Consider the following 144179-nt stretch of genomic DNA (forward strand, 5'->3'; position numbering starts at 1 on the left):
CTAGGACCTCCACCCTTGTTTTGATGAAATTTGCAGTTGTCATTGGCTGTGGCCCCTTGGGTTTGAAATGGCTGAATATCATTTTTTCTTCCTTGAAGTCATAGACCGACATCAATCTTTCCTGCTGGGCTGGTGTAGCATCTATGAACTGTTTGTAAACCTCAGCCCTTAATAACTCATTTGCTGCCTTGATCTGTTTAAAAGAAGCCTTAGTGCCTTTAGGCTTCTGGCTTTGCTGAGATGAGGATGACACCTCCAAACCAAGCTGTAAAGTCTGCTCCTGCTGAAAGGAGCTTGTCCCTGTATGTTGGCTTCCCTCCCTGTCCTTTCCTGTGTTGTTTAAGACATCTTCAGTAATGTCTTCCACCTCAGGGGAATCTTCCCTTTGTCTTTTGGCCTCTGGCTGATGGGAAGGTCCACTAATAGGAGTGGACTCTTATCTTTCTCTTTTAGAACCCCTCTCCTCATGGGCTGGGGTTTGCAAAATAGGTGCTGTAGGAGTCTCAGTTTGTGGAGGAGGAGTTTGATCTTTCAGCTGCTCTATTTGTTCCTCCCTCTGCAGCTCATTTTGCTGCTTAGTTTGCTGTTCAGTTGAAGGGGCTGCCTTCTCTTTCAGTGTTTCATGTTCTGCATCCATTATGCCTTTGCCTTTATCCACTGCTGCTACCGTTGTAGAGGGTGCCTGTGGTGTTGTCCTTGTCACTGAGGTCCCTTCTCCCACTGAGTGAGGCGGCCTGAAAGGTACCTGCTGCACATAGTCCAGGTCAATAGTCTTCTCAACCTCTTTCATGTTTTTAAGCATTCTTTCTTCTTCAGTTAAACTCTCCACTAGAGTTTCCAGCTACCATTCTTGCAAGTTGGCATACTTTTCTATGTGTGGGTAGTGGCAGTGCTTAATACCTAGGAGTCTGTACTTATTTCTCCTAGCAGTGATGAAGCCTTGAGGGTCATAAGGGACCCATCGAAAACTATAGGACAACTTATATTTGTCTTTGAGGATCAAGTCTGCAGATTCCCATCCTTCCTTCTTGTTCATAATGAAGGGGCCCAACTCATTTTTGAAACTAAGGCGGGCCTTTTTCTTGGAGCTGTGGAAATGGGTGAGGTCTGACTGAATTAATTGCCTGTAATACTCCAAGGCAAACAACCTCATAGGTACATACTTGGGGAGCCTGTATGGACAGAGCTCACAACCATAAACTCTGAATACAGTATGGTGTTCATATAGGTACCAGTCACCTATTTTATATTTTTTAGAGAGCTGCAGAGCTTTCTTGATTTCATTAGATATTCTAGGTGGAGGAGACCTCATCAGCATGCAAGAGACTGGGTACACAAACTGGTCAACAAATTCACAGTAGGTATAGGGTGAATTTGTGACTTTATGATAAACTGAGGTCCAGAAGATGACAGATCTTCTCTCCCCTTTATTATCCAGCCTTCTGATGTAGCATGGGAAGGCTTCAGACTGATGAAACATGAACAGATGGTAGATGTAAGCTGAGTATCTGAAGACCCCCTGTCTGTCCACTTTGCTTAATTGATCATGAATCTTATTGGCTATAAACTTAGCAAAGTTATACTTTCGGGCAGGGGGTTGACGCGGGTTGTAAACAGACAGCAACAGTAGCATGGATCTATCCACATGCTCACTGTTTTGGTATCCCAATACATAGGCTATCATGTCTAGTAATAGCCTGCCTATATCATCGAAATGCTCCCTCAGATAGGGAGGTGGCCCTGTAGGCTGGCATTCAGGTCTCATGAAGTTCCGGGTGACCTTTTGCAGCTCCTCACTGGTCATCTTATCACCAGTTTCCAGTAAATAAGTTGTGGAGAACGGGATCAGCAACTCTGTCTGATCAAACTGTAACATCTTGTTGATGGAGTCAGTATTTACATAGAAGAGGACCCTCCCTGATGGAGTATTGACAGCTCTATGCTAGACATCATAGTGTTCAGCACATAGGTGAATGATTTCAGGGAAAACATTCACAGCTGGGAGACAGTAATAGGGCAGGTTTGACTCCCATATCCCATGTGTACCATGCCCATCCTTATAATCTTCCCTTAGTTGAGTGAAGGTCTTCAAGAAGTCCCTGTCTCCCTCAAAGTCCTCAATGAGACAATCCTTGTCAATGAATGGCAAGGCCTCCAGCTCCTTGTTGTTTTGATTTAATGGAGCTACACTGAGGGAAGAGGATGCAGAGGCTGCCATGCTATAATCTGAATTTGTGCAGGTGGAGGTACTGGCTTGACAAGTCTATAAAGACTTAAGTAGCAGGTGAACTGTAAACACCGTCTGGTGTCCTCTTTTAGTGAATAAAGGGAAACAGGCTTGTAAGTTGTTGCAAATTCACAGGGATGCGAATTGCTAATAGATAAGTTGCAGAGATATTGATGTTTCTTTTTATAAAGAATGCAGGTGGCCTGTACTCGGCAAAAGGGAACAATGCCCAGCACCTCGGGGAGCAATTTTACAGTTTTAGCCCGCGGACTGATCGCTCCAATGTGGAATTGTGGTTTAGGGATGGTGCAGATTGCTTGGGTTTAGTTTAGGTAATCAGGTAGAACTGAATTAAGTAGTTTTACCAGTCCTTTAATGGTGATTTTTACAGATAATTGGAATGCAGGGGAAAAGTGGGAAAACTGGCAAAATACCTGGAAAAACCGACTCGGAAGCTCGCGGGCCGGGCTGTGGAGACTTAGTGTCGTCGAATTCCAAACTTTCAGCAGTTGAATCGTCGAATTTGATGGCTGGCTGAGAAAATTCGCGGTAGCTGTTGGCAACGGATAGTTCTCTTTTGCATGAAAATGATCGAAAACGGCTTATTTAGTCGTTTAAAACGTTATTTTTGGTAAAAGTGTGCACTTGGCACTTTTCCGCCGATGACGTCAGCATGACGTCATGGCGGGACCCGGGTACGGAGGTGACGTGGCAGCGGAGGTGTCTGCCAGGGTGGCAGGACACGGTGGCGGGCAGATGCGGTGGCAGGTCCGCATGGAGGGCCACGGGACGCTGGGGCGGGCACTGGTGAGGTGACGTCAGGGTGACATGCCAATGACGTAGGAGGGAGGGCGGTAACAGGGGTGGCGGTAAGCGGGTTCCCCGCACCACCTTTGGGCAAAGGCGGTAACGGGGAGGGGGGCTCCGAACAACCCCACCGCCTGCCACGCGTCCCCTGTACAGGACGGCCAAAACCACTTTCCCCGGACGCTAAAGGTCGGCAGGTCGGGGAGCGAAAATGACCGCCCACCGTTAGATCTGGGCGGCGGAGATCTGACGGCTGGCGGGTCCTCCGACGGATCGAGCAGGTTGGGGGGGGGGGCCGCCGGCACAATATAATATTCACTTTAATATTTGGGGCAGAGGGCTATAGAAAAATGGGTTTTTCGTAGTGTTTTGGGTTTTCCGGGTTTTTTACAAGGGTTTATACAAGAAAAAGGGGTTTTGTGTGTTTTTTTAGCAGAGGGACGGTGAGGGTTGAGGGGAAAGATTTCTGCTCATAACCGGAGGTTAGAGCACATCCAAGACAAGGTTGACCACAGTCCAAGATGGACTAAAATCCCCTTAGACCTTTATTTGGCTATAATGCCAAAAGGCGAATATGTAAATAATGTTGGGATTTATACACCATGGTGTTTAATACTAGTAGGGGAAAGGTAAGATAGGGGAGTTATATAGTAGAATTAGATGTTAATATGGATGAGGAGGGCAAATGAAGGGGATATCACTAAGTTTGTTTGAATCTCACTTAGTTTAGAGGGTAGAGCAAAATGAAAAGAAGTTTACATAGGAAATGTGGCTTTCACAACCATAAGAACCACCATGAAACCATGAATTCTTCCAAGAATCCCAACTGGTGAGGGATGTTAGTAAATGACATGAAAAGGGAGAAGGGAAGTTAGACATGCTCCTTTGCTTGCTGCAACCTGATGCAGAAGAACACCTTGTCAACTGATTGACTTTGCTTTGGTAAACACAGTTTATACATCTGCAATGGTAAAGATAACCTTTCTGCAACCCCAACTACCTACCCAGCTACTTGCCTAGCATTTTTATTTCTTCTTGGAGGGTGCACTTGGACTTGCAGACCCTTACTTGCCTTTTCTTTTCTTTGGCTTTTTCTTTTGCTTTTCTACCTGCTTCTACCCTTATTGCTTCCAAGGTCCCAGATTAAGCAGTTGGGAGCCTTTTCTTCTCTACCTGAACTTACTTGTCTACCAAGATTAAACAATTTGGACAGACTTCTTTCTCTAATCTATAACTGCAATTTAAAGCATGGCATGATCCAGATTAAACTGTTGGATCATCCATCAAAATTGAAACAAGGCCATCAAAATTGAAACAAGGAGAAGCTCTTTACACACCTTGTCTTCTCTAGGAAATATGGGATCTTTGGATAATCAAAACTGAGCATATTTGGATTTTCCCATGTCAATCATGAAATATGAAACCTATTGGTATAGGTAGCTAACAGATTATAATGTATATACGTTAGTTAATTTTAGCTTAAATTTAATTTTTTTTTGAAGTTTACTTTTAAAAATATCAAAAAACAATCATAAAAATTAAAAATCATAAAGGGCACAAAAAAAAGGATTCTTTTAGGTTTTAGTATAAATTAGATTTAATTTTGGTCTTAGTTTAATTTTTATTTCTAATTTAGTTTTGGTTTTATTTTAAAATAATATAAAAAATCAAAAAAAATAAAAAATAAAATAAAATCAAAAATATAAAAATCATAAATGGTGTTACAAAATTTTAAAGAATAAAAAATAAAAAAGTTTAAGCTTAGATTTTGTTTTATTAGTTTAGCCCATAGTTTAGTTTAGGTCTGTGTTTTTAAAATTTAGAATTAGTTTTCATTTTTGCTATAGTTTAGTTTAGTTTTACTTTACTTTTAGAATAAATCAAAAAATCAAATAAAAAAAAAAAAAATCATAAAAGCTTAAAAAGCTCCTTTTTATTTTTATTAGATTTTAGTTTAGATTAGATTTTGAATTTAGGATTTTATTTTTTTTTTGGTTCTATTTTGATTTTCTAACTTAGAATCATAAAAAATATTTAAAAAATTAAAATTTTTTGAAAAGGCTTAAAAAAAAATTGAAAATTCATTTTTGGTGACTTTTGCAGTATTTATGTTCCATTTCTCTATAGCTAAATGCACTTAAATGTTTATTTAAAGTTACCTATGTGAAAGTGGTAACTGGTCAGCATTTAAATTTTATGATCATTTAAAGCATTCAATTTTTCTTGAAGTTTAATTGTTGGATCATTGTTAAAGCATTGTGAATTTACTGGATATCTTGCATTGCTTGGATTTGATGATAAATGATTATTTTACAAAATTCATATCTTCTACAACATCTAATAAATAATCATTTAATCATTAACTCCATAAGGCACTGGTCCATTAACTTCTAAAATCTAATTTGCCTTGTCGTGTCTCCCAACCCAACTGGTCCACAGTTGGTCATCCTTTACCCCATAGGGTCTACCCCCTTAGCCTCGGGAGACGGCTTAAACAGAGGGATCAGGGATCAGAGTGACAGCCCCCAGTCTGAGCGTTGTCGTGACAATCTGTGCGACAACATTTTTTGGCGTCGTTGCCAGGTATAGAGTTTTTCTTTCCCTGGCGTTTCAACAACATTCATCTTCTCATTTCTCATCATTCTTTCATCTTTCTCATCTCTCATTTGAGCTGGCAGATTCAACATTTTTGGCATCATTTGGATCGTTTCATCCCCTTATATTTCGTCATATCAGCAACTACTCTTCAGTTCGTTTCTTGTTTGGGTGAAGACTCCATTTCTTTTATTTTTCCCAAGCAAGAAGCCTCCCTCATATCTGCTTGTTTGTTGCTTTTTGGATCCTAGAATTAGATTCATTGTTCAAGTGGCGACTCCACTTCTTTCATCTATTGATTTTCTTGAGTAGAGATCTCGTTCTATCATCCATTTGGTCCCTCGTTATTCATCGTGGATTATTCATTTAAACCATGTTATTTTACTGATAATCTCCATGATTTTCTGGAAGAGGCCATTTCTAAATTATTTTTGTTCTCAGGTGGTGATTCAGTCGTTGTTAGAAAGCATTTAAACAAGTTTACTTATGTAATGATCATATATTGTAGACTTCCTCAATATAATCATGAAGATGTCAAAATGCGTCTATTTGTCCGTTCTTTAAAGGGTGATGCTTTGAACTGGTTTAATAATTTTCCTGAAGATTCTTTCACTTCTTTACAAGACATTGTCGATGCTTTTAAAGATAGATATGGTGATCCAGATAGCTCACCTTGTGCCCCTAAAATTGTGCAATAAAATGAAAGTAATCTTGTAAAAGGTCTAGCTGTCGATGAAAGATTTCAAGATAATTCTTCATATCAAAATGTGCCATCCACCTGTACTATTGCAAATCAAATCCATGATAGTGGAAAAGCAGGGACAAATTGTAAAAACAGTGTTGACAATAAAAAGGAAGATTAGAAGCAAAGTATACAAGAACTAATGTGGCTGGTAAAAGTATGGAGATTAATCAAACTAATTACGCCAATGATGTCAGAAATTTATGCACCCACCTGGAAAAAAGTAATAAGGAGATGGAGATCATGAAAATTAAACACTCTGATTACATAACCGACATGCAAAATCAACATGCTAAGGAAATTGAGGCCATGAAAACTAATCATGACACAAAAATTAGTTTTATGCAAAGCAAGTTATCAAGCTTAAAGGAAAATATGATGACCATGCAAGCAAATCATAAGAAAGAGATAAACTCTATGCAGCATTGCTTGATGACCATAAAGGAAAAGGACGATAAAGTAATAAAAGATATGGAAGCTAATCAGATATGTCTTCAGAATAAGTTATTGACCATGGAAGAAGACCATGTCAGGGAAATCAGTGCTATAAAGGTTGAACATCCTAGTCAAATAGATGCCATTAAAATACAGGTTCAGAAATTTCAACAATGGTCAGAGGATGAAAGAAACCAAGGAACGTCAATAGATCAAGAGCCTCCTTATCTGTTACAGCAAGCTCCATCTTATTATGAGGTCCTTTGTTCCAGTGAAAAGTGGATAATTGAAAGTGACCTGGATAAAAGGGAAATTAATAATCAGATTGATGCTCACACGGTTAATCCACCAGTCATTGAAGATCAAGTTATAACTCAGGGCACCTGTGAGATTGATCCATCATCCTTGATAGGGCAGATGCAGAATGAAGAAAGACATGTCCCACACATCTTACATACTTCATTTGAGAGCTTTGAAGCAGAAAGTTCCATGTCATCGGTAATACAGCCTGCCAGGAAGAAAAAGCGCAAGAGGAAGAAAATGAGAAGAATATTCGATGCATCAGATGGCCGCGAGCAGCTTGATTTTCGGATAGGAAAAAGTCCTACCATATGCAGAATTGGACATGGCACATCCGACAAGCAGCCGACAGATTTGCCTAAAAGCAGGCAAATGCTCAGTATACACTATATTGAACACATTTGATGCCATGAGGCATCCTCTAACCTTACTCCTTGTTTTTCAGCATTTTCATTTCCGTTTTAGGATTAGATTTACTTTTCTAGATAGTTAATAAATGAAGAGCTTATATTTTTCATGTGCTTAATGTTATATGATGATTTTTTGGATGGACGCTATTTATATTTTGTTGTGTGTTGCATGGATGCAGATTCTGAATTCTCACACTCCTACAGTGCAGCAATGTGTCCCCAAGTAGAGCCAGATGTTGACCACTACATGTCAACTACCCATAGCAGTACCCCCCCCTTTTCTTCGCAAAAGGGATAGTGCTTGATCGTTACGTCCGTGCCATTCGACAATCATCGTCGACCTGAACATGTTATGTTGTAAACCTAGTTTGCATGTGTAATTTGTAAATAATCTTAGCAGATCTGGGTCATGTATGTAAATTGCCTAGGTGGACATAATTTTCTAGTGATAATCTACGTTCCGAAAGGTTTTTTGTCTCACCGATCCATGATTGGCAGAGTTTTCCTTCAGCCTAACCCCAAAGCCGGAATGAATTTTGTCATTAGAATCTTAGGGGAATCCTAGTGTGTTGATCTACTAGATTATATCTAGTCGCAGAACTGGGTGGTCTATGAGGGTCTATGTCAAATGGGTTTTCCCCCTTGAGATGTAAAATTGTAAAAGTCATGTCTTGAGGGTTAGAAAATGTTTTAATCCCGTCATAAGTCCTAAGTCCTAAGTCCTAGGTCCTAGGTGATTTTTTCCAAAGGCTAAGTTCAAGGATCCAAAAATAAAAATTAAAAAATTAAAAAAATTAAAAAAAATAGATAAAAATAATAATAAATTAATAATAAATTAAAAAATAAAATAAAATAAAATTTTAAAAATAATAAAATAATAATAAGTCAAATTTTTGAGTAAATAAATGCAGAATTTTAATTTTTTAATATATTAAAATGCATTTAAAGATTCGACGGATGAGATTAAAAGAAATCTTGATCCTCATCGACGGCCGAGATTAGTTTGACATGGATCACTCAAACTAGCCGTTGAGAATTTTTCCTTTAAATAGGGTGCTAGGGGTCATTTGAGATGAGATTAGATCTGAGAGTCTGGTGCTAAAGAAATCTCTCTTGTAGTCATTTTTTGTGCAATAAAGAAAAGACTTTGGGGTTAAAAATCTTGCTGGTGTTACTCTTCTGGAAGTGTTGTAAGATGATTTATTTTTCTGCATAATTTTATTTTCAGCCATTGATGATAGCTTGATGAAGATTGATTTAGGCACAGGTATCTTGTCTGATCTCTAGGGTTTGAATGATAGTTTAAATTCTGAAATATAATGGCAGGTGTCTCCATTTGATCTGGATTTCACTATTGCTTTCTCCTTCTATGTTAATGGTTGATTTTAAGCTGTGCAGGAAATCTTAGTTTTGAGTTTACCGGGCGTTAGGGGAATTTCTCGGCTAAACCAGCCAACTCCCGGATTGCGTTTTCTAAAAGAGCCCAGCCAGTTCTTAATCCCAATCTTATCATCTGAATTTTTTTATGAATGCGTGCAGGGTTTTCTGAAGTATCTCACAGTAAATTTAGATTCTGAAAATATTACTGTGGATTATTGACAAATCTGGCTGCTAAAGAGTCGAAAATCTGTAAATACTGTAAATTTTTAGCTGGTTTTAGGGTTTTCAGTTTTGTTTCTGGCACATTTTACTTCTCGGTGATCTGTTTTTGCCATTGTAGGTTGCAGGTATAGATTTTAAAAGTTTTTCAGGGTCTCCACCAGGCAATCTGAAGTGGATTGATTTAAATTTTTTTACAATTTCTGAAGAAATTCAAGGGTTTTCTGCTGCTGCCTGGAGGGTTTCTTTTTTGCAGAAGGATTTTGAAATTTTGTTTCAGGTGTGCACTGTTCAAGCTGCAGCACTAGCCATTCACCCTTCAGTTCTCCTACGTTGGCCATCCTTCCACGCCGTTGTGTTTTTGCTGCAAAACTCTCCAGAAATCACACATCTTCTCATCATTAACTCTCATCTTGGCAGCTCCCTCTATCCTCAGACCTCTGAGCTCCTGTGTTCTCACTTCATTGTTGCCTTTCCATTACAACGCTCCATCTTCTACGTTGCCCATTCATGCGCAATCAACCTGCGTCCTTTCAAGATATCGCACAACCACTTCTCTTCACTGCTAAACAGTTCCATCAACCACCCGCTGGCCATTCTTTGCATTGTTGCCAGTCCCTCTATGCAGCAAGCTCCCCTAAGATTCCTCACGCAGTCATTTTTTTTTTTTAACGTGGCTCTTTCCTTGCCTCTCCACGCTGCCCTTTGCTCATACAACTCCAACGCTGCTCCATTGCTCATTTGTGTATTGATCTCTCTCTTTGTTGTGTCATACTCTGTCAAACTTCCAGCAAATATGCATAAGCACAACATAAACCCTCAATCTTCAGCGCTTCACGCTGCTCTCCCTCGTCCATCTTGCGTACCATCACCTGCAAAAAATAAAATGTGCCCACTGCACTCAAATCCGCTCCATCTCCCTCGCTCTCCCTTGTTCGTCCTGCACGTCAAACCTGCAGCAATAATCCGTCCAGCAAACGCCCAAATCCACAGCGTGTTGCTCACCTTCGAATGCTTGAGCTCTTCTGCCCGCTGTCCACTTACTTGCACACACTCAGACACAACACAAAAACGTTGAAACGATGCAACGTAGGTAAGATTTGGGGTTAGATATTATACTGTTCGATTTTTTATGATGGGTTAGGGTTAATCGTAAGTTATTTGATTTTATATGGTTAGTTTGTAAAATAATTTGATTTTAGTTTAGTTCTTTCATTTTATTTTCATTTGTATTTAGTTAGTGTTAGATTATAATATATATATACGTTAGTTCATTTTAGCTTAGATTTAATTTTTTTTAAGTTTGATTTTTAAAATATCAAAAAACAATCATAAAAATTAAAAATCATAAAGGGCATAAAAAAAGGGATTCCTTTTAGGTTTTAGTATAAATTAGATTTAATTTTGGTCTTAGTTTAATTTTTATTTCTAATTTAGTTCTGGTTTTATTTTAAAATAATATAAAAAAAAAAAAACATGAAAAATAAAATATAAAATACAAAAATCATAAATGGTGTTAAAAATTTTAAAAATAAAAAAGTTTAAGCTTAGATTTTGTTTTATTAGTTTAGCCAATAGTTTAGTTTAGGTCTGAGTTTTTAGAATTTAGATTTAGTTTTCATTTTTGTTATAGTTTAGTTTAGTTTTACTTTACTTTTAGAATAAATCAAAAAAACAAATAAAAAATAAAAAAATTCATAAAATCTTAAAAAGCTCTTTTCAGATTTTAGTTTAGATTAGATTTTAATTTAGGATTTTAATTTTTTTTGTCCTATTTTGATTTTTTAACTTAGAATCATAAAAAATATTTTAAAAATTAATTTTTTTTGAAAAGGCTTAACAAAAAATTGAAAATTCATTTTTGGTGACTTTTGCAGTATTTATGTTCCATTTATCTATAGCTAAATGCACTTAAATGTTTATTTAAAGTTAGCTATGTGAAAGTGGTAACTGGTCAGCATTTAAATTTTATGATCATTTAAAGCATTTAATTTTTCTTCAAGTTTAATTGTTGGATCATCGTTAAAGCATTGTGAATTTACTGGATATCTTGCATTGCTTGGGTTTGACGATAAATGATTGTTTTACAAAGTTCATATCTTCTGCAACATCTAATAAATAATCATTTAACCATTAACTCCATAAGGCACTGATCCATTAACTTCTAAAATCTAATTTCCCTTGTTGTGTCTCCCAACCCAACTGGTCCACAATTGTTCATCCTTTACGCAATAGGGTCTACCCCCCTTAGCCTCGGGAGACGGCTTAAACGGAGAGATTGGGGATTAGAGTGACAGCGCTCGGTATGAAAGTTGTCGTGACAATCTGTGCGACAACATTTTTTGGCGTCCTTGCGAGGGATAGAGTTTTTCTGTCCCTGACGTTTCAACAACATTCATCTTCTCATTTCTCATCATTCTTTCATCTTTCTCATCTCTCATTTGAGCTGGCAGATTCAACATTTTCTTGGCATCATTTGGATCTTTTCATCGCCTTATCTTTCATCATATCAGCAACTACTCTTCAATTCGTTTCTTGTTTGGGTGGTGACTCCATTTCTTTTATTTTTCCCAGGCAAGAAGCCTCCCTCGTATCTACTTGTTTGTTGCCTTTTGGATCCTAGAATTAGATTCATTGTTCAAGTGGCGACTCCACTTCTTTCATCTATTGATTTTCTTAAGTAGAGATTCCGTTCTATCGTCCATTTGGTCCCTTGTTATTCATCATGGATTATTCGTTTAAACCATGTCATTTTATTGATAATCTCCATGATTTTCCGGAAGAGGCCATTTCTAAATTATTTTTGTTCTCAGGTGGTGATTCAGTCGCTATTAGAAAGCATTTAAACAATTTTACTTGTGTAATGGTCGTATATTGTAGACTTCCTCAATATAATCATTAAGATATCAAAATGCGTCTATTTGTCCGTTCTTTAAAGGGTGATGCTTTGCACTAGTTTAATAATTGTCCTGAAGATTCTTTCACTTCTTTACAAGACATTGGGATGCTTTTAAAGATAGATATGGTGATCCAAATAGCTCACCTTGTGCCCCTAACATTGTGCAACAGAATTAAAGTAATCTTGTAAAAGGTCCAGCTGTCGATGAAAGATTTCAAGACAATTCTTCATATCAGAATGTGCCATCCACCTGTACCATTGCAGATCAAATCCATGATAGTGGAAAAGCAAGGACAAATTGTAAAAACGGTGTTGACAATGAAAAGGAAGATCAGAAGCAAATTATACAAGAACTAATGCGGCTGGTAAAAAATATGGAGATCAATCAAACTAATTACGCCAATGATGTCAGAACCTTATGCACCCACCTGGAAAAACGTAATAAGGAGATGGAGATCATGAAAATTAAACACTCTGATTACATAACCGACATGAAAAATCAACATGCTAAGGAAATTGAGGCCATGAAAACTAATCATGACACAGAAATTAGTTTTATGCAAAGCAAGTTATCAGGCTTAGAGGAAAATATGACGACCATGCAAGCAAATCATAAGAGAGAGATAAACTCTATGCAGCATTGCTTGATGACCATAAAGGAAAAGGACGATAAAGTAATAAAAGATATGGAAGCTAATTAGGTATGTCTTCAGAATAAGTTATTGACCATGGAAGAAGACCATGCCAAGGAAATAAGTGCTATAAAGGTTGAACACTCTAGTCAGATAGATGACATTCAAATACAGGTTCACAAATTTCAACAATGGTCAGAGGATGAAAGAAACCAAGGAACTTCAATAGATCAAGAGCCTCCTTATCTGTTACGGCAAGCTCCATCTTATTATGAGGTCCTTTATTCCAGTGAAAAGTGGATAGTTGAAAGTGACCTAGATAAAAGGGAAATTGATAATCAGATTGATGCTCACACGGTTAATCCATCAGTCATTGAAGATCAAGTTATAACTCATGGCACTTGTGAGATTGATCCATCATCCTTGACAGGGCAGATGCAGAATGAAGAAAGACATGTCCCGCACATCTTACATACTTCATCTGAGAGCTTTGATGCAGAAAGTTCCACGTCATCAGTAATACAGCCGACCAGGAAGAAAAAGCGCAAGAGGAAGAAAATGAGAAGAAGTTTTGATGCATCAAATGGTAGCGAGAAGCTTGTTTTTCGAATAGGAAATAATCCTACCATATGCAGAATTGGACATGGCACATCCGACAAGCAGCCAACAGATTTTCCTGAAAGCAAGCAAATGCTCAGTATACACTATATTGAACACATCTGATGCCATGGGGCATCCTCTAACCTTACTCCTTGTTTTTTCAGCATTTTCATTTCTGTTTTAGGATTAGATTTACTTTTCTAGATAGTTAATAAATGAAGAGCTTATATCTTTCATGTGCTTAATGTTATATGATGATTTTTTGGACTAACGCTACTTATATTTTGTTGTGTGTTGCATGGATGCAGATTCTGGATTCTCACATTCCTATAGTGCAGCAACGTGTCCCCAAGTAGAGCTAGATGTTGACCACTACGTGTCAACTACCCATAGCAGTAGCCCCCCTTTTCTTCGCAAAAGGGATAGCACTTGATCGTTATGTCCATGCCATTCGACATTCATCGTCGACCTGATCATGTTATGTTGTAAACCCAGTCTGCATGTGTAAATTGTAAATAATCTTAGCCGATCTGGGTCATGTATGTAAATTGCCTAGGTGGACCTAATTTTCTAGTGATAATCTACGTTCCGGAAGGTTTTTTGTCTCACCGATCCATGATCGGCAGAGTTTTCCTTCAACCTAACCCCAAAGCTGGAATGAATTTTGTCATTAGAATCTTAGGGGAATCCTAGTGTGTTGATCTGCTAGATTATATCTAGTCGCAGGACTGGGTGGTCTATGAGGGTCTATGTCAAATGGGTTTTCCCCCTTGAGATGTAAAATTGTAAAAGTCATGTCTTGAGGGTTAGAAAATGTTTTAATCCCCTCATAATTCCCAAGTCCTAAGTCCTAAGTCCTAGGTCCTAGGTGATTTTTTCCAAAGGCTATGTTCAAGGATCCAAAAATAAAAATTAAAAAAATTAAAAAATAGATAAAAATAATAATAAAATTTTAAAAATTAAAAAAATAAAAAATAAAAAAATAAAAAAAAAATAATAAAATAATAATAAGTCAAATTTTTCCCTGGATGCGGGTGTATAGCATAGCGTTTAGAACGATGGCGGCGAAAAGGCAGAGAAAGTGGCTCAACACAAGTGCCAGCCGGCATCGCACAAACAATGATTTGATATCTCAGTCAGTAAACATTAATGCTGCAATAACACAGCTCACCTACTCCTGCAGATATGTTAGTATTGTGGATACTCTGCTCTGTATGTTACTCCGTCCCGCTCCTCTCTCCGGCACTTGCAGGTTTGGCAAGGTGGAAGATAGTCCAGGCTATTGGCGGTCTCAGAAACCAGACGACGACAAGTGTAGGGGATGGTATGCTTCCAACTCCCTTGGTCGCCCCCTCTCAATCCTATCCACGGCTGACTGTTTAATTCCTCTAGATTTCTTCAAGATGTCGAGACTGCGCACCAGAATGATTAGCAGAAGGGGCAGCTCACGAGGTCGTGTCTCCCGTCAGCCCTCCTCTTCTACCTCAGAAACTTCGTCAGAGGCTTTGAATTTTCGGTTTGACAGGTATCCTGAAACTAGAAGCGGACGCGGCAGAGGTCGAGGACGTTTCCTCTCAGAAAAGCATTCTCTCCATCCCAATTCCCAGATAGTTCGCTTCCGCTTCCCGTGCACCTTTGGAAGCTCCTGCTTCACAGCATCAGTTACTGTCGAGCTGTGCGAGGTTTCTGGGGATTAGGAGGCTGAGGACACCCTTCGGTTCCAGGAATGGAAGACTAGATGGCTACAATGCAGACTTTGAATGCTCAAAGGAACACCCAAGGCGGCTCAACAACTCAGGAAGCGCCCTTCCAAGCCGGTCCTAGTGCCCCTTCATGTGGAAGTCCTTCAGGAAAAGAGGGCTGACCCTCTGAAAGTGAAGACCCTGATCCATATGGCTGTCGCATAGTTGAAGAACCACCTTCAACACAGCATGAAGAATGATCAGGTCGGTGCCTTATGGTTTTTGTCCAATTGCTGTTTGAAGTTGCTCACTCCCATCCAAATTCACAGCCTTTTCATGGTTCCAGCTCTCAGAACTTCGGTTTTCAATTTCGGCTTTACCGGTTACCCATGTGTGGGCGGTTCACTCCTGTTCTGGTTCAGTATGTTAATGGGTCACTGTCTTGGCAGCGGTTGTGCTGTTCCTTTCTCTTGTCCTGGTATTCCGTCACTGTTTTCAGTTGTCTCAAGTCTCAAAGTAAGTCAGTATGCTGGTCTTTTGGTCAATGTCCTAAGCAATTTTTGTAAGCATGCCGACACATCGGCTAGAAATCTCGAGGCCTTTGCCTCTCTGTAACAAAATTTTTTGAGTAAATAAATGCAGAATTTTAATTTTTTAATATATTAAAATGCATTTAAAGATTCGACGGATGAGATTAAAATAAATCTTGATCCTTATCGACGGTCGAGATTAGTTTGACATGGATCACTCGAACTAGCCGTTGGGAATTTTTCCTTTAAATAGGGTGCTAGGGGTCATTTGAGATGAGATTAGATCTAAGAGTCTCGTGCTAAAGAAAGCTCTCTTGTAGTCATTTTTTGTGCAATAAAGAAAAGACTTTGGGGTTAAAAATCTTGTTGGTGTTACTCTTCCGGAAGTGTTGTAAGATGATTTATTTTTCTGCATAATTTTATAATTTTTCAGCCATTGATGATAGCTTGATGAAGATTGATTTAGGCACAGGTATCTTGTCTGATCTCTAGGGTTTGAATGATAGTTTAAATTCTTAAATATAATGGCAAGTATCTCCATTTGATATGGATTTCACTATTGTTTTCTCCTTCTATGTTAATGGTTGATTTTAAGCTGTGCAGGAAATCTTAGTTTTGAGTTTACCGGGCATTAGGGGAAGTTCTTGGCTGAACCAGCCAACTCCCGGATTACGTTTTCTGAAAGAGCCCAGCCAGTTCTTAATCCCGGGCTTATCATCTGAAATTTTTTATGAATGCATGCAGGGTTTTCTGAAGTATCTCACAATAAATTTACATTCTAAAAATATTACCGTGGATTATTGACAAATCTGGCTGCGAAAGAGTCGAAAATTTATAAATACTGTATATTTTTAGCTGATTTTAGGGTTTTCAGTTTTGTTTCTGGCACATTTTACTTCTCAGTGATCTGTTTTTGCCATTGCAGGTTGCAAGTATAGATTTTAAAAGTTTTTCAGGGTCTCCACCAGGCAATCTGAAGCGGATTGATTTAAAGTTTTTTACAATTTCTGAAGAAATTCAAGGGTTTTCTGCTGCTGCCTAGAGGGTTTCTATTTTGCAGAAGGATTTTGAAATTTTGTTTCAGGTGTGCATTGCTCAAGCTACAACACTGGCCATTCACCCTTCAGTTCTCCTACGTTGGCCATCCTTCCACGCTGCTGTGTTTTCGCTGCAAAACTCTCCAGAAGTCGCACATCTTCTCATCATTAACTCTCATCGTAGCAGCTCCCTCTGTCCTCAAACCTCTGAGCTCCTGCGTTCTCACTTCATTGTTGCCTTTCCATTACAATGCTCCATCTTCTACGCTGCCCATTCATGTGCAGTCAACCTGCGTCCTTTCAAAATATCGCACAGCCACTTCTCTTCACTGCTAAACAATTCCATCAACCACCCATTGGCCATTCTTTGCGTTGATACCAGTCCTTATATGCAGCAAGCTCCCCTAAGCTTCCTCACGCAGTCATTTTTTTTTTTAAACGTGGCTCTTTCCTTGCCTCTCCACGCTGCCCTTTGCTCATATAGCTCCAACACTACTCCATTGCTCATCTGCGTATTGATCTCTCTCTTTGTTGTGTCATACTATGTCGAACTTCCAACAAATTTGCACAAGCACAGCATAAACCCTCAATCTTCAGCACTTCACGTTGTTCTCCCTCATCCGTCCTGCATACCATCACTTGCAAAAAATAAAAAGTGCCCACTGCACTCAAATCCACTCTAGCTCCCTCGCTCTCCCTCGTCCGTCCTGCACGTCAAACCTGCAGCAATAATCCGGCCAGCAAATGCCCAAATCCACAGTGTGATGCTCACCTTCAAATGCTCGAACTCTTCTGCCCGTCGTCCACTAACCTACACACACCCAGACACAACACAAAAACGCTGAAACGATGCAACATAGGTAAGATTTGGGGTTAGATATTATACAGTTCGATTTTTTATGATGGGTTAGGGTTAATCGTAAGTTATTTGATTTTATATGCTTAGTTTGTAAAATAATTAGATTTTAGATTAGTTCTTTCATTTTTTTTCCATTTGTATTTAATTAGTGTTAGATTATAATGTATATATGTTAGTTCATTTTAGCTTAGATTTAATTTTTTTTTTTAAGTTTGATTTTAAAAATATCAAAAAACAATCATAAAATTAAAAATCATAAAGGGCTAAAAAAAAGGGATTCTTTTTAGGTATTAGTATAAATTAGATTTAATTTTGGTCTTAGTTTAATTTTTATTTCTAATTTAATTTTGGTTTTATTTTAAAATAATATAAAAAATCATAAAAAATATAAAAATAAAATAAAATAAAAAATATAAAAATCATAAATGGTGTTACAAAATTTAAAAATAAAAATAAAAACGTTTAAGCTTAGATTTTGTTTTATTAGTTTAGCCCATAGTTTAGTTTAGGTCTGAGTTTTTAGAATTTAGATTTAGTTTTCATTTTTGTTATAGTTTAGTTTAGTTTTACTTTACTTTTAGAATAAATCAAAAAATCAAATAAAAAATTCATAAAAGCTTAAAAAGCTCCTTTTTATTTTTATTCGATTTTAGTTTAGATTAGATTTTAATTTAGGATTTATTTTCTTTTTTGTTCTATTTTGATTTTTTAACATAGAATCATAAAAAAATATTTAAAAAATTAAAAAAAATTGAAAAGGCTTAACAAAAAATTGAAAATTCATTTTTGGTGACTTTTGCAGTATTTATGTTCCATTTCTCTATAGCTAAATGCACTTAAATGTTTATTTAAAGTTAGCTATGTGAAAGTGGTAACTGGTCAGCATTTAAATTTTATGATTATTTAAAGCATTTAATTTTTCTTCAAGTTTAATTGTTGGATCATCATTAAAGCATTGTGAATTTACTGGATATCTTGCATTGCTTGGGTTTGATAATAAATGATTGTTCTACAAAGTTCATATCTTCTGCAACATTTAATAAATAGTCATTTAATCATTAACTCCATAAGGCACTGGTCCATTAACTTCTAAAATCTAATTTGTCTTACTGTGTCTCCCAACCCAACTGGTCCACAGTTGGTCATCCTTTACGCCATAGGGTCTACCCCCCTTAGCCTTGGGAGACGGCTTAAATGGAGGGATCAAGGATCAGAGTGATAGCCCTCGGTCTGAGCGTTGTCATGATAATCTGTGCGACAACATTTTTTGGCGCCATTGCCGTGGATAAATTTTTTCTGTCCCTAGCGTTTCAACAACATTCATCTTCTCATTTCTCATCATTCTTTAGTCTTTCTCATCTCTCATTTGAACTGGCAGATTCAACATTTTTTGGCATCATTTGGATCTTTTCATCGCCTTATCCTTCGTCATATCAGGAACTACTCTTCAGTTCGTTTCTTGTTTGGGCGGCCACTCCATTTCTTTTATTTTTCCCAGGCAAGAAGCCTCCCTAATATCTGCTTGTTTGTTGCTTTTTGGATCCTAGAATTAGATTTATTATTCAAGTGGCGACTCCACTTCTTTCATCTATTGATTTTCTTGAGCAGAGATCTCGTTCTATCTTCCATTTGGTCCCTCGTTATTCATCATGGATTATTCGTTTAAACCATGTCATTTTACTGATAATCTCCATGATTTTCTGGAAGAGGCCATTTCTAAATTATTTTTGTTCTCAGGTGGTGATTCAGTCGTTGTTAGAAAGCATTTAAACAAGTTTACTTGTGTAATGATCATATATTGTAGACTTCCTCAATATAATCATGAAGATGTTAAAATGCATCTATTTGTCCATTATTTAAAGGGTGATGCTTTGAACTGGTTTAATAATTGTCCTGAAGATTCTTTCACTTTTTTACAAGACATTGTCGATGCTTTTAAAGACAGATATGGTGATCCAGATAGCTCGTCTTGTGCCCCTAAAATTGTGCAACAGAATGAAAGTAATCTTGTAAAAGGTCCAACTGTCAATGAAAGATTTCAAGACAATTCTTCATATCAGAATGTGCCATCCACCTGTACCATTGCAGATCATATCAATGATAGTGGAAAAGCAGGGACAAAATGTAAAAACTGTGTTGACAATGAAAAGGAAGATCAGAAGCAAATTATACAAGAACTAATGCGGCTCGTAAAAAATATGGAGATGAATCAAACTAATTATGCCAATTATGTGAGAACTTTATGCACCCACCTGGAAAAAAGTAATAAGGAGATGGAGATCATGAAAATTAAACACTCTGATTACATAACCGACATGCAAAATCAACATGCTAAGAAAATTGAGGCCATGAAAACTAATCATGACACAGAAATTAGTTTTATGCAAAGCAAGTTATTAGGATTGGAGGAAAATATGACGACCAAGCAAGCAAATCATAAGAAAGAGATAAACTCTATGCAGCATTGCTTGATGACCATAAAGGAAAAGGACGATAAAGTAATAAAAGATATGGAAGCTAATCAGATATGTCTTTAGAATAAGTTATTGACCATGGAAGAAGACCATGCCGGGGAAATCAGTGCTATAAAGGTTGAACACTCTAGTCAGATAGATGCCATTAAAATACAGGTTCAGAAATTTCACCAATGGTCAGAAGATGAAAGAAACCAGGGAATGTCAATAGAACAGGAGCCTCCTTATCTGTTACAGCAAGCTCCATCTTAGTATGAGGTCCTTTGTTCCAGTGAAAAGTGGATAATTGAAAGTGGCCTGGATAAAAGGGAAATTAATAATCGGATTGATGCTCACACGGTTAATCCACCAGTCATTGAAGATCAAGTTATAACTCATGGCACCTATGAGATTGATCCATCATCCTTGACAGGGCAGATGCAGAATGAATAAAGACATGTCCCGCACATCTTACATACTTCATCTGAGAGCTTTGAAGCAGAAAGTTCCACGTCATCAGATATACAGCCTACCAGGAAGAAAAAGCACAAGAGGAAGAAAATGAGAAGAAGATTTGATGCATCAGACAGCCACGAGCAGCGTGATTTTCGGATAGGAAAAAGTCCTACTATATGCAGAATTGGACATGGCACATCCGACAAGCAGCCGACAGATTTGCCTGAAAGCAGGCAAATGCTCAGTATACACTATATTGAACACATCTGATGCCATGGGGCATCCTCCAACCTTACTCCTTTTTTTTAGCATTTTCATTTCTGTTTTAGGATTAGATTTACTTTTCTAGATAGTTAATAAATGAAGAGCTTATATCTTTCATGTGCTTAATGTTATATGATGATTTTTTGGACGGAAGCTACTTATATTTTGTTGTGTGTTGCATGGATGCAGATTCTGGATTCTCACATTCCTACAATGCAGCAACGTGTCCCCAAGTAGAGCCAGATGTTGACCACTACGTGTCAACTACCCATAGCAATGCCCCCACTTTTCTTCACAAAGGAGATAGCGCTTGATCGTTATGTCCGTGCCATTCGACAGTTGTCGTCGACTTGATCATGCTATGTTGTAAACCTAGTCTGCATGTGTAAATTGTAAATAATCTTAGCAGATCTGGGTCATGTATGTAAATTGCCTAGGTGGACCTAATTTTCTAGTGATAATCTACGTTCCAGAAGGTTTTTTGTCTCACCGATCCATGATCAGCGGAGTTTTCCTTTAGCCTAACCCCAAAGCCAGAATGAATTTTGTCATTAGAATCTTAGGGGAATCCTAGTGTGTTGATCTGCTAGATTATATCTGGTCGCAGAACTGGGTGGTCTATGAGAGTCTATGTCAAATGGGTTTTCCCCCTTGAGATGTAAAATTGTAAAAGTCATGTCTTAAGGGTTAGAAAATGTTTTAATACCCTCATAAGTCCTAAGTCCTAAGTCCTAGGTCCTAGGTGATTTTTTCCAAAGCCTAAGTTTGAGGATTCAAAATAAAAATTAAAAAATTAAAAAATAGATAAAAATAATAATAAAATAATAATAGAATTTAAAAAATAATAATAATAATAATAATAAGTCAAATTTTTTAGTAAATAAATGCAGAATTTTAATTTTTCAATATATTAAAATGCATTTAAAGATTCGACGAATGAGATTAAAAGAAATCTTGATCCTCATCGACGGTCTAGATTAGTTTCATATGGATCACTCGAATTAGCCGTTGGGAATTTTTCCTTTAAATAGGGTGCTAGGGGTCATTTGAGATGAGATTAGATCTAAGAGTCTGGTGCTAAAGAAATCTCTCTTGTAGTCATTTTTTGTGCAATAAAGAAAATACTTTGGAGTTAAAAATCTTGCTGGTGTTACTCTTCTGGAAGTGCTGTAAGATGATTTATTTTTCTGCATAATTTTATTTTCAGCCATTGATGATAGCTTGATGAATATTGATTTAGGCACAGGTATCTTGTCTAATCTCTAGGGTTTGAATGATAGTTTAAATTCTAAAATATAATGGCAGGTATCTCCATTTGATCTGAATTTCACTATTGTTTTTTCCTTCTATGTTAGTGGTTGATTTTAAGTTGTGCAGGAAATCTTAGTTTTGAATTTACCGGGTGTTAGGGGAAGTTCTCGGCTGAACCAGCCAACTCCCGGATTGCATTTTCTGAAACAGCCCAGCCAGTTCTTAATCCCAAGCTTATCATTTGAATTTTTTATGAATGCATGCAGGGTTTTCTGAAGTATCTCATAATAAATTTAGATTTTGAAAATATTACTGTAGATTATTGACAAATATGGCTGCGAAAGAGTCGAAAATCTGTAAATACTGTAGATTTTTAGCTAGTTTTAGGGTTTTCAGTTTTTTTTCTGGCACATTTTACTTCTCGGTGATCTGTTTTTTCCATTGCAGGTTGAAAGTATAGATTTTAAAAGTTTTTCAGGGTCTCCACCAGGCAATTTGAAGCGGATTGATCTAAATTTTTTTACAATTTCTGTAGAAATTCAAGGGTTTTCTACTGCTGCCTGGAGGGTTTCTTTTTTGGAGAAGGATTTTGAAATTTTGTTTCAGGTGTGCACTGTTCAAGCTGCAACACTAACCATTCACCCTTTAGTTCTCCTATGTTGGCCATCCTTCCACGCCGTTGTGTTTTCGCTGCAAAACTCTCCAGAAATCGCACATCTTCTCATCATTAACTCTCATCTTGGCAGCTCCCTCTGTCCTCAGACCTCTGAGCTCCTGTGTTCTCACTTCATTGTTGCCTTTCCATTACAATGCTCCATCTTCTATGTTGCCCATTCATGCGCAATCAACCTACGTCCTTTCAAGATCTCGCACAACCACTTCTCTTCATTGCTAAACAGTCTCATCAACCACCCGCGAGCCATTCTTTGCGTTGCTGCCAGTCCCTCTATGCAGCAAGCTCCCCTAAGCTTCCTCACGCAGTCATTTTTTTTTTTTAAACATGGCTCTTTCCTTGCCTCTCCACGCTGCCCTTTGCTCATGCAGCTCCAACGCTACTCCATTGCTCATCTGCGTATTGATCTCTCTCTTTGTTGCGTCATACTCTGTCGAACTTCCAGCAAATCTGCACAAGCATAGCATAAACCCTCAATCTTCAACGCTTCACGCTGCTCTCCCTCGTCCGTCCTGCGTACCATCACCTGCAAAAAACTAAAACGTGCCCACTGCACTCAAATCCGCTCCGGCTCCCTCGCTCTCCCTCGTCCGTCCTGCACGTCAAACCTGCAGCAGTAATCTGTCCAGCAAATGCCCAAATCCACAACATGTTGCTCACCTTTGAATGCTCGAGCTCTTCTGCCCGCTGTCTGCTGACCTGCACACAGCCAGACACAATACAAAAACGCTGAAATGATGCACCGTAGGTAAGATTTGGGGTTAGATATTATACAGTTCGATTTTTTATGATGGGTTAGGGTTAATCGTAAGTTATTTGATTTTATATGGTTAGTTTGTAAAATAATTCGATTTTAGTTTAATTCTTTCATTTTTTTTCATGTGTATTTAGTTAGTGTTAGATTATAATGTATATATGTTAGTTCATTTTAGCTTAGATTTAAAAAAAAATTAAGTTTAATTTTAAAAATATCAAAAAAGCAATCATAAAAATTAAAAATCATAAAGGGCATAAAAAAAGAAAAAGGATTCCTTTTAGGTTTTAGTATAAATTAGATTTAATTTTGGTCTTAGTTTAATTTTTATTTCTAATTTAGTTTTGGTTTTATTTTAATAATAATATAAAAAATAAAATAAAATATAAAAATCATAAATGGTGTTACAAAATTTAAAAAAATAAAATAAAAAAGTTTAAGCTTAGATTTTGTTTTACTAGTTTAGCACATAGTTTAGTTTAGGTCTGAGTTTTTAGAATTTAGATTTAGTTTTCAGTGTTGTTATAGTTTAGTTTAGTTTTACTTTACTTTTAGAATAAATCAAATAAAAAATTCATAAAAGCTTAAAAAGCTCCTTTTTATTTTTATTAGATTTTAGATTAGATTAGATTTTAATTTAGGATTTTTTATTTTTTTTGGTTCTATTTTGATTTTTTGATTTAGAATCATAAAAAATATTTAAAATTTTTAAATTTTTTGAAAAGGCTTAACAAAAAATTGAAAATTCATTTTTGGTGACTTTTGCATTATTTATGTTCCATTTCTCTATAGCTAAATGCACTTAAATGTTTATTTAAAGTTAGCTATGTGAAAGTGGTAACTGGTCAGCATTTAAATTTTAAGATGATTTAAGGCATTTAATTTTTCTTGAAGTTTAATTGCTGGATCATCATTAAAGCATTGTGAATTTACTGGATATCTTGCATTGCTTGGGTTTGATGTTAAATGATTGTTTTACAAAGTTCATATCTTCTGCAACATCTAATAAATAATCATTTAATCATTAACTCCATAAGGCACTCGTCCATTAACTTCTAAAATCTAATTTGTCTTGCTGTGTCTCCCAACCCAACTAGTCCACAATTGGTCATCCTTTACGATATAGGGTCTACCCCCCTAAGCCTCGGGAGACAGCTTAAACAGAGGGATCGGAGATCAGAGTGACAACCCCCAGTCTGAGCGTCGTCGTGACAATCTGTGCGACAACATTTTTTGGTGCCGTTTCCAGGGATAGAGTTTTTCTATCCCTGCCGTTTCATCAACATTCATCTTCTCATTTCTCATTTGAGTTGGCATATTCAACATTTTTTGGCATCATTTGGATCTTTTCATTGCCTTATCTTTTTTCATATCAGCAACTACTCTTTAGTTCGTTTCTTGTTTGGGTGGCAACTCCATTTCTTTTATTTTTCCCAAGCAAGAAACCTCCCTCATATCTGCTTGTTTGTTGCTTTTTGGATCCTAGAATTAGATTCATTATTCAAGTGGCGACTCCACTTCTTTCATCTATTGATTTTCTTGCGCAGAGATCTCGTTCTATCCTCCATTTGGTCCCTCGTTATTCATCATGGATTATTCGTTTAAACCATGTCATTTTACTAATAATCTCCATGATTTTCTGGAAGAGGCCATTTCTAAATTATTTTGTCCTCAGGTGGTGATTCAGTCACTGTTAGAAAGCATTTAAAGAAGTTTACTTATGTAATGATCATATATTGTAGGCTTCCTCAATATAATCATGAAGATGTCAAAATGTGTCTATTTGTCCATTCTTTAAAGGGTGATGCTTTGAACTCGTTTAATAATTGTCCTGAAGATTCTTTCACTTCTTTACAAGACATTGTCAATGCTTTTAAAGATAGATATGGTGATCTAGATAGCTCGCCTTGTGCACCTAAAATTGTGCAACAGAATGAAAGTAATCTTGTAAAAGGTCCAGTTGTCGATGAAAGATTTCAAGACAATTCTTCATATCAGAAGGTGCCATCCACCTGTACCATTGCAGATCAAATCCATGATAGTGGAAAACCAGGGACAAATTGTAAAAACAGTGTTGACAATGAAAAGGAAGATCAGAAGCAAATTATACAAGAACTAATGTGGCTGGTAAAAAATATAGAGATCAATCAAACTAATTACGCCAATTATGTGAGAATTTTATGCACCCACCTAGAAAAACGTAATAAGGAGATGGAGATCATGAAAATTAAACACTCTGATTACATAACAGACATGCAAAATCAACATGCTAAGGGTATTGAGGCCATTAAAACTAATTATGACACAGAAATTAGTTTTATGCAAAGCAAGTTATCAGGCTTAGAGGAAAATATGATGACCATGCAAGCAAATCATAATAAAGAGATAAACTCTATGCAGCATTGCTTGATGACCATAAAGGAAAAGGACGATAAAGTAATAAAAGATGTGGAAGCTAATCAGATATGTCTTTAGAATAAGTTATTGACCATGGAAGAAGACCATGGCAGGGAAATCAGTGCTATAAAGGTTGAACACTCTAGTCAGATAGATGCCATTAAAATACAGGTTCAGAAATTTCAACAATGGTCAGAGGATGAAAGAAACCAAGGAACGTCAATAGATCAAGAGCCTCCTTATCTGTTACAACAAGCTCCATCTTATTATGAGGTCCTTTGTTCCAGTGAAAAGTGGATAATTGAAAGTGACCTAGATAAAAGGGAAATTGATAATCAGATTGATGCTCACACGATTAATCCACCAGTTATTGAAGATCAAGTTATAACTCATGGCACCTGTGAGATTGATCCATCATCCTTGACAGGGCAGATGCAGAATGAAGAAAGACATGTCCCGCACATCTTACATACTTCATTTGAGAGCTTTGAAGCAGAAAGTTCCATGTCATCAGTAATACAGCTTGCCAAGAAGAAAATGTGCAAGAGGAAAAAAATGAGAAGAAGATTTGATGCATCAGACGGCCGCGAGCAGCTTGATTTTCGGATAGGAAAAAGTCCTACCATATGCAGAATTGGACATGGTACATCCGACAAGCAGCCAACAGATTTGCCTGAAAGCATGCAAATGCTCAATATACACTATATTAAACACATCTGATGCCATGGGGCATCCTCTAACCTTACTCCTTGTTTTTTCAGCATTTTCATTTCTGTTTTAGGATTAGATTTACTTTTCTAGATAGTTAATAAATGAAGAGCTTATATCTTTCATGTGGTTAATGTTATATAATGATTTTTTGGATGGACGCTACTTATATTTTGTTGTGTGTTGCATGGATGCAGATTCTGGATTCTCACATTCCTACAGTGCAGCAACGTGTCCCTAAGAAGAGCCAGATGTTGACCACTACGTGTCAACTACCCATAGCAGTACCCCCCCTTTTCTTCGCAAAAGGGATAGCGCTTGATCGTTATGTCCGTGCCATTCGACAGTCATTGTCGACCTGATCATGTTATGTTGTAAACCCAGTCTGCATGTGTAAATTGTAAATAATCTTAGCAGATCTGGGTCATGTATGTAAATTGCCTAGGTGGACGTAATTTTCTAGTGATAATCTACGTTTCGGAAGGTTTTTTGTCTCACCGATCCATGATCGGCAGAGTTTTCCTTCAACCTAACCCCAAAGCCGGAATGAATTTTGTCATTAGAATCTTAGGGGAATCCTAGTGTGTTGATCTGCTAGATTATATCTGGTTGCAGAACTGGGTGGTCTATGAGGGTCTATGTCAAATGGGTTTTCCCCCTTGAGATGTAAAATTGTAAAAGTGATGTCTTGAGGGTTAGAAAATGTTTTAATCCCCTCATAAGTCCTAAGTCTTAAGTCCAAGGTCCTAGGTGATTTTTCCCAAAGGCTACGTTCAAGGATCCAAAAACAAAAATTAAAAAATAGATAAAAATAATAATAAAATTTAAAAAGTAATTTAAAAATAAAATAAAAATTTTAAAAATAATAAGTCAAATTTTTGAGTAAATAAATGCAGAATTTTAATTTTTTAATAGATTAAAATGCATTTAAAGATTTGATGGATAAGATTAAAAGAAATCTTGATCCTCATCGACGTTCGAGATTAGTTTGACATGGATCACTCGAACTAGCCGTTGGGAATTTTTCTTTTAAATAGAGTGCTAGGGGTCATTTGAGATGAGATTAGATGTGAGAGTCTGGTGCTAAAGAAAGCTCTCTTGTAGTCATTTTTTGTGCAATAAAGAAAAGACTTTGGGATTAAAAATCTTGCTGGTGTTACTCTTCTGGAAGTGCTGTAAGATGATTAATTTTTCTGTATAATTTTATTTTCAGCCATTGATGATAGCTTGATGAAGATTGATTTAGGCACAGGTATCTTGTCTGATCTCTGGGGTTTGAATGATAGTTTAAATTCTGAAATATAATGGCAGGTATCTCCATTTGATCTGGATTTCACTATTGTTTTATCCTTCTATGTTAATGGTTGATTTTAAGCTGTGCATGAAATCTTAGTTTTGAGTTTACCGGGCATTAGGGGAAGTTCTCGGCTGAACCAGCCAACTCCCGGATTGCGTTTTCTGAAAGAGCCCAGCCAGTTCTTAATCCCGGGCTTATCATCTGAATTTTTTTATGAATGCATGCAGGGTTTTTTGAAGCATCTCACAGTAAATTTAGATTCTAAAAATATTATTGTGGATTATTGACAAATATGGCTGCGAAAGAGTCGAAAATCTGTAAATACTGTAGACTTTTAGCTGGTTTTAGGGTTTTCAGTTTTGTTTCTGGCACATTTTACTTCTCGGTGATCTGTTTTTGCCATTGTAGGTTGCAGGTATAGATTTTAAAAAAATTTCAGGGTCTCCACCAGGCAATCTGAAGCGTATTGATTTAATTTTTTTTACAATTTCTGAAGAAATTCATGGGTTTTCTGCTGCTACCTGGAAGGTTTCTTTTTTGTAGAAGGATTTTGAAATTTTATTTCAGGTGTGCACTGTTCAAGCTGCAGCACTGGCCATTCACCCTTTAGTTCTCCTACGCTGGCCATCCTTCCACGCTGCTGTGTTTTCGCTGCAAAACTCTCCAGAAATCGCACATCTTCTCATCATTAACTCTCATCGTGGCAGCTCCCTCTGTCCTCAGACCTCTGAGCTCCTGCGTTATCACTTCATTGTTGCCTTTCCATTACAACGCTCCATCTTCTACGCTGCCCATTCATGCGCAGTCAACCTGCATCCTTTCAAAATCTCGCACAGCCACTTCTCTTCATTACTAAACAGTTCCATCAACCACCCGCTGGCCATTCTTGGCGTTGCTGGTAGTCCCTCTATGCAGCAAGCTCCCCTAAGTTTCCTCACGCAGTCATTTTTTTTTTTAAACGTGGCTCTTTCCTTGCCTCTCCACGCTGCCCTTTGCTCATACAGCTCCAACGTTGCTCCATTGCTCATCTGCGTATTGATCTCTCTCTTTGTTGCGTCATACTCTGTCGAACTTCCAGCAAATCTGCACAAGCACAACATAAACCCTCAATCTTCAACGCTTCACGCTGCTCTCCCTTGTCTATCCTGCGTACCATCACCTACAAAAAATAAAACGTGCCCACTGCACTCAAATCCGCTCCAGCTCCCTCGCTCTCCATCGTCCGTCCTGCACGTCAAACCTGCAGCAATAATCCATCCAGCAAACGCCCAAATCCACAGCGTGTTGCTCACCTTCGAATGCTCGAGCTCTTCTGCCCACCGTCCACTGACCTTCACACACCCAGACAACACAAAAACGCTGAAACGATGCAACGTAGGTAAGATTTTGGGTTAGATATTATACAGTTTGATTTCTTATGATGGGTTAGGCTTAATCGTAAGTTATTTGATTTTATATGGTTAGTTTGTAAAATAATTCGATTTTAGTTTAGTTCTTTCATTTTTTCTCATTTGTATTTTGTTAGTGTTAGATTATAACGTATATACGTTAGTTCATTTTAGCTTAGATTTAAATTATTTTTTTAAGTTTGATTTTAAAAATATCAAAAAACAATCATAAAAATTTAAAATCATAAAGGGTATAAAAAAAAAGGATTCCTATTAGGTTTTAGTATAAATTAGATTTAATTTTTTTCTTAGTTTAAGTTTTATTTCTAATTTAGTTTTGGTTTTATTTTAAAATAATATAAAAAAATTAAAAATTAAAATAAAACATAAAATATAAAAATCATAAATGGTGTTACAAAATTTTAAAAATAAGAATAAAAAAGTTTAAGCTTAGATTTTGTTTTATTAGTTTAGCCCATAGTTTAGTTTAGCTCTGAGTTTTTAGAATTTAGATTTAGTTTTCATTTTTGTTATAGTTTAGTTTAGTTTTACTTTTCTTTTAGAATAAATCAAAAAATCAAATAAAAAATAAAAAAAAATCATAAACGCTTAAAAAGCTCCTTTTTATTTTTATTAGATTTTAGTTTAGATTATATTTTAATTTAGGATTTTAATTTTTTGTTCTATTTTGATTTTTTAACTTAAAATCATAAAAAATATTTAAAAAATTAAAAAATTTTGAAAAGGCTTAACAATAAATTGAAAATTCATTTTTGGTGACTTTTGCAGTATTTATGTTTCATTTCTCTATAGTTAAATGCACTTAAATGTTTATTTAAAGTTAGCTATGTGAAAGTGGTAACTAGTCAGCATTTAAATTTTATTATCATTTAAAGCATTTAATTTTTCCTGAAGTTTAATTGTTGGATCATCATTAAAGCATTGTGAATTTACTGGATATCTTGCATTGCTTGGGTTTGATGATAAATGATTGTTTTACAAAGTTCATATCTTCTGCAAAATCTAATAAATAATCATTTAATCATTAACTCCATAAGGCACTGGTCCATTAACTTCTAAAATCTAATTTCCCTTGCTGTGTCTCCCAACCCAACTGGTCCATAGTTGGTCATCCTTTACGCCATAGGGTCTACCCCCGGTCTGAGCGTTGTCATGACAATCTGTGTGATAACATTTTTTGGCGTCGTTGCCGGGGATAGAGTTTTTCTGTCCCTGGCGTTTCATCAACATTCATCTTCTCATTTCTCATCATTCTTTCATCTTTCTCATCTCTCATTTGAGCTGGCAGATTCAACATTTTTTGGCATCATTTGGATCTTTTCATCGCCTTATCTTTTGTCATATCAGCAACTACTCTTCAGTTCGTTTCTTGTTTGGGTGGCGACTCCATTTCTTTTATTTTTCCCAGGCAAGAAGCCTCCCTCATATCTGCTTGTTTGTTGCTTTTTGGATCCTAGAATTAGATTCATTGTTCAAGTGGCGACTCCACTTCTTTCATCTATTGATTTTCTTGAGCAGAGATCTCGTTCTATCATCCATTTGGTCCCTCGTTATTCATCATGGATTATTCGTTTAAACCATGTCATTTTACTGATAATCTCCATGATTTTCCGGAAGAGGCCATTTCTAAATTATTTTTGTTCTCAGGTGGTGATTCAGTCGTTGTTAGAAAGCATTTAAACAAGTTTACTTGTGTAATGATCATATATTGTAGACTTCCTCAATATAATCATGAAGATGTCAAAATGCGTCTATTTGTCCATTCTTTAAAGGGTGATGCTTTGAACTGGTTTAATAATTGTCCTGAAGATTCTTTCACTTCTTTACAAGACATTACCGATGCTTTTAAAGACAGATATGGTGATCCAGATAGCTCGCCTTGTGCCTCTAAAATTGTGCAATAGAATCAAAGTAATCTTGTAAAAGGTCTAGCTATCGATGAAAGATTTCAAGACAATTCTTCATATCAAAATGTGCCATCCACCTGTACCATTGCAGATCAAATCCATGATAGTGGAAAAGCAAGGACAAATTGTAAAAACAGTGTTGACAATGAAAAGGAAGATCAGAAGCAAATTATACAAGAACTAATGCAGCTGGTAAAAAATATGGAGATCAATCAAACTAATTACGCCAATGATGTGAGAAATTTATGCACCCACCTAGAAAAACGTAATAAGGAGATGGAGATCATGAAAATTAAACACTCTGATTACATAACTGACATGCAAAATCAACATGCTAAGGAAATTGAGGCCATGAAAACTAATCATGACACAGAAATTAGTTTTATGCAAAGCAAGTTATCAAGCTTAGAGGAAAATATGACGACCATGCAAGCAAATCATAAGAAAGAGATAAACTCTATGCAGCATTGCTTGATGACCATAAAGGAAAAGGACGATAAAGTAATAAAAGATATGGAAGCTAATCAGATATGTCTTCAGAATAAGTTATTGACCATGGAAGAAGACCATGCTAGGGAAATCAGTGCTATAAAGGTTGAACACTCTAGTCAGATAGATGCCATTAAAATACAGGTTCAGAAATTTCAACAATGGTCAGAGGATGAAAGAATCGAGGGAACATCAATAGATCATGAGCCTCCTTATCTGTTACAGCAAGCTCCATCTTATTATGAGGTCCTTTGTTCCAGTGAAAAGTGGATAATTGAAAGTGACCTGGATAAAAGGGAAATTAATAATCAGATCAATTCTCACGCGGTTAATCCACCAGTCATTGAAGATCAAGTTATAACTCATGGCACCTGTGAGATTGATCCATCATCCTTGACAGGGCAGATGCAAAATGAAGAAAGACATGTCCCGCACATCTTACATACTTCATCTGAGAGCTTTAAAGCAGAAAGTTCCACATCATCAGTAATACAGCCTGCCAGGAAGAAAAAACACAAGAGGAAGAAAATGAGAAGAAGATTTAATGCATCAGACGGCCGCAAGCAGCTTGATTTTCGGATAGTAAAAAGTCCTACCATATGCAGAATTGGACATGGCACATCCGACAAGCAACCGGCAGATTTGCCTGAAAGCAGGCAAATGCTCAGTATACACTATATTGAACACATCTGATGCCATGGGGCATCCTCTAACCTTACTCCTTGTTTTTCAGCATTTTCATTTCTGTTTTAGGATTAGATTTACTTTTATAGATAGTTAATAAATGAAGAGCTTATATCTTTCATGTGCTTAATGTTATATGATGATTTTTTGGACAGACGCTACCTATATTTTGTTCTGTGTTGCATGGATGCAGATTCTGTATTCTCACATTCCTACAGTGCAGCAACGTGTCCCCAAGCAGAGCCAGATGTTGACCACTACGTGTTAACTACCCATAGCAGTACCCCCCCTTTTCTTCGCCAAAAGGGATAGCGCTTGATCGTTATGTCCGTGCCTTTCGACAGTCATCGTCGACCTGATCATGTTATGTTGTAAACCCAGCCTGCATGTGTAAATTGTAAATAATCTTAGCAGATCTGAGTCATGTATGTAAATTTGCCTAGGTGGACCTAATTTTCTAGTGATAATCTACGTTCCGGAAGGTTTTTTATCTCACCAATCCATGGTCGGCAGAGTTTTCCTTTAGGCTAACTCCAAAGCCGGAATGAATTTTCTCATTAGAATCTCAGGGGAATCCTAGTGTGTTGATCTGCTAGATTATATCTGGTCACAGAACTGGGTGGTCTATGAGGGTCTATGTCAAATGGATTTTCCCCCTTGAGATGTAAAATTGTAAAAGTCATGTCTTGAGGGTTAGAAAATGTTTTAATCCCCTCATAAGTCCTAAGTCTTAGGTCCTAAGTGATTTTTTCCAAAGGCTAAGTTTGAGGATCCAAAATTAAAAAATTTAAAGAATTAAAAAAATTAAAAAATAGATAAAAATAATAATAAAATAATTTAAAAATAATAAAATAAAAATTTTAAAAATAATAAAATAAAAGTCAAATTTTTGAATAAATAAATGCAGAATTTTAATTTTTTAATATATTAAAATGCATTTAAAGATTCGACGAATGAGATTAAAAGAAATCTTGATCCTCATCGATGGTCGAGATTAGTTTGACATGGATCACTCGAACTAGCCGTTGGGAATTTTTCCTTTAAATAGGGTGCTAGGGATCATTTGAGATGAGATTAAATCTGAGAATCTGGTGCTAAAGAAAGCTCTCTTGTAGTCATTTTTTGTGCAATAAAGAAAAGACTTTGGGGTTAAAAATCTTGCTGGTGTTACTCTTCTGGAAGTGTTGTAAGACGATTTATTTTTCTGCATAATTTTATTTTCAACCATTGATGATAGCTTGATGAAGATTGATTTAGGCACAGGTATCTTATCTGATCTCTGGGGTTTGAACAATAGTTTAAATTCTAAAATATAATGGCAAGTATCTCCATTTGATCTGGATTTCACTATTGTTTTCTCCTTCTATGTTAATGGTTGATTTTAAGCTGTGCAGGAAATCTTAGTTTTGAGTTTACCGGGCGTTAGGGGAAGTTCTCGGCTGAACCAGCCAACTCCCGGATTGCGTTTTCTGAAAGAGCCCAGCTAGTTCTTAATCTCGGGCTTATCATCTAAAATTTTTTATGAATGCATGCAGGGTTTTCTGAAGTATCTCACATTAAATTTAGATTCTGAAAATATTACTGTGGATTATTGACAAATCTGGCTGCTAAAGAGTCGAAAATCTGTAAATATTGTAGATTTTTAGCTGGTTTTAGGGTTTTCAGTTTTGTTTCTGGCACATTTTACTTCTCGGTGATCTGTTTTTGCCATTGCAGGTTGCAGGTATAGATTTTAAAAGTTTTTCAAGGTCTCCACCAAGCAATCTGAAGCGGATTGATTTAAATTTTTTTACAATTTCTGAAGAAATTCAAGGGTTTTCTGCTGCTACCTAGAGGGTTTCTTTTTTGCAGAATGATTTTGAAAATTTTGTTTCAGGTATGCATTGTCCAAGCTGCAGCACTGGCCATTCACCCTTCAGTTCTCCTATGCTGGCCATCCTTCCACGCTGTTGTGTTTTCGCTGCAAAACTCTCCAGAAATCGCACATCTTCTCATCATTAACTCTCATCGTGGCAGCTCCCTCTGTCCTCAGACCTCTGAGCTCCTGCATTCTCACTTCATTGTTGCCTTTCCATTACAATGCTCCATCTTCTACGCTGCCCATTCACGCGCAGTCAACCTACATCCTTTCAAAATCTCACACAGCCTCTTCTCTTCACTGCTAAATAGTTCCATCAACCACCCGCTGGCCATTCTTTGCGTTGCTGCCAGTCCCTCTATGCAGCAAGCTCACCTAAGCTTCCTCACGCAGTCATTTTTTTTAAAAACGTGGCTCTTTCCTTGCCTCTCCACGTTTCCCTTTGCTCATACAGCTCCAACGCTGCTCCATTGCTCATCTGCGTATTGATCTCTCTTTGTTGCGTCATACTCTGTCGAACTTCCAACAAATCTTCACAAGCACAGCATAAACCCTCAATCTCCAGCGCTTCACACTGCTCTCCCTCGTCCGTCCTGCGTACCATCACCTGCAAAAAATAAATGTGCCCACTGCACTCAAATCCGCTCCATCTCCCTCGCTCTCCCTCATCCGTCCTGCACGTCAAACCTGCAGCAATAATCCGTCCAGCGAACGCCCAAATCCACAGCGTGCTGCTCACCTTCGAATGCTCGAGCTCTTCGACCCGCCGTCCACTAACCTGCACACACCCAGACACAACACAAAAATGCTGAAACGATGCAACGTAGGTAAGATTTGGGGTTAGATATTATACAGTTCGATTTTTTATGATGGGTTAGGGTTAATCGTAAGTTATTTGATTTTATATGCTTAGTTTGTAAAATAAATCGATTTTAGTTTAGTTCTTTCATTTTTTTTTCATTTGTATTTAGTGAGTGTTGGATTATAATGTATATACGTTAGTTCATTTTAGTTTAGATTTAATTTTTTTTAAGTTTGATTTTAAAAATATTAAAAAACAATCATAAAAACTAAAAATCGTAAAGGGCATAAAACAAAAAGGATTCCTTTTAGGTTTTAGTATAAATTAGATTTAATTTTGGTCTTAGTTTAATTTTTATTTCTAATTTAGTTTTGGTTTTATTTTAAAATAATGTAAAAAATCATAAAAAACAAAATAAATTAAAAAATATAAAAATCATAAATGATGTTACAAAATTTAAAAATAAAAATAAAAAAGTTTAAGCTTAGATTTTGTTTTATTAGTTTAGCCCATAGTTTAGTTTAGGTCTGAGTTTTTAGAATTTAGATTTAGTTTTCATTTTTGTTATAGTTTAGTTTAGTTTTACTTTATAGAATAAATCAAAAAATCAAATAAAAAAGAAAAAAAAATCGTAAAAGCTTAGAAAGCTCTTTTTTATTTTTATTAGATTTTAGTTTAGATTAGACTTTAATTTAGGATTTTAATTTTTTTTGTTCTATTTTGATTTTTTAACTTAGAATCATAAAAAATATTTAAAAAAATACGAAAAGGCTTAACAAAAAATTGAAAATTCATTTTTGGTGACTTTTGCAGAATTTGTGTTCCATTTCTCTATAGCAAATGCACTTAAATGTTTATTTAAAGTTAGCTATGTGAAAGTGGTAACTGGTCAGCATTTAAATTTTATGATCATTTAAAGCATTTAATTTTTCTTGAAGTTTAATTGCTAGATCATCGTTAAAGCATTGTGAATTTACTGGATATCTTGCATTAATTAGGTTTGATGATAAATTATTGTTTTACAAAGTTCATATCTTCTGCAATATCTAATAAATAATCATTTAATCATTAACTCCATAAGGCACTGGTCCATTAACTTCTAAAATCTAATTTGCCTTGATGTGTCTCCCAACCCAACTGGTCCACAGTTGGTCATCCTTTACGCCATAGGGTCTACCCCCCTTAGCCTCGGGAGACGGCTTAAACAGAGGGATCGGGGATCAGAGTGACAACCCCCAGTTTGAGCGTTGTTGCGACAATCTGTGCGACAACACATTCCAAACAAGTGACTTGGGGAAAATTAGCATAACTTTTGTTCTGAGCATCAGATTGAAATTTCGTAAGAAGTTTTAGAAACAGGACAGCCTGTAGTTTTTTGCATATCAGTTTCATGTACTAAGGTTGAAACAGTGACACATGGCACTTTGTACAAGTTCGCTCTACTGAACTAATCCATAATCAGGTCACCGTGGGAGATTTGGCATAACCCTTCCTTGGAGAATCCAATCTTGATCAGACTTGCGGGGTTAGAAAGAGGATGCAAAGGGCTATTGTAGGACAAGATTTCAGGTATTCGAGATCCGCAGTTACAGAGATACAACAGATTCAATATCGAGCTCTTACAAAGTGAAAAAAAAAAGGTGTGTAGTTTTTTTTTTTTTTTTGCTAAGATTGGTTTGAAAAATTAGTTGAAGGAATTCAAGGGAATAGTGAAGAATTATTAGCATTAATTGATGCCCCGAAGAAAGAAAATGGAAACACCTAATAAGAAACCTAAAAGCTCAAGCATGACTCGTGAAGAAGAGGAAAAAATGCAACATGATATATCAAAATTACAAGACCAAGTACAAAAAATTTCACTCTCACAAAAGGTAACTGAAGCCAAGATGAATGACGTGGAAGCTAATATGAATGGCATGCAAGTTAAGATGGATGGCATGGACGCTAAGATGGAAGAATTGAAGATAAATTTAAATAAGTTGCTATAAGAAACGATTACTAATGGTGAAAGGGTAGTAAAGGAAACTCATGATGAGAACAAAAGAAATGTTAATCATGATTTCATAGACTCTAATGTTGGATTGAAGACCCACCATGTTCCAAAAATCGATATGAGAAAGTTTGATGGCAAGGATCCCAGAACATGGATACTACAGATGGAGCAATTTTTCGATCTCCATAATGTGCAAAACACACAAACGGTACGTATTGCAACTTTATATTTGGAACCAAATCAGTTTGTATGGTATCGATGGCTTTGCTCTCGTAAACAAATTGTCACTTGGGCAATTTTTCCTGAAGAAATGATAGCATATTATGAGGATACAAAAAGCAACACCTTTTTTAGCCAATTGATAAATCTCAAACAAGAGGGTTCAACGATAGAGCACATTGAGGACTTCCAAAAAATTGAACATAAGAGTAAAAGATATTCCAGAGGAGCATAGGATTGATGTTTTCATAGGGACTTTAAAGGATAATATCCAACATGAGGTTGGCATGTGGGAACCTAATTCATTAGAGAAGGCATTCAAGGTAGCAAGAAAAATGGGAAGCAAAATTATGGCAACTAGGAAGCCTACCACTCACAACTATAAAGATGGAAATGTTGTCGCCCCTAGCCTTCCACAACCTACAAGGTTGACACCACAACAATTGGAAGAAAAAAGAGAAAAAGGGATTTGTTACAGTTGTGATAGAAAATACACTAAAGGTCACAAGTGTGCTGAGAATAAATTATTCTACATAGATTGTGTAGAGGAGGAAGAAAAGTAACAAGAAATGTCAAAAGAAGAGGATATACTCCAGGAACAAATCCTAGATAAAGAAGAAATGAATCCGACCATATCTTGTAATGCATTGGTTGGAATTACCACTCCTCAAACTATCAAGATAGAAGGACATATTAAGAAGAAAAAGGTAATAGTGTTGATTGATTCGGGAAGTACCCATAATTTCATTCATTGTAAGATAGCCACGGAATTGAATTGCTTCCTATATCCAGAACCAGAGTGTCAAGTGATGGTTGCAAATGGAGAAACCATAAATTTATTTGGAAAGTGCCATAATATCAAGATATCCATGGGAGAATATGTATTGAATGGCCCAATGCTTTCCATTCCAATGGGTGGTGCTGATGTTGTACTAGGAATCCAATGGTTATAATCCTTGGGTACAATAGCTTTTAATTTTCAAGAACTTTTCATGAAAATTTGTGCGGAAGGAAAGGAAGTTGAATTAAAGGGTATTGCAGGGAAACGGGGAAAGATAATCAGCTCTAATGGTATGACAAAGCTTCTAAAGAAGGAACAATGAGGCGTAATTGTACAGTTATGTTCGCTAAAGGTTCCCGCATCGAAATCATCTATTTTTCCAGATCTCTAAAAAGTCTTGGACAATCATTCCAAGGTATTTGAGACTCCCAAAGACCTCCACCTATTCGTGATCATGATCATGCTATTCATTTGATTCTAGGAAGTGTTCCTCCAAACATCAGGGTGTACAGATATCCCTATGCCCAAAAGAGTGAAATTGGGCGTATGGTTGCAGAAATGCTAGAGGCTAGTATAATTCAACCTAGTCAAAGTTCTTTCTCTACTCCAGTAGTATTGGTGCACAAGAAGGATGGATCATGGAGCATATGTCCAGATTATAGGGAGTTCAACAAGATCACTATTAAAGATAAATTTCCCATTCCTGTCATTGATGAATTATTGGATGAATTGCATGGATCAATTTACTTCACCAAATTGGATCTTCGTTCAAGATATCATCAAATCATAATGAAAAATGAAGACATTTCGAAAACAACGTTTAGAACTCATGAGGTTCATTATGAATTTTTGGTCATGCCTTTTGGCCTTACCAATGCACCTTCTACATTTCAAGGTTTGATGAATTCCATTTTCAAGCCCTTCCTTAGAAAATTTGTGTTAGTATTTTTTTATGATATACTAATCTACAGCAAGTCTTGGAAGGATCATGTTGAACATGTTGACAGGGTGCTCAAACTATTGAAGGAGAAAAAATTATATGCAAAAAGCTTCAAATGTTTCTTTGGAGTACAAGAGCTGGAATATATGGGTCATATTGTATCTCATGAAGGTGTTAAGGTAGACCCTAGCAAAATTAAAGCCATTAAGGAATGGAGAATCCCCACATCCATAAAGCATCTGCGAGGATTTCTCAGGTTGACAGGGTATTATCGCAAGTTGTTAAGAATTATGGGAGAATAGTAGCACCTCTAACAACATTATTGAAGAAATATGCATTTTCATGGACTCCAGAAGCAACAAAGGCCTTCGAACATCTTAAAGAGGCAATGTGCCAAGCACCGGTCTTAGCTACGTCGGACTTCACAAAAACCTTTATTGTGGAATGTGATACTTCAGGAAATGGAATTGGTGTTTTTTTAATGCAAGATGAAAGACCCATTGCTTTCGAAAGTCGTCCAATCAAAGGAAAGTATTTACACAAAGTTATATGAGAAGGAAATGTTGGAAATACTACATGCACTTAAGAAATGGCAACCCTACCTAATGGGAAGACACTTCAAGGTAAAAACGGATCATGATAGTCTTAAATAATTTTTAGAACAAAGATTATCCTCTGAAGAGCAACAAAAATGGGTCACAAAGATGTTGGGTTATGACTTTGAAATCATCTACGAAAAATGAAAGCAAAATGTTGTGGCAGATGCACTCTCAAGAAAGGATGAGGAAGTGGAAGCATTGTTGTGCACCATTTCTATTATCCAACCAGATTGGATAAACGAAACAAGGGATGAATGGAAGAATGATGAAGAAGTGTGGGAACTCATTCAAAAGTTACAACAAGATCGCAGTACATCTGATACATTTAGCTAGAAAAATGATTCGTTATGGTACAAAGGTCACTTATACCTATGTAAGAATTCCCAACTCAAACAAAGAATTCTTATGGAATTACACACTTCTCCATTAGGAGGACAGTCAGGATTTTTAAAAACTTACCACAAGGTTAAGAAGGAATTTATTTTGGGATGGCCTTAAATCAGATATTCAAAAGTTTTTGGTGGAATGTTTGGTTTGCCAACAAAATAAAGTTGAAACAATTAAGACCCCAGGTCTATTACAACCTTTATCCATTCCAAGCCAACATTGGGACGAGGTTTCAATGGATTTTATCACAGGTTTACCCAAGTCCAAAGGAAAGAGTGTCATCATGGTGGTAGTTGACAGACTTACCAAGTATGCACACTTTTGTACATTATCGCATCCATTTAAAGCCAGTACAGTTTCTACTGCATTTATGGAAACAGTTCAAAAGCTACATGGAAACCCAAAGATTATTGTAAGCAACAGAGATCCCATTTTCATTGGAAATTTTTGGACATAATTCTTTGCTTGCCTCAGTACTCAGTTAGCTCATAGCTCATCTTAGCATCCTCAATCTGATGGGAAAACTGAGATAGTAAACAAATGTTTGGAAGGATATCTTCGTTGCATTGTATATAATAAAAAAACAAAATGGATCAAATGGTTGCCTCTCGCTGAATGGTGGTATAACACTTCCTTCCATACTGCAGGAAAAATGACCCCATTTATGGCACTTTATGGATATCATCCACCATCCATCACATCATATTTAAGAGAAAATTCTAAGGTTCAAGCAGTGGAACATCACATCGAAAATCAAAAACAAGTTCTCCAACTCTTAAAGGATAACCTCACGTTGGCACAAAATCGAATGAAACAATAGGCAGATCAACATCGCAGCGAAAGAAGTTTTGATGTAGGTGACTGGGTATTCCTACGGCTACAACCATATAAACAAATGTCCCTCAAGAAAGCTAAGAAGGATAATAAATTATCACCAAAGTATTATGGTCCATACAAGGTGTTGCAAAAGATTGGTACTATGGCATACAAATTGGAGCTTCCTGCAACTTCTCAAGTGCACCCAGTTTTCCATGTTTCATGTTTAAAGAAGGTTATAGGTGACAAGCTCCCAGTTCAAACAATATTGCCAGAACTTGATGAGGAAGGAAAAATCATATTGGAATCGGAAGCAGTCACAGAAACAAGAACTCAATAGCTATGAAATCGATCAATTTCGAAGTATCTCATCAAGTGGAAGAACTTATCTGCTGAAGATTCCACATGGGAGGATGAGGATTTTATACAGAAGCATCCAAAATGACTCAAGCATTGAGGACAACACTTTTCGGAAGGACAAGGGCATGTTAGATCCCTATAATACTAGTGATTCCCCCATTACTATTGTCATTGTATCCCTTATTGTTATTATTGTGCCCCTATTGTCCCCATATTGTTATTAGTGTGCCCCATAGAAACCCACTATTGTTATTGTTGTGCCCTTATGTTATTACAGTTAGGTCGTCTTGATTATATTGTGACCCCTTAGACTCCTATATAGAAGGGAGGTTTAGTCATTTGAATCATCCAAGAATTGTTCATTTGTGTAATGTAAAGGAAATTGCCCCCTCGAAGAGGCTGAATTCTAAGGCATTGATCTATCTTTTCTATCTTTTTGTGAGTTGGTTTCCTAACAGAGGTTGAAGGCATGAATCAACAAACTATGACAGTAGAGAGAGATGGAGAAATTAAAGCTCTCTTGAAGGAGTAGAAAGACGAGCCAATATGAATCTAACATTGTTTTTAAGTGTGCAAATATTGGCATTCAAGAAGAAACAATTGAAAAGTCCCAAGAACCTGCAACATTGAATGTTAGCCTACAATCAAGATCAAGAAAGAGGAGGATAAGAGTTCAAGCATTCTGCCTTTGGGGTAGAAAACGTAAAAAGGAGGAGAAGCTCCATCACTACCTTATGGCAAGAAAAGTGAAGATGAAACTTCACCGACGAATGAACAAGCATGGACTCTCAAGCAAGAAGACAAAAATGAAAGCTCAGTTACCAAGTTTTTTATGTACTATTGTAAGCCTAGCTGAGACTAGACCAGCAGGCGTATGCTATTTTTCCAAGCACCCTTTCTCCATTAAGGGGGAGTGTTAAAATTAATGGAGAAAGTTAGTCTTTTCCTAGATTTGGTTGTTTGTTGTTGTAGGATAGGATTGAGACCCTCTGATTAGGTCTAAGATCCTATTATTTAGGGAGTGGTTCAAACCACCCTGTTTATGTGCTAGTTTATATGTAACAGGCTTTTGTGTGAATGGATGTAGAGTGTTCTGTCAGTGGTAGTCTCCAGGTGCAGTCTCTCACCTGAGAGCTGCCTAGTTTGATCAATAAATTTGATTCTTTATTTTTTATCATATTTTGCAGAACAAAATGATCTTACAGGACTCATTCAGCCAAGACACAAAGCCAACAATCTTGAAGTCTCCTCACTCTATCATTTTTTCTGATTCAGACTAGGAGCAACCAGCCCAACATTTCGACCCAAATGGCCCAATATACTAGTTGAGGTTGTAACTGACATGATTTAAGTATGTATGTCCTATTCTAGTAGCTTAAATGCCACTAATATGAATAAAATATTTACATTTGTCCCGTAGGGACACTTCAGCATAACAACCCAAAAAACATATATTCTCCTATTTATCATTATTCTAGTAATTAGAGAAAAATATTGTCTAAGTGGCAAAATGAAATTCTCTGCTGTGATGCTCCTGCATCAGCAGAACAATGGGGGTTTGACAAAGCTCATTCAAGTGAGCCAAAACCTGAAGTTACATGACATCGTTACTTATAATGTTAGAGAACTTTTTCGGACTACTTTTCAAGCTGCCCTGTGTTGACAGGTATTTATATAGTTTTATCTAGAGTGGTTCGCATATGTCTTTCAGCAGGATTTTAAATATTTTGGTCAATAAATTTCCTTTCTAGCATCCTTTTCTTGGCTAGAGTCGATTGTGTAATGACAATAGTCTAAATAACATGTTCTTTCAACTTTGCTCAGGTAAGGTATATTTAACTCGATCTGTTTCTTGTCCATAATAGGAGGCTTTTTTATATGTTCTAAATTCTATCACATCAACAACTAGTGCCCTCAGCTATACAGTTCTACTGACAGGGTTATCCCTGCTGACTTTGTAGACGCATTAATTGCAAAGCAAAAGCAAGCAAGATACAAAGTAAGGGCTTATAATTTTGTACTATCACCCCATGTGGACCATTTTCGAAAATTCCCAGATCTTTATATTCTTCTTGGAGGAATGTCTACCTTGTTATGAAGTGCAAAAGACAAATGTGTGATACAAGACCATCACTGAAGTCATATAAATCATTAACAGGTGTCAAGGATATCAAGCCCCCGACTGAATGAATTTTTGGAAGATTCACAAAAATCGATTTTCACATTTAGCATGGTGCACTGCCCCATCAAGAATTGGTAGTGGCTCTGTATGCACCTTGGATGTGTTTGACAGCAAGAAGAAAATGTGGTCCGGTTAGTATCAGAATATGCCTTGGATACAATTTAATGCATTCTTTAATTCAATTGTAAGAAACTCAAAGTGAGGTCACCATCCATTTCAATTGTTCAAATTTGAGATCCTACTATTCATATAACAAACAACTATAAAGGTCTTGAAAACCAAAATCAAGTTGGTTGATATTGGTTTGCTGGCGAGTTCATTGTTGCAAATGTTAGAAAACTAGAAAGAAAAGAAATGAATTGAATTAACCAACAGCTCACAAGTGAGCAAGCTGCACCTGGAGGCTGCACAAACTGGAGCATACACTCTTATACAATTAATCAAAGATGATTCAATAAATACATCACAAAGGAATACGGAGGTGAGAACAAACTCCTACAACCTAGGAACTAATCCTAATTTAAAGAGTTAGGTTACCACCATTTAACCATTTCTCCATTAATACAGTATAATATTAATTATTTTCAACTCTCCCCCTTAATGAAGAAAGGATTAACCTGAAGTCATAACATCCCCCTAAACAATTCAAACTTCACTTTCCCAAGAGGCTTTGTAAAAATATCAGCCACATTGTCACATGTTTTATAGTATTCAATAAAAATTTCTTTTGACTCGACCTTTTCTTTAACAAAGTGAAACTGAGTATCTATGTGTTTCGTGTTCTTACAAAACATTGGGTTGTTCTCCAGCTTAATGGAACTCTGGTTGTCACATTTGATGACAGTCGCTTCTTTCTATTCTTCTCATGCATCATGGAGAAGCCTCCTCAACCAGATAGCTTCACATGTCGTTGTGTATACTTCTTGGTACTTGGCTTCAGCTAAAGATAAAGACACAATGCTATGTTTTCTACTACTCCATGCTATGACCCCAGATCCAACCCTAAATGCATAACTCGTGATAGATCATCGATCATCCAGGTTACCTGCCCAATCAGAGTCTGAAAAACATATTAAAGTAACATCAGATGTATCAGTTTATAAAATACCATAATCACAAGTACCATGATGATACCCCAGTACACTTTTTGCTGCTACCCAACGAATTTCAAGAGGTTTAGACATAAACTGGCTCAGCACACTAACAGAGTATGCTAAGTCCGGTCTAGTTGTAGTTAGATATATCAAATGACCAACTAGTTTCCTGTACAAAGTAGCATCCACCTCCTTAGAGCCATCGTCTCTGCAAAATTTCAGGTTCTACTGCAAAGGTACTGATGTTTTTTTACACTGTTCCATTCTGAACTTTTTGAGTAGCCCTCTAACATACTTCCCTTGAGTAAGGAAAGTCTGCCCAGAGTCTCTCCACACTTCCAGACCTAGATAGTAATGTAAACTTCTGAGGTCTTTCATTTCAAAAACCTATGACATCTACAATTTGATTTCTTTGTTTAATGCATCTACATGACCTGTTATAATCATGTCATCCACATACAAGGAAATCAAAACTACCCTGTTCATCATACATGGTATATAGATTTGAATCATCCTTACTTCTATGAAAACCATGTTGTAAGAAAAATGAATCAATCTTCTCGTACCAAGACCTACCTGTTTTAAACGATAAAGGGCCTCTTTCAATCTACAAACTAAATGCACCTAGCCTTGTTTAACAAACCCTTCAAGCTGCATTAAATAAACCTCTTCCTTTAAATCACCATTTAAAAATGCAGACTTAACATCTAACTGGTGTAGCTTCCACTGATGTTTTTTAGCTACTGCAATTAACATTCTAATAGTATTCAGTTTGGCTACAAGAGCAAAGGTTTCTTCATAGTCAATTCCCTCTTTCTGTGAATAACCCTTTGCTACCAGTCTAGCTTTAAACTTTTCTAGACTCCCATCTGCACTAAATTTAGGTTTGTACAACGACTTGCAACCTATGGGTATTTTCCTTCGAGCAATTCAACTAGTTCCCAAGTATTATTTCTAATAATAGATTCAAATTCTTCATTCATTGCAGCCCTCCACTCATGAGATTGACTAGCTTCTTTATAATTTGTGGGCTCTATAACATTTAAAATGTTTGACATTAAAGCATAGTCTTTCAATCTGGTTGGTAGTTGAGTCTGCCTACCTGATCTTCTTGGTAAGGGACTCACCTCAAATCTGTCTGCATCAGACCTTAGCGGGCTTGACTTACTGATTACATCACCTGCCTCTTCCTCTTTCTATGGTTGTTCTTGTTGTTGTTTCTACTGATTGTCCTCGCTTCTTTCTTCCATCAACAATGGAATGTACCACTCTTCAAGGTTGTTCTCCTTATTTCCTTCCTCATCTTGCTCACGAAATAGCACATCTCGACTCACGAAAACTTTACGAGTCAAAGGTTTAAACAACTTATAAGCTTTAAACTCAGTGCAGTGTCCTACAAAGATGCATTTCGTGGCCTTAGGGTCTAAATTCTTCTTATCATCCCTGGGAATATGGGCAAAGGATTTTGACCTAAAAACCCTTAAATGATTCACCATAGGCTTATATCCATAAAATGCTTCAAAAGGAGTTTTAAAGTTGAGACATTTGGTTGGACTCCTATTTTTCAACTATACTGCAGTGTTGATGGCTTCAACCCAAAAACCATTGGATAGACCCTTACCTTGAAGCATACTTCGTGCACACTCCACAAGGGTTCTATTCTTTCATTTTGCAACTCCATTCTATTGCGGAGTGTGAGGTACTGTGAACTGTTGAATAATCCCATGATTCCTACAAAATTTCATGAACTCTCCCAACTTGTATTCTCCCACTTGATAAAAGAAGAGGATCTTAATGAATTTCCCTATCTGCTTCTCCACCATATTCTTAAATTCTTTAAAGCATTGAAATGTCTGGCTCTTCTTTCTAATAAAGTATACCCAGGAGAATCTAGTGCAATCATCAGTAAAGAGTAGAAAATAATATGCACCACCTAGCGACCTAGTCTGCATAGGTCCGCATATATCTGTATGCACAAGCTCCAAAATATCTCTTTTCTTCCTATCAGCATTCAAAGGAAACTCTTCCTTATGCATTTTCCCTAATGCACATCCATCACAATCTAAATGAACATTCTGAAAAGCAAGAAGTCCATCAACCATACCTTTTCTTTGTAGTAACATGATATCTTGTAGGTTAAGATGACCGAATCTTTGATGCCAAAGATTCTCAGTTGTCAATCTTGTTGAAGCCAAAGCTTGGTGTGGCATGCTCTTAACGTTCAACGTGTACAGGCCTCCCACACGCACTCCTAATGCAACTAGTTCTTTCTTGCTATCCTTTATGACACAGTATGTTTGAAGAATTTGACTTGCAGGTCCTGATCTGCCATCATTGAAACAAAGATAAAGTTCTTCTTGATCCCGAGTACATACATCACATTTTTAATATATCTGATATTACCATAAGGCAACATCACCAGAATATCATCGTACCCCTTAATCTGATAACCTCTGTCATCACCTAGATATATGTTAGCTCCACAAGTAGTTTCTTCAAAATTCTCGAACCAATGTCTATTACCTATCATATGTGATGACACGCCTGAATCTACGAACCATGTTTTGGCCTCATCCTCCTCAAGAGCTGAAAGAGCATAATCAACTACAAATAATCGAAGATCATGACTGTGACCTTCATCAGCAAAGTGCCTAGTGTACTTACTCTGTTTATTTCTACCCTCATATGTCTATCTCTTAAAACAAAACTTAGCTAAATGACCGGTTTTCCCACAGTAAAAACATTTAATGTCATATTTGTTACCACTGTTACTTGGAGACATACCTCTAAATGGTCTCTTCTGAAAAATGCCACCACCTTTCTGTCCCTGTGGTTGTTTCCCTTTGTATGTCCATGTGATTGTTTCCCTTTGTATGGCTTCTTCTTCACCATCAGTGTTGATTTGGGGTAGCATCGAATGTGATCTAACCACGAAATTTGGTGGAGAGGTTGGGGCACATGAGATCTCCAATACCCAAAAAGGGTTTGGGTAGATTCTAAACAGATCAGGAGATATTAAAATAATTAATATTTTTAATGGAGTCCCTAAGTGTAAACTTAGGGAAACTAAAATATTAATGTGTATTAATATGAATCTGTGTTAGAGTGGTCAAAAAGACATGGATCAAGCCAGATCTAATCTTAGCCGTTGATTAGGGACTTAATCTCGGTTATTGATCTGTCAACAGAAAAAGTATAAGAGGAGGCTTGAGGGTCACTTGGAGAATACACCAGAGTGATCAGTCATTCTATTCTCTAAAGCGGGGTTTTCTAAGAGAGGTAGAATCAGTGATCGGGAGAGTCGTTGAGGGGAATTGAGTACAGAGAAACAGAGAAGGCAGAGATTGTGCCGGGAGAGCAGCGCAACAGCTAAGAAGGGTGACGCAGAGCTAGCAAGGGCTCACGCAGGGCCAAGCAGAGGTAGCCAAGTGCTACGCAGAGCACTAGAGGGGCCAGCGCAGCTGACGTAGAGGCTCCCAGAGCTGACACAGGGCCTCCTAGGGCTGACGCAGGCCTAGAAAGGCTAACGCAGGGCCAGCATGAGACAGAGAGGGGCTAACGCAGTCTAGTTTGGGCAGACGTTGGGGTTGCAGAGCAGTTTTGTGTTGAGGAGTTGCCGAAAGGTTTTTCCGGGGTTTCAATCAGGAGATTTCTCTCAAACTATGAGGTATAGCTGCTAAGGAAACTCTCTGTTGGGTAGGCCAGTTTTGACACCCAGATTGTACTCTAATATTGTTTAATAAGAAAACCCTCAGATAGCTGCACCAGTTTTTCAAAATTGGACTTTTCTGGGGACATTGGTCCAAAAATAATAGTGTCAAGTGGTGTGTTTGTTCTTGTTTCTTTTAGTTGTTGATCTGTAATATGTTGAGCATGCACTAGTGTTTATTTTCAGTATTTACTTTGCAAATAACTTGTTAAAGAAAAATAAAAAGTAGGTAGGAATAAATCAGAATAATTTCATGAAGAGTTTCTAAACTAAGTAAACTTAGAAACTTCAACATGGTATCAAAGCGTGATTTCAAATCACAGGAGGACAAAGGGAGATCAACCAAGTAGAGCAATAGCAACAGAAAAACAGTTGTCCCGAGGTGACAGAAGCTGGTTCTAGCAGTGCAGAGGCTAAGAAGTGTGACGCAAAGCCATGCAAAAGAAGTTGGGAGCTACGCAAAGCCTCAGAGAGGCCAGCGTTGCTGATGCAGAGGGCCAAAGGGCTGACGCAGACCCATCTAGGGTGACGTAGAGCCAGCGTGAGGCAGAGAGTAGTTAACGCAGTTCACAGAGAGGCGGTTGTTGGAGTCTAGAAGGCTACAGAAATATTGCAGAGTGGAGCTGGTGAGGTACTATAGTCAGAACAATACCTGACAGAGTAGGGCTAGAGGAGTTGTTACCAAGGGTTTCTAGCCAAGGAATCTGGATCAGCAGTGCAGTTGCACAAGACGATTAGAGTAGGAAGCATCTTGACAAGCGATAGAAGGATTTCCAAAAGGGAAATCAGCTTTTAGAGGGAGTCCAAAAGAGAACTTCCAAACGGGAAGTAGAGACTTAGAGGAGTCGAACAAAGAATTTCTAGGAGGGAAGTAGAGGAGCGTCATGGCACTACACATGGTAAGAGACCAGGATAGACTAGACGGAGGATCGAACTTTGCAGTCTGGAAGGCTAGAATCTTATCAATGCTTGACAAGAATCATGTCAAGAACTTCGCCTTGAAGTTTATAGCTATCCCAGTCGACCCCATTGATAACGACAAGTATGAAGAGGTGATGGCGAGGCCAAGTGCATTATCCTTGACCCCTTGGTACTACATATAGTCAAGAAGGAAACAACAGTTGAGATCTGGGAGGCTCTCAAGAACCTGTACCAGCATACTTCTGTGCAGAGAAGAATGTTGCTCAAGAACCAGATGAGGTCGTATCAGATGAAGAAGGGTCAATCAATTGACACCTTCCTCGGAGGGCTAAATGAGATCCAAGACCAATTGACTGCTATAGGAGCAACACTGGATCAAAAGCTTATGGTGAGGACAACCTTGAATGCTATCTCAGAAGATTGGGAAGCGTTTTTCCAAAGTATCCTAGGCAGAGGGACTCTCCTACCTTGGGACGAGATGTGGGCAACTCTTCGCCAGGGAGAGATCAGACGGCAGTCGAAGACAGGTAGCAGCAGCAAAGGGATCAAGGTCAAGCAGGAGGAGGAGGATGTGGCCCTAACATCTGAGGGAAAGCAGGAGAAACGGAAGAAGAAATATATCTCCAAGATAAAGTGCTTCCATTATGGGGAGATGGGTCATTATGCGACCCAGTGCCCAAGGAAGAAGACTGAGGGAGACTTCTTCTGAGACTAAAGCAACGCCAGCACGGGCAGAAGGAAGTTTTGACAGACGATGACTGTGCCATGAGTGCACACACGCCACTTGAGCGAAAGTGGGGAGACATCGAGCTGTAGTCAGGTGGACTACAAGCGATGAGGGGCAGGATCCTCGAGGTACCCAGCCTCTTGGATTAGACCTTGCTACGGGAGCCCCGACAAGGAGTAGTAGGACTATCTGAGTGGGTAGAGACAGATGCGGATGGAGCAGAAGAGAGAGATACAGTGTAGGAGTCCCGAGACAGCGCAAAGCTAGCAGGCCGCAGCAGTGCGAGAGGCATAGGAGTGTTGCACCAATGCAAGAAGGCACAGCAAGGTATGCAACGATGCGAGATGCAGGGAGTTGTTGCAGCAGCACAGAGGTTAGAGAGAGGGAGCACTTGTCAGCGGCAGGGAGCTTCAGCATCAGTGGGTGTTTCTAGTCCAACAGGGAGGTCAGTTGGGAGATGAGTTACTTAATCCTCAGTAACTGAGTTGCAGTGCAGGAGTGGGCAGCACGATGCAACATGATGAGAGGAGGTGCAGTGCAGATGCAGTGCTGGGAGGAAGGACCAGCAGCAGCACGGATGCAGAGGGAGTTGTCGTACAAATGCAGCAGTGGCAGTGGCAGAACCATAGGCAGCAGTACAAGATGAAGTAGTGCAAAGGATGTTGGGCACGAAGGGCTAACATCAGCACAGGTACCGATGCCAGATGATTAGAGTAATAGTCAGTGAGGAGTATTGCTAGAGCATAGTCCTCGCTAAGAGGGAGTGTTGATTTGGGGTAGCATCGGATGTGCTCTAACCACGAAATTTGGTGGAGAGGTTGGGGCACATGAGATCTCTAATACACAGAAAGGGTTTGGGAAGATTCTAAACAGATCAGGAGATATTAAAATAATTAATATTTTTAATGGAGTCCTTAAGTCTAAACTTTAGGGAAAATAAAATATTAATGTGTATTAATATGAATCTTTGTTAGAGTGGTCCAAAAGACATGGCTCAAGCCAGATCTAATCTTAGCCGTTGATTATGGACTTAATCTCAGTTGTTGATATGTCAACAAAAAAAGTATAAAAGGAGGTTTGAGGGTCACTTGGAGAATACACCAGAGTGATTAGTTATTATATTCTCTAGAGCAGGGTTTGCTAAGAGAGGTAGAATCAGTGATCAAGAGAGAAACTGAGGGGCATTGAGTACAGATAAATAGAGAAGGCAGAGATTGTGCCAAGACAGCAGCGTAGCAGCGAAAGAGGGTGACGCAGAGCTAGCAAGGGCTCACGCAAAGCCACGCAGAGGCATCCAAGTGCTACGTAGAGCACCAAAGGGGATAGCGCAGCTGACGCAGAGGCTCCCAGAGCTGATGCGGGGCCTCCTAGGGCTAACACAGACCTAGAAAGGCTGACGTAGGGCCAGCGTGAGACAGAGAGGGGCTAACGCAATCCAGTTTGGGCAGACGCTATGGTTGTAGAGCAGTTTTGTGCTGAGGAGCTGCTGGAAGGTTTTTCCGGGGTTTCAACCAGGAGTTTTCTCTCAAACTGTGAGGTATAGCTGATAAGGAAATTCTCTGTTGGATAGGCTAGTTTCGACACCCACATATTGTACTCTAATATTGCTTAATAAGAAAACCCTCAAAGAGTTGGACCGGTTTTCCCACATTAGGTTTTTCCGGGGACATTGGTCCAAAAATAATGGTGTTATGTGGTGTGTTTGTTCTTGTTTCTTTCAGTTGTTGATCTGTAATATGTTGAGCATGCACTAGTGTTTATTTTCAGTATTTACTTTGTAAATAACTTGTTACAGAAAAATAACAAGTAGGTAGGAATAAATCAGAATAAATGCATGAAAAGGTTCTAAACTAAGTAAACTTATAAACTTCAACAATAAGAGCAAGATCAGCACTCTGTGGTCTCAAATTCTATCACTGCTCTTCTTCCTGTATCAATATTCCTGTTAGCTCTTCAAATGCAGGGGCTTTGTCCCTTGCAGACAAGCCTGTGATGAACATATGATATTCATCTATCATCCCATACAATGTAATTGTGACAAGATTGGAATCAGACACCTTCTCCCCGATGTCACCCAATCTATCCTTCAGGTCCTTGACTTAATGAATCCAACAGAAGATTCGTTCTCCTCCATCCTCATGGAAAATAACTTGCCTTTGAGCGACAAGATGTGATTAGTGTTCTGCGTTTGGTAAAGTTTCTTGAGTGTAGTCCATATCTCGTTGGACGATTTACAGCTTCTTATATGTGGAATAATGTTGTCTTTAACAGACATCTTCAATAAAAATTTTGCCTTATTCTCCCTTTTATCCCAGTCGTGTATTAGTGTTGTCGTACCACCTGCCGAAATGGTCGACTTCTACTCATCGTCGTTGACGATTGACCATGCGTTGGATCCCTCAAGCAACATTTGTAGCTTCAATTTCCAATTGGTATAGTTAGTCCTATCGAGTTTTTTAGTCTCGTTGAGATAAGCTTCTGTGAAATTGTTCATTTTCGACTCATCGGATTCCTAATCCCCCGATCTTTAGTCGGTTCTAACCAAGTGAACAATTACAAGCTACAGTAAGAAAAATAATCTCAACACATACCAAAACCTTTGAATAGATCACAGATTTGTCGCCAATCTACCATGATCTATGTGTCTGCAACTCAGATCCACTACCAATCTGGAAATATCTCATGCACAGAACCGTAAAAACACATTAGCGCTCCTTCACACTGAAAAACCGTGATTTTTGGGCGCGATGATCAAAATCGCTCTAAGGAAAGGCCGATCATCGCGGGTTCAAGCCCGAAATCAGTGATGATCATCGCTTCTGTTACGCCGAAGAACGCGATAAGCGTCTTGTGCTTAGCTGGAGATACACTAAGACCTACGAGAAAGCAAATTTCTCCTGTGAGTAAGGTATGTCACTCCCAACCACCTAGACTCCGAAGCTATGAGAACTGAGGCTCCTATGTTGCCACTGGGGCACTGTAGCCACGAAGGCTCTGTAGCCACTAGGGCTCTAATGCAGCCAGTAAGGCTCCATAGGTAAACTAGGCTCACCAGATCTGAGTTTTGATACCATGTTAGAAAACTGGAAAGAAAATAAATGAATTGAATTAACCAGGAGCTCACAGGTGAGCAACCTACACAAACTGGAGCGTACACTCTTATATAATTAATCAAAGATGATTCAATAGATACATCACAAAGGAATAGGGAGGTGAGAACAAACTCCTACAACCTGGGAACTAATCCTAACTTAAGGAGTTACGTTACAACCATGTAACCATTTCTCCATTAATACAATATAATATTAATTATTTTCAACTGCAAAGGACCAAATCATTTTGAATATTTGATGTGTCCATGAAGTTAGCTTGTTTTGCATACACAAGCAAGTGATTTTGCCTCTCTCAAATATATTATTCAAGAATAAATACACAAATTTGCAAATCAATTCAAAATTACGGATTAACACATTTTTCAAATAAAACATAATAGAAAAGATAAATAACATCTGCTTAAGCCAAATATTTTCATCCTATATGATGAAAATATTATAACCCAACCTTGAACTTGAATTTGAAACTTTGAACTTTCGAATTTAGCAGGAAGTTCATGTTTTTGAGACTTGGATCAGTTGGGATTTCAAAAAAAGTGGCTTTTAAAGTATAATTCTATGCAAATGAAAAATTTCGTTAACATGGGTGATCTTATTCGGAGCATGAACTGAAAAATTGGGGAAGTGATAAACACTGTTCAAAACACATATAAAGCCAAAATCAAAACCTAGTGTAAGCCAAAGTAGGGGCAAAATCAGCGGAAAATATATTGTGATGGTTCCAATGAAACGCTATGGTAACACTAGGTGGAAGGCCTATGCTTGAGTGTTTGGAAAGGAATTGAAGTTGCCCTAATCACGAAAACTATAGAAGGGAGTGGAGAACAAGAGAGGAGGAGTTCACTAAATTGATTGCCTTTTAGGAGTTGATTATGGGTGATCCATGGCTCTAGTTTACTGGATTAGGTGTCAAGTTCTATTAGGTCTTAAGTTTTAAGAAAGACTAATAATTAAGTACCGAATGGAATAACAGAGAAAGTAAAGTTGGTTTATTCTTTATGTGAACTAATTAGGTAAATGCTTTTAAACAAAACAGAGTTGAAAAGTGAGGGTATGTAGCTTATCCAACTCTTGAATCATGTAAACACATTAAACAAGCAAATTTATGGTGAGCAATAAGAGAGGTGCTAGGGCTTATCAGTGGCCCTAAGGAAGCCAACGCCTTTTCTACTTATGGGAAGTAATAAGAGAGGCCCCAAGTTTTATTAGTCACTCTAAGGAAGCCAAAGCCCCTTTTACTTATGGTGAGAAGAGGCCATAGGGTTTTTTAGTCACCCTAAGGAAGCCAAAGCTCTTAGCTACATTCTGTAACAAGAATGAACTAATTAGCAAATGGAACTTTACTTGGGCCAATGAAAGGGAATACACCCAACAAAAAATGCTTTACTTGGGCCAACGAAAGAGAATACATACGAAAAAAACTAAGGTGAAAACTTGGAAATATCATCTCCTCAAATTAAAGGAAATGAACCTCACAAACAATGAGGATAAAGATAAATCTTTGTCCTTAACGAGTGCGAGCCAAGCTTACAACTTGATATTTGCCACCATGGTGCCATCTTAGCACAACATTGGGGACTTGTGGTGAGATGCGAGTAGACAACAAATTCTTCATATTGCCAAGTTCGCAAGCATGAATGGGAGAAACAACAAAGTATGGTAGATATGGTCGCTATTGTGATTCATCAATGCACTTCGTTGACATATGATATATGACAAGGAAGGGTCATATCACCCTCGGCACATGACACCTTGTGGTACATACGACTCGCTAGAATTGAAATTCAAATTATCCCTTAGCATCCTAATAGTTCTACATTCCTTGCCATTTCATTTTAATTTACATTCCTTGCCATTTCATTTTACTTTTGTTCACTTTCTTTCTTGAAATTCACCATTTGTTCTGCTCACTTGAAGAATGCTATTAGTTTTTCTTGCTTGCCTTGGTTCCACTTGAAGGGATTTCCTTGAATTGGTTAATCAAAGTTCAACTTGAAGGAATTGCCTCGGTTCAACTTTTCTTGGCCAATTGTTTCACTCTATTGATAGACTTGCTTTGCTTTTCTCAATGCATTTCCCTCGACATTCGGCTCCAGTAATTAGGCTAATGTCAAATAATATAACGAAAAACCTATAAAATTATTTTTGTTTAGTGTATAATGGCAGATTCTTTTTGCTCTTTCATTGTTCCAGTTTCCAATGTGCATTGGAAAACCACCATCTACCTATAATCATGTGCCTATAATCCCATGCAAAGTGTACAACTTGAATATAATGCATGCCATGTCAGCATAATGTGCAATACCTATTTATTGTCATTCTCATCATTCTGTAAGGCTTTTTCTTATTTGTTGTGTTAATCGTGTGCCTATAATCCCATGCAAAGTGTAAAACTTGAATATAATGCATGCCATGTCAGCATAATGTGCAATACCTATTTACTGTCATTCTCATCGTTCTGTAAGACTTTTTGTTATTTGTTGTGTTAATCGTGTGCCTATAATCCCATGCAAAGTGTAAAACTTGAATATAATGCATGCTATGTCAGCATAATGTTCAATACCTATTTATCGTCATTCTCATCATTTTGTTTGAATTTTTGTTATTTGTTGTGCTATGACTTCCAATTTCGCTTTGTTTGTCATGTTGATTATAATAATTATGCTATGCTTTCTCTATGCCAGAAAGAACATTTCAATTCATTGTGGAGCAAAGCTATAAAGTGGAATTTATGGCCAATAGCAATTAATTTGTGTTGCATAAGTAATTGCTCAAAGCCCTCCACTATTTCCTTCTTCATTCCTGCAACGGCATATACCACACCAACAAGAAGGAAAACTTTAATGACCTCTTATGTCATCATAGAATTCTTGGCCAATAGGTCAAGAGGAAAGTGAGTTTGGAATGTCAACCAGATATATGTGTCCCCAACCCTATTCTCCCATCTGCATGTACACACAAAAATACGAACAAGCACACCGATGGGTGGTTTATCATCTAGTTTAGAGATATTGTAGACATTCAACTGCCCTATCAATTGGATGGTTTAGCCAAAAAAACAAATCGAAAAATGTAGAAAGGGGATAAAATTAAGAGTCTCCAAGAGAAAATGAATCATTGTCTCCCCCATCCTTTTTCCAATCCCATTTCTTGTAATCTGTCCATGCCACACCAGAGTCAAGTAAAGATCAAACACATCACAGTCAAGCAAAACCAAACAAAGGCATTGCCATTAGTATTTCTCCCCTATATCTATGAACTTTAATCTTCTTTCAAATATATTCATTCACGTTGAAATACATACTAGAATTGCAAGGTATCAATCAATTATACATCAAGGTATCAATCAATTATACACCAGGAAAAATGTGAAAAGAGATATTCACACTTACATAAGGAATCAAATGTTAACCTCAATTAAGTAATCCAAAAGCCGTACAATATCACTGTTTTTCTCTATGTAACATCATGAATAGAATAATACATATTTTTCATAGAACAAGTCATGAAAAGTACTTGTATTCAAACTCTATATATGGTATACAAACTTTTAAGATGTTCCTATGCCTTCACCAAGGCTGAGCGTAGCTTGGGCAAACTCTGTATTTTCTCATTCAGCATCAGCTTCTGCAAGTTAAAATGGCACACATTATGCTCACCCAATTCTCAACATACTACAAATGAAAAAAGAAAAGAGCTCAAAACCAATGACAAATGCTTTTCTAACTAACTAAATCAAAACAAAACAAACAGTTTACTGACAAAAATTTCACATCTTGCAAGTTACTTTGCTATGAGCTTAAGCTGCAGGGACAATTCTTTGAATTTTATCCCACCCTGAAGAACTCACATTTAATAAGATATTCATATGTTTACTCTGATGCTAAATTGCTATAAAAGATATGCAATGTAGTGCAGGAAGAGAACCATCATAACAATTAGGTTTCTTCTGTTTAGTTTGGTTTGGTTTGAACTGAGTTTGGAGCAATTAAATATATAGTTTTCTATAAATAGCAAACAGAAGTCTAAACAAAAGATAAGGCAGCCAATGAATGTGTCGTAGATGTATGGAGTGAGAAATCCATCTTCACTTGAGACACCTCTGGTCTGGTCGCAAGTTTTTCTGCCTTCATAATCCATCCAATCATTTACCACATTGTGAGACATGATAACAATAAGAAGGAAAAAATTCAAAATATTAATTAAGGGCCATAGCAAAAGTATTTAGCCAAACTGTAATGAATTACAGATAGGCTTACAAGGGATCTATACTGCAGCATTAAATTGCTGGTAACTTCTGCACATATACCACTAATGATACTCCCAACCTTGCCTCTAGATTTGGGTGTTAGGTTTCGCACCACTATCAGAAATCACTTAAAAATTTAAATTCACAACCCTATCAGAAAAAAAAATTTAAAATTTAAATTTAAAATCCAAAAACTGAATGATGAGCACCAGTTGACGATTAATCAGAAAAGCAAATCCATTGATCAAGTAATGATCGTGTAGAGCTTCTTGTAAGTTTCTCTCCCAAAAGTGCGCTTCAAAAGCGAGTCCTAAACCCTAATGAGGTAGCAAGTGTAGTGATCCCTCATTGCATTCTTCATTTGCCTGCAAAATCAAAACTCATTATATCAAAGGCTTGAACATGGGCTGCATAGTGATTCTGATTTTTTATTTTTGGGCTGGAAGGCTGCTTATATGATCCAAACTTATGCAGGAACACAACAAAATACAGATATAAACATAAACACATCAGGAACACAACAAAATACAGATATAAACATAAACACATAGATGCAACAGAAATAAAACTTCATTTCATTAATATCAAAGAATTGAATTATGCTTACGTACATAATGGAAATAAACTAGCTCGAGTGATGGTAACTTATCTCTAAGAAGAGATGTGGCAGCTACATGCCTCTAAACTATGTTACAATGAGGCTCGAAGGCCTATTTATTATTGAGAAACAATATAAAACCCTAAACATCCAAAAACCTAATCCTAAGAGATGAAGCACCAAAACTATAAGCCCCGCTGGGGTAAAATTGGCACATCAACTTCCCGAGGTTGTAACTTTGGCATACGATCTTCATTTGACATGCACGATACCTCGTTAGAAAACTCTATCCGATGGCTGTAACTTTTGACTACAAACATTATTTAAAGACTCTTGTTTGTCCGTTTTTCAAAAAAACATCATTTAGGGCCTCAAAACGGCTCCAGAAGTTCAAGACCCAAAAAACTGGCAAAAATAGTAACTATGCTACAATTAAGGAAACTAAAAAACTGAAACAAACAATGGTGGGGTACAAATGGAATAGGTGGGTGGCCACCAATATCCACCTAGATCATTATATTAAGAAGAGTGCGTTGATATAAACCAAGAATAATATATATAGGAGTAAACACCAAGCAGATCTGATCAACTCATTATCAAATTGCATTCATGCAAAGAAGGATTTAAAAAAGTAAAAAAGTTGGTCACCTTGGTGTTTGCATCTTATGCAATTTTCCACGCTTCGAATGATCGTTGTAAACATGGTGAGTAGTGGCCATGGGGATTACACTATTATGGTGCACGAATGAAGAGTATCTGAGAATAACCATGTAAACTATCTTTGGACTGGTCTGACCAAGGTTACTTGGGAGTGGGAGCGAAAATGAGCGGAAGCGGGAGCGGGAGCCACATTTTCAGAAGCTCCCAGTTTGGGAGCGATTCCGGGAGCGTTTTTTTATATAATATATATATATATTATTTTTGATATTTTGATGTATATATGTCAACAAAAGCACATATAATGATGAATTAAATATAAAAAACATAGATTGAACCATATAACAACAATCATCTAGAAGTTATAATCTTCATCAACCACGTCCACAAGTTAGTAACATAGTAACATACAACATATTGAGTGTCATGATTCATCAATCTTAAAGTTTCAAGCTTTCAAAATTCAATATATAACATTTATCATCATTGATCACCAAAGTTGTACTTGTAAGCTAAGTGTAACCATTACAACAAATAATATCTAACATGAAATGAAATGTTATAAAATGAAATGAAATGAAACACCTTTCAACTTTCACGAAGCATCATATTCATAATTCATTACTAATGAGTTATAATTGCCAACTTCAAACTTCAAACTTAAATTGTCATATATTGTTTACAAAAAATATCATAATAAATATGAAAGAGTCAATAGTTCTAAAAACTAATGGAAACTAGAAAAGGCAAATAAATCTATTATCTATTGCTAATGCTTGGGCCTCTTGCCGCCACGAGAAATGTCTAATTTTTTAGTCTTGTTGGAAAATCAGGATCTTTGTCATTAATATCACCCTCTAAGCATTAACATAAGATAGAAAAAGCATAGCATGTCAAGTCAAGATTTTGTTTGAGTGATGAGTACATTTTTAGGAGGGTCATGATAGAGGAGTTCGACAACCAATGTCACTAACATCAAGGTACATAGAGGGATTGGTGCTCTTGATTAAATATGAGTTCCATACCCTAATACATGACAAAATCCAATGGAAACATTGCAATCCCCCAATCCTGAAATCCGAAAAAACTGGTAAGTCTGCTGGATTTCGAATGAAATCTAAAATTCTACTTTCTCCATATGAAATCTGATGAGGTTGGAACCACTCTTAAACATCCCGAGTCATTTCATAGTAATGTTAAAAATTTAAGTAAAAGGATGAAAATGAAGATTACCATGAATCGCATATCAATACTAGGGCCATAGGCTTGATCATGAGGCTGCCCCACTCAAAACTTATTTGTTTCTTTGAAAAAAAATTGCATTTGGAATTTTACTGCAAAACAAAATTTGCAAAAAAGACTATACGCTCACAAAAAATTTGGGAGCGTTTTTTTTTTGCCAGGAGCGCACTCCCGAGTCACTCCCGCCCGGAGCGCGAAATGGGAGCGGGGGCGTGAGGGGGAGGCGCTCCCCCGCAACCCTGGGTCTAACCAACAACCCCATTAATCATGCAACACCAACATGCCCAATTGACAAGAATAAGAACTGTCAAGTAGGATTGCCTCAAGGCCTCACCCATCTTCTCCAATTTTTCAATAGAAAACACAATCAATCCCAAGTTGGGATGCTAGACCCCCAACAACCAGAACTACATTAATCCCACTGAAATAAAGTAAAATTGTTATAAATATATATAACTAAGACATCAACAACTAACTCATAACGCTGAGAAGACCATCTAACAGCTCACATTTGACAGTATTGTAATGTTATTATTTCAACGGTTCTTACACCCATAACACAACATCTATTCTTGCCTCCCTGTGAGCTTTGACCGAAAACCGATATGGAGGAAGGTATCATGAGGCGAGTGTGTACTGATTGTTGAATTGATGTAATATTCTCTTTTCTCAATATACTCAAAATGGATGGAATCCACCCATGGTATTTACCATGGTATCTGCCCATGGTATTTTCTTTCGTTTTTCAAGCGAAAACAATAAAATAAGGTTTCTAGAGAGTCCATCAAGCCTATAAAAGGGGATAGGAGCTAGGCATTGGATCATCCTAAGTTTGTCTATCTTATTTTGTCTTTGTTAAGAACTTGGTGTGGCCAATTCTAGCTTGATCTCGAGACGAAAACCCACAATGTCATTTGTGTGGTGGATCCATCCAGGATTCACAAGTGGGCTTTAGTGTCTTAGATTAGTCATTATTGAGCAATCGTACATGCCATTGGTAGGGGATTCAATATGACTTGTATGAGCATGCATCTTTGTTTTTAGATATTAATATAAATAAGAGGTTGCAATTTCATATCCCTTTTGTGGTCAATATTTTTTATTGCAAGCTGTTGAAATTTGGTACCGGAGAACAGGTGGTTCCCTTAGGCTTTGATCTTTGGCCTAGGGAAAAGTGTCCAAAAGAATTTTATTTTTCTCCTAAAGTGACTTTATAATTTTATAAAGTTAAATCTAATTTAAAAGTGACTTTAAGTGATAAAGTTACTAAGTCTAATTTTAAAGTAAATGAAAAATTAGAAAAGAAAAGTGACTTTGGAAATAAATGACTAAGTGGGTCTTTATTAAAGTGGGGTGAATTAAAAAATAGAAAGTGAGATTTAAATGAACATTTAATCTCAACCATTGATCTAAATCTATTTCAGCCATTGGATTTAGAAATCACCCAAAAGTCACTTGGATCACCCAAAAGTCACTTGGAGTTATATTAAGGAGGAAAAGGTCATTCATTCTTTCATGAGCAGATTGGGAGAAGGAGAGCAAGAGAGCAAGAGAGATTTCTAAGCAGGAAGGAGAAGGAGACAGCAGCTTGGCACACATTCCAAGGCAGAAGTTGAGCAGATTTGTACAGCTGATTCAGCACATAGTGAAAGGCAGATTTTTGCACAAAAATCGAGGAGCAGTTTGCTGATTTTTCTGCACACAAAACGGAGGCCGTACAGCATTTATTGCTGTCCTGTTTGCTGTAATTTCCAGATTGCTGTGAGGCACAGGAAAGGAGATAAGTTGTAAATTTGCTTGCTGATTTTTTTGCTGAATAATTCTCACTGTAAAAAGACAATTTTCAGAAATAAAGAAGAGCTCTCAAACTAGTTTTCCCCAAGAGTTGTAGGGGGTTTTTCCAGGGTCAAGTTGACCAAAAATATCAGTGTTTTAATGTGTTTTAATGGCTGTTTTTTATTGCTGATTTTTAATTCTGCAATTTCCAGCATTTTGAAAAATTTCCAGAATTTGTGTTTTCAGCAATATTTTTTTTTTCGGTCTGTTAAATGTATGGTTATGGGAATGGGCATTTAACTACATGGGAGAAATAAGGAGAAACTGAAAACCGGGGTGGGAAAACAAAAAATTTTACATGGTATCAGAGCTTGAGTGCTGAAGGGCAGTTTGGGACAGCAAAAGGAAAAATTACAGTTGCTGATTTTTCACTCAGAAAATTCCAGCAAGCTGATTTTTTCATAAACAGCAGTTTTATCTTTACTACAGCAGTGCTATTTTTCAGTTTTAGGACAGCAAGATATCATTGGGATTGAGGGTGGAGGATAGGTTGGATGGGCATACAAATTACAGTGTTTGGAAGGAGAGAATGCAGAGTATCTTTGAGGAGGCAGAAGTCTGGGATATCATGGTGCATACCGCACAGAACCCTGTTGTTGTGCCCACTAATGTTACTCAGTTGGCTGAGTATAAAAAGAAGAACAATAAGGGTAAGAGGCTGATTCTAGACGGAATCAAAGACCATTGCATTCCTCATGTGAGAGGAAAGAGCAATGCCCATGAGATGTGGATAGCATTGTCCAATCTCTACCAGAGTACCAATGAGAACCGGAAGATGGTCCTGAAGGAGAAGCTGAAGAACATTAAGATGGGTAATGATAATGCAGCTGGATATCTCACAAAGATTACCAATGTGAGAGATGAGTTGGCAGCGATTGGAGAGGCCATTCCATCCACTGAGTTGGTGCGTATTGCAGTGAATGGTCTCCCCCGTTCATGGTTGAACTTTGCTGATGGGGTTTGTGCACGTGAGACCCTTCCCACATGGGAGAGGTTTTGGGATGATTGCATTCAGACAGAGATCAGGAAAGGACAGCTTGGGGCAGCCAAGCCAGTTGAGCAGGATGAGGACGTAGCACTGGTGGCAGGAGGCAAGAAAGGCAAAGGGAAGAAGCAGGCTTCCACAAGCGATGGTGGGGGCAAAGGCAAAGGTAAAGGTAAACAGGGGAACACACAGAAGGACTATTCCAAGGTGAAGTGTTGGAATTGTCAAAAGATGGGACACTATGCAGTTGTGTGTCCGGAGAAGAAGAAGAAGAAGGGGAAGAACCAGGACGTGGCAGCTTCAGCAGAGATTGAGGACTTTGCTGGTCGTTTTGACCGAGAGTTTGCGTTCACTACGTGTGAGTCCTCTAGTGCAGGATCACCTGCCACACAGGTTCAGAGTGAGCATGCTTTTCCCTCGATTAGCGGAGCATCTACAGGTATCTGGTATGTGGACAGTGGGGCTTCACGTCACATGACAGGAGTCCGTGAGTACTTCTCAGAGCTTTCAGAGAGTGGCACTGATATTGAGGTAGTACTCGGTGATGACAGAGTTGTTAGAGCAGTCGGGGTGGGGACAGTGACATTTCAGAGGGAGTCCAAACCTCCCTTGAAGGTGTCAGAGGTTCTTTATGTGCCAGGGATGAGGAAGAACCTCATATCCGTCTCAGCTTTGGAGGACAGAGGATATGAGGTATTGTTCAGGGGAGGACAGGTGTTGATGTATCCCAGGGGCACTCCAGCTGATTCAGCTAGAGTGATAGGTGTACGCCATGCAAAGGTGTACAAGTTTGCATTTCAGCCCCTTTTGGCATTGAGCAGTAGTACCGACAGCAGAGCTAGCAGTTCTGAGCTATGTGAGATTTGGCACCGCAGGATGGGACATATGTATCATGGAGCCTTGAGGACATTGTGGGAGATCACTACAGGTGTGCCAGATTTCAGTACTGATCACTTTGATACTTGCAGAGGTTGTGCGATGGGAAAGTTTGCCAAATCCCCTTTTCCCAGCAGTGACAGCAGAGCGACGGGGATACTTGATTTGATTCATTCTGATGTGAGCGGTCGGATGTCTCATGTTTCCTTGAGTGGATATGAGTACTATGTGTTATTCATTGATGATCACTCCAAGAGGACCTGGATTTATTTTTTGAAGACCAAGAGTGAGGTCTTCAAGCGGTTTCAGGAGTTCAGAGCTCTTGTGGAGACTCAGACAGGTCGAAAGATCAAGTCCTTGAGGTCGGACAATGGAGGAGAGTACACCCTTGGAGAGTTTGTTGACTATTGTGCGGAGGCAGGCATTAGGAGGGAGTTCACTGTTCCTTACAACCCCCAGCAGAACGGGGTTGTGGAGAGGAAGAACAGATCCATCATAGGGGCTGCCAAAGCCATGTTACATGATGAGGGGTTGCCATTGTTCTTGTGGGCAGAGGCCTGCAACACAGCTGTTTACTTGCAGAACAGGAGTCTGCATCGTGCCTTGGGGCACATGACTCCGGAGGAGGCTTTCTCTGGGAAGAAGCCTGATATCGGTCATCTTCATATCTTTGGATGCATAACATACTCCTATATACCCAAGGAGAAGAGAACCAAACTAGAGCCCACCGCAGAGAAGGGTATCTTTGTGGGCTACAGTGAGACCTCAAAGGCCTTTCGGATTTACATTCCTGCACAGAGGAGAGTTGTTGTCAGACGGGATGTGAAGTTCGAGGAGGACAGGGCCTTTAGGAGGTCACAGGAGTTAGAGTATCTGGATCAGCCAGACCCTCAGCAGCAGTTGAGTCAGTCACAGGGATCCAGTGGGCAGGGATCAGGAGGATCCGGAGGTACATCCATGAGGATGTCAGGTCCATCAGTGAGCAGTGGCTCGCCGAGCAAGAGGGGTGGTGCTCCGGGCAGCATGCAGAGCAGTTCACTAGGGAGTCCACTGATGGACGTTCACACGGTACCTCAGCTTCTACAGGTTCAGGTGCAGGCAGGAGGACAGCAGACAGACAGTCAGGAGTTCAGGCTACTGATGGTGATGAGGAGGAGGAGTTTCATTCTCCTATGGGAGAAGCATGCTCAGGGAAGAGGAAGCCCAAGTGGCTTCAGGACACCTTGATAGATGCCACATCTGTTGCTGAGCCGAAGAGGCCGATCAGAGAGAGTAGACCACCTGAGAGGTTTTGTAGTTATATGGCGATGGTTACCAGCATCCTTGACTCTGAGCCTTCTAGCTATGAGGAGGCAACTAGCCAGCAGGTCTGGAGAGAGGCCATGCAGGAGGAGTATTCTTCTATCATGAAGAATGATGTTTGGGAGGTGGTGCCGAGGCCTGAGGGCAAATCCGTGGTTACTTCCAAATGGCTTTACAAGGTAAAGCATGCTGCAGATGGCAGCATTGAGAAATTCAAAGCGAGGTTTGTGGCTAGAGGGTTCTCCCAGGTAGAGGGAGTTGATTATGAGGAGACCTTCGCTCCCGTGGCTCGATATACTTCGATCCGCTCCATTATATCGATAGCAGCAGAGATGGGTTGGAAGATCCACCAGATGGATGTGAAGACCGCATTTCTCAATGGCTTCATACAGTAGGAGGTGTACATTGAGCAGCCACAGGGCTTTGAGGTGCATGGGAAGGAGTCCCATGTGTGCAGATTGAAGAAGGCCCTTTATGGCCTGAAGCAAGCTCCCAGAGCTTGGTACTCTAGGATAGATGCATACTTGCAGGGGATGGGTTTCACAAAGAGTGAGGCAGATCCGAACCTTTACTTTATTGTGATTGGTGAGGAGCCTCTCATTCTGGTGCTGTATGTGGATGACTTGATCATTACACGTGCAGAGAGACTCATAGAGCACTGCATGAGAGATCTTGCGACGGAGTTTGAGATGAAGGACATCGGCCTGATGCATTACTTTTTGGGTTTGGAGGTGTGGCAGAAGGAGGGGCATTTCTTCCTGGAGCAAGGGAAGTATATTGTGGACATCCTTAGCAGATTCCACATGGAGGATTGTAGACCCATGTCGACACCGATGATCACCAACTGGAAGAAGCTTCATGCTTCGGATTCCGAGTTGGTGGATCCCACATTGTACAGGGAGTTGATTGGTTCCTTGATGTATTTGGTCAACACTAGACCAGATATTTGTTTTGCAGTCAACACGATGAGTCAGTTTATGTGTGAACCTAGGAAGGTTCACTGGGTGGCTGCAAAACACATTTTGCGGTACTTGCAGGGGACAGTGGATTATGGTCTGGACTACAGGCAGGGAGATGGAGTGAGATTGGCAGGGTACACTAATTCTGATTGGGCAGGTTGTGCTTCTGATAGGAAGAGCACTTCAGGGTGTTGTTTTGGGTTGGGTTCAGCAGTAGTGTCATGGTTCAGCCGGAAGCAGCAGTCAGTAGCACTGAGTTCAGCGGAAGCAAAGTATATGGCAGTCAGTCTAGCTAGTTGTGAGGCTATCTGGCTTCGCAAGATGTTGTTTGGCTTATTTGGTCAGCCGTTGAGACCTTCAGTGATTTACTGTGATAATCAGAGTTGCATTAAACTCACGGAGAATCCAGTATTTCATGACAGGTCAAAGCATATCGGGATCAGATATCATTTCATCAGAGACTATGTTCAGAAGGGAGCTGTGAAGCTTGAGTATATTTCCACTGATGAGCAGGTTGCAGATATCCTTACCAAAGCCTTACCACGGGGCAAGCATGTCTACTTCAGAGACAAGATGGGTGTGGTGAGGAAAACCTTCCTCGGTAAGAGGGAGTGTTGAAATTTGGTACCGGAGGACAGGTGGTTCCCTTAAGCTTTGATCTTTGGCCTAGGGAAAAGTGTCCAAAAGAATTTAATTTTCTCCTGAAGTGACTTTATAATTTTATAAAGTTAAATCTAATTTAAAAGTGACTTTAAGTGATAAAGTTACTAAGTCTAATTTTAAAGTAAATGAAAAATTAGAAAGGAAAAGTGACTTTGGAAATAAATGACTAAGTGGGTCTTTATTAAAGTGGGGTGAATTAAAAAATAGAAAGTGAGATTTAAATGAGCATTTAATCTCAACCATTGATCTAAATCTATTTCAGCCATTGGATTTAGAAATCACCCAAAAGTCACTTGGATCACCCAAAAGTCACTTGGAGTTATATTAAAGGAGGAAAAGGTCATTCATTCTTTCATGAGCAGATTGGGAGAAGGAGAGCAAGAGAGCAAGAGAGATTTCTGAGCAGGGAGGAGAAGGAGACATCAGCTTGGCACACATTCCAAGGCAGCAGTTGAGCAGATTTGTACAGCTGATTCAGCACATAGTGAAAGGCAGATTTTTGCACAAAAATCGAGGAGCAGTTTGCTGATTTTTCTGCACACAAAACGGAGGCCGTACAGCATTTATTGCTGTCCTGTTTGCTATAATTTCCAGATTGCTGTGAGGCACAGGAAAGGAGATAAGTTGTAAATTTGCTTGCTGATTTTTTTGCTGAATAATTCTCACTGTAAGTATGGGGGATTTACGCAGTGCATTATATTAGATATCATTTTTTGGGATTCAACTGCGTTAAGTAAGTCATTCAAACGTATGACCATTTCCATGAGAGGTAGTCGTAACTGACTAATTTCGAATGCAATGAGTGCTAAGTGAACTATTCAAAAATCATGAGAAATTAGTCAGTTACGACTACCTCTCATGGAAATGGTCATACGTTTGAATGACTTACTTAACGCAGTTGAATCCCAAAAAATGATATCTAATTCTCACTGTAAAAAGGCAATTTTCAGAAATAAAGAAGAGCTCTCAAACTGGTTTTCTCCAGGAGTTGTAGGGAGTTTTTCCAGGGTCAAGTTGACCAAAAATATCAGTGTTTTAATGTGTTTTAATGGCTGTTTTTTATTGCTGATTTTTAATTCTGCAATTTCCAGCATTCTGAAAAATTTCCAGAATTTGTGTTTTCAGCAATATTTATTTTTTTCAGTCTGTTAAATGTATGGTTATGGGAATGGGCATTTAACTACATGGGAGAAATAAGGAGAAACTGAAAACCGGGGTGGGAAAACAGAAATTTTTACACAAGCATTTTAATTAGAACACTCAAGTGTGCAAGATCTATTAAAAATTTTAACGTTTGGGATCTTACAGTGGTATCAGAGCCACAATCTTGGCTATTTGTGGGATGCCAAGAAAGGCAAAGGGGCATGGATTTGAAATCTCTTTCTTGGCATTAATCTGGAAGCTCGAGCGAGTTTTCAAGGAGGAAAGATTTCAGACGAGGTTCTTCAAGATAGCTTCGGTGGGGTTGAGTTGGCTGCCTTGCCCTTGTCAACAAACCCAATTTCGGTGGTTCTCGAAATCACCCTAGCTGGCTCAGTATTTTCTTATTTCTGGTCAAGGATATCATTTTTTCCTTATTTTCTGAGTTAAGGGTACTCGTTTTGGGGAGCTTCTTTGCAGGTTGATTGGATCAGATTATATCGGCTAAAAGTCCCGAATACTGAACTGCAACCCCTAAACTCACAGAACTATTGTCATAGTTTATCGCAGTCAAGGGATCCACTAGCACCGAAGGAGGACAATATATATCTATGGTATTGTTGAACCTAACTGCAACACAACGCAGAGCCAAAATTCAAGGGAGTGGATCTCAATACTGAGAGGCACTAATAAATCAGGCCACTAGACCATTCTAAGATGTCAATTGACGGAAATCGTTGATCAGGGAGACTGCAATATTGAAAATTCATGTTGTGAAGTGAAGTCAACAGATCGAGAACTTGCAAGACCGGGTGGTTGTTGGCAGCAATACATTGGGTTGCTCCACATATTGGTTGCACGAGGGAGCCATACAAGAAGGTTTGGAATCCTACTAAGAGATTAGGTCCATTTATTGGATAGAAAAGGGCGGAAGGAGCATTAGATCTACACGATCAAGGGACATTCGAAAGCAAGGGCCAAGAAGTTATCCCTGTCACTGTCGAGGGTCGTTATTCAACTAATTAGCCACGCCACCTGTTAGAGCTTGTGAGCATCAAGGGATGGCAACCAATTGCATGATCTGGCATAGTTGACTATTCACCCTTGGTTAATTGCTGCTATTGGATATATTCTTGTTCTTTGGGCAGGGGTTGCCATGATTTAAATTAATTTTTTCATATTGATCTCAATGGTTAATGGGGCAGGCGTGGTACTGAAAACCACCTCGAACCCTACATACTAGAAACTGCATACGCACCTGTAGCAAATAAAATCGAAATTATTATCTTGAACACTATGTTTGGGTTTCTTTGCATAATTTAATAACGAGTTTGTATGGATTGAGGAATCCGACAGAGAATTGGTGTCGTAGTGATAGTTCTGAAGTTCTAAGGAGTCATCATATGCCATCTAATTAACTGATAGGCAGCCAAAAGATTGGGACGCTGAAGTAATGAGAATCATATAGTAAGGTCGTGAGGCCATCTTCAGCGGCATTAAAAGGGAGGTCAGGAGAGCACACTCCTCAGCGTTGTGGGCCAAAGGCCATATCAGTCATCCGAGAGCGGATCTCAATGTTTGTGAGCTTCTATAATCGATCGAGGTGCACACGAGTTGCCATGCAGAGAGGTTGAAGGTAATAGGGGCGGGCACTTGTATCGGTTTGCAGAGAACAAAGCATCGTAACAATCATTCAAACGCATTGTTGAATAACCAGGTCTGATCCCCCCTTCTCAATGTGCTGACCGGTTGAATATGTTCATCAACTGGTACACAAACCTGAATAAAATCAATGCAACAAGAGGTGGATATGAAGTGAAAATCTCACGTGGCCAATCTACCAAAGTTGGGTCTGAAATAAAGAACTCTAATTTCCTCATTAAAATTTCAGAAACGCTAAGTCATTATTGATCGTTGAATCCGCTAGATTCGTGGTTGAGTTATTTCCAAATCAACTTCTTGTTGGGTTCAGAAGTTTATCAAAATCAAGTTTGCATATACAGTAGAAGAGTTCATATGATCTGGATCATGAGCAAAATTCTGGAAGAGGCCAACTCATCTACATAAAAGTAGGCTGAAATTTGTAACGTCCAACACTGTATTTTTGTAAGCGGTCGAGAATTTGTCTTAATGAAGGGCTGAGGGCGTGTGGATTAAAGGTTGAGTTATTTACACTGAACCAAGTTCCATCTTGTTGTTATGGTGTAATGCTTTGCTTCCTTAAATTCAAACAAGGTTAAGCGTCAGTTAAGATTTGAAAATTTATCTTTGTCAGATATAGCAAGGTGTTTAAATTGTGATCGCATACAAAACGAAGATTCCAGGTGATGTCTCGCTGATCAAAGGCATATTATTTTTGCAAGATAAAAGGATCTATTTCCGCAAAATATTCCACCAGCTATTGCAGGGATTGATTTTGTAGAAAGTGTCTTCCATTGGGTTATTATTGCAACAAATTGTTTCTCTGCTCAATTTCTCAAAAGGGGTGAATTGATGTTATTGAAGAAAGTTGGGGAGAGAGAAGGAAGGAAATCCATTGATGCCAAGCCATAATGTCATCACTTTACTTTTGGAAATGCCTCAGGAATCAACATAGTAATATATCAGTTGGTCCTCTGGGCTGCAATACTTCTGTGGATAAAAAATGGCAACAACTTACAGATCAGAAGCAAGAGGAGAACAACAAGCCTTTCTCTCAGAAGGTCCATGCTATCCTTCAACAGTGAAAGGATATCTGGAAGGAAGATGTAAGAAGCAAGTGTCTCTTTGAACTTGGATCCAAATTGCAAAGTACAAAGTCAGAAGATGTCCTCCTATTGTTAGACACCTTATACATGGCTTTATGCTTGATAGAGCAATCAGATTGGAAAGGGTCAAGTTGGGCCTTGAAGCCATCCATGCTTGCTTTGATACAACCTAGGTTCTCAAAGAATTCTTGTGAAAAGGTTAGACTCACAATCGCCTCTTGTCTCAGTAAAATCATAGCTTTAACATCACCACTACCACCTTACAATAATGATCTCACGAGGGAGATATTGCAGCTAATAGTAGAAACCCTTCAAGGGTTGAACAACACCATGCTTCCCACTTGTTGACGGTGCTAGACCCGCCAACATGTCAAGGGGATCTCCACAGTAAGAAGTCCCAATTAGACCTTAAACTGTTTGGTGTAGGAGTCCCAGCAGTGGGTCGTAAGGTAATGCCTTGACCGCGATGTCGCACAGAGGCAAGTAAGATAACTCTGTCAGTAGCAAGGGTGTGACAACTGCGGTGAATCAAGGAAGGTGACTGGGAGGTTTTAACACATTGGGGGTGAGATGAGTGCACCCCTTAGCAACCTATAGCAATACTCAGCTGAGAAGGGAACACACGAGCGAAGATGCATCACAAGCTGGAAAGCAGATCAGTCGACAATCCAAAGTGATGGTTAAACCAACAACACATCTGCAACAAGATTCATATAATCGCATATGAAGCAATTCATACACAACTACGTAAGTTAAACAACATATATTGCTAAGCAACCAGAGTAGTCCAACTATAATAACAACATATGCATGAAAATGTGCTGGCTCTTATTATATAAAGAAGTGTAAGTCCCAATCATACAATACATCCATGTAAACCTGCTAGCCCCAACAATGAAGCATTACAGCCACATCTGCCTGCTCCTCCAAAGAGATGTACTAGCTCCGTGCAGTGGAGAAGCCAAGGCACGTTACAATACTGTCCAAGCTTTCTTCAAGAGAGTCTTATCAAAAGCTTGGCTGACCAAAAGCCACTACAATGAGTTATGAGGGACTATTTATAGGAAAGGGTGGGGTGACCCTTGACATTCCCCTTTGTTGACACCTAATCATAGGGATTGAGTGAACAACTGCAAATAGTGTAAATAAATAATAGAGAAAATGGATAGTCATCGGGAGATGAAACTCAACAATGACTCCCTCATGTATATAATAATGAACAACCTAAATGAATAATACAATCTCATTTTTGAGGAGTTACCTCCTGGCCTAACATGGTATCAGAGCCAGCTCTATTTTTAGCATTCCTACCCTTGTAACTCCCTTTCTGCCTATTTGCCTATTCTGCCTATGTTCTGCCCATATTGCAGAACTGACATCTCTGACTGTACTGTGGTGCAATGAGTGCATATTTGGTGATATCGCATAGGTTAATGTTGCTCCAATTATTTCGAAAACCGCCCTCTCCAAGTACTTCGAAAAGTGTTCAAGACTGCACTGTGTTGCTATTCTCCGAGCGTTCAAGACTGGACTGTTGCCTAATACGCAGCATTCCTATACGCAGTTTTTTGCTATTTCTCACCTGGTAACAACGTTTCATTACAGCTTGTTTGCAGCACTCATATACGCAGCTTGTTTGTAGCACTCATATTTCTCACTTGGTAATAGTGTTTCGCTATTTCTCACATGGTAACAGCGTTCCATTACAGCGTGTTTGCAGCACGCTCCCATACATACGCTGCTCCCTCCCTCCATACGCTACTCTCTCCCTCCCTCCTGGCTCCAATACGTTGCGCTGCCAATATTCTGCTCTCCAGTATCGCAGTAGACTGCGTTGGATGCCCAATATTGGTCCTGCGAGAGGTTCGAGGAGGAAAACGCGCTCAGGCATCTCCATTCTGGTTTTATGGGGTTTTGAACAAAACCTCTAAGCTACTTCTTCTTTGTTTTTGAATAGAGCAGATGGAGTCCTTTAAAGCCACAGAAGATGGAGTCCTTTAAAGCCATGTTGGAAGATGAATATTTTTTTACTAGAACTACATTTTTATCAATAATGCATTTTTTACCAGAACAGCATTCTTGATCAGAATTGCACTTTTTTTTCTTAAGAATATTGCTATTACAGTGCAGTTTTTTTTTTCTTTCTTTAAACACCAGAAGTGAAAATATTTTATATATTGGCAGCAGAAGTATATTTTTTTACAGTTCACAGTTTGTTTTTAAATGCACTCATTCATATCTATTGTGGGAGTGGTCCTCAATGGGAAGGAAAATTAGCCTGAGTGGTCTCGGAAAATCAAACACACTCTTATTTTTAATGAGCTGTAGAAAGGAGTGTGTGTTGGAGACAGAGACAAAGAGCTAGAACAGCCTACCTCAGACAGGAATTCGCCATTTGGGAAAATAAGAACAGCAAGGCTTATGCATTGATTGCAACGTCAGTAAACGAAGAGGTAAGTCACCATATTTCGCCATTTTCAAATGCTTTTGAAGCCTTGCAAAAACTGAAGGAACTCTATGACTCAAACTCTGCACTTGAAGTTATTCAACTCATAATTATATTGTTCAGCGTTGAATTACAAAATGATGATCCTCTTGCTCTTGCATCAGAAGTAAAATCTATTATGCATGATATCAAAGTCACTAATGTTAAACTGGACATTCCTCTGATAGCTTTTCTCAAGGCACTTTATCCCACTTACTCAAATTATCTTGAGTCATTGCAAGCAAATGGAAACCTCAAAGATATTACCTTTGACTCCCTTGTGAAAAAATTTGCTAAAAGAGAGAAAGCTTTTGGGAAGAAGACAGATCCTCAGTCTTCTGAAGAGGTTGTGTGTCTTGCACATAGAGAGAAGAATCTTGCTCAAAATTCTTCCAAAGGAAAAGGTGGTCGAAGAGGAAGAGGAAGAAATTTCAGAGGCAAGGGACGCAGACACTCTCAAGGAGAAAAGTCAGATTTGCATTGCATACGTTGCAAAAGAGATGGATCACATGATGCATCCACATGCAAGTTGCCTTGGGACAGAATTGAGCAGGAAAGAAACCAACCCAAAGGTAAAACTAATGACAAAGAGAAAGGTAAAGCACCTGAATCCACTCATTATGTTGTGGCACACTGTAACACTGGAGTAAATGAAGACTTATTTAATGCTTCACTTGCTTTTTGGAAAAATGATTGGTTGCTTGATTCAGGAGCAACTTGCCACATGACTTTTAGAAGATATTTTTTTGAAGAATTTACTGACAATGTTGATGGAGCAGTGTTCTTTGTAGAAAAATCAAAACTCAAGCCATCGGGGCTTGGCACAATCAGGCTTAAATTGCCTAGTCTTCCAAACTTTCTTCTGTGTCATGTTTTATATCTCCCATAGCTAAGGAGAAACTTGCTGTCCTTGGTCCACATCCACCAGCAAGGACACTCCATTCATATGTTTGATGGCAAGGTTGAGGTGAGAAAAGCATCAGACCACTCACTGTCATGAAGGGGATAGAAGAAGAAAGGCTTCTCAAGCTGCAGGGTACCTCTGCTCGTGCACAAAATTTTTCATACAATTCTCATTATGAAGAAGGTACATTTGCATCAAGTTTATTATGGCATGCTAGATTTGGACACTTGAACTATGACAGCCTCTGCTTGTTGAAGAAAAATGGTGTTACTAGTTTGCCTAGAATTCCTAGGAAACTTAAGCAATGTGATGCTTGCATTCTAGGAAAGCATAGCAAACAGTATTTTCATTATTCACATTCCAAAGCACATAGAAAAATTGAACTCATTCATTCAGATTTATGTGGTCCAATGCATGTTCCTTATGCAAATGGAAATAAATATATGATGACATTTATTGATGACTACACCAAAATGTGTTGGTTTAATTTATTGCAGAACAGATCTGATGCTTTTCAAACATTCAAAAACTTTCATACATGGAATGAAAATGATGCACAATCTCATATTGGCTCTATTCGCACTGATAATGGAAAAGAATACACTTCAAATGAATTTGAAAACTATCTTCGCCAACATGGGATCAAACATCAAACAACTGTGCCTTATAATCCCCAACAAAACGGAGTAGTTGAAAGAATGAATAGGACAATCTTAAATATGGTGCGCTCCATGATGTTTTTCAAGAATGTAAAACTGATGTTTTGGGCTGATGCAGTTCTATGTGTTGTATATGTAAAGAATAGATGTCCATCTAATGCTATTAGAAACAAGACTCCTTATGAAATGTGGTATGGGCACATTCCTTCGGTAAAGCATCTCAGGGTCTTTGGTTCCACATGTTATGCCTTGATACCAAAGGTACATAGAAACAAACTTGGTGCAAGGAGTCGTAAGTGTATCTTCCTGGGGTACTCAAACACCTCCAAAGCATACCGTCTCTATGATGAAGTCAATAAAAAGTTTGTTGTATCTAGAGATATAATCTTTCTTGAATCATCCAAAACTGACCATGTTGTTGAGCGGCAACTTGATCGCTTAGATAGCTTCACAAATGAAAAATCATTTCAAGAATTTGATAATCAGATTCCACATCTTGAAGGGGGGATTCCTTGATCCAAATGGATCCTAGAAAACCTCTAAGTCTTCAAAATCTTCTAAACATTCAAAACTGTAACCTAAGAAAAACCTTTAAAGAACGCGGATAACACTATCAAGAGGCAAAAACATAGAGAAATCATTGAAAAACAGAGTATTGGTGGTTTAAAGCAACTTTGAATCGAAGCCGTCAGATCTGGCCGATCAACGGTCCAGATCCAATTAGCGAATCGCAAGTGACGGTGGCAAAGGGAGGCTATCGGCAGAGACCACAAGAAATACGTGACAGTGATCAGCGAGGTCAACGAGGACTGTCGATCAAGCGCGCAGATCGACGGCCCCAGTTGCATCGCAGTTCGCTATCAGCAAATGCAAAGGAGTGCTTACAACGGCCCGGGCATCGCATCTGAACATTTCAATGGAGCGAGGCCGATAATAACCATGACTACGATAACCGGACCCGATAAAACTATGGACGATATTTGATAATATTTCAAGTCCGAAAACAACGCTTTTTCTGTGTAAATCACATGTTCATTAAACAAATGAAATACAAGGGATAAAGCGTTGATGCGATATTATGAACCCAAAAGGGTTTATCAATGTTGTTGAATACTATTTCAAGTCCGATATGAGCGGGATTTCAGTGTTTAATGTATTTTTTTAATACAAAGGAAACAGGCAAGATTTCGGGTAGGTCGTGGGCAGTAAGTGGTTTGGGTCGGGCTCCACCTGATCCCATACAATGACTGCCACGTGTCCACGCTAAGGAGAGAGAAAACCACCCTCATCGGGCAGTTAACCCCCATACGAAAGGGCCGCCCAAAATGAACCATAGTCGTTGGATCTGGATCTCCCAGATCAACGGTGGAGATGTGATGTCGACATACAGGCGGACCGGATAGAAGTTATAAGGCAAATTCATAATATTTGAAGTTCGATGAACAGTGTTGGTGGACTTTTTCCATGTTTGAACATATTTCTCTGTGTAAACACAGAACAACGATTTCGAAGGATTTCAAAGGCCCGATGACCCATTCCATTACAGTACAGGTGGCCACCATCCCTGAAAGTGTTTAGCAATGATTGCTAACGCTCAGAGGGGGGATCTGAGTGGACAGAGGTCGAGAAGCCAGAGAGCCCGAGAAGGTGAAGTGAACAAACAGCGCCGATTGGCTTTAAAGCCACAGACAGAGAGAAAACAGGGACAAGCAGTGCTGAGACAGAGCAACAGAGACAGAGAGTCAGTGAGGAGAGTCTGTGTACTCAGAAGATACTTGGGGGATCCATGTAAATCCTTATTGTTTTGTATCTGTTGTGTGAGGCTCAATTTGAGCTCACTGTTGTAAAACTCTGTTTTTGAAGACATAATAGAGAGGTCACAACTGAAGGTTGGACCAGGAGTCGTAGCCCAGGAGTGTTGGGTGAACTCCTTATTAAACTTGTTGTGTTTATGTGTGTTGTCTATTATGTTTCTTTTACTGCTTCATTGTCTATATATTTCGCAATCTTATCGATCCATTGCACAAAGTAACATAGGCAAATCCATGCACATGAGTCTGTAATACCTTAATAATTGTCTAAGATCTCACAATCAGATCAAGTGATATCAGAGCTTTAGGTTTGCTAAGGTTAGACAAGCTTGTGCTAGATTATTGAATGCTAACTAGGTCAAAGCTCAAATTAGGAGAAGGAGAACTGGTTGAGACTAACCCAGAAATAGGAAGAGTCTATCCTAGGAGGAAAATGGCAGAAGAAACTCCCTTGGAATCAGACTCTCAGTTCATGGACAGTTTCATGACCATGAGAGCCATGGTAGAAGAGATGTATCGAGAATTTAAGAAAGGTCGAGGTGAAGATACTTCAACCTCCAAACAAGACAAAGGAACAGAGGAACCTCTTCTAGATGGCCATTCAGAAGGCAAAGGGAAAGGGAAAGAGCCTTCTCTATCAACACCTCCTTCTAGCCCTTTGATTAAATTAGATGTAAAATTTGATTTGCCAATATATGATGGAGAATTAAATGCAGAAAAGCTAGATAACTGGATTAGATAGATTGATGTATATTGCAGGGTGCAGAACATCGATTCAGAAAGGAGAAAGATTCAGTTGGCCAGCCTTCGCCTTGGAGGAACTGCCCTAGTGTGGTGGGAAGGCAGGACACAAGCTGATTTGAAGAAGCATGGTAAAATTCTTTCTACTTGGAGTGAATTTGTTTCTGCCATTAAAAAACAATTCTATCCACTAGCTTATATGCAGCAAGCAATGATGAATTGGCAAACTCTTCGCCAATTAAAGGGCAAACTGTACAAAGCTATACCCAGGAATTTAGAAAAAGAGCTTTAATTCTAGGCATTTCTCTAGACTCACCTAAAACTTTGTTGAAGTATATAGGTGGTCTACACAGCTATTTGAGACACATCATTCTCATGTTTAACCCTACTAACATAGATGAGGTATCTGTTCAAGCTACACATCTAGAGGCTAGAGGCAAGAATGTGAACCCAGAGATTGAGGGATCATCAAAACCCACTGCAAGCAAGAACAAAGAGAAGAAGAAGCAAAATGGAAGGTGAGGAAGACAAATACTGTACAGAAAGACAAACCTTCATGCACTCACTGCAAGAAGGATGGGCATGATGATGAACACTGCTGGTCTTTGCATCTGGCGCCGAAACCCAAAAAGTTCGATGGCAAGAAGAAGAACACTGTTGCTGCTATTCAGAAAGATTTGGGGTCAAACTCAGGTGATGAAACAACAGTCACAGCTGCAGGTATAAAAGGTAAAAATTCTGAAGCATCTACTAGTAATTCTGCACAATCTATTGATAATGAAGAAAGTGAGAGGAAAAGACATGAGGATTTTCATATTAGAATTATTTCCAAGCATCAAAATATTGATACTTTATTTCATAGTGGTTCACAAGTAAACTTGATTTCTAAAGCAATTGTAAAGAAGTTGGGACTACTAACAACACCTCACAAGAAGCCATATCCATTAGGTTGGGTATGTCATAAAGCAAAGCTACAAGTGACTAGACAAGTAAACTTAGGTTTGCTTTTGAGTCAACTTTTGTAGATGAGGTTGAGTTAGATATAGTTCCCTTGGATATATGTGGTATTGTTTTAGGAAGTCCTTACTTGTATGATAGAAAAGCCATTTTCTATAGAACTGAAAATAAGTATCAACTCACAAAGGATGGAATAGAATATATTGTAAGAGCTCATCAAATCAAAAATAACTACACTCTCATTAACTCAGGGCAGATGAAAAGGATTGTAAATTTATGCAAGCAATTTTTACTAATGGTTGTAAAGGAAAAGACCCCTGATAAAACCAATGTATTTGAAGGCTGTGATGCTAAATAGAAAGCTGATTTAGAAAAAGTTATTTTAGAATATGATATCCTATTTCAAGAACCTAAAGGTCTGCCACCCAAAAGTTCCTAACATCGGAATGTACAGGTTATCCGCTTTAGAGAATGCAGAGATCAAGAAGCAGGTACAGGAGCTGCTCGACGAAAGGTTCATAAGACCAAGCACATCACCATGTGGATCTCCAATTGTCTTGGTGAGAAAGAAGGATGGCTCGTGGAGGATGTGCATTGATTACAGAGCACTGAATAAAATAACGATCAAGAATCGTTATCCTCTTCCTTGCATAGATGATCTATTGAATTAGTTGAAGGAAGCTCTCTACTTTTCCAAGTTGGACTTGCGTAGTGACTACCATCATGTCAGAGTAGCAGAACAAGATGCATGGAAGACTGCTTTCAAAACAAAACAAGGGTTGTATGAATGGCTAGTTATGCCTTTTGGCTTAACTAATGCTCCTGCCACTTTAATGAGAGTTATGAATTACGTACTCAGGCCTTTTATTGATGATTTTGTAATTGTATATTTAGATGACATTATTGTTTTCAGTAAAACATGGGAAGAACATTTAAAGCATGTAAAGCAGACTCTAGATGTTTTGAAAAGAGAAAATCTCTATGTTAAGCTATCAAAATGTGAATTTGATAAAACATCTTTGAATTATTTGGGTCATATTGTAGGGGGTGGTGAATTGAAGATAGATCCCTCTAAGGTTGAAGTCATTGTGGACTGGCCTAAACCCAAATCTACTATAGAAGTTAGGAGCTTCCTAGGAGCAGAACAATATTGGAGAAGGTTTATTACTAACTTGTCCTTGATTGCAGCTCCCTTACATGCTTTAACAGAATTGAACAAGGTGTTTTAGTGGGTAGGCAAATAGCAGAAAGCCTTCGACACCTTGAAAGAAAAGATTAGTACAGCACCAATACTAGCATTGCCAGATCTTCAAAGCCCATTTGAGATTGAAACAAATGCCAGTGACTATACCATGGGAGCAGTGTTGATGCAACATGGTAAACCCATATGTTATCATTCTGAGACATTTAATTCTGTAGTAATTAATTATCCTACATATGATAAAGATTTGTATGCATTAGTACAGAGTGTGAAAAGGTGGAAACATTACCTAATGGGCAAAGAAACAGTTATACATACTAATCATCAACCACTTCAATATTTGCACTCACAAACTAAATTGCAGCAATCAAGACACTATAGGTGGATGGGTTTTCTACAACAGTTTCATCTTGTCATCAGATATAAGAAAGGCATACACAATAAGGTTGCATATATGTTATCTAGACCAATCATAAATGCATCTACTGTACTTAAGCATAACTCAGTATTGCATGAAAGCTACATTGAACAATATGCTCAAGATGTAGATTTGAAGGATGTATATGCAACTTTAGGTCATGGAAAACAAGTAGAAGAATTGGATTATCATGTTAAGGACCAACTCTTATATCATTTGGGAAAGTTATGCATTCCTCAAACTGAAAGAGTTAACATAATCCGAGAAGCACACACTTCTCTAATATCAGGTCATTTTGGTGTAAGTAAAACAGTTGCACAGCTGCAAAGATTCTGTTATTGGCCAAGAATGCATGAAACAGTTTCTAGATATATTAAAGGGTGTACCATGTGTGCTAAAAGCAAGCCCAGCAATAGAAAACTAGGCTTGTACACTCCACTTCCAGTTCCTTCTCATCCTTGGGAAAGTGTTTCCATGGACTTTGTTGGGGGACTGCCAAAATCTAGAAAAGGTCATGATTATTTATATGTTATTGTGGACAGGTTCAACAAAATGTGTATTTTAATACCTTGTAACAAGCAGATTATAGCTGAACAAACAACAAAGTTGTTCTTTCAGCATGTATGGGTTCATTTTGGGTTACCCACTTCTATTGTCTCTGATCGAGATTCTCGATTTGTTGGGAAGTTTTGGTCAAGTCTATGGGAGTTAATGGACACCAGATTGAAGAAGAGCACAACATTTCATCCACAAACAGATGGCCAAACAGAGGTGGTCAATAGGACAGTGATCCAGTTGCTCAGAGGCTATTGCAGCAAGCATCCCAAGCTTTGGGATGAACATTTATGTTATGTGCAACATGCTTACAATCGTGCTAAACACTCTTCTACACAAAGATCTCCTTTTGAGACTTGTTTTGGTTTTACACCAAGGTCTCCCTTGGATTTTGTCTTTAGTAAAGACATAGCAGTTGATGAACACAGTGATGTGGACAAAGCAACCAAGTTCATTGAACAAATCCAAGAAATTCACCAGGTAGTGCAGGAACAACTGGAAAGGAGCCAAGCCAAGTATAAGGCAAGGCATGATAAGCATCGAATTGAGCATAGCTTCCAAGTTGGTGATCAAGTCTGGTTGTACATCAGCAAAGACAAAATGCAAGGTGAAGGTAAGAAGCTGAAGCCAATAAGGTATGGGCCTTTCAAGATACTTGAGAAAATTGGTGAGAATGCTTTTCGCCTTGATTTGCCAGCTTACATGCACATCTATTCAGTAGTTAATGCAGAGAACTTGAGACTATTTGAACCTTCATTGATTGAAGATCCCAAAGAGCAAAGTCAGTTGCCTTCTATTGATGATCTGTTGCCTGAATATCTCAATGAGTTGCAGGAAGATACAGTTCTGGACAGGAAGGTGAGAACTACGTGCAAAGGGGATGTTGAGTACCTCAAAGTCGGACTCAAAGGTTCAAAACCAAGAAGTGCAAGATGAATAGAGATTGGGCAAGTGAGGAAGTTGTATCCTCACTTGATTAATGCTTAAAAAACAATTTTTGGTGGTCCAAAAGCCTTTTTCAGTGGGAAGGCGTGATCCAAATGGATCCTAAAAAACCTCTAAGTCTTCAAAATCTTCTAAACATTCAAAATTGTCGCCTAAGAAAAACCTTTAAAGAAGGCAGATAACACTATCGGGAGGCAAAAACATAAAGAAATCATTGAAAAACAAAGTATCAGCAGTTTAAAGCAACTTTGAATCGGAGCCGTCGGATCTGGCCAATCAACGGTCCAGATCCGATCGGCGAATCGCAATCGGCGGTGGCAAAGGGAGGCTATCAGCAGAGACCACAAGAAATACGCAACAGCGATCAGCGAGGTCAACGAGGACCGTCGATCAAGCGCGCAAATCGACGGCCCCAGTTGCATCGCAGTATCGCTATTGGCAAATGCAAAGGAGCGCTTACAATGGCCCGGGGTATGTGCGATGTGCGATTGCGATCAATCGCATCGGAACATTTCAATGGAGCGGGGCCGATAATAACCATGACTACGATAGCCAGACCCGATAAAACTATGGACGATATTTGATAATATTTCAAGTCCGGAAACAACACTTTTTCAGTGTAAATCACATTTTCGTTAAACAAACGAAATACAAGGGATAAAGCGCTGATGCGATATTATGAACCCGAAAGGGTTTATTAATGCTGTTGAATACTATTTCAAGTCCGATATGAGCGGGATTTCAGTGTTTAATGTATTTTTTTAATACAAAGGAAACAGGCAAGATTTCAGGTAGGCCGTGGGCGGTAAGTGGTTTGGGTCGGGCTCCGCCCGATCCCATACAATGGCTGCCATGTGTCCAGGCTAAGGAGAGAGAAAACCACCCTCATCGGGCGGTTAACCCCCGTACAAAAGGGCCGCCCGAAATGAACCATAGCCATTGGATCTGGATCTCCCAAATCAACGGTGGAGATGCGATGTCGACATACAAGTGGACCCGATAGGAGTTATAAGGTGGATTCATAATATTTGAAGTTCGATGAATAGTGTTTGGCAGACTTTTTCCATGTTTGAACGTATTTCTCTGTGTAAACACAAAATGGCAATTTCGAAGGATTTCAAAGGCCCGATGACCCATTCCGTTACAGTACAGGTGGCCACCATCCCTGAAAGCGTTTAGCAATGATTGCTAACGCTCAGAGGGGGGATCTGAGTGAACAGAGGTCGAGAAGCCAGAAAGCCTAAGAAGGTGAAGTGAACAGACATCGCCGATTGGCTTTAAAGCCACAGAAAAAGAGCAAACAGGGACAGGCAGTGCTGAGATAGAGCAACAGAGACAGAGAGTCTGTGAGGAGAGTCTGTGTACTCAGAAGAGACTTGGGGAATCCAAGTAAAGCCTTATTGTTTTGTATCTGTTGTGTGAGGCTCAATTTGAGCTCACTGTTGTAAAACTCTGTTTTTGAAGACATAATAGAGAAGTCACCACTGAAGGCTAGACCAGGAGATGTAGCCCAGGAGTGTTGGGTGAACTCCTTATTAAACTTGTTGTGTTTATGTGTGTTGTCTATTATGTCTCTTTTACTGCTTCATTTTCTATGTATTTCGCAATTTTATCAATCCATTGCACAAAGTAACATAGGCAAATCCATGCACATGAGTATGTAATACCTTAATAATTGCCTAAGATCTCACAATCAGATCATTCCTATACTAGATCAACCTGTGGAATCTTCTTCTGAAGCACTCTCTCCCCCGCATGAAACTTCAACAACGGATGATACTTTGAGTGATGTGATTGACAAAATCGGGAAACTCAATCTTGATTCAGTCCCAACTCAATCAACAGAGCAGCCTAGACCATCTCAGAAGGGTTCCCCAAAGTGGCTGACAAAGACACTTGAAAATGTTCATCCTGATGAGGTTGGAAAGACAGGAACTAGAAATTCAACCCGGAAAAATGGAGGTGATGTAGATAACTCTGATTCACCTGTTGATATGGATGTTTCTTATGATTGTGAATTGAATTTGTCTACAGACTTTGAACCAACTTCCTTCAAAGAAGCTGCTTCTCATGATGAATGGAAAGAAGCAATGCAAAAGGAGTATGATGCCTTGATAAAGAATGGCAATTGGAAGCTGGATGATCCTCCATTGGGAACCAAACCAATTGGCTGCAAGTGGGTCTACAAGAAAAAGTATAAAGCTGATGGCTCACTTGACAAGCACAAAGCCAGGCTTGTGGCAAAAAGTTTTTCACAAAAGGAAGGAGTCGATTATGAGGAGACTTTTGCCCCCACAGCAAAATGGGCTACCATCCAGACACTCTTTGCCCTAGTAGCTCAGAACGGTTGGAAAGTCCATCAAATGGATGTAAAAACTGCTTTCTTGAATGGAGATCTAAAAGAGAATGTTTTTATGTCCCAGCCTGAAGGATTTGTTGTGAAAGGACATGAACATAAAGTTTGCAAACTTGTGAAATCCTTGTATGGCTTCAAACAAGCACCGCGAACATGGTATGAAAAACTAACTGAGCATCTTCTGAAACTCAATTTCAAACATTATGATTTTGATGATGCAACTTTGTTTGTTAAGAAAGTTGGCAAAACAGTTGTATATCTTGTGGTATATGTAGACGATCTTTTGATGACAGGGAACAATGAGAGCTACATTGCATCCATAAAGAAGGAATTGATGAAAGGTTTTGAAATGATTGATTTGGGCTATGTTCATTACTATCTTGGTATTGAAGTAACTCAACATCCGAAGTCCATATTCCTTTCTCAAAAGAAGTACATTGGAGATTTGTTGAACAGGTTTGGCATGGTTGAATGCAATCCTCTCAACACTCCAATGGAACAAAACTTAAACCTCACATCCATTGAAAGAAAAGAATTTGAGGATGCAACAAAGTACAGACAACTTGTAGGAAGTCTCAACTACCTGACTACTACCAGACCAGACATTTCGTTTGTTGTTGGAATCCTCTCCAGGTTTATGCAAAAGCCTTGTGAGGGACATTGGTCTGCTGCAAAAAGAGTTCTAAAGTACTTGAAGGGAACTCAACACTTTGGACTCAAGTATACACAAGTGGGCGACTTCAGCTTAATTGGATACTCTGATTTAGACTTTGATGGAGACGAAGAAACTGGGGTATCTACTTCGGGTTATGCTATGAGTCTTGGATCAGGAGTTGTCTCCTGGAGATCACGCAAACAATCAGTTCCAGCAAATTCCACAATAGAGGCAGAATATGTGGCAGCAATTGAGGCAACAAAATAAATTGTGTGGCTTAGGAAAATTCTAGAAGATTTACAGGTAAAACAAGTACATTCGACTCCACTCATGATTGACAATACCTCAGCAATAAAGTTGGCCAAGAACCCAAAGTTCCATGATCGAACGAAGCACATCAATACAAAATATCATCTGATTCGACATCATGTTGAGGCCAAAACAATCCATCTTCACCATTGTTCCACTAATGAGCAAATTGCGGACATCTTCACCAAAGCGCTTGGAAGAGAAAAGCTTGAAAGATTCAGAACGATGCTTGGACTCACCAACATCCCTTCAGATTAAGGGGGGGAATATTGACACCTAATCATAGGGATTGGGTGATCAACTATAAATAGTGTAAATAAATAATTGAGAAAATGGAGAGTCATCGGGAGATGAAACTCAACAGTCACTCCCTCATGTATATATCAATGAACAACCTAAATGAATAATACAATTTCATTTTTGAGGAGTTACCTCCTGGCCTAACACACTTTGTGACAGTTCAACTACCTTCATGACTCTTCACCTACTCTATGACTGTTACATCTAACTATTGACACTTGACTTATGCTTGACGTGACTCAACATTACAATGCACATGTACCCATGTGAGACAACATGGATTTGAACAAGCCATGCGAGACATCACTGACACTTGGTCCGCTGTGATGAGACCAACTCTTTGACATGCTTGTGATGGTGAAGGTGGTGAGCTGATGCCAAACTTGGTCGTCCATGATGGTGTGCATGCACCTCATGGTGACATCTTGTTGAAGCGAACTCGTCTCCGTTGCAACCGGTGCATTGGTTTGGCTCCTTCATCCAACTCGTCTGCTAACATGCGCATGGTCTTCTTGGGTGCGGATGAACCGATAACACACTGATGTATAGTGTCCGTGCTAATCTTCGAGTGTGCTGGTGGTCATGCACATCAACTTGCCAAAGTACATGTTCAGCTCCAGTTGAACTTGCTTCTTGTCTTCGCCTTGGTGAGTGTGTTGAATGGGTTGGATTGCATGCGAGCGCACAAATGACATGCATGATGCTAAATCCCTTGCATGTGATCAACAACACTGCTCACTATGTCTGCTCCATGTCAGCCGCTGGGATGGATCTTTAACTTGTACAGGTGCAGTTTCATTCGTGAGTGCATGTTGCGCCCACTATTGTTCCTGTTCCTGCTGCAACTCATTCGTCTATCTGTGCAGCTTCATGTTCTTCCTGAGTTGTTGCTTCAGCACATGAAACTCCTTTGTTCCATTCTCTGTCTTCGCGCGATCTTCATGTCGCGTCGTCACCTCATAGCCTGAGTCTCCAAAATTGCTTTGATTATTAGTAGATCTGCTTGATCTTGCAACTTTGTTCTGCCTCTGTGTTGTCAACAACCTTCCTCTTGCATTCATTGCATTCGATATGCTGCCTTCAGCTACTTTTCATGATGTTGATCGCTGTGATATCTTGATGTTCTTGTCTATGAACAGCTTGATGTCTTCGTGAGTAGGCAAACTCATCGACATTTGATCAACTACATCTCTAGGTGTGCTCTGAGCGGTGTCTTCGACTCTGCCCTCTTGGAAACCATTGCACCTACACCACTGAGAGGTAGATGAACGCCTACCTTACCTGAAGACATGGAAACACTCATGGCAAGCAATCTGTCAGTTGAAAACCAAAATGAACTTGAGAACTGACTTGCAACATACCTGTGTAACTGATCATGAAGGTTGCGCAATTTCGGCTGGGAGGTCGGGAAACTAACTGCCAAGACTGCGTAGAACATAGTTTGGGCTGTTGGGAGACTAACTGACTGTTGGAACTGCGCAATGCACAGTCCAGTCTGGCTATTGACTACTGGAATTGCGTAATGCACAATCTCAGTTGGCAATGGTTGCAGGCTCAGTGACTGCATTGTGCAATTTTCTGGGCTAGCAGTCACCGTCCCTCATAAATGCACAAAACAATCCTAGGGGACAGTCACTGGGAAGAAATGTGCATTTCCTGAGAGGAAGACAGAGCCTTCCCTCTCAGGATTGCACAATGCTGTCTTGGTGAGGCAAAGTCTGGGCCAAGGCTGCCCAGACTCGCCGACAAGCAACTGAAAGTGAATGTGAGTGTGAATGCATGGTGATACTGAGTGTAAGCATAAGTGAATGATCATGCATGCAAACAGCGAATGACCGATTCAGAAAACGAAACAACATGCATGTGGGTGAGGCGAGTCACGACCGTTCGTGAAAAACAGTTTCATGCATGCGACAGCAGTGAGATAGCAACGAAAACTGAAACAGTGCTAAGACAAGCTAATATACATGTAAATGACAACAAATGCTCACTGAAATCAAGCAAATGGTACTCACACAAGCGAAAACACAAAAAGTGACAGAAATGCAACACAAGGCATGGGAACCGAGCTTACCCCAAAACAGCTGAGCTGAATGTGCCGACAGCTCCTAGATCTGACGTGGGATGTCAGAGCTACAAGGTTGATCTGAGGAATGAGCTTTGCAGCGTCCAATTGATGAGTTTTGATAACATCGAGGTTGTGAAGCGCATGCCACAAATCTAGGGAAAGCGACACTTGCTGGGAAGTTTTTGAAACGATCATTGCATGTAACCTCCAACTGCTAAACATAGATCCCTGAAACAAGGGATGCCTTGCATGTTGCTTTGGGAGAAGCAGCCCATGCATGCAAGTCTTTTTTGCTCGGTCCTGGAGGGAACTGGTCAACTCAGCTGCACATGCAAGACACTGTTCAACTGCTTGAAGGAAATGCGCATTTCTGGCTAGGAGCTGGGCTGACTGCCCAGGATATTTGCACAATTTCTGGGTAGAGCAGCGGACTGTTGCCCAGATTTGCGCAAATTCTGGGTTGAGTAGCCCTGTTGGGGAAAATTGCGCAATTCCTATTGGGAGTGTTGACTGGCAGAATTGCATGGTGATACTGAGTGTAAGCATAAGTGAATGATTATGCATGCAAACGACAAATGACCAATTCAGAAAATAGAACAACATGCATGTGGGTGAGGCGAATCACCAAATCGGCGATCGTTCGGCAAAAACAATTTCATGCATGCAACAGTAGTGAGATAGCAATGAAAACTGAAACAGTGTTAGGACAAGCTAATATACATGTAAACGACAACAAACACTCATTGAAATCAAGCAAAAAATACTCACACAAGCGAAAACACAAAAAGCGATAGAAATGCAACACAAAGCATGGGAAGCGAGCTTACCCCAAAACAACTGAGCTAAATGTGTCGACATCTCCTAGATGTGATGTGGGATGTCAGAGATACAAGTTTGATGTAAGGAATGAGCTCTGCAGCGTCCGGTTAATGAGTTTTGATAACATCAAAGTTGTGACGCGCATGCCACAAATCTAGGGAAAGCAACACTTAGTGGGAGGTTTTTGAAATGCTCCTTGCATGTAACCTCCAACTGCTAAACATAAATCCCTGAAATAAGGGATTCCTTGCATGCTGCCTTGGGAGAAGCAGCCCATGCATGCAAGTCTGTTTTGCTCGGTCTTGGAGGGAACCGATCAACTCAACTGCACATGCAAGAGGTTGTTCGACTGCTTGAAGGAAATGCGCATTTATGGCTGGGAACTGGGCTGACTGCCCAAGAGATTTGTGCAATTTTTGGGCAGAGCAATTGACTCCTGCCCAGATTTGAGCAAATTCTAGGTTGAGCAGCCCTGCTGGGGAAAATTGTGCAATTTCTGCTGCGTGTGTTGACTGGCAGAATTGCGCAATCTTGGAGCCCAGCAGGCTACCAGACAGGATTGCACAATTTCTGGACCGAAGGTTGGTGGCCCTCCAGAAATGCGCAATTTCCTTGGGGAAGTTGCTCAGCCTGCAGCTAGACCAAGTCCGGGTGAACAATCTATGAGGGGAATGCATCGAGCTATGATCGACAGGCTACCTTTGTGCAAGAAAAACACTGAATCTTGTGAACTTGACAAAGCAAGGCAAGCTGCTGTGAAGGTTGGAAGGAAGGCTCCAAAACAAAGCTAAGGCAAAATTTTGGAGGGTGGTTGTAGCCGCTACAACACTTGGCGACACACTGGTAGAACTCCAGCTCTTTGAATGGACCTTGTTCGTGAAAAGCAAGTCTAACACCTCCAAAAATATTGTTCAGCTCTTAGCTCATCTTGGTTTCACACTAGCTTGATTGTAAGATGTAGCATCTGCCAAGCTCTTGGTCGATTGACACACATTCCAAGCCAAGGCAACACAGTTGTTTCGATTGGGGTTGAGGGGTATATTGGTGCACAAGTAGTATAGTCGTCAGAGTCTTAGTTTCATCTTTGGTGTTGCTCCGCTGCCAGCAGGCCTGGACAATACCCCGGCGGAGTCACATAAGAACACAAGCATGGCTCCGTTGCCAGCGAGCCTGGTCAATACCCCGACGAAGTTTTTTGCATCACCTCCCTGCGTAGGAAGCCTTTCTCTTCTTTCACCTTATTCATTTTCATTTTGAAATTTCTTCACTTTCATTTTTCACTATGCATAGTACTTATTTATTTCAGAGGTGGAAGAGGGATCTTGACTTATTGAGAGCAGAAGAGGTTGTTCCAGCAGAGAAGTAGTTTATTGTATATCTGACGTGCCAGTTAAGGTTTTCCCCCTCACCTTACTCTACTTAACTAAGTTGACAAGGGTTAACCCAAAAACAACCGACTAGAGTAGGTGACACTAGTTAGCGCACAAGCATTGTGTTTTCACCAAGGTTCACTTCGAACAGTACGTATTTTCCATTGACGTATCATGGACTGAAAGTAACAAGTTCTTCATACAGAAGGAGGGTGACAGATAACCAAGTAGTTATAGCAGCACACGGCCTCTTGTACTTTACCCAGCTTGCTTCAAGAGTCATACACGAAACGAAACAAGCGAACTAACAAACAACAAAGCAATGAAAGAGCATAAGCAAAAGCAAAGAAAGTAAGCAAACAAGCAAGCAGACAAACAAACCAACAAAGCAAGTAAGCAAACACTACTCCTACTCCTAAGCTAACAGTGCATGGGTCATCTCACGTGAAGTGATACTTCCAATGCAGCCACCGGCGCATTGGTTGACCCATGTTGGTGAAGGCAAGGTTTGCGAACAAGACAGTTATGTGAACCAGCAAACAAGAAAGATGTAACAATGAAGACAAACACACTCCGAGCTTACAAGTGACCACAGAACAAAGATGAGTGATAGTGCATGACATGCATTATGTGGTGTTGCCATGATGTTGTGCTACACTGCGTGCAGATGTTGAGTGTATGCATTCTCTTGACTGTGACATGCAAGCAAACGTGAGAAAGGTAGACCACTTGTGTTGTGCATGTGTGCTTGCTGTGTAAGATTCCTCCAATGCATGAGCAATGGGATCGTGTAGTTTGAGTGGAGGAAGCGAAATCTGGGTGTTTGGTTGATCTTTAGTGCAAAGCAAAGAGTGATGAGGAGCCTTGAGTGTTTCAACAATTTCCTGACCAGAAGTGAGACCAACCTCAGGACAGCGAGGACCTGACATAACCATCAGCTCGGGCTGAAGTGCCTCAACAGTCTGGGGGGTTTCAACCTCATGGACAGATAGATCATCGTAGACCAGTGTCTTGGATAGATTAACAACGGTTGAATCAACATCGTGATCGGATGAGGAAGTGAATAGATCACGACAACCAAGATCAGAAAATTCAGGATGTTTGTCAACATCCTCATGATTTGATGAATCGGGTAGAGGGGTAGATGAGAAGCAAAGATGTTCACCCTCTGTGTTTTCAAGAAAGATAAATGACAGATTGAATGGATTTTCCGAGGAAGATGTGTCCTCTCCACACTATAATGACATACTGACATCTGAGGTGTCCTATGAATGATCGGAAGTAGAAGCATCCGGAAATGAGTTTTCACAGGGAAAATCAGCAGTGGCAGAATCACAAGGGATGTCAGGATGAAGCGGATGAGGCACGGTTGAAAAAGAGTCACCCTTCATTGCGGGCTCTTCTTTAGATTCCCGCACACACTCATCATGAATGATGGAGCAGGTTGGCTGCATAACACCAACTCCGTCGACAGCTTGATCCTCATTCACAACGGGTGAGGAGTCTGGCATGGGAGAACACAAAACAGTGCAATCCGGGGGATCAACAAAGTGCGAGGACGGAGGTCGAGGGAACAAGTCCACGTGTCAACCAACAAGCTTGCAAGCCAAATCTGCGCAAATCTCAGGAGCAGGTGGGGTGGGAGGATGTGACAGTTCAACAGAGGTGTGTGCATGATCTCCCACATCACTCCACGATGGTGGAGTTGTTTGATGAGGTGAAGGCGGACAATCACTTGTGACAGCAATTGTGCCTACCTGTGATTGCGCAGCTCCATCACCGAAGTGTGTTGAGCGGGGTTCAGATACGTGAAGAAGATACTCAAATCTTCCATCAAGAAATTCCCAATCAATATCATCTTCAGGGAATCAGTATGCAAGATTACAAAAGCGCGTGTGAAATTGTTCAATGGATTCATCAGGTGCTTTTCATAATTTCAGAATTTCTTTGTTGAGTGCTTGACGGTCGAAGTGATTGAAAGCATGGTCTATCTCTGCGACCAGATGAGCAAGAGAATGAATGGATTTTTCGGGCAGCGTGGCACACCAGTGCATTGGGTGCCCTCGAAGCGTGTAGATGAACAACGCGCAGCTCATGTATTCTTCAAAGAATCCATGTCTTTCGCATGAGCCTACAACGCCGACCGCGTGCCTTACCAAGGCTACATAGCCTCCACCATCAAATGTTTTATGAGACAAGTTATCTGAGAGCCTTTTCGGGATGATGAAATTGTTTCCATAAGACATACATTCCGGAAGAGCAACTCAGTAGTTAGTCATGATAGATATGTAGAGATTCAAAACAGATGTGAGGACTCAGCTTGTCATCTGGCCCTCCTTCTAGCGCCAAAATGTTGACGATGTTGGACCCGCCAACATGTCAAGGGGATCTCCCCGGTAAGAAGTCCCAATTAGACCTCAGACTGTTTGGTGTAGGAGTCCCAGCAGTGGGTCGTAAGGTAATGCCTTGACCACGATGTCGCATAGAGGCAAGTAAGATAACTCTGTCAGTAGCAAGGGTGTGATCGTTGCAGTGAGTCAAGGAAGGTGAATGAGAGGTTCTAACACATGGGGGGTGAGATGAGTGCGCCCCTTAGCAACCTGTAGCAGTACTCAGCTAAGAAGGGAACACACGAGCGAAGATGCATCACAAGCTGGAAAGCAAATCAATCGACAATCCAAAGTGATGGTTAAACCAACAGCACATCTGCAACAAGATTCATATAATCGCATACAAAGCAATTCATACACAACTACGTAAGTTAAACAACATATATTGCTAAGCAACCGAAGTAGTCCAACTACAATAACAACATATGCATGAAAATGTGTTACCTCTTATTATATAAAGAAGTGTAAGTCCCAATCATACAATACATCCATATAAACCAGCTAGCCCCAACAGTGAACGTTACAGCCACATCTACCTGCTCCTCCAAAGAGATGTACTAGCTTCGTGTAGTGGAGAATCTAAGGCGCATTACAATACTGTCCAAGCTTTCTTCAAGATAATCTTATCAGAATCTTGGCTGACCAAAAGCCACTACAATGAGTTATGAGGGACTATTTATAGGAAAGGGTGGGGTGACCCTTGACATTCCCCTTTGTGACAATTCAACTACCCTCATGACTCTTCACGTACTCTATCACTATTACATTCAACTATTGACACTTGACTTACACTTGACGTGACTCAACATTACAATGCACATGTACTCATGTGAGACAACATGGCTTGAGCAAGCCATGCAAGACATCACTGACACTCGGTCCGCTGTGATGAGACCAACTCTTTGACATGCTTGTGATGGTGAAGGTGGTGAGCTGATGCCAAGCTTGGTCGTCCGTGATGGTGTGCATGCACCTCATGGTGACATCTTGCTGAAGCGAACTCTTGCCTCCGTTGCAACCGATGCATTAGTTTGGCTCCTTCATCCAACTCATCTGCTAACATGCGCATGGTCTTCTTGGGTGCGGTTGAACCGACAACACACTGATGCATAGTGTTCGTGCTGATCTTCAAGTGTGTGCTGGTGGTCATGCACATCAACTTGCCGAAGTACATGTTCAGCTCCAGTTGGACTTGCTTCTTGTCTTCGCCTTGGTGAGTGTGTTGAATGGGTTGGATTGCATGCATGCACACAATGACATGCATGTTGTTGAATCCCTTACATGCGATCAACAACATTGCTCACCATGTCTACTCCATGTCAGCTGCTGGGATGGATCTTTAACTTGTACGGGCGCAATTTCATCCGTGAGTGCATGTTGCGCCCACTGTTGTTCTTGTTCCTGCTGCAACTCATTCGTCTGTCTATGCAGCTTCATGTTCTTCCTAAGTTGTTGCTTCAGCACATGCAACTCCTTCTTTGTTCCATTCTCTGTCTTCGTGCGATCTTCATGTCACGCTGTCACCTCATAGCTTGAGTCTCCAAAATTTCTTTCATTGTCAGTGGATCTGTTTGATCTTGCAACTTTGTTCCGCCTCTGTGTTGTCAACAACTTTCCTCTTGCATTCATTGCATTCGCTGCATTCACTGCATTAGGTATGTTGCCTTCAGTTGTTGTTCATGATGTTGATCGCTAATAGACATTTGATCAACTGCATCTCCAGGTGTGCTCTGAGCGGTGTCTTCGACTTTGCCCTCTTGGAAACCATTGCACTTGCACTGTTGAGAGGTAGATGAACACCTGCAATACCTGGAGACATGGCAACACTCATGGCAAGCAATCTGTCAGTCGAAAACCAAAATGAACTTGAGAACTGACTTGCAACATACCTGTGTGACTAATCATGAAGGTTGCGCAATTTCGGCCAGGAGGTCAGGAGACTGACTGCCAAGACTGCGCAAGGCACAGTTTGGGCTGCTGGGAGACTGACTGACTGCTGGAACTGCGCAATGCACAGTCCAGTCTGGCTGCTGACTGCTGGAATTGCGCAATGCGCAATCTCAGCTGGCAATGGCTGCAGGCTCAGTGACTGCATTGCGCAATTTTTTGGGCCAGCAGTCACTGTCCCTCATAAATGCACAAAACAGTCCTAGGGGACAGTCACTGGGCAGAAATGTGCATTTCCTGAGAGGAAGACAGAGCCTTCCCTCTCAGGATTGCGCAATGTTGTCTTGGTGAGGCAGAGTCTGGGCCAAGGCTGCCCAGACTCGCCGACGGGCAACTGAAAGTGAATGTGAGTGTGAATGCATGGTGATACTGAGTGTAAGCATAAGTGAATGATCATGCATGCAAACGGCGAATGACCGATTCAGAAAACAGAACAACATGCATGTGGGTGAGGCGAGTCACCAAATCGGCGACCGTTCGTGAAAAACAATTTCATGCATGCGACAGTAGTGAGATAGCAATGAAAACTGAAACAGTGCTAGGACAAGCTAATATACATGTAAACGACAGTAAGCGCTCACTGAAATCAAGCAAACAATACTCACACAAGCGAAAACACAAAAAGCGACAGAAATGCAACACAAGGCATGGGAAGCGAGCTTACCCCAAAACAACTGAGCTAAATGTGCCGACAGCTCCTAGATGTGATGTGGGATGTCAGAGCTACAAGGTTGATGTGAGGAATGAGCTCTGCAGCGTCCGGTTGATGAGTTTTGATAACATCGAAGTTGTGACGCGCATGCCACAAATCTAGGGAAAGTGACACTTGGTGGGAGGTTTCTAAAATAATCCTTGCGTGTAACCTCCAATTGCTAAACATAGATGCCTGAAACAAGGGATGCCTTGCATGCTGCCTTGGGAGAAGCATCCCATGCATGCAAGTTTGTTTTGCTCGGTCTCGGAGGGAACCGGTCAATTCAACTACACATGCAAGAGGTTGTTCGACTGCTTGAAGGAAATGCGCATTTATGGCTGGGAGCTGGGCTGACTGCCCAGGAGATTTGCAAAATTTTTGGGCAGAGCAACTCACTGCTGCCCAGATTTGCACAAATTCTAGGTTGAGCAGCCCTGCTGGGGAAAATTGCGCAATTTCTGTTGGGTGTGTTGACTGGCAGAATTGCACAATCTTGGAGCCCAGCGGGCTGCCAGACAGGATTGTGCAATTTCTGGATGGAAGGTTGGTTTCCCTCTAGAAATGTGCAATTTCCTTGGGGAAACTGCTCAGCCTGCAGCTAGACCAAGTCAGGGTGAACAGCCTGTGAGGGGAATGCATCGAGTTGTGATCGACAGGCTAGCCACCTTTGTGCAAGAAAAACATTTAAGCTTGTGAACTTGACGAAGCAAGGCAAGCAGCTGTGAAGGTTGGAAGGAAGGCTCCAAAATGAAGCTAAGGCAAAATTTTGGGGGGTGGTTGTAGCCGCTACAACACCACCTTTTGAAACGGCACAAAATTCTAGAACTCATGGTAGAGTTCAACTTTGCACATTCATGCTGAATTTGGAATGTGATGACTTGATCTTTCAGTTGCTAATTTTACACCAACATTACATCATCTCATCCAAACTGTGTCCAAACAAGCATGCAAAAGAGTGTGTCCCTTTTCTTAGAAGGAGACGCTGACATCTACAAGATATTAAGATCCAAATTGCTGACCATTTGGAGGAAGGGACCAATGGTATCACCAGCCACCTATTATCTAGTCGAGAAGTTGGTGAAGAAAAACATAAAAATGCTCAGAAGGGTGTTGGCCAGGAAGGAGCTAACAACATTTGATGGAGGAAGCAAGAAAAAAACCTACAACAAGAATTAATTGAGAAGGAGAGGACTATGCTTTATTTGCAAGGGACCTTGGGCACCTAACCATTCATGCCTAGGAGATAGGAAGGAGGCAACAAGGAAAGAACAGGAGGAGATTCCTTCAGATCATAAGGGGTCTTCTATAGTTGGGTCCATTGATTTGCAGGGGAGCACCCATGAAGAGGCCAAGCACTGAAGTAAAGATGGTGAGTAGCAACGTGATGTTATTCAAGAAGACTTGCAGGATGACAAGCATTCAGAAGGGCATGAGGAAATTCTACCTAATGGTGTTGATGAGGTAGACTCTTATACAACTAAGTCCATAGGTCTCCAGGAGGATGTCCATAAAGAATATGAGAAATCAAGTATAGATAACAATTCACCAGTGCATCTATGTGCGACAACCAGAGAGGATGAACAACAGATTGTCTTCACAGGTAGAGGTGGCCAAGAAGTGAGCGAGAAGCCAGCAGTAGTGAATTGGCATGATGAGCATGAACATGAGGGGGAGCAAGAAAAACATAGTATGCAGGGTGAACCGTTCCCAGAGAGTTGGTCAAAGGCTCAAGTTGGAGCTGTGATAGTTTGGTATTTGGTGCAGACATATACAAATACATTTAGCAGGGCACCAAAATTGCCAGTAGAGGATTTTCGGGAAATGATGAAGCATTTCAAGACAAATCTTATGATGTTGAAGCAAAGAGTTTGGACAGTTGGAGACACTATCTTAAAAGAGAACGGAAAAATTGAGAAGCTCATAGGGGTATGTGTCGAGTCAGCAACCAAGCTGTATAGTGTAGAGGAACGTCTCAAATCTCTCACAAGCCAGCGAGAGGAGTACAATTGGGAGTTCCATAGAACCCCTCTACAGGAGTACATAGATAGGGCTTACAACACTACCAACCCACCTACCTTTATCCGTTAGGGCGTGCAAGAAGTTCTCCAAATGGGTCATGTTGGGTGACCAAGTGGAGCAGCATTAGTTGAGCATCAGGCAGTATCAACATAGTAGACTTATTCCATGTGCAGGCATTCATGCATTAGATCCTTCCCACGAGATGGATTGGCGAGAGATTATGAGTTGGAACTCTATTGATGGGATGATTCCTAGGAGGATACTCTTAGCCAAGGGTATATTGCAGCTTGGGCTCTTAGGCACAAGCAGTGATGGAGGGCCGAGATGGTATCATAACCCATAGGTCCCAAGACTTAGGTGGCATTGGGATCCAAGTGGATCTATTGAGGGTAGGATTGGCCAAAGGATTATTTGGGATCCAGGTATCGAAGGATCCATTCAAGATCATTTAGCATGGAGGCATGGGATAGCACACTGGTTTGTATGGGATCCTAGTATCAATGTATAGATGCTTCTACTATGGATAGAAGTGGATTGCCTGAGGGAAAGCAATCTTTGGGCGGTGTTACTCAGTACCTGTGGGTCGTATGCATGGGAGAAATTTTTTCTCCTAGATGGTCCTCAGCCGGCAGCTAGCAACTTCTAGATAGCTTGATGTGCCAATTTCTCTACCACTTGAGCCATCCTTGTGGTCCCTCGCCCATCTATTATGAATGTATATTTGAAAGTGGGCCTCCCGACCCCAAAGGTATGGATTTTCATTAGTATAGTTGAGTAATTTTTCTTACTTATTATGGGCACTTTTGGGCATGAATTGATGGGGGGATCTGACGGAAAGAGTGGGTTAGGTTTGTATTCTTGTCTCCACAGTCCGATTTCACGGTTACCCTTGTATCCTAGTCTCGTGGGATCTCCTTTACTAGTCATTAGCTTTAGGGATGGCACTACATGGGAAATCCCGATTTTGGTTGCATGGTCCCGCTTCCCAATACCACCTACATTACTCCCCTTCCACTCATTTAGCCCTATTCATCTTTCTTCCCATCTGCGTCCACATGTGTCCACCAGGTCCACATAGGGTTAGCCTCCTCCTCCCCTTGTCCACACCTTGGGTCAAGCCCGGAGCAATACCCCGAAGGTTGATGCAGCTAAAAAAAAAAGAAAAAACATAATTTGGCCACTCTCAACAGGAAATGTACCACAAAATGGAAAAGATGGTCGAGACATACAAATTTAGCACATAGACAAAGGCCAAACATGAGCTATACCCCTTATCCACAGCCATCACCCTGGTTCCTATGGCCCTAGGCGAGCCCCCTCCATCATTAAGGAACCCATGATTGTCCCAACCCCTTATGGGCGATGAACTGTCTCACCTTAAGGGGATATCCACTAGTATATATTGCACATCATGCTCTCATCCCCTAGAGCCCTAAGCAGTTAAGAAGAAAAATCAATCAAAGGCAAAAAGCATATGAAGAAGGGTGGAAAAACAAAGGTCGGGGTAACTCATGTACCACGAATTGCTCCCTCCTACACTCATATACCTAGGTGTGGGCTTCCTCTATTATAGCTACCCTTGTACCATGACATGTGGTTTGGATGATTCCCTCGATCCCCCACTCTATTCCATTACTATATCATGTGCCACCTACCACCTAAGGGATGTACCATGGACATGTCACCCACTTTAAAGGTTGAAACCACCTAATAGGGTCCCTGATTAACCCCCTTATTGAGCTTGGGGACACTTGTTCATGCCAAAGCCCACTATGGAAGGGCATGCCACCATGAAGTGTCTCATTGATTCCATGACTTGTAAGCTCTTTTACTTGATTATTCTAATGATTTGTTGTATTGGAGGGCAAGGGGACGCATTGGATCTTATGCGAGATTGCACGCGAGTCTCCATTTGGAGCTTGGTCTCCCTATACGAGGTCTTATCCCTCCAGAGAGCGACATTGGCACTTGTAGGGTGAGCATTGAGAGCCAAGGGCCTCCACCATAGCAGAGAATATTTCATGGATCTCCAACACCACTCATTGATTACTCGTGTACCACCTTTTGGACAAGGATAATGCACCTGGTTCACCATGCTCAGCTAGCTCCACACTTGAACCATACACTTGGTAGAGGTTCTAGGGTCCAGAGGATGTCTCCCGCTGCAAAGGAAGGGCTTATATCGTCATCCTGGCCTTTACAAATGGTCTATAGACATTTTCGGTCCACTTGGAGACCCACGAGGATGTCCTTGTACCCCCACACCCGCTTGGGAGCACTGCAGGGATTTGCTTGGAAAACAAGTGGCCAACCACTTGTCCACCATGTTTGAGGTTCATTCTCACATCATGGCACGCTCAAGACTTCATTAGGCCTCCTAAAAGGCCCAACGACTCATTATATTGATTATTTTGCCCTCTTGAGAGGCTTATTTTTCATGTTATGGAGCTATTTGGTGGGCTTGTCACCAATTAGGGTGTTATTTTCACATTAGAGACACTTTTAGGGGTTTGTTAGGTTAATTAAACCCATTGAACTATTAGAGGCTCATATAAATACAAGTGAGGCCTCATTTGTAACTCATGATCACTTGGATTGGTTTATTAGATCTTGTGAGATTTTTGCTATCCCTTTTGGAGGACGAGTTTGGATGATATGAATAATTTTGATCTTTGGATATCTCTTTCTTGTCTTGGAGCTTCATTTTTAGCATAATTTGATGATTGGATATACTCTTTTATACCTGTAAGTCTATGTTGCACGAAACTTCAAAGAACCTGGCATTTCGGGCTATACCCGTACAGAAACTCCGAAACTTGGTCGAAACTCGACCATCATGTAATCATCTATTAGAGTTAATAGACTTGTTTTTCCTTTTAAATTGTCATCTATGGGTCTTATTCCCTTTCTTCTTACAAGATAATGTGTTATTCACTTATATATATATATATATACAAATATGACGTTTCGGCTGACGTTTCCATTTTTGGGAGGTGATGTTTCTAAGCATACCCTTTCGGAAACTCTAAAACATTTCAGCGTTTCGTGCAACTTAGATGTAAGTGCTCTTTTAATGCTTATTCTTGTCATTTACTTTTGTCATATGAATGTCGCTGGGATTTTCGCTATGCAAGTCTAAAATTTACTGCTGCTCTGGGCCATCTATGAATGGGTGAATGTTCCAAGAGATGATTTATGTTAGATGAATCTTGATAAGTCATCAATTATTGCAAGTCGAAGTATAAAGTCCTTGCAACAACTGCTCTCATGCTCTAATGCCATGCAAAGTTGTTGAAGACCTCCTTGATTGGGTGAATTCTTTCCAAACCATACAATTCTCCTTGACTCCATCTCTCCCAAGGGACAAGGCACTAATCCTCCATAGGTGATCACTTTCAAAGCTTATTTTTTTCACCTTCCCTTCTCTTTCTAGGCCTAGCCTTCATAGGTCATCACTTATCTCACATTCTAGCCATACAAACACTTCGATTTGTGGTGCACAACTGCGTTGAGGTTTTCTCTAGAGGCCCTCCAAATTTGAAGCAAATCCGACTATGGTATCTCGAGATATAGCAAGCCCTAGCTCAAGGACCATTTCTTGCCCTAGGTTTCCCTTGGCTAGTGTCCTCATTAAGATCATTGAATTCAAACCCCAAAGAAAATTTGTCATTTGATCCTCTTCTCCCCCTTAATTAGGTCAAGCCCCTCATTGGGTGATCAACTCCATACTCTTGACCTAATTTTGGATCCACTTGGCCCTTTGTGGTCCCGCAACTTGTTGACTCCAAACCTACAAAAGATCACTTAGAAGTCAAGCATCCATAAGGCCTTCTGAGACTAGGGACTACCATGACAAGACATACTCTCACACCCTATCCTCAAAGGCCCTATTAGCCCTTCCCAGAGAGCCTATCACCTTGCTTCTAAAGCAAGCAACCCAATTAGTTGAGACTCTCTTGTGAATAGGCCTAGGAATCACTTTTATATCTTATCATTAACTATATATTCTCATGATTCCTCATATATAAGGGCTCCTCCAATCAGTGAAAGTTTGTAAAGAGCAGGGAGCCTTAGCTGAGGTGATAGTGGGCTATCGCTCTATTGTTGCCCTCGACCTAGTAGTTGCTCTATAGAAACCCCTCTTAGGACTCCTGCTAGTTTGAGCAGTAACAAACAGGAGGATTTGTAATATTCCCTTTTCTCGGTGTAGTCAAAATGGACGGAATCCACCCATGGTATTTACCGTGGTATTTTCCCATGGTATCTGCCCATGGTATTTTCCTTCATTTTTCGAGGGAAAACAATAAAATAAGGTTTCTAGAGAGTCCATCAAGCCTATAAAAGGGGATAGGAGCTAGGCATTGGATCATCTTGAGTTTGTCTATCTTATTGTGTGTTTGTTGAGAACTTGGCATGGCTAGTTCTAGCTTAATCCCAAACCGAAAACCCCGTGCTATCATTTGTGTGGTGGATCCATCCAAGATTCACAAGTGGGCTTCAATGTCTTAGATTAGTCATTGTTGAGCAGTGGTACATGCCATTGGTAGGGGCTTCAGTATGACTTGTATGAGCATGTATCTTTGTTTTCAGTTATTAATATAAATAAGAGGTTGCAATTTCATATCTCTTTTGTGTTCGATGTTTTTGATTGCAAGCATTTTAATTAGAACACTCAAGTGTGTCAGATCTATTAAAAATTTTGACATTTGGGATCTTACAATTGATCACTGATTGATTCATGGGCAATCACAGAGTAAGTAGCAATGGCTAATGGGAGTGTATCGTTCAAGCTTCAACCAAGTTATATATATATATATATGGCTTGTTGGTATGATTCTGCAATACCTACCCTCCCTCGAAACATGGAATCATGGGCAATGACAGAGCAAGTAGAAATAGCTAATGGGAATTTGCCGTTGAAGCTTCAACTGAGTTATATGGTGCTTGATGATGAAATATAACATGTAATTTGTAGCCTATTTTGTAGCAGAGAATCAGAGCAGATAACTCAATTGCAGAGGTGGAAAGTACTTACAAGAGAATGAGTTGAAATTGCTAAAATGAAAATTGTCCACGCCCTTGAAACTGACGCAGTCGTAATTTCACTGGGTAGGACGCTCTAGCTTACACACTATGCTTAAGTTCTGGCCCCCGGATGATGCCTGTAATATGCGATCCAGTTAATGAACAGTTGAAAGTCTTGGGAACTGATCACCTATCTATAAATTTGTTGAGGCTTGCAAAGATTCCCACAACAGACAACAATTTTCTGAGTCACACTTGTTTATAGATGCAAGGAAGGGAGCCCAAGTCATTTTGTTCCAACGCAGGGAGAGCGCTCCGGTCGTTCAAAAATGGATGTAGAGAAAACGGGAGGATCCCGCGAGCCAGATGCCTTCTACTTCTCCAGCGACCTCAAATGCCCAACACCTTGCTGCTCTTCTAACTCGAACCGTTCGGTAACATCTAGTTCTGGAAGCTTTGTCAGTTTCTCCAGCCCCTGGCATTGGGAATCATGTGGTTCTGGCAACGACCCCATACGCATCAGCTCTGTTTTAGTTTAAACTTTAAAGCATTCTTTCTCTCAATCCACCACCTCACCTAAACTTTAGGCATTTGCAAATTTATAAATCTTACATATAGGAACATAGCTCAAATAGGAATCTTACATACGGGAACATAGTGAAACAATTCACTTCGCTTCTGACGGAATTATCAATCAAATTCCACGTATTCTGTCTCATCATCAGATCCCACCCGCTTCCCATCATCAGATTCCACCCGCTTCCCATACCCTGGGGCTCTGCAATCGACAAAGCCATCTATGTTAGGGAGTACGCGTTCGCCAAGACCTGGTCTTCGACGCTCTTTCCGCTCCGCCCACAACGGTATATCCTTCAACTTCTCACAGCAATATGCATCGAACTTCTCCAGCGACCTCAAAAGTTCAATGCCTGGCAACTCTTCTAAGTCGAAGCATTCAGAAACGTCTAGTTCTCGAAGCTCTGTCAGCCCCTCCAAAAGCTGTATGCTCTTCAACCTCCGACAGCCAGATGCCTTCAACTTCTCCAGCGACCTCAAATGTCCAACACCTTGCAGTGTTTCTAACTCCCCGCATTTAGTAACATCTAGTTCTCGCAGCTTTGTCAGCTTCTCCAAACCCTGTATCCACTTCAATTTCCCGCAGCCAGATGCATTCAACTTCTCTAGCGAACTCAAACATTCAACACCGGACAGCTCTTCTAATTCGGAGCATGTAGAAACGTCTAATTCTCGAACCTCTGTCAGCTGCTCGGACACCTGTAACCTCAACTTCCGACAGCCAGATGCCTGCAAGTTCCACGGCGACCTCAAAGGTTCAAGACCCGGCAGCGTACCTAAGTCAGAGCATCCAGAAACGTCTAGTGCTCGAAGCTGTGTCAGCTGCTCGGACATTTGTATGCTCTTCAACTTCCCACAGCCAGATGCCTTCAACTTCTTCAATGAACTCAAATGTTCTACACCTGGCAGCGCTTCTAAGTCAGAACATCCAGAAACGTCTAGTTCTTGAAGCTTTGTCAGCTGATCGGACACACGTATGCTTTTCAACCTCCTGCAAAAAGAGGCCTTCAACTCCTCAAGGGACTTCAAATTTTCCACACCCTGCAGCTCTTCTAAGTCTGAGCATCTGATAATATCTAATTCTCGAAGTTTTGTCTGCTCATGGGACACCTGTATTCTCTTCAACTTCCCACAGTCAGATGCCCTCAACGTTTCCAGCGACCTCAAATGTTCAACACCGGGCAGTTCTTCTAATTCAGAGCATCCGGAAACATCTAGTTCTCGAAGCTTTGTCAGCCGTTCCAACCCCTGTATGCTCTCCACAGCACAGCGAGGTACCATCAGCTTCTCCAATAAGCTCAAATCTTTAAAATTTGGTAGCTTCCGGATGCGGTCTAACCTTCTACTCAATAGTGCTAGTACTCGAAGCTTTGGAAGCGTCTCCAACCCCCATATGCTTTCCAGATAGGGACTATCAGTAATGTATAGCACCTCAAGTTTTGCAAGACCACAAAGACCTTTTTCTATAGACCACAAACGTTGACAGAAATATAATTCCAGTTTTATCAGTGTATTTGGCAGTGTTCCAATTTTCGTCAGAGCATTACAATGGCGGATCATGAGATATTGAAGGTTGGGACATACACCTTGGCCAAATGAGACCTCTGATACTTCTGCGTTCAGAAGGACTATGCATTGGAGCTGAGGAAACATGCAGTTGTCAACCGTATAGTCCCCTTCTCGTTTAAATGGCAGTTCCCTTATCGGACAATCAAGTCTTAACTCAATCAACTGAGTTAAGAGTCCGACGGAATCTGGCAAACAATTCAATTTGTTGCATCCGAGAAGCATCAATTGCTTCAAGTTCCTTAGGTTACCCAGTGAATCTGGCAACGCTTTCAGCGAAGTGGATCCTAAAAACAGAACTTCCAACTTAGTTAGGACTCCAGTTGCACTTGGCAATTCTTTTAAGTTCGTATTCCCACAATATAATTTTTCAAGGGACTGCTGAAGTGTTATCTGGGGAGGCATTTCTTCAATTTTGTTGCAATATGAGAGATTTATGTATTCCAGCGTGCGGATATTTCCTAGCGTTTCAGGGGAGATGGTCAAATTAGAGCAAGAATACAACTTCAGATATTTTAGACTAGTCAAATTCCCAAACGAATTTGGAAGCTTCTCCAATTTGAGGCATTTCGTCAGATCAATATGTCGGAGGTTTGTTAAATTCCCAAAGAGCTCTGGCAGTGACTTCATGTTAGAGAAGTTTAGTAACTCCAACTTCTTCAACGACCGTAAATTACAGAACTCTTCGGGCAATGCTTTGACATTAGTATTTCTGGTTCTCAAATTGACGTAAATCTGTTCCAGGTGCTTCAGCTTCCCTATGGACTCTGGAAACTTTGAGAGGGGAGCATCCCTAATCTTTAACTCCCGCAACTGCGAAGGTGCCTGCAAAATTGTCACGCGTTTCAACATTAACAAGATTATCTACAAAACCCTTGGAAATCCTCTGAGATCTTGTGGTACAAGAGACAAAATTTTGACTCAATAATACCTGCGATGCGCTTTGCCACAGTGTTCCCAATTCATTCCCCTGTAATTCTAAAGCCCTTAAATTCTTCATAATAATCCAGGAAGGTAGAGAAGAGCAAGGACATTTCTCCCAGCGGAGCCATATAAGATTTGGCGCGTGCACCTTCCTCAGAATGCGTTCCAAGATACCATCTTCAATATCAAGCAGCTCCAACTTACTGATTTTGTAGCATGGAAAAGATGCATAGTCATCATCACTATCTTTATTTTCACCATTATCTCTATATTCGCTCGGACGCATCCTAATTCCCCGCACTTCAGCCCCTACCTGCTCATTATTGAAAAACAATGAAGAATTTAAATAGAGTACATAGATTTCTATTAAATGTTCTATAGAAAACTGAATGATCGAATACTTACAAATGTTTGCTGCAACAATTCATCAATATTTTTTATTGGAGGAAGAAGACAATGCCGCGATCCTGAATTTTGGGCAATAGTTTTTCCTAAATCTCTTAGGTGGTCATGCATTTGTATCCTATTTTCACTGTCCACCTGGACAAGGCACCTGTTCTGTAGATTTCGCAACCCCAGCAAGCCATTCCAACCTGATCCGTCCCATATCCTAATGACCATATCCCTGTTTTCTCCTACGAAAAAACAGGCTATGTCTAAGAATATCTGTTTATCCTCTCGATCGAGGGCATCATAACCAATTTGCAGTCTTTCTTGTATGTTACTGGGAAGCGTCTTTCGAAGCCTATCCAAGTGGGCATCCCAGAAAGTTATGTCATTCTCTCCGTACAAAAGTGCCCCAAACACTTCTAAAGATAAAGGCAAACCACCACAGGCTCTTAAAAATTTATTGACCGGATCTTTAAATCCTGGGTATGGATAAGGCTGTTTGAAGGCATGCAAACAGAAGAGTTCGAGAGAGTATTGTGGATTAAGGCCATTAAGACCATAAATCGATGACTTTTCTACTCCCAATCTTGTGAAAACATCTGTGTCTCTACCTGTAATTAGTACGAAGCTACTGGAGGAAAGAACAGATTCGAGATTAGGCAAGAGTGCATCGACCTGATTTCTATCATCGACATCATCTAAAACTATGAACTTCGAGTCAGAAGATGAGAGATGCTCTCTAAGCATCTCTTTACCTTCATAAATGTTGTCTACAGCCAGGTCCGATTGAGTCAAGCCCCTGAGAAGTTTTCTTTGCAAAGAAGGTAAAGAACTTTTACCTGCTCTAACCTCATGTAAAAAACAGGACTTATCATAATTCAAACCCTTTCTATTGAATAGTTCTACTGCCAGTGTTGTTTTTCCAGCGCCACCCATGCCCACGATCCCCACGACCTGGACTTTCCCGCTCTGCTGGTTTTTCATTACTTTTTTTTCAAAATTCTCTACCTCTTGATTCAAACCAACGGGATATCTGGTCAAGTGGCTCAGGGAAGGTCTTTTAACCTTTTCCAACACACGTCGAACAATCTTTTCCACTAGCTCACCTTCGTCACTGGTTATTCACAACAATATAGAGAGACGGAGTTAGAAATACATACTTAAATACGATCTAGCTTTGCCTAAAACATATCATATCGCAAGAGTGCTTACCCATTACACGTCTCCTGGAGATCTAACCCACTTATATTTGCAACAGTGAAAAGGGCACCTCTCCATTTTTGAATAGTGGTAGAATCGTGTCGCGGCTTCTCTTCCATAGTTTCAGAGTCATATGTTTTCTTCTCTTCCAGTTTGCGCAGGCCTTTGGAATACACTCTATGTTCGCTCTGCGTCCACCGAAGGTCGGCAGGGTCAACATGGTAAAAGACAGGAATAATTGGAGCCCCGGACTCCAACATGTAGAGGAGCTCATTGAGACACCACTCCGATTCTGCATATCCAGGGGAAAATATGGCCACATGGACGGAGGCGGTTCTAATGGCCTCTTTTATTTGAGATGGAAAGTCCTCTCCAACCTGCAATGCCGGCCTGTCTAAAAAGACTCTGAGTCTCTCTGCAGAAAAGAGACGATGGTATAGATGGCTTGCAAAGGTTTTCTTGACATCAGTACCACGGTGATTGATGAACACGTGGTAAGCGTCGTTGCGAATGGTGGATGCAACCGTCGAGGTGGAGGAAAGTGAATGTGCCATTGGGTTTGAAGACAGAAATGAAGAAGATGAAAAATAGGGGGGTAAGGGACGCTGTGCGCAAGCAGAGATTGGGAAAAGAAGATGCAGTCGATATGAAAATCCTCCTCTGGACCGACCTAATGACCCAGTATAGAACGTGAACGTCTGTTCCAATTCCAAGATATCTCTAAAATTCGAGTACCGATGTGCCCAATTTGCAGGTGCCAATCCAGAAGTCCATGTTTTGTCGGGATGCCAAAGTTATTATTGTGCATTCTTTATAATTCACCTAATTCAAAGCGACGGAGTATTTTAGAATGCGTCTTTAAATTATTATCCTACCGCCCGGCAGCATAACGCATTAGGGAAACGGGCTGACCCGAATTAGTTTGTTCATATGTATATATATTAATTTTGTATATTTTTAATTAAAAAATAGTGTTTTCTTTTTATTGGTTGAGAATTTGAATATAGGGGAGAGATTCCTAATGTTGTGCAGGGACCGTAATTGATACTGGTCCCACCAAACCACCATAAATACTGGTCCCACCAAACCACCATAAATTGAGACTTTTGAAACCAATATTTAAACAAAAATAAATAACCTTAAGTATAAATAAATATTAATTTATGTCCAAAATTTCCCCATACATTCACTGGGCCCACAATTGTCCATAAATATATCTTACTACTTAAGATTGCAAACCATATTGACCCAACTAGAAAACAGCTAAAACCATAAAGGCTTCCAAAATGGTCTATTCCAGAAGTACAAAGTAGCAGTCATTTCAACCCCCACTCATCAGAATTGAAGCTTTGTATCCCAAATAAATATCCCTACCTGCACATAATAAAAGGGAATGTATGTCAGCCATAGCTGCTGTGTTGTTCAACAACTAAACACCCTATGTTCAATAAATGACACCCAACCCAATAACATTTAAACCCACTTTGTTCAATAAATGACACCCAGACCCAATAACTGCAATAAATGACACCCAACTCACTCTATTTCTCATTAAAACAGATCAAAGCACATGCATCAACAAATAACCAATTCCCAACCATTAGATCACATCAAATTAAATCCAGACCACATTCAAAATGAAGCCATTGCAATCCATGTGCATCCATGTCCACCAATTAAATTCAAGTGTCAAAAACTATAAATAAGTCCACCCACTGTTGAAGTTGCATCTTATGCTTTCAAACTATTCAGCAAACTTGAAGACAACATCACAAAACAGTTGCCAATATATCCAAGTTAGTTATATCAATTACAACTCATTCTTCTTACAGTTCTGTTTTCATTGTTTCATTTATCAGATTTCTTACATGATCTGTTTGGCCATAACTGCTAAAAGGATAGTTGGATGGTTTCACAAACAGCCATTGAAACTCATTCTTCTTACAGTTCTATTTTCATTGTTTTCATTTATCAGAGTTCTTACATGATCTGTCTAGCCATAACTGCTAAAAGGATAGCTGGATGGTTTCACAAACAGCCATTGAATAAAAAGTAGGTTCTAAATACAGTGATTTAGAAAAGTTAAAACCATTCCTTAAAATAAAATAAAAAATGAATGCCTTCAGCATACTTAATTTTTTCAGTTCAATTTTCTAAAACTTTTTATGACTGATAAGTCCATTCCAAGGGTGATCACCGCTGCAAGTTGTTCCCAACATAGAATTTTATGCCCAGCCTTACTGTGATTATGACAAGCATAACACTCTTCTGGAGCATATGACCATATTTTGTTTGAGTTTCCAAACTAATTACTATGCCTGGAATGGTGGCCATGGACTGCAATGGAGAAGTTGCAGTACTGAGACATTTTTGGCAATGCCAAACAGCAAAAAAATGGAAAATGATATTTGAAACAAAATATATGTGCACATTTCACTTGCTTATGCCTTAGCTAGTTCCTATCCTTACATTAACGAAGTAGTCATGGAAATGCATCCTTATAAGCCCAGCTTGCTATAAGGGAATTCTGAGCAAAAGCCTTGGAAACTGATTGTTGAATAATGCCTTCAACTGCACTGCAACTTCTATCATAGAATCCTACTTGAAGCCCATTAGCAGATATCCATATAAAAGTTGCTAAACTGATGAACAGGCAGGCAATTGAGAGACTACGAAGTAATTTGCAATGAGAGACTACGAAGTAATGCAATTCGATTTCCTGTAACATACATGTTGATAATTTCCTGTAATAAAGCAGAAGTATTTTTGCCTTGTATGAAAGCATAATTTACAAATATTCTAATGTCTAAATGCATGCAATAATTTTACAGGTTGTTGCATCTATGGCAAAAGGAAGTTATACTGCTCGTACAAGGAGAAGTGGCAGGAGAGTGACAAGGGGTGTGCAGCTGCGATGCACATCGTCTGATGAGGACAGGACCACTGATGTCAATGCCAACAATGCACCAGGGAACATTGTTGAGAATGACCATGTGACAGCAACTGATGTTAACACACCATCAGCCACAAAACCACCATCAACAACAGTCCAAGGAGCAAGCTCAACTAAAAAGATCAGTGCTATAAGAGGATGGACAAAAGAACAAATGTTAGTTGCAATTGACGACATAGAGTTTAATAGATACTCAATTCAGGCATCTGCAAAAAAACATGGTATTCCTCCCTCATCAATACATTATTGGATAAATGGACTGACTCATACAAAACATAGAGGGCCTCTTACAGTTATGACTAAGGAGGAGGAGGCCGAGGTGGTTGAGTGGTGTAAAGAGATGGCCCAATTGGGACATGGGCTAGAGTTGATACAACTCAAATCAACAGATGTTCAAATCTGTCAGGGGAAGCCAAACCCATTCAAAGATGGGTTTCCTGGTAAATCATGGTGGTTTGGGTTTAAAAAAGGCATCCAGAACTTGTATTGCGTACTGCTGAGGGCCTTGACAGAGATAGAGCATTAAATTTGCGCCCTGCAGTTGTGCAAAAGTTCTATGACACACTTTCTAGTGCTTACGATAAACATTCTTATGGAGCAGACCATATATGGAACTGTGATGAAACAGGTTTACAGACAGGGAGGAATTGTGGCATGCGGGTAATTGCTAAGAGAGGGAGCCGAAATGTGCCAAAGATTTTGCCTAAGAGCAGGGAGTGGATAACTATTTTATGTTGTGTCAATGCAATTGATACTTCAATCCCAGGATTTTATCTATTCAAAGGTAAAAATCAACTGAAAAACTATATACAGAACTGTGAACCAGGTGCATGCATGGTTGCACATCCCCATGCATGGATGACTAAAGAACTGTTTCTAAGTTGGCTTTTTCACTTTGCTGCATCGGTACCAGGTGGCGTCTTGCCTAATAACAGACACCTATTGATATTAGATGGGCATGGGAGCTACATGGTTGTACAAACAATTGAGGAAGCAAACAATTTAGGCATCGACCTGTTGACATTGCCTGCTCATACCACTCACAGACTGCAACCCCTTGATGTTAGTGTGTTTGGCCCTTTCAAGAACTATTTCAGGTCGGAGCGCATTGCATGGATGGCAAAGAATCCAGGGGTTGAGGTGAAAAGGTTCGAGCTAGCAGAGCTTGCAAGTAAAGCTTTTAAAAGGGCTTTGACACCATCAAATATCAAGGCTGGCTTTAGGAGGATAGGAATCTAGCCACTAAACTATGATGCTCTTATGCATGATATTGGTTGTAGCCAAGCGTTTCATGTGGATGGTTAGGAAGAAGGGAATGCCCAAACAGGGGTTGAAGTGCAAGAAGTAGATGACCAAGATGATGTTGTTGCAGCTGGTAATATGATTTCCCTATCTCAAGGACACTTAAATGCTGAAGATGATGAAACTGTATGTGAAACACAATATAACCATGAACAAATTCGTAGTAACATGGAGATCGTTCCACCAACTCAAGAACATGAAATTCATGTTGTTGATATTGTTAATGACATTGTTGAACATGCAATTGACAATGACCAATTGACATTGCCAAGCCAAGTAACCCCACCTTCATGGCTAGCAGAAGAAATGATCAATATGAATGCACATAGTGTCTCAACAACCAATGAAGAAAGCATGAACATGCCCTCACAACCAGCAGAATTGAACAGTGAAATTGCTCATTTTTTTGTGGACAATAGATCAATGGAAGAAGATGAAGGACATAATGAGGCATCAAATGAAGATAATGATATAGTTCAATCAATTCCAACAGATACTGAAAGGGAAGTACCAAGCAATGACATGCAGGTGGGAGGGGTGGAGAAGACACTTAGACGGTTCCTAAAGCTACTAGTAGAGAGAGTATCAATGAAAAAAAATCAAGGTGCACTGGGTAGTCTTCGTCTGGGCCGAAGCTCACAGTTACTCACCTTAGAGGACTATATAAACCTGTTAGTTGAGTCTGAAAAAAAAGAAATTTGAAATGCAAGAATTAAAACAGAAAAAGGAGGATCTAGTCAAGGAGAAGAAGGCAGCAAGGATTGTTGCAGCGCAATGTCGAGCAGATGAAAGGATTGAAAGAGATAAAGCAAGGCAAGTTAAGGACCAACAAAAGCAAATGGCAAGACAGGAAAAGGAAGAATGAAAGGCACAACAAATGCTTGAAAAGGAACAAGGGATGATCAACGATACAAGAATCGCTGATGAAACCAGGATTATTTCAAACTCATTGGACTCCATTGCAGATAATACACCATTATTCCAAGATCTCATAAACATTCAAGTGCCTCACTATCAAATTGAGGGTTTACCCACTTGCCTTGTTCCTACCAGAGTTGGTGTTAATTCTCTGTATGCTCATTACACACCTCCACTTAATGCAGGGGTTAGTAGTGCAAATGTGAGGTATGGGTACTCAGTACCTCCATGGTTGGAAGCTGCAAATTGGAATCAATCATATGGTAGCAATCAACCATTTCCTAATCAACCCTTGACTGGTAGGCCAACCTACCTGGCTCAAGAAGGTAACTCGGGGAGTTTTGGCACTCAAGATTCTCAGGGTCATAAAGAATAGGGGTGTCATATGTTTTTGGTTCTAACCACATTATGATGTGGATTTTGGATGGATTGTATCTTTTTCTTGTCACAGAAACATTTTGGCTTACAACCTAGGTTGTTTTATTTCATAATGTATGCGACATTGTAGCCAAAATCCATTTTAGAAGGAACATCTATAGTCTATTAAATGAATCATTCATGAGAACTGAGGTATATCTTATATACATTGTATAAAACAACTTTTCAATTTGACTAGCCTTTGTGACTAGTGCTATTTTTATTAGCAAATCTATCTCTAATCTTATGTCTGCGACTTAAATCATTTTATTGTAGTTTATATAATACAGAAAATATGAAAGTTTGAATGAAAATTATACGTGTACATCAATGTAAATCCAAGATTCCAAATAGAGACAGTTGCTCAAGTTGAACTCTTTGCTTAACTGAATTTATATCCCAAGGTGGACTCCTTAACTCATGTTGACCTAGACTAAAATATTCTCTGATGGTTTTATGTATGAACATTCTGTAGTCATCTCTCTGGTTGATGTTCACAATATTCTAAAATGTGGCTATAGATGTCCATAGCTTTCAAGTCTATTCCATAGAATCCATGTATGCTAAGCTGTGACACCAAATACTTGGAAGATATGTCAAATATATTCACATCCAATATTAATAATGCAAGTTGGTTGTTCCATCAGCAAAGATAGAGTATTTTGGCCTTATAGAAACATTAGGGATAACATGTAGCTCAATAGACAATTGAATCAAAACAACACCGTAAGATAATCAGTGGCAAGGTCATCAGGCTCTATCCAAAATTCCAAGTATGGATAGGGTATCTAGTCAGCACATAGAAAAAGGATGAATTGGAGAAGAAACTTACTGAAATATAATTCAAATCAACAGCTAGTTTTAAGAAATTGGTGAGGTTTCAAGGAAAAGCCAGGACCATTATCTGGTAACTCAACCCAACAGAAGTAAAGATCCTTCAGGAAGCTCTTAACCAAAGGAAAGTTCTTCATATGCCAAAGCTTGAATAAACTGTGCTGGATTGACAAAGACAAATGCTCTTTCTTGGTTAAGGACTATTACATCCAAGCATTGCTCAGGGGCTACCAACGAAGAAAAAGATTCCTTCTGGACCAGATTTTGGAAAAAGGGGATTTGATCAGAGATAGCACATTTATTGGATTAGGCTGATTAGGCTGAGACTTTAAGAGGACAAAGTGATTTCCCAAGAAGATGGACAGGTTAAGGAGCCACAGGGAAAACATCTATTGCAGCTATGCAATCAAGGATAACTGACAGGTCCCCAGGAGAACAATGGAAATCTCCTTGGAAGAAATCTACAGCCTGAACTTTGATGTAGCTGCAAAAGGAAATCTAGAAAAGGTTGCCATTGAAGGGGTATAAGAGACAGTAATGTACAATGGGTGTAAGGAAAAAATAGTAAGGAGGGAATCCATCTTATCAATTGGCTAGCACTATCTATCCTCAAACACCTTGGAGGATGGGGATTTAAAAACCTATCATGGTTTGCAAAATCTTTATCTCTAAAAAACATGTGGAGAGCCCTGTTCGGTGGGGGTCTATGGAGTTAGATTATAAAAGGAAAGTATTTAAATCACAAGTCTATAGTGGACTAGATCAAAGGATATGCAAAAAATCTGGTCAAAGAAGGCTCCATTGTCTGGAAATATCTCACTACATCTTTTCCCATTCTCTTTAACTAGCTCGATTGGAAAGTTGGGGATGACAAACAAAGAGTCCTCGGTAAGGACCCTTTCATTGGAGAAGGTCGCGCCTACAAGTTTTCTCTAGAAGTAATTAACTATGTTAATCCCAAAGGAATTGTCCATTTACATAATATCAAAACAAGTGGCTCCTCTTTGTCCTCCCGAAACTACTAGCTAACCTCATTAGAGTTGAGAATGGAAGGAATCCCAACAGAGGAATGGAAGAATTTTATATTAGAGATAAACCTAAATGGAATTAGAGTAAACAATTCTAAGGACCATCTGATTTGGAGCTGGGATACATCCTTTGGGGAGGTAAAAGCTCGATTGACATATGAAGCAATTCTATATTCAAAGGTGGAGCCAAATCACAGATGGTGGAATTATTGTATTTGGAAATGGCCCATCCTAGCCAAATTAAAATGCTTCACCTAGCTAGCCCTACACAATAATATATTAACCTATGAGAATCTACAAAAAAGAGATTTTGTAGGTCCTAATAGTTGTAACCTGTGTAGACAACAACAAGAAACAGTGGATCATAGATTTACACAATGTTATGTTGCACAAGGAATTTGGACCACACTTTTACAGGATTTGGGCATCCACACAATTCAAAGATGGGATTCTTTTGAGGAATCTCTTATTTTCTAAAACAAGCACTATAAAAGACACATTAACCATCACTCTGAAAGACATTAAAAGTGAACACCATTGCTACACATTTATCCATAAATCAACCATTCTTTATGATCCCCTGAAAATTGAACAATCACTAAAAACTGAACACCATTGCTACACATGTATCCATAAAGCAACCATTCTTCATGATCCCCTTCAATCTGATGTACAACCTAAAACAATCACCATGAAAGACTCCAAAAATTGAACACCATACCTGCACATTTATCCATAAATCAACCATTCTTCGTGAACTTCTTCAACCTAACCTACAACCTAAAAAACATTACCATGAAAGACATTAAAAATTGAACCACCATAGCTACACATTTATCCATAAATCAACCATTCATCATGATCCCTGTAACCTAAAAACAGTTGCCATGAAAGACACTAAAAAATTGTTGCACATTTATCCATAAATCAACCATTCTTCATGAACTTCTTCAACTTTACCTACAGACTAAAAACAATTAGCATAAATGACTAAAAATTGAACATCATTGCTGCATATTTATTCACAAATCAGCCATTCTCCATGATCTTCTTCAGACTGACCTACAACCTAAAAACAATCACCATGAAAGACATCAATGCTGGGCATTTATGTATAAATCAACCATTCTTCATGATCCTATTTAAACTAGCCTAAAACCTTAGATTATTAACTGCAACAAAGCATTTTCATAGAAATAATAAATTAGAGGCATGCAAGAAACCAAAACTCTGCATTTATCCACAAACCCGCAGTTTTTCATTATCCCTTGAAAAGTTATATACAACCCTTATAAGTTTTTAAGGCTGTAGGAAATACAATCATCCATTATCCCCAATCGTTACAAAATTGCTGTAGGAAATACAGTCATCCATAATCCCAAGCAGTTACAACTCATTTTATTTCCCTCGTCTCATCGTCATTCTTTATGCTCTCTCTTAGCCATGTGAGCTGCTTCTCTGCACCAAAAGGATAAATTCCAGCTCTACACTGCAAAGATTCAGCAAAACCCACATTGCAGAGACTTGTTCTTGCTATAACTCTAAGGATTTCAGATGTAAAGAGATATAAAAGAGGACAAATTTGATTTAAAGATATAATAAAAGAAAACAAATTGGATATACACTAATTTCAGCACCTGCAAAGAATAGCAGGCTATTATGAATGGGTTTGTGGCTTTGGCTGCAGGACTTTGAGCCTGCTGAGGCCATTGAAATAAGATTTTTCCTTGGATGCAAGGCTAGTTAGCCCATCAAGTTGCATTGGTATGTAGGCCTCTTCTTCTGCTTTTCTGTTTTGAATGGACATGGGGGTTGAATGGGAAGCAACATGCAGTTGTAATGAATGCACAGAGAGCTTGTGACAGGCAGCATGGTGGAGGGCTTGAGAGTAATGTTAGTAAGATAGTTTAGTTGAAGGTACAAGACTTGAATATCCGTCGAGACAAGCCTGTTGGTGAATTCTTCAGGAACTGCCCCTGTAAAAAGGTTATCGTTGAGGTACAGACTCTGGACGTAGGGTTTCGAGGGTTTGTTTGGGGTCATTGCTGTGATGTTCCATTTTCCCTTTGTCTTTCTGCTCGGGGCCGGTTGTTGGGCGAAGCCCTCCGTCGAAGAAACTGGATGTTCCAAGTGAAACCTAATGACTAAGCCATTTTGGAGGATGATTCAAGAAAAATACTTGACTATGGAGCAGAATTTTAGAGCTATGTACACAGAAAATGCTCTAATATCAATTCTTCTTTCTAAGGCTCTTCACCCTAGAGGCTTTTGTTTATGGAATTTGATAATAAAAGAACAAAACTTGTTTGCAGAAAATGCCTTCTGGGTCAGTGGCAATGACAAAACAACAAGATTTTTGGATAATCAGTGGCGATGGATTAGGGTTTGCTGGTTCAAATCCCTGGAAGCTCAATAAGCACGATAACAGTGAATAAGCACAATAACAACGAAAATTTCACAAATACCAGCATGAAAAGCCACAAACAACATCAAAATATCCACAAAAAAGGGATGAAAGATCCCTGTAACCCTAAACCCTCAAAACCTGCCATAGAAAGTTTACAAAAATTCCAAATAGGGTTGTTTGTGTTGAAAAACACAGAGAAATTGCTGGTAGGATTAAAATCCTACCGGATAGAGGCCATGGATGGTCGCCGACCTTCTTCGAAGCTCGCCACACCTTCGCTAGACCTTCTCCACACCTGCAACGAGAAGAAATAAGCCATTAGACAATAGAAAAAAACCAAAAAAACCAGCACAAAACAACAAAACCTGCAATTACCTCTTAAAAAAAAACCTTCGACCTCGAACTCGGTAAAATTGCAACGGGCTCCTCCCCAGACAACAAAAACTGCGAATAAGACCACCACCAAAGAAACCCTAAACAACTGACGGTCCAGAATGACCAACAAATCCAGGCGGAAAACCACAAGAAAGCCAGAAGCGATGTTCCAACCATAAACCCTAAACCTCGAACAAACATGGACATCAACACCTGCATACCAGACGAAGCGCGTAGGTTCTGGGGCCGTCCCGTGCCATCTTCGGCGGAGGGCTTTGCCCAACAACCAGCCCCGAGCAGAAAGACAAAGGGAAAATGGAACATCGCAACAATGACCCCAAACAAACCCTGGAAATGGCGCGGAAAGTAAACCTAAGTACATGACACGATGCCCAACACGTGGACCTCCATGGCAGACAGGTGTCGTACGGTCTTCACGAGGGTTCATGTGGCGGTAGGCGATGTGGCGGGGAGGGCGCACAGGTAATGGCGTCCCTCCCCTAGTAAATTGTGATTGTGTAACTATTACTTTTTGTTAATGTAATTTACTTTATTTTTGTTATCTCAATTCTTTTTATACACTAATAATTATATTAAAAAAATTATTAAATATTTTAATTCAAATTTTAATAAATAAAAATTTATATATATATAAATCAGTTTTTTTGGGTTAAAATTTAAATTCAAATTTTAATAAATAAAACATATGCATTTTTATAAATTAAATAATAAAAATAAAACATATAAACTAAATAATAAATCAGTCTTATTGTTATTGTTTTCAAATATAAATTAAAATTTTAAATATAAAATCTATGTATTTTTATAAGCTAATATTATATTAAAATATTTTTTAATTGAATATTTTAGTTCAAATTTTAAGAAATAAATATATAATTCTTGATTTGGAAAGACAACTTTGATTTGGACGACTAATGTAGTTCAAATGTAAATGCAAGCATAACATATTATAGTCTTTTAAAGCTATGTTTGTATAAGTATTGAAATTAGGACCTCACTCTTTAATTGCACAAGAGAGTACTTTACCAATTAGTAAAATTCAAATTGATAGAATTCTAAACCTTAACACTAATTTGAATTCAGTGTTTTTACTATAATTTAACTATATTAAACTAAGCAGCAATAGTAGCTACTATATAACCTTTGTTTAAATATTTATACAACTTGCTATATAATCATGATGTATATTATCAATTCTCTATTATTTAATTAATTGAAAAAAAAAACACCCGCCACCCTAGATTGTGTATTTATTATATTAAATTATTTAAGTACTTGTTCAAAAATCAACCCTAGATTGTGTATTTATTATATTAAATTATTTAAGTACTGGTTCAAAAATCAATAATCATGTATGCAACTTTTTAGATATTTCATTTTATCATATTAAAATTCAAATTGATAGAATTCTAAACCTTAACATCAAATTCAATGTTTTTACTATAATTTAACTATATCAAACTAAGCGGCAAAAATAGCTACATTTAAATATTTATTCAACTTGTTATATAATTATAATGTATATTATCCATTCTCTATTATTTAATTAATTAAAAAAAAAACACGGCCACGCTAGGTTGTGTATTTATTATATTAAATTATTTAAATACTTGTTCAAAAATCAATAATCATGTAGGCAACTTTTTAGATATTTCATTTTATAATTTTATAACTGATATACATTTTTAAATAATTGAGCATTCACATAAAATACTAATAACAACCTAAAAAAATTCAATTTATTGTATATTAGATTTTACCGAAATTTACAAAGCATATAAGGAAATATAAATACATGTGTAATCGTTAAGATGATTTAATTTGTAATGTAGTCATTATAGTCAGTTGATTGAAATGATTAAACACTGCGTAAAGATTTACCATTTGAAAAATGAAAATATAAATTTTAATGGTATAAAAATTATTATATATTAGTTATAGAAAATGTCAATAACGAGCTCACACATACTATCAGCAAATTTGAGTGAGTTATTAAAATGAAATTTATAAAGATTATAGTTTTAGTTTGGTCGAGGTCTAAATATTTTTTTGGTTAGTCATGGCTATATAATTGGTGGTTAAGTTTAGGGAAAAAAAATCATGTTATTAAATATTGAATAACATAAAAATAGAAAGATAAGTATAAAGAGGAATAAATTAGAAGTTGTTTTCAGGGGCAATTTTTTTACAATATACATTTCACATACGTTTTTTCAAAATAAAATTTTGGAGTTTATTTTGATTTTATAGAAATTAATAAGTCACTGGATTTAGTTTTATTAATTATGAGAATAATTATTATGAAGTGTTATATGCTTTATTTTATTAGATTATTCACATCAACAAATTTCAACTATCAATCACACAAGATTAATTAATAAAAGGGTTTAATTACATTTTTTTTGTTGAAATGGTTAATTCTCCAAGTATGCCCCAATTGTTATGTAAGATTCCAAACATTAGTTATTTTAATAGATCCGGCACACTGTAGTGTTCAAGTTAAAAATGTTTTATTAATTATGAGAATAATTATTATGAAGTGTTATGTGCTTTATTTTATTAGATTATTCACATCAACAAATTTCAACTATCAACCACACAAGATTAATTAATAAAAGGGTTTAATTACATTTTTTTTTGTTGAAATGGTTAATTCTTCAAGTATGCCCCAATTGTTATGTAAGATCCCAAACATTAGTTATTTTAATAGATCTGGCACACTGTAGTGTTCAAGTTAAAAATGTTTGCAATGAAAAACATTGAATACAAGGGGATCTAAAAATGCAACCTCCTATTTATATTAATAGTTGAAAACAAAGATACATGCCCATACAAATAAGATTGGAGCCCCTGCAAATGGCATGCACGACTGCTCATTAAAACACTAATCTAATACACTGAAGCACCTTTGTGAATCCTGACTAGATCCACCATACAAGTTCACCATGGGTTTTCGTCTTGGAATCAAAGTGGAACTGGCCACGCCAAGTTCTCGACAAACACACTAAGATAGACAACTCAAGATGATCCAAATGCCTAGCTCCTATCCCCTTTAATAGGCTTAATGGACTCTCTAGAAACCTTATTTTATTAATTTTCCTTGAAAAATGAAAAATGCCATGGATAGATTCCATCCATTTTGACCATATCAAGAAAAGGGAATATTACAAATCCTCCCACCCAAAGATTGTTTGCCCTCAAGCAATCCACTTCTATCCACAACAAAAGCATTTGTATATTGATACCAGGATCCCATACAAACTAGTGTGTTATTCCATGCCTCCATGCTAAATGATCCTGAATGGATCCTTCGATACCTGGATCCCAAACAATCCTCTGGCCAATCCTGCCCTCAATAGATTCACCTGGATCCCAGTGTTGCCTAAGTCCTGGGACTTGTGGGTTATGATACCATCTCAACTCTCTATCATTGCCCGTGCCTAAGGGACCAAGCTACAATATTCCCTTGGCTAAGGGTATCCTCCTAGGAATCATCCCATTAATAGAGTTCAAACTCATAATCTCTCACCAATCCATTATGTGGGAAGGATCTAATGCATGAATGCTTGCACATGGAATAAGTCTACTATGTTGATGTTGCCCAATGCTCAACTCATGCTGCTCCACCCGGTCACCCAACATGATCCATTTGGAGAACTTTGCTCTGCTCTCCCTAATGTATAAAGGTGGTTTGGTAGTGTCGCAAGCCTTATCTATGTACTCTTGTAGAGGGCTACTCTAGAACTCCCAACTGTATTCTTCATGTTGCCTTGTGAGGGACTTGAGTTGTTCCTCTACACCAGACAATTTGGTTGTCGACTCGGCACATACCCCTATGAGCTCCTCAATTTTATTATTCTCCTGTAAGATAGTGTCTCAGTCCATCCTCACTCTCTTCATTAACATCATAAGATTTGTCTTGAAATGCTTGATAGTTCCTTGAAAGTCCTCTACTGACAATTTTGGTGCCTTATTGAATATCTATGTACTTGTCTGCAATCGGATGCCCCATGACCACCGCTTCAACTTGAGCCTTTGAATGGATCTCTAGGAATGGTTCATCATACATATTATGTTTGTTATCGATCCAAGTGGCTCCAGACACAAGCAAAAGTCCCAGAGGGCTAAAAAAAGGTCAAAAATCAAAGTGTTTGGATTGTGCTCGAACTAGGTTCATGTTGAAGATCTCATCGTCATGATCGTAGTGGTGTGAACGGTTCGTCAAACCGAGTCCGTATGTGAAAGTTAGGAGCAGTCAAAGTTCAGGGTTGACTTGGGTGACTGGGCAGGCTTAAGGAGGCAGCAATTTGGACAAAATCTGGCCATCGGATTCCGGCCAACCTGGGCCAAATTCTAGGCGAATTTGTGGCCTACTTAAATTGACTCCTTCGGTCAATTTTCCGAATTTTCAAAATGCCTAATTATTTTATATAACAAACAAAATAAATAATATATATATATATATATATATATATATATATATTTATATTAAATGGGCGGCGGACCATGACCCCGCCACCCCCACTGGGACCCAAAACAAATTCTTATTTAAATTTGGGTCGATGGGCCATGACCCCCACTGAACCTCCAACCTCCCACCATGTACATTATACATATAGTTATAACGGAGTGGGCAGGCCACCTCCGGTGGACCCGACCCACACCCCCACGGAAATTCCTATTTCTTACCCTATAGGAATTTTAATGTGGCCTGACATGGGGCCGCATTAAGGCGATACAACATGCCGCTAAGTGATTTTTCTCTCTCATCACTTAGCAGCGTGTTGTATCGCCTTAATGCGGCCCCATGTCAAGTCGCATTAAAATTCCTATAGGATAAGAAATAGAAATTGCCCACCCCCACACCCCAACCGTATTGCCAGATACGTATTAACAAGCGAAGAGGACAGTGAGAGTTGAACCCACGGCCAGTAGCTCCGCCGCCCCGCCTAAACAGCGGCCCCATGTGGCATCGTGCCAAAACTGAACAAACAACACGCATTCCATACAAAAACCATATCAATGTGCACCATGTAATACAACCAACAACGCCCATTTTAATACAACACATTAAATGATTATAACAACAAACTGTCACGATAAATGAAACACACCACGTTTAAATAAAAAACTAATCACACGCCTATTTTATAACAAAAATAAAAACAAGAGCCAAATTTGGCATGGGAGGGATTTGATCTCTCGACCCCATGCTGCTAACAGCCTAATTTCACCGTTGGGCCAATGACCTGGTCCTTGTAAATTCCGCCCAACGAAAACTACTTAAGCTCAGTTCATTTCCGCAGTGTGCCCGGGGGAGGACAGAGCCAAGGCGTGGCACAGAAATCGAGACAGTGTTTTTAATTAATTTATTGGAGGCGGAACCATGAACCTGGGAAAAGCACATGCGAAACCATGATTGAGCCAAATTTCCAAGAGTGTGAAATTTTCCCAGTGTCCAAATTGGACAAACTTTTTGTTGATCCTACACCTATTAGCGACATGAACCTGATGGCGCAGTCAGAATTTTGATATGAGTAGAAGATCTTCAAATGACCCCGAGGAGGGAATCTTTGAGGAATCTAGGGGGAATCTAAAAGATTCCTTAAGCCCCAGAGTTTCACTTTGTCAGAATTCAGAAATTTGACAGTCTATTTTACACTATTCGACGCCATGAATCTGATGGTGCAATCAAATTTTCCATTTGATCATTCCATTTTTCGGCCACTTTTCAAAGTGGAGTGCAGGTGTCAACGTTCAACGTGTGAGCAGTCATTCTATGAGATTTGACATCGCGAGATTGATGGTACGGCCAGCTTCAGCAGTTTGCCATCCTTTTCTTCATATGGCCCCAAGGTGTGAGGTATATGCAGTGTGTACATGTACTTATTTTTTCCATGAGATGCATTGTGCTGCATAGATCCCTGTTTGATGTTTGATGTGAGAACTTGTTTTCTTACTTGTTTCATGATTCCTGCTTGATGTGAAGCGGAATCATCTGTCAGATGTACTTCTTGTCATGTTGTTATTGAGATCTCTTTGTCATTATGTTGACAGGATACTCATGTTGTAGTCATGTATGTCTGAATGGATATCCCTTTGATGCCATGATTGGTGGGATGCTCATTATTGTCATATGTGAAATTATGTCATACTGATAGGATTCTTTTTTTGAATGAGAGTTCCTACAACAGAACATCGCTTGGAGCCACTCTTGCGTGAGGGCATATTCCTTGTATGATAGAGAAAACACACGCATGTACATCATCACTCTTTCCAGCACTTAATGCAGCGGCCTACACCATCTTGACACCGGGCTCGGAGATGTAGTCCCTCCTAGACGAACTCCATTATCAACGTCTTGTGTTTTATGTTGCTGATTCTTGTCATGTTCCTTTTTCGTTACAACATGCATATATGTTCACTTATGCTATTTTAAATGCAATTCTAACAACATCATGAAAGTAAAAGATCTTAGTTAAATCTGGGGGTTTAGTCAACTTGGATCAAGTTTGGTATTAGAGCGGTCTTTACGTGGATGTGAATTACAAGCGTGAACAATGGAACGTGCAGTGACAGATGATGAAAAAGAGATGTACGAGACCATGCTCAAAATTTCCTAAAAGGGTGGAAATAATGTATGAAGCTCTACAAAAAGAGACAGAAGAAAAGGAGCGATTGCAACTTCAGTTGCAAGCCACGGAAGAGGCCCTGGAAGAACTAAAGCACAACAACCAAAATCTTCAAACAGAGAATGTTGAATTGAAGATGCTTCTACATGAAGAGAAAGAGGAAAAATAGAGTTTTCTACAATAGTTGCAAGCTAAGGACAAGGCCTTGGAAAAGTTGCAGCGTGACCCATGTGAGGCAAAAAGTAGTTCTTCGAATTCATGTATGTTTCCTGATGATGATTTCATTGTTTTTGAAAATCATACCACAGGAATTGGCTCCAAACTGTTGAAGAAAATGGGTTATGAAGGAAAAGGCTTGGGCATTAATGGCCAAGGCATTGTCAACCCCATCAAAGTAGAGGAGTTACCCCGTCAGGAAGGACTTGGGTATGTCGGAAAGGAAGTTGGGGAATGCGCCAAGACAACCAGCGAACCACCAACAACAGATGATGAGAAGCCCTCATCAGTTCTTTCCAACTCAACAGTGGAGGTAAAAGATGTTGATTTCCCTTTAGTTTCGTCTTCACATAGTATGATTTCTGTTGGAAATGTGGAGATACCAATTACAGGGACAAACATGAGGCTCCTTACCAAGATGAGGTACAAGGAGGAAAAAGAACTTGGTGTTAATAACCAAGGCATAACTCAACCATTGGAGGTTGTGTAGAGACCTTGATTTGCAGGCTTGGGATACACCAAAGGAGAATTCTCGAAGGTGTCAGATTCTTCTGAGATATTGTCGAAATCGTTGAGGAAAGAGAATGATGGGAACACATCCCCATCATCCCATGGCAGTGCCCATTGCAGGGAAAGAGCTAAGGCAAGCTCTCATCGCCATACTTACACCAGAGACAGTAAGGAAAGGTATAACCAGTCTCAATATTTGAATGTTCATTTCGATTATAATCATGTTGTTAAAAATGAACATAAATCATGGAATCAAAAAACATGTACCTTTTGTGGATTACATAACCATACATTTTCTAAGTGTTGGAAAAGAATAGAAGCACACAAAAGGAGGAGGCATGAAAGACCCTCTCAACAGCAGGTAAAGAAACATGTTAAGCAGATCTGGAGGAAGAAGATGTATTGCAGTCATTGCAACAAAGGTGGCCATCAAAGAGCCACTTGTTGGAGGCTCCATCCAGAGCAGTGCCTTAAAGACAAAGTGTCGGTGCATGAACCAGATGAAACGGTTGTTCGACAAGAAAAACCACCACAGGGGGATGACCCATTCACATTGATAAGTGAAATATGGTTTCTAGATATGTTAGCTTGTTATGGTCATGCTTTTGTAAATCATTTGTTGCATTTTGAAATGTAAAAAGTGATGATGTGCTTTCCATCACTTGTTAAGAAATAATGATGTCTGGTCTTATTTTGAGTTGCATGATAAACTATGAAAGTGATGTCGTGTTTTCATAACTTGTCAAAGAAACAATAATGTTGGCCTTATTTTTGTAAATCATGTGTTGATGATGTGTTTTCCATCACTTGTTGAAGCAACAATGATATGTTGGCCTTGTTTTCGTAGCTAGGATATTGTTTCCATTTCGATGTAAACTTGACCACCAAGTATGTGTTATAAACTCGTGACAAGTATGGGATGCTTGGGTCATTAGTTGGTCATGAAACTCAAGCATGTAATTTTCAAAAACAATGTACTACAGGTTGCAGAGGTTGCAGGTGTCGGCTTATCGCTTAAGGCTCCGAAGAACAAAAGTGAAGGAGATGGAAGCGAGACATTTTCAGGACGCTTTTGATGCAGACAAGGTACAGAGAAGTTGCAGATTATTTTTCATGCTTTTGGAGGACAAAAGTCTCCTCAGTGGGGAGGAGTGATCCAGATGGCTCCAAACACAGGCATAAATCCCAGAGGACTTAGAAAGGGTAAAAAATCAAAGTGTTTGGATTGTGCTCGAACTAGGTTCATGTTGAAGATCTCATCATCATGATCGCGATGGTGTGAACGGTTCATCAAACCGAGTCCGTATGTGAAAGTTAGGAGCAATAAAAGTTCAGGGTTGACTTGGGTGACTGGGCAGGCTTAAGGAGGCAGCAATTTGGACAAAATCCGGCCACCAGATTCCGGTAAACCTAGGCCAGATTCCAGGTGAATTTGTGGCCTACTTAAATTGATTCCTTCAGTCAATTTTCCAAATTTTCAAAAGGCCTAATTATTTTATACAACCAAAATTTCAAAATTCCTAATTATTTTATATAACAAAGAAAAAAAAAATAAAAATAAAAATTAAATGGGTGGTGGCCCATGTTCCCCGCCACCCCCACCGGGACCCAAAACAAATTCTTATTTAAATTTGGGTCGACGGGCCATGACCCCCGCTGACCCTCCAACCTCCCACCATATACATTATACATATAGTTATAATGGGGTGGGCAGGCCACCTTTGGTGGACCCGACCCGCACCCCCACACCCCAACCGCATTGCCATATACGTATTAACAAGCGAAGAGGCTGGTGGGAGTTGAACCCATGGCTAGTGGCTCTGTCGGTCCCGCCCACGCGGTGGCCCCATTTGGCACCGTGCCAAAAACAAACCTCAAACAACGCGCATACCATACAATGGTCATATCAATGTGCACCATGTAATACAACCAACAACGCCCATTTTAATACAACACATTAAACGGTTATAACAACAAACTGTCACCATAAATGAAACAAATTGTCCCTTTCCTTTTTCTTCAGACTCAAAGGAACTCTCACTAGTTTCTTCAGAAACATTTTTCCCTCTTGCCTCTAAATGAGTTGCCTAAACACAAACTTCATCTAGTTTTGTAGGGTTAAACATGAGAATGGTATGTCTCAAATAACTATGCAATCCTCCAATGTATTTGAGAAAATTATCTTGTGAGGACAAATATATACCCAAAATCAAAGCTCTTTTTCTAAATTCTTGAGTATAAGATTGTACATTTTTCCCTTTAGCTTGCCTAAAGTTTTGCCAATCCATAATAGTTTTTTTCATGTATGCTAATGGATAAAATTTCCTTCTTATTGCAACAACAAAATCATTCCAAGAGGATAAAACCTTACCATGTTTCTTCATGTCCTCTTGAGTTTTGGCTTCCCACCAAATTAGTGTTGCACCTTCCAATCTAAGAGAAGCAAGTTGAATATTGGTTTCATCATATTTGATTCTTTGTATCCTACAATACACTTCAATCTGACGAATCCAATTGTCTAATCTTTCTGCATTTACCTCTCCATTGTACATAGGAAATTCAAACTTAATGTCAAGCTTAAGCAAAGGAGTTTTACCATGACCCTTTGGGGAATTTGGATGTGTTTGTGAAAGGGTAGAAGAAGTTGAAGATGAGGATGAAGATGAGGATGAGGATGATGATGGAGGTGAAGGTGGTGGTTTTTCACCATTCCCTCCATTCCCTTTTGGAGGTTTGTCTCCTTTTCCTCCATGAGGTTTTGAGATTTCTCCATACAGTATGGAATTCCTCTCCTCATACAGAACCTTAACCATCTCTGACATTTCAAAGAATGCTTTTCTAAAAGTCTTCTCATCTTCAAACATCTCTTCAGGACCTTCTTCATGTGCCATAACTATTGAAGCTTGAGGTGTGTTTGTTCTCCTTGAAACAATTTGATATCTTGGCTCTAGAATTTCTCCTTCTCCTCTTTGAGCTTCAACCTTGTAAGCATCATAAAAACTCTTGCAAACAAATAAAATATTCACAATACCATATTGCTATGATACCAAAATGATATGAACGTATAAACTTGAAGATTTTTAACAATTTGCAAGTGAAAATTATATGTGTTTTAGGTAGAGGATCAATATACTAAACCATAAAGAAGTAAATTTTAACCAAATTTTAGTAATAGCTAAACAAAGACAAATAAGCATATCATGAAAACATAACACAAAGCATGATAAATGAGTTCACCCCTCTCTTGGGCTACATCTCCTGGTCCAGCTTCCAATGCAGGGCCTCTTTCATTAAAAATGCTCAAAAGTGTGTTTACATGCTTTACACTACTCAAATAGTAGAACTGATGTCTCCAATGGATCCAACACTGTCAAAAACCCCTATTTTGGTTCTTTTTGCACCTCATTTGGCCAAAAAATGAGAAAGTTATGCTTGTTTCTTCATTTTTCCAAATTTTGTAGTTAAACATTCTCCAATTCGGCCTGAACCTGGCTTGAGCACCCCAAACATGGAACTGACGCACTAAAACTGGCATAATTCCCGCTCAGCGAGTGAATTTGTAGGATTGTTAAGGGTGCCATTAAGCCCCCAGTCCCGAAAATCCTAGTCGCATGACGATCATAACACCGTGAAAAGCGCCGAAATTTGGGGGCTCTGTCTATCCCCTGTCTCTACATGCCCTTGGTTCTATGCTTCCACATGTGACCATGGTTCTGCCCCTAGGTTCTAGCCCCTCTAAACTCCGACGTGCTATTGGTCACATTGCAGCCCCATAGGGCTTGGGGTTGGCCCATTGTGGCTGGTCCCCGACTCTTTTTACGCCTGGTTCTTTATTGTGGGCATATGACTGTGAAGAGGGTCATGAGGGCTTGGGCTAGGCCCTAGCCCTTGGGCCCCCACTCGCGGTCCTGTGGCGCAGGGGTGGCCAGGGACTAGGGCTTAGCTCGATCCCTCCCCCATATGCACGTTCACCAATCTTAAAATATAATTATCATTCGTTATAAATCAAGTGACATAGTGGTGGCACATTGGTATAGCTCTTGGTTGCTTGGTAATTGGTCTTGAGTTTGACTCCCAGGGGTGTTTTTCAGTCTCCAAAATAATTTTGGTCGGCCATGAGGAGGCCATGTGGCAGCCACTGGTTGGCCCACATGGCACTCCCTCATTGGGCCACCACAACAATGTTCAACCAATAAAAATAAACCAAATTCAAACCAATCACCTAATGCTAACTGTCTACCAACCGTTGGCCGATGAAGAACCCAATCACCTGCCAAGTCATGGCCCAGTCAACATACGAACTGTTGACTGGGTGTACCTGCAAATTTTTTTCCAAAAAATTTAGTTGTTTCCCAAATTGATCAAAATGTGATTCTAGGAGCATCCAATGTCAGATTTGAGTGAAGCAATTTGCGTCCGATTCAGATCACCGATATCTATCCATTCGTTTAGGTTTCGAGCTCTATCACACACTTTTATTTTTTAGCATTGTTTTGATCCACCGGATCAACAAGGTATTCGACCCCCAAAACCATTGACCATACACAAATGATATTGGCCTCATAAATCAATTGTTAATGCATCAAGAATTTTTCCTCATATAACTCGCTCTCTGACTGTTGGGATGGATGGAGAATTATGGTAATGTGACTTTTGAAAACCCTTGATCCACTAGAAAGAATGTTATGACTCTTACCTTCAGCATCCCATGACTATGTGGATCTGCGACGCTCATCCTAGCCCTTGAACTATAAGGTAATTTGTGCTCTCAGTAATGTTCCACAGCCTCTCTGCACTGTCAATAGGTGCAACAACCCAATGTATCACTACAATTGGCAGCCAAATTTTGCAAGTGATTTCCACGACCTCGACATTTCGTTCTATTTGACAACTCCTCTAGATTCGTCGACCTTGATTACCAATATTAATTCCCAATACTTCAGACCCCTAAATGCATTCTTTCGGTCATGGGTTGTTCAATGATTTCCCTGCTCGGCGTTATGTAATGACTTCGCAGGCTTTTCATCCCTGAACATACATCGCACCCTTAAGAATTTAGTGTTCCCAAATATATTGCTTACTGAATGTGATATTTAATTCAAATATGTGGCGGCTCCCCACAAGAATATTTTCATCGATCCCAACACAGTCAGTCTGATCTCATGCCCCAAGTTGCTTGCTCAAACACACCACTTGATTCAACTCATCCTTATATCAATGACGACCTCATACCATGGGATTTACATGGCTTTACATGGCACCAAACTCTCACCTTGACGACGTAATGGCCAGATTTGGCTTTGGTGTGAATGTTTCCCTTGGTGCAGTGGCCTGTATAAACATATAAGATGGTATATGTTTCCTCTGGTGCGAATGTTGTTTCCTTGTGATTTGTTGCCCCTCTCGTGGAAGCTCGGGCCTACTCTTATGCACACGGTGGCTATGATATTCAAGACATGTCCTCCCAATTTGAGCAGTCAAAATGAGAACAAACTTCTTTGATCACGACTTACACGTAATTTCCACAACCCTTAAGATATTTTGGCTTGATAAGTATGGCAGCTCCCTTCAACAACAATAATTTTTCAATTCTGGGCAGTTTCGACAATGATATTTTAGAATTTGATCCCAATGGAATTCAAATCACTTTTTTTATCAACAACTTCGGCTTTTACATTAGAAACCCTAAAAATGATATGCAGCTTCAAGGATTTCAGTCTCTTTAAAGTTCGCTTCCACAATTACAAATTAGAACGGCAAATCAAACTCAATGATGGACAAGTAATTTCTTTGCAATGGTCAACTAGGGTGGTTATGGAGAACCATTGAAATTGACAAGATTCTAGCTAGGGTGATTATGGAAGATCACCGAAAACTAGTTTCATCCTCGACCTTGTCTCAAAATTAATCTACAATAAACCCTCAGGCTAGCAGGAAAACCAGCTCTGATACCACTATAAGATCCCAAATATATAAAAAATTAATAGATCTGGGACACTATAGTGTTGAATTGAAAAATGTATGCAATCATAAACAATGAACACAAGGGGATCTGAAAATGCAGCCTCTTATTTATATTAGTAGTTGAAAACAAAGATACATGCCCATACAAATAAGATTGGAGCCCCTACAAATGGCATGCATGGTTGTTCATTAAAACACCAATCTAAGGCACTTAAGCACCTTTGTGTGTCCTGACTGGTTCACCGTGGGGTTTTTGTCCCGGGATCAAAGTGGAACTGCTAGACCAAGTTCTTAACAAACACAATAAGATAACAACCCAGTATGATCCAAATTCATAGTTACTATCCCCTTTAACAGGCTTCATGGACTCTCTAGAAACATTATTTTATTATTTTTCTTAAAAAACGAAGGCAAATACCATGGGAAAATAACATGGGTAGATTCCGTCCATTTTGACCATATCAAGAAAAAGGAATATTACATGTTGTAACCTAGTTTATGAACTAAAATGAAATGCAACGATATATGCAAAATGCATAATGCATCATGCAACTAATATAATAATTACTTTAATCCTATCTAGGAGCATTTAAAACCAATTGAATTGAAAGAAAATGAGAAATACAAAAAAAACGGAATAGTTTGTTGATTATAGATTATATGTAAATGAGGAAGTTATAGTGTGCATACATATCACCCAAATAGATCCTCTATGGAAATTATACTTGGTCTTTATTATTAGTGTCATACAAAGATATTTGTCTTCAAAATGGATTATAGGGCTTTCACACTCAGTGTAACTTGCACACAAATGATAAAATAACAATGTAATATTATGATCTATAAATAACCATTGATATTCCACTAAAATAATTCATCGTAACACATTTTACAATATTTTGAAATCTTTAATTATGCACTTTATTATATTAGATCGTAGATTCATTATTACTAGTTTAGTGCTCAAATTTACAGAAATGACTCATGTTAAAAATATTGAGGGGGGGTGAATCGGTATTTCTTTTCAATTGTTATTTTTACCGGTTAAGATCACTTATATTTAGAACACAAAAGAAACAATATAGAATAAAGTATTTTATCAATTAGATATAACGAGGACTTCAATCCTCTTCTTTACAATGAATCAAGTACAATAATGGTTTAGGGCTCCAACCCTAGATGAAGACACCAATATCCAATCCACTAGGCTCCAACCTGTACTTTTCCAAGCACCGACTTGGACTTCATGAGGCTCCAACCTCTAGCGCTCCAACCCTATCTTCCCAAGGCTCCAACCTTGTCACTTTGAGGCACCAACCTTTAGGGCTCCAACCATATCTCTGCTACAGGCACCAACCTACTCTTCTTGAGGACTCCTATCCTCTAAGGCTCCAACCCACAACTTCAGTTCTTCAATATAAGTTTAGCAATTTTTCAGGGCTCCCAATATCTTCTATAATGAGCCTTGACAATATCTACACCTTCAACACTACCCTCAAACGATCTCCAAAGCAGTCAACTCATCAATGACAACTTTGTGTTCTCATGACGATGTCACCATTTGTTGGCTTATTGGGGCTTGACCCAAGTTCAGAGTTAAGTTAGCCAAACAAATCTCGGTACTATTGGCCCTTTTGGCAACAGTCCGCGGAGCGTGAACTAAGGTCTCACTCAAAGTAGTATGGGAGGGTGCTAGAACCAGGGTTCCTCACACTTGAGATGTCTGATGAGTTCAAGTGGTCCGCAGTTTGACCCTACGCGCAGGTCACTTCGTGCACTTTCCCGTACCTTGCAGCCTAATATACTGCCTTCGCGCAACCCTACTCAGGGGCTGAACGCTGCGCTTCTGTGTTATTACCCAAGACCTTACTAGTATTCCAATGTTAGTTGATTATTTTAGCCTACTTTCGTGCTTTAAGTTATACTTAACAACATAAACCATTCATACAGGTGTGCGTAGTAAATAAACAGTATATTTGCAAATTATATCAAACATGCATTAACCCAAGAACAGATACACAAAATTATGATAAAACTTCTCTTTATTAATTCCTTCCTTGGTTACAGACTCGACTCTACCTTGTGCACTCAGCTGCAGGGGTCCGCGCACTTAGTTGCGGACTACTAGGCATTTGTTCACTCAGCTGTAGAGCCTTCTCCTACCCTCCGACCCAAATACACACTTCAACTTACGACTCAGTCACTAAGACTCTTTTCTACTTCTCTCTTCTTACACTTAGAGCCTCGCTCTATTATACAATCCCATGGTCCGCGAACCATGGGTAGGTCTATCTAGCTGACATTACATTACAAAACTAGGGAGGACAACCCTGTGACTCTATCATTATTTCGCGCCCTGCGCCTATAATTCGCGGAGCTTTACAACAAGATTCGGTCAAAACTTGGGATTTGAGCCCAAAAACATGCCTTGGGGGATTCCATGCCCAACAGGCCCCCAACACAAACATCGTGACTCACCCTCGAGTCACTCTGTCAGTGCGACAATCTTGGACGGAGTCCCTCCAACTGTTCTCGAATTACGCGGAGGTCAGTAGCGCACTGAGCTACTGCTTTCTGGATCTGCTGCATACGTTGGTCCAAGACCTCTGTGTCGGGAGTGCTTATCTACATCAATGCGTGCATCCCCTGTATGTGTGCGAGCTTGCCTTTGATGTCTACCGTGATGGTGAAGGCCTCGTCGATCCAAGGCTAGACGCGCGCTTTTAGGATTACTACCTTATGTCGTGCCGCGTCCACTTGCTCCTTCAGTGCTTTAGCTTGCTACATCCTTGCAAGCCTCTAGGTGAGGACCACTGTTGTTGGGCAGCAGAGGCCCCACGTAATAGTTTTGGGGCTTAGAGTCCATAATTTAGGGAAATAATATTGTAAAAGTTCCGCGAAGTGCGTGGAGCACGAAATGTAATAGATTGAGTCAAAGGGTTGTCCACCCAAAAATAACGTAAAATAATAGGAAGTGAGTCGGCCTGCCCATGGTCCGCGGACCATGGGAATGTATAAATAGAGCAAGGCTCTAAGGGTAGAGGTAGCTTTTGGTAGATCTGATGGATGATGGGTTTATATAAGTAATATTCTCTCTGCGTCTTTAAGTTCGAGTCAAGGGTGTTGGTAGACAGATAGAGGCTCTGCAACTAAGTGCGCAGAGGCCTGGTAGAGTTCGCAGCTGTGTGCGCGGACCCTTGCAGCTGAGTGCGCAGAGGCTTGGTAGAATCCGCAGCTGTGTGCGCGGACCCCTGTAGCTGAGTGCGCAGGGTGGATCTGGTTGTATTGATGGAATATATTAATAAAGATAAGTTGTTTCTGAAATATCGTGGATCTATTGTATTCTGGTTTATGCATCTGTTCTATGAGTTTATGTCTTTAAGAATTATGATTGCACACACTGGGTTTTATTGTTAAATGTTTGCTTAAAGACTGTAAAAAGAAGATCAGATCTGTAATAAATTCATTAATAAGAAAGTGCATCTACGCGGATCTACGCGAAAGCCCGATAGCAGTCCAGAGTGGCGTAAGGCCGTAGAACAGTGCGCGACCCCTCCAGACCACATCAAGACATCCCAAGGGTGCAGAAACCTGGTTCTAGCACCCTCCCCTACTACCTCGGGTGAGACTTCAGTTTGCGCTCCGCGGGCTGTTGCCGAAAGGGCTGGTAGTGCGGGATTTGTTTGGCTAATAACTCTTCCGAACCGGGGTCAGGCCCCAATAAGCCAACAAATGGTTCCATTGTTGGGACCGGGATTTGCCTAAGGGATGTCTAATGTCAGAACACTAGAACCCTACAAAGAAAGAGATTGAAGATTGATTGAATCAGAAGTGGTGCGAGTTCGTAGTTGACCTTAGCACACCCCGCGCAAACTAGAAGGTTAACATGACGAGCGCGATCAAGTTGCTGGTATTCAAAGGAGCAGGAAGTGAAGATCCAAAACAGTTTTGGTTCGTAGTAAGGGCAGTGTGGGAAGCACATGGAGTTACAGACGATAATATTAAAAAGGCTACCTTGGTGAGTGCGCTACAGGACCGTGCGCTGACTTGGTATATCAAGTACTCTAGTGATCATCCAAATGTTGGGATAGCGGAGATCTGGGATGCATTGAACAAAGAGTTTAGCCAGCCAAAATCAGAGACATAGTTGATCATCGGGTTCAAGGAGATCGCAATGCTGCTAGGTGAAACCCCTTGGGATCTGGATCATAGATTGAAAAGTAAGATCCGAGAGGCTAATATGACGCTAATAGATAGGCAACACTGCACGTGGTTTGTGGTGTCTTTGACACCACATATGCAAACGACGCTATCACAGCAGAAGATCTTGACCCAGGTTGAAGCATTAGAGATAGCAAAGAGGTTGCATGAGACTCCAATACAAGATCCTGGGTTGGGAGTTAAGAAGATCCATGCGCAAATACAAAACCTATGTTTAGAAATGTAGAGTTTAAAACAGGAGAAGGCACCCCGGCCAGAAGTGCGAGAAGAGGTGTGGTGCATAAAATGTAAAGGCCAGGGCCACGATAAAGAACATTGTCCGATATTCGCAAATTATTTTGCAAGGGGGGCCAATGCCATTGCGACCAGAGGCACAGGTAGGGCCAAGCGTAGTGCCCTCGCTCTAGTGCGCGATATGTCAGGTGGGAGGAAAGCACACCACAGACAACTATCACCTACTGCAAAAGTTTACTGATACCACCCAGCAGCTATTTTGCAATTTTTGCAGATCAGTGGACCACGATGAACGAGATTGCCGTAGTTATGAATTATTTATGGATCAAACACCTGTCTATAGGATGCAACTAAGGTGCGAGGTCAGGATCCAGCCGCAATGATGGCGCGCGATGGGTTCCAGGGGCGAGGACGAGGACGGGGAGGAATGGGGCCAGGAAGGGGTTGCGGGCAGCTAATCTGCTATAACTGTGAAGGACCAGGGCACTACACGCGTGATTGTACCAACCCAACTAGAATATTGTGCCCCTACTGTGAGCATTTCGATCATGAAATTATAGATTTCCCCACATTAATAGCGCAAATATGTGAGAAAAGAGCAGCCCAACCTACGACGACACAGAACGTTCAAATGATGCAGTTTGAACCGTGCGAGAAGACCCCAACATGGACATGATGCTCATAAGTCACGTGGCCATAGGGGAGGATAAGGGGAAACTAGCCCAGGAGGACGCAAGGGTTCGCAAGGAGACATGTCTGGAAGCTAGGAAGAGCTTCATGAAGGTCTCTACCCCAGGTAGTAAGGATCAACCCGAGTTGGAAATAGACCCCTCAATGCTAACTACGTTTTTAGAGACGTGCATGAAATTGCTTCGCGACAATAAGGCGGTTAAAGGATTATAGGAGCTGATAAATGGGTGCGTAGGGCTAGGTGAACCCCGCGTGGTACGAAAATTGGGGAAACATGCTTCGCGCACTGGGAGGGAAATGCGATTAATGGCATAGATCGACGACTATGAGATGGATCAGATCATTTTGGACTTAGGATCGGATGCAAACGTGCTACCTAAGCAGACATGGGAACGCATGGGCAGGCCCACATTACAATGGTCTCCTATTCAATTACGGATGGCGAACCAACAAAAGATCTTTCCCATGGGGAGATTGCAAGGAGTCATAGTGGATATAGAAGGTGCGAGCACACAAATAGACTTTGAGGTAATAGAAATTGTGGATGACAGTAACCCTTACCCTGCATTATTAGGGATAGACTAGGCCATGGATATGAATGGGGTCATTAATTTAAAGAACCGGAAGATGATATTTGAAAAGAAGTCCCTACACGTAGTCGTTCCACTAGACCCAACTGAAGGAGCGCACTACACTAAACCCGTACGTGACGATGAAATTGATAAGGACTTGGATCATATCTACAAGATAACTGCGTGAGATTAGGATTGGGTAAATCCAACTGCAGAAGGAAGAATTTTGTGGGAACGTGTAGAGGCCTGCAATTCAGATTCAGATGAAGAAGACGAATGATGGCATAACCAGTTGAACGAAGTGACCACGTTAAATTGCAACATGATGACAAGGTCGTTGTGTTGCGTAAAAGCTCAGGATCGAGAACTACCGATGTATGATGGGTTGACAGCGGTGGATGAATTCTTGACCAAGTTTGAGTGCGTGGTACCAGAACACCAGAGGTTTGATGCATTAAAATGGGCGTTACAGGCAACACCTGCACGGTGGTGGGGAACACATGAAGGAACCTTTGAAGAATGGCGCGACTGCAGGTGGATTATGCAAATAAGATTTGGGAAGCTGGAGCTATGACTGACCGAGAAATATAATGGACGTGAAGACCCATGCACGCACTTCACTAAATGGACTAGAACCTATGGAGAAGAGCCCCATTCGGAGTGGGTACACTTGTTTTATCATACCCTGGATGTCATCCCGAGGAATTGGTATATTGAGACAAAGCTTCGACATGGCGTGGGCGAATGGATATCTTGTGTGAAGGATTCTTGTTGACGTTCCTATTTGAAGACCAATGGATGGATATGATCGATGATGCGTTGCAAGTTGTGAAGGCTGCTATTTTCAAAATACCATTGGAACCAGAAGAAATAGTGCAGCCAGAGTGGTCGCGACAGTTGAGCCAGGCCCTGGAATGTTACAACGTACAGGTAGAAGATGATGAGGATGACCCTAGAAACATCAATATTCCAGAAATAGAGGGGATTCGCGAGGTTCACAGACTAGCAATCGAGGATCCCGAAATCATCGTGCCGCTGAAAACGAAACAAGTAAACATTGGTACGGAGGAGGAGCCGAAGTATGCAACACTTGGGGACTATTGGGATGATGCCATGGTGGAGAAGGTCGTCGAGTTACTTCGAGAATATCAAGATTTATTTCCAACCAAAATCACAGAGTTAAAAGGGATCCTCGACGACCTAGGAATGATGAAGATAACCTTGAAGCCGGATGCGAAGTCGGTGAAGCAGCAGTGTTATCGGTTGAATCCAAAATACAAAGAAAAGGTCCGCGAAGAGTTAGACAAAATGCTGGCAGTAGGAATAATTGAACCAGTGGAGGAATCCAACTGGGTAAGTCATATGGTTGTACAGGAGAAAAAACAGAAGGGTTAAATTTGCATATGCGTGGACCTCAGGAAGCTCAAGGATGCATGTGTTAACGATCCATTCCTGATGCCATTTACCAACGAGGTACTGGAAAATGTGGGTGGACAGGAAGCCTACTCCTTCAAGGATGGTTTCTCGGGGTACCACCAGATCAAGATCGCGCCGCAGGATAGGAGTAAAACCACTTTCGCCACCGAATGGGGCTGTTTTTAGTACACGATGATGCCTTTTGGACTAAATAACGCGCCAGCGATATTCTAGCGCATTGTGGTACCTGCATTCAAGGAATTTATACACAAGTTCTTGGAAGTATGTCTTGATGATTGGACCATTTTTGGGCTCATCAAGAAACATACCGCAAGCTTACGGTTAATGCTGGATACTTCCCGACGGCACCAGATTACGCTAAATCTAAAGAAGTGCACTTTCCTCGTCCCCTTCGGGAACTTGCTCAACCATGTGGTATGCAGGCAAGGCCTGATGGTAGACCCGACGAAGATTGCTGTCATACTCAATCTGCAAGCACTGCGAAGTGTCAAACAATTGCGTGCCATGGTGGGACACACTGGTTACTGTCAAAAGTTCATAAAGAGCTACGCACAAATCACGACATCGATGGAATAGTTGTTGAAAAAGGACGCTACTTATTGTTGGAATGAGGAATGTAACAAAAGTCTGGAGACGCTTAAGGAAAAGATGGCATCAGCTCCCATTTTGGTATTTCCAAAATGGGACATCGAATTTCACGTGCATGTTGACGCGTCATGTATCGCGTTGGGCGCGGTTCTCACACAGGAAGGTGTTGAGGGCCCCGAAATCGGGTCAACAACAAGGGGGATACCCACCCGGTCCGGAACCTGGTTGGCGGCTCCTTGCCCGTTTGATGTAGCGGGTCCGACTGGGGGTAATGGGACCAGCTTCCCGATGCATGGGATGTGTGTGTGTGTAGAGTTTGATTATGTTGATTCTGGAAGCATTCTAAAACTAATTTAAATCTAACTCGCAAACTGATTCTTAGCTACAGTAATCTAATGAAAACAACATATGTAATCTACACTAACCCGGGATATATCTTTTCCATTATGCGATTTAGAAAGATTTCACATGATAACTAGTAATAAAGATCATTCAGCTATCACAAGAATATAAACCATTTAAGATGAACCATTCTGCATAAGAAGTTAAACAAAACAGTTGTGAACAACATATCTCATAAATAAATCATTCATATGTCAAGTATAAATAAATGAGTCCACCATACAAAAGTGCCAAATGATAACCCATATGCTCATGCATTAACATGTAAACAATATCAGCTGCATATCACTCTAAGAATATAAGCAGAAATTCGTCAAGAGATAAAAGTACCATTTATGACTGATTTTTACTCATAGACTTCAAGCGATAACGATTTATCTCTACTTGTTCTAATATATACTAAGAGTACAGTAGTGCAACATCAGTAGCAGACATTAAAATGCAAACATAAATAAATCTCGATCCTTCCATTCATCAAAACCTCCTCTAAGGGTGCAGAAGTGCATGTTCCGAGGACAAGTTTTTGACAAATTTCTGGACCCTTCTCCAATGCAATGAGAAGGGTTAAAATACTACTTCCTAATTCTAATAATAGTATTATTACAAAATTGAGGATACGGTTCTCAAATGACCGCCCTTTTTCTAATTTGGTTAAAAAGGAAAAAACAACATTCTAAATGAAATTACTTGTGAACTTGGTCTTTGAAGTTGCAGCTGTCAAGCATAGGTTTGAGAAGAGTAGGCTGGCTGATTTCTGCGCTTAGCTGGGCTGCGAAAACGACATCCATAAGAGCTGGCGCTATCTTCTCAGCTGCGTTCATGATGCATCTCACTATCATGCATTGGCTGTGTGGTTTAACTAAGTATGTCCAATAACTTTCCCAATTTAGTCTAGCCAATGCCTGGATTGTTTTCCCGTTTGCCTGCTTTCTGCTTCCATTCTGTCTCCAGTTGCAACTTGCTCGGTAGGTATCCCGGGGTGGTCTCTGAAATCAAATTGGCTTTGTGTAAATTTTCATTTACACAGTCGATAAGGATGCTCGCTTGTGTCGCCACTGTCTCTGTTGCTTGCTCCGCCCGTGTGATTTGTTCGTCCCATTTATTAAAGAGCAGCTCCTTGTGATTTTCATTAATCTTGGGTGCCCCTGCTCTTTTCCCTTCCTCATCATCTTGCCAAGTCAAATATTCTGTTACTCTTTTGTTGTTCTGATCATAGTCGTTCCGCAATTCCACCACCTGGCTGGTGATCCTGTCGCTTAGTTCGCAAAAGTGTCTCCACTGTGATATTCTACGTACCATATCTTCCTGTTGCTGTGATAGTTGCTCGTTCAAGCCGATGGACTCTGAAATAAACTCTGCCAGCTTAGGTTCATATTTATGCATTTCTTGCACCGTCTGCAGTTACTTTTCTTTTTCTTCAAGACTTCTCTGATAGCTTACCTGCATCTGGCGAAAGTCTTCCTGTAGCTTTTCGAGCTGTCTGGAAGCTTCAGTGTTTGCGCTGGCTTGTTGCAACTGTTGTTGTAGCAGTTGTATTTGATTTTCATGTTCTTTTAGGAGTTGCTGAACTTTAGAGGCCTTGTCAATAGTTGCAGAAGCATATGCTCCTGCAATCTGAGACAACTTCGTGAGATTCTCGGTTGGATTATTATTTGGGTATTTCCACAAGACGTCTAGATGTTCAGCATCTTGAGACAGTGCATTCTCAAGCTTTCTCTTCTTTCTTTGTCTTCTTACAACTGCTTTGTGCTGGGGACTGTAGAATATGTCCAGTGGAGGAATTTCTTCTACGTTGAGTAGAAGTTCTGAGGATGGAGCGATAGGAAGGTGTTCTACTTCTGCGGCGCTACTGACTATGGTCGAGACGACCTCTTGCACCACCTGTGTATTGCCCACAGGTGTCTTCGGGACTTGCCCTTCAAGATTTATTAATTCATTGAAGGTTTCCCACTCTTTATCCAACTCTGTTGTGATAAGAGGTGTTTCGACGACAGGAGGGGAACGTTCCTTGGTGGTGAGGCGATAACTTGCTGCTGAGCCATCGTACTTGACTGAGCTGTGTCTTTGGTTGTTTCTTCGTTCTTTTCTTTGTCGTGAACAGACTCTTCAGGATGTTCAGATATTTCTCTTGCGGCGCTGGACTTAGATCTGGAAGCGCTGGAGTTTTCACTGAGGCTGATGCTCGGAGTCGGTTCTCTAGTAGCTACTCGCAGCCCTTCTAGTGGAATACTAGCCAGCCTTCTCTCTCTATATAACGTGAATTTCCGGAGGTCGTCTGGAGACAACCTCGACTGAGCTTCTTGCAAAATCTCTTTGAGCGAGCTTTTACTCTGAAAGAGATCATCAAACAGATCTTTCTTCCCAGAGAACACTCTTATCTTGACGTTGATTGTAAATTCCTGGGCCACATTATTTGGGTCGAATGGTCTTGATGAGAACTTAAATAATTGAAGACACGTCACATTCTCCACCTCATCAAAAGCGTGTCCCACATCGAACAAAGAGAAGGCCCCACAAGTGACAGGAAATTGAGGCCAAATGGCCTTCTTTTTGTCCTTTAGGTCCTTGGTTAAGCTGCCTTCAGAACAAGTTTGATAAGCGATTTCCCGGGCCAACAGTTTATCAGGGACATACAAGGGTAGGACATGTGGAGGTACAGTGCTTCCAAAAACTCGAATGTAGGTAAACCATTCTTCCCCAAACCATCTCGCGATGGGGATGATGTCAATTTGGGCCTCGGGAGAGCACCTTGGGGGGTCCTTATCATATATCATTCTATGTATGGGCAATATGAGCCCATGGCAAATCTGGTAAAAATGAGGGGCAAACTGGGAATCCCATAAGACTTTATGATAAACATGGATGGGCAATGGGTCTTGGGTAGTCCATTTCCAACCCATGGTAGGAAAATTTGATACAAGACAGACAGAGTCCATTATATAGGCAGACAAATAAAAAGGAGGATAGACCCTTTGGGAGAAGGATCTCTTAGAACGGTAATGGACAACTGCCGTGTATAGAGTATCAGAAAGGATTTTGGCCCAATCTACTATCTCGGAGTTAGTCGCGGCATCAACTAACGGTAGCCATTCAGATGAAAACTTATTGATATCGGGCATACCAAATAATCTACAGAGCATGGCTGCAGCAAAACAATATGGAGAGGTAAGGGAACCAGTGTTGTACATACCGTTTTTATCCTTTTTCAACGGCTCATCTCTTCTTGACCATTCTTTAGTGGTGTCTGATAGATCCGGATTTTCTACTGCGAACTTCTTAACAAACTGTGCATTATAGGTCGCTTGCGGTTCAGGAAGATGATACATGAGCTTCAGGTCTTGGGCAGCAAACGATCCCACGAGCCCATGTCCCTGGACTTTGAATTGCCTATTTGCCAATTCTGCATCATCTAGAATCCACTTGATCATGTATGTATATGGTAGGATCTTCGGCCTTGCCGCTATTCTATGGAGGAAAGAACACGCTAGGTCTTCCAGGGATGCCTCTGAAGGACGTGATGCACCCGCGACAGCAGCAGTTACCTTCATTATTCTAGGGTTCTCTTCTTCTAACAGCCTATACATGCCTTCCCATGTTGAGATACCTGCATCTCTGTTGCAGGCTGTATCTGTGTACAGGGGCGCCATCTCCTTGGTTTTTTCTCTTGTTTCGGAGCTTCGAGCTTTGTTATTCTTTCCCATTTCGCTTTGCGCTTCTGTCTGATTTGCCTTCGCACTTTTCTCATGCAGGTTACGAGTGAAATGGAAAGACTGATCAGAAAGGTGATGGGAGAGTTTTAAATGCAAGAGATAATCAGATATGCCACCTTACGTGAAGCAAATCCGCATCAAGGCACACGTCTTTATTCCACTTAATAACTGACAACTAATTTATTACTATCATTAAAAGCGCATAATTTCAAGTCAGGTTATAGTAAGTGGCTTTTCTTTGGGTGACGAGCCTGAAGGATTCGTACTAAGGTGCTTTATGATTTGCCAACGTACCCTTGCATGTCGCGCAATCGCAAATCGCAGCGATCGCAATATCGCAGATCGCAATAATTCAATGTTTGCCAAACTTCACCTGCCTTATTTCTGCAATATGCGATCGCAATATCGCATATCGGCGGATTTGTAAGCTTTTCTTTATGGATGCTAGTATGTTGCGATGCGATGTTATTATTAACACTGGGGCGGCGCGCATATTGGTCTTTAGAAGGGAAACGAAGGTGTTTCTTATCCTTATGAGGTGCGACCTTAAATATTTGCTTTCATGAACACAGGCTTAGGCTTAAGACATTCAAGAAACCTTTTCTAAGCGTATGGTTGTAACTTCAAAAAGAAATCCTTGCTTTTCCTAAAAAAAATTAACTAAGGGTCCCCATTCATTCAGTATCGTGGCTGATACTAGATTGAACGAGGGGGGTTGTTGCTGGCCACAACAGAAGGAGCAAAAGGAATTGGTCACCCGATCACGTTCGCCAGTCAAAAATTGTCCAAAGCTGAGAAGAACTACTCCACTACTGAGCGTGAGGGGTTGGCGATGGTATACGCGCTCCAGAAATACCGCCACTATCTACTCGGGGGACACTTTAAGATGTATACTGATCATTCCGCGTTAAAATACTTAGTGAATAAGCCTGTGTTGGGGGGGCGCATTTGTAGATGGTTGTTATTGTTTCAGGAATATGATTTTGAAGTCATCGTAAAGCTGGGACGTCTAAACGCAGGCCCATATCACCTATCCCGAATTGAGAACAATGAAGAACCCACGAACTTAGAGGAGGGGCTACCTAATGCACAGCTCTATGCAGTGCGTGTCACGGATGGCCACTTTGAGGATATAATCCACTTCTTAACCACAGGAACCACGCCACAGGGGTATTCTGTTCAGCAGAAGAAAGAACTGGTGATACGCGCAACAGACTTTACTGTTATTGCAGGGCACCTCTACAAAATGGGTAACGATGAAATATTACGCAGATATGTACCTGAATTTGAGCAAGGACAGATCCTTACCGAAGCACATGGCGAGGTTGCAGTAGGACATTATGCAGGACGCGCCACAACATAGAAGATTCTCCACACTAGATTGTGGTAGCCAACTCTACATCAAGACTCAAAAGCGTACTGTTGGGCCTGCGACGTATGTCAACGGACTAGGAAACCATCGCGGAGGGATGAAATGCCGCTCAAGCCATAGATGATGCTGCAACCGTTTGAAAAATGGGCGATTTATTTTGTGGGACCTATCACACGTCAAGGAAAGATAGGTGCGTGCTATATCATCACCGTGACAGAATACTTGACCCGATGGGCAGAAGCACAGCTGGTTAAAGACTGCATGGATGCTACAACTGCAAAACTTTTGTTCGAGAATGTGTTAACGTGGTTTGGATGTCCAAAAATTCTAATGAGCGACCGCAGAATGCACTTCCTGAATGAGACTATCAGCGCACTCACTGAGGAGTTCCAGATATGTCATCAACAGAGTACGCTGTACCATCCACAAGCCAACGAGACAGTTGAAACTTTTAACAAAATCTTGGAGACTGCATTGACAAAGGTATGTAATGCGCAATAGAATGATTGGGATTTGTGCATACCTACTGTGCTATGGGCATATCGAACCACGTGCAAGAATTTGACAGGCCAGACGCGTTCCTGGTTAGTCTATGGCAAGGAAGTCGTCATGCCAATGGAATACATTGTACCAAGTTTGTGAATAGTAGCGACGACAGGCATGGTAGACCACGTGGCAATGGAAGAGAGGATCGCGCAACTGGAAGAACTTGAGGAGGAACGGTTTCTGGTAGGATTCCATCAGTAGGTGCAAAAATAGCGGGAAAAAGCTTGGCATGATCACCATATCAAGATGTGCACATTCAAAGAAAATGATCTAGTATTACTATATGACAGGTTCGAGAAATTTCCTGGAAAGCTCCGAATGCATTGGTTGGGACCCTATGTAGTCAAAGAAGTCATAGATGGAGGTGCGGTCCAGCGTGCCAAGTTTAATGGAGAGCCTTTCCCAAGCAAAGTAAATGGCAGTCACCTGAAGCTCTACACCGGTGGGCCGACCGCCTGACTAACCGACCGCCGGACAATCTCACCGCTCCAGGCAATTGAAAGAGAGCACGGGATGATAAAGCAGTCTGTGAGGGAGCTGCGCAACAACAGGGGTGCGTGTAGAATCAACATGTCACAAGGGTCGTGGTTGCGCAGAAGGGGCTACATTGTTGCGTGGACAAGCAGAGATCTGACCATTGTTGTCACTGTTCATGACAAGATGTTTGAGTTATGGTGAAAAGGAGCGAGTGGCAAGCAATTAAGAGACGAGGTACGCGCCAAATTTGGAATGATCTGCCGCAGGCTCAATGTTACAGCGCCAGAAAAGGAGGGAACGATTGAATTTGAATTTCAAAACGCTTATAAATCACCAGAAGGCATCCACCAAATGAGCTGTGGTTTCGAGAAAAGTAAGTTATTGTGCCTTTCCACTGGTATGGAACTGTTCATCATTAACGCTAAAGGAGTAAGCCCGGGGGTTGTAATATGGCCAATGAATATGCTGGACTGTCTGGATAGTATGAGGGTTGTGAGCGCTGCGCAAAGTTTAGCACCGATGGTAAGGGATGTACCAAAAATTCTTAGACACGAAGCATAACTGGTCCGGATGTCGCTGCCTAATCCATGGGCTGGCTGGCGACCCATAAAAGATAAGGGAAATACTGTGAATAGGAGACAAATGGTGGAAATGTAGTTAACAGTTCATATGTGATGCACCTTGAAGATAGGGATCTCGTGGATAGGAGCAATGGTCTTGCAAAATTGCAACACAAGCTGCAGCAAACAGTGTGTATAGTAGACTAAAAATTGGAAACTTGCTGCGTTGGCACGAAGAGTTCTCGTATGTGGCACACTAGCTAGAGCTAAAATCCTATAAGGGGGTGTTCTGTGTTAACCGAGCAGAGCAGAATGAACATTGTCGCTTGCGCGAATTAGTAGAGGCAATGGAGCATAAGCTTGAAGAAGCGTTGTAGGACACAAAGAGGGAGTAGTAGAACGAAGTGCATCACTCATAGAGATGGTGGATCATGTAGCCTTGGTAGCGTGTATCGCCGTACCAACGAGTGACTTGGGACGAGTCATGATGATTCTGTTGGGGGCCTGTTGGGTAGGAGAGACCCCGCGTAACGGTTTTGGGGCTTAGAGCCCGTAATTTAGGGAAATAATATTGTAAAAGTTTCGCGAAGTGTGCAGAGCGCGAAACGTAATAGATCGAGTCAAAGGGTTGTCCGCCCAAAAAAAATGTAAAATAATA

The 144179-nt window shown here is 39.8% G+C and overlaps 1 protein-coding gene across 1 annotated transcript; it reads right to left on the minus strand.

Moving 5' to 3' along the window:
- Window positions 1–56774: 56774 nt before the first annotated feature.
- Window positions 56775–106045, minus strand: LOC149211375 (uncharacterized). The gene is made up of 5 exons (XM_089391484.1): window positions 105148–106045; window positions 103951–105049; window positions 103553–103858; window positions 100490–103446; window positions 56775–57211 (listed from the first exon to the last, which is right to left on the minus strand). The coding sequence occupies exons 1-4, from the start codon at window positions 105687–105689 to the stop codon at window positions 101170–101172; spliced, it is 4224 nt and encodes a 1407-aa protein (XP_089247610.1). The 5' UTR covers window positions 105690–106045; the 3' UTR covers window positions 56775–57211; window positions 100490–101169.
- Window positions 106046–144179: the final 38134 nt, after the last annotated feature.

This window comes from Pinus tabuliformis, chromosome 1_1 (genome assembly GCF_031772625.1).
Source record: "Pinus tabuliformis cultivar Carrire ecotype Pingquan chromosome 1_1, CPIR1, whole genome shotgun sequence".
Taxonomy (NCBI): Eukaryota; Viridiplantae; Streptophyta; class Pinopsida; order Pinales; family Pinaceae; genus Pinus; species Pinus tabuliformis.

Coding starts and splice junctions, on each gene's coding strand:
- LOC149211375 (XM_089391484.1), bottom strand. CDS start 105,689: ATGGCACATTCACTTTCCTCCACCTCGACGGTTGCATCCACCATTCGC. Junction 105,050..105,147: donor CTCCAGGAGACGTGTAATGG/GTAAGCACTCTT, acceptor GTGAATAACCAG/TGACGAAGGTGAGCTAGTGG. Junction 103,447..103,552: donor TGTGGCAAAGCGCATCGCAG/GTATTATTGAGT, acceptor ACAATTTTGCAG/GCACCTTCGCAGTTGCGGGA.